A 144,179-nucleotide genomic window follows, 5' to 3' on the forward strand; every position below is an offset into this window, starting at 1 on the left:
ATTTCCCAACCTCCTTTTTATTGCAGTTAGGTGTGATGACATGACTGAGTTCTAGCCAATAGAACGTGAGACGGAAACCCATATAAGCCCCTCCCTCATGGGACTCCACCATGCTCTTTTTCCCTTCAATTAGGCCCAAATGGAATGGACAGCAGGGTGACCTTGGAAGCTCTATGTGGAATGTGGCAGACCCTCCATTAGCCTCACGGTGGAGGATAGACACCCTGCAAACCTCGTGCCCACTTACTGATAACTAAGTGAAAAATTAACTACTATTGCACTAAGGGGAGTTCCTGAGTGGCACAATGATTGAGCACTCAGCTACCAACCAAAAAGTTAGTGGTTCAAATCCCCCCAGAGTGCCTCAGAAGAAAGCCCTGGTAATCTACTTCTGTCAGGTCACAGTCATGGAAAACCCTATGGAACACATTTGTGCTCTGAAACACATTGGGTCGCCGTTTGTCACAATCAACTCCACGGCAACTGGTTTGGTTTACTGCGCTAAGCCGCTGACATTTTGGGGTTTATATGTTATAGCAGCTAACGTCACCCTTTCTAATGCCATCAGTCTGACTCCCAGTCACTTTGCTAAGAGGCTTTAGAACGTGTGGGGCTTCTTCAAAGTTAAACAGGAGCAGAGCTGAAATGGGGACCCTTCCTCTTCCTCCCACAGCCTTACTGTTGATTCTCGCCTCTCTCGCCCATCTTTTCTCAGGACAACATGCTGAGATTTTATTATGACAACAAGGCAATTTGGTTGAAAAACCTACCTCAGACTCAGTTTTATCAATCCCCCCGAGGAAGAGTAGGTGGGCCAGGAAGAGGCAGAGCGAGAGCTGCAGGTGGAGTGAGGTGCTGGTGTTCTGGATGGGACGGCACAGGAGGAAGGTGAGGGCTGCCAGGAGGAGGCACAGCAGAGAGAGGCTCAGCCCCACATAGGTAATCAGAGTCAGCGCCGGATCTGCCTGTGAACCACAAAATGAGGAATACATTCCATTTCTTATCCCAGTATTTATGGCTCTGTTGGCAAGTCAGATGGGGTTCCCAGCTCAAGGGTCTCTCATGCAAGTCACTTAGCCTTGGTTTTCCCATCTTCAAAACGAAGGCAATAATGGCTGCACAATGGTTAAGTGTTCATTTACTAACTATATAGGTTGGTGGTTTGACCTACCTAGTGGCTCTATGAGACAAAGACCTGGCCATCTCCTCCGGTAAAGATTACAGCCTAGAAAACCCTGTGAGGCAGCTCTACTCTGTCACATTAGGTCTCTATGAGTCAAAATTGACTTGCTGCACCTAACAACAGCAACCACATAAGGCTGTTGAAAAACTGAAACCACCAGACCAGAACGCCCAATAGAAACATGTGAGCCACGATGTAAATTAAAATTTCAAATAGCCACGTTAACAAATAATGTAAAAAAAACAACAGGTGAAATTAGTGTCATAATATATTTTATTTAACCTAACGTGTTCAAAATATCACCAGTTCAAGAGCTGTACACCAATGTTCCCTGCAGCACTGTTCACAATAGGCAAAAGGTGGAAACAACTGAAATGTCCATTAACAGGTGAATGGATAAACACAATGTGGTCCATCCATACAATGGAATATCACTGAGGCCCAAAGAGAAATGAAGTCCTGATGCATGCCACAACATGAGTGCACCTCGAAAGCATTATGTGGAGTGAGATAAGTCAGTTGAAAAGAACAAATACTGTATGACCTCACTTATATGAAATGGGCTAATATATAGAAACAAAAGATCATTGGAGGTTACCATGGGTGGAAACAAGGGGGAAAAGGTAGTTTTTGCTTAGGGGGCACTGCGCTTCCATTAATGGTGGTGGAATAATTTGGAAAAGAATACTGATAATGGCTTCACAACATGAAGAAAGTAATCAATGTCACTGAATTTTACATGTAGAAATTGTTGAACTGGTGAAATGTTTTGGTGTGTATGTTTTCACTACAATAAAAATATTATCAATTCAATGTGTAATCAGTGTAAAGCAATTATTAATGATATACTTTATATTCTCTTTTTTCATTTTAAGTCTTTGAATCCTGATACATATTTGAAACTTATAGCATATCTCAATTCAGGTGCTAGATTTTCAATGGAGAGTATGAAATGTGGTCCTACCAAATCAATAAAGTTGTGTTTAACGCGTGTTTTACGCTGCTTCAGTCTTTTAGTTTAAATCCATTGAAATTAAATAAAATTAGGAATTCAATTCTTCAGTGCCACTTGGCACATTTCAAATGCTCAATAGCCACGTGAGGGTGGTGATCCTATTGAACTGAACGGCACTCAAATGTAATCTCCCTGTAGGCTGGTATTTTTATCTGTCTTAGTCTCTGCTGTATTCCCAATGCCTAGAAGAGTGCCTGGCATGTAGTAGGCACTCCATAAATATTTGTTAAATGAACAAAATGAGGCCTCGCATATAAAGCATTCAACACGATGGTTGTCATATAGCAAATACCCAGTAAATAGGAGCTAAAAACAAATAGAGGAAGAATTTAAGTAAATTTCTTGAAACCTGAGTTGCCTTATACCTGATTGGGACTTGGGAAGTTCAGGGGCTATTCTTTGTCATTGGTGACAGCCAGTTACCTTCCTTTTGGTCTGACCAGAGAGGTTTAGCTGTGATTCTCTCTTGCAGAATAGCAGATATTTTCTATTCCAGAACCCCTTGAACCTGACCATTGAAGGGCTTGCCAACTCAACTTCCCACTACAGGAGGTGCATTCTCTGTTACTTTGAGCTCACTCTGCCCATGTCCATGAAAATGGCAGAGAATTAGTGCCCCCTAAAAAAAAAAAAAAAAAAATTTTTTTTTTTTTTTAGGTGCAGTTCTCAACAAATGACTGAAAAGAGACGGTGTATCAATACCCCAGTTCCCTCACTCCTCAGTTAGGATAACTCTGAGGTGTGTGACCTACACTGTCTCCCAGAGCTTCCCAGAGGGAATTAAGCTCCAGTTGCCCACAGAGATGACTGATTTGATAATGTTCTCTGTATTGTTCTCTATCCTTCTCCTGTTTCACTTGCTCAGCCCCCTACTGCTGTTTCCTGGAATCACCTTCCAAGGAAGCTACTTTTCTGAGTCCTTATCTTAGCATCTTTTTCTAAGATGTGGAGAGGATGACTTAGCTCACTGCACACAGTCACATTCAAAGGAGAGGACCATGAATCCTGGTACCTTGGGCATAAGAGCCATGAGGACAGCAAAGCTGGACAGATGGAAGCACTGGCATGGGGTGTGAGAGTCGTTGCTTCCAATATGAGAGTAGCCCTCTGTCGACCAGCTGCCCCCCTCCTTCGATCCTTCCCAGTAGACACAGAAATGTTTTGTTCTCACACGAACAGGCTGGAAAAACAATAACATAGAAGTGATTCTCTCTGGTTTTCTTACTTGCATTTTATAGGTTAATCACATGTGTACTGGGTTGGACCCTGGATTAGGAAAATCCCACTATCTTGAGTACTTGTGGGAAAGAGTTTCACACCACCACCTGTGCTATGGAGTTTAGTCTTCCTTAATTGTGCCCTTCTCTGCTCATCTCAGTGCCCTGGGGATTGAACTATGAACTGCTTCACCCAGGCTCTTTGTTGGCTGAATGGATTCCAGTGGGTTCTAGCAATGAGAGACCCTGGTAGGAGATCTCTGGGCAAGAGAAGAGAGATGGAATTTATTTCTTCCAGGCTATTTCCATGTCCCCACCCCCCATCTCTCTTTTTGGCATACACTGGTGGCTTGTGCGTTGCTATGATGCTAGAAGGTATTCTACCTGCATTTCAAATACCCATGGTAGACAGGTTTCAGCAGAGTTTCCAGACTAAGACAAACTAAGAAGAACGGTCTGGAAATCCACTTTTGAAAATTATTGTTGTTAGTTAGTTGCCATTGAGGTGACCCCACGAATAACAGCAGAAAACATTGCTTGATGGTGTGCCATCTTAACGATTTTTGCACTGTTTGAGCTCTTTTCTGTGGGCATTCTGTCAATCCATCGCATTGAGGATTTCCCTTAGACAATGAAAACTCTGTGGATCAGAAAATATTTTTGTAGACTTTGACTCAATTACTTTGGACACATCATCAGGAAAGACCATTCACCAAAAAAGGACATAGTGTTTGGTAAAGTGGAGGGCCAGCAAAGGTGAGGGAATCCCTCAGTGAGATGGATGAACACAGTGGCCACAACAATGGACTAAAACATACTAATAATCATGAAGGTGGAACAAGACCGGGCAACATTTTGTTCTGTTATGCATAAGGTCACCGAGAGTAGGAGCTGACTCGACAGCAACTAACAACATTTCCATCTGCAGTTGGACAATCCCTCCTCCACTCCTCCAGTTTTCACTGGACTCAATAATTCTAGTCCCTCTGTTACCCTTTTAGGCTTAATGTAATCATGATGCCCCACTGTGGCAATCTCTGAGCGCCTCAACATCCCTTGTCAGTTCTCTTGACTCTGAACCATCAGAGTTAGATTCAGTTACCTACCAGAACCCTGAGAACACACCAACATCCCTTTAAAGGCGCCCTGGATGGAGTTCTTGGGTGGTGCAAACAGTTAAAGTGCTCAAACGCTAACTGAAAGGTTGGAGGTTCAAGTTCACCCATAGGCAACTGGGAAGAAAAGTCTGATGATCTACTTCCCCAAAATCATTCACTGACAGCTCTCTACGGAGCACAGTTCTACACTGACACCCATGGGGTGGCCATGACTCAGAATTGGCTCAATGGCAACTTGTGCTGGTCTTCTTGGGTAGAACCAGTCCCTGGTTTTGCTCACCTGAGTATGTTTAAAGGTCAGGAGGACAGGTTTGGACAGGGCAATTTTTTCCTTCGAGCCAATGGTGCCACTCACGACAAGAGAGTTTAGTTTTACTTCCTGTAGTCCTTTTCTGTCACTAAAAAAGGATTCATTGAGAATATCCCCAAGAGCACGATAGGTGATCAATGCAACAGCACTGTGATCTGTGACCATAGAAGAGAAATTTTTTAGGGTTTCCGGTTTGGGGAGTGTCTTACCTGAGGGTCCTGACAGTGAGCAAAGCCAGCAACTACTCAGCCATCATGGAGCAAAACCTGCTCCTTCTGTTTATTATTGTCAAGACCTTGGGTGATAGACAGCACTGAGTGTGGCTCAATTAGCAGCTGCCCAGCCATTATCAAACTGAACCTGCCCCTTCCTCTCCATTGTCCTCAAGACCCTGAGTGCTGCATGTTGCTCAGTTCCTGCCTTAAGATAGTCAAAACCACTTTATTAGCCTAAAAATTATCCAAAGTAATCTAAGCCTCATTAAGGCCTAACTGAATGTTAAGATCTCCACCCAGGGCATGACTTATCTGCCATTTTATGTACATACTAAGGGGGGAAAAATGCCATTTTCTTAGTGCACTTATGTGCTATGATAACTTATGTAGTCCATGATGTTTGCATGTAGTTCCTTATGAAGGATGGTATAAGAGGATCTGCCTGTCTTTGTTCGGAAAGCTTGATTTGAGATATACACCTCCTTACTCCTTGCCTGCGTGCTTGCAGTAAAAGCTCTTCCTCCCTCCTCACCTTGGTGTGTTTTTATTAATGAGAAGCTGCACCAGGCCAGTCCAAGTTCCAGTAACAATGAGGCAAACCTAACGTAGAGTTCAAATTGCCTTTCAAAATCTCTTAAATGGCCCATGTAATATCCTGCATGTGGTTTTGGGTGCAGTGTTTCCATTATGTGATACATATATCCCCCATGTGTCTGTCAGTTTGTCATACTGTGGGGGCTTGTGTGTTGCTGTGATGCTGGAAGCTATGCCACCGGTATTCAGATACCAGCAGGGTCACCCATGGAGGACAGGTTTCAGCTGAGCTTCCAGACTAACACAGACTAGGAAGAAGGATCTGGCAGTCTACTTCTGAAAAGCATTAGCCAGTGAAAACCTTATGAATAGCAGCAGAACATTGTCTGACATAGTGCTGGAAGATGAGCCCCCCAGGTTGGAAGGCACTCAAAAGATGACTGGGGAAGAGCTGCCTCCTCAAAGTAGAGTCGACCTTCATGATGTGGATGGAGTAAAGCTTTCAGGACCTTCATTTGCTGATGTGGCATGACTCAAAATGAGAAGAAACAGCTGCAAATATCCCTTAATAATCAGAACCTGGAATGTACAAAGTATGAATCTAGGAAAACTGGAAATTGTCAAAAATGAAATGGAACGCATAAACATCAATATCCTAGGCATTAGTGAGCTGAAATGGACTGGTATTGGTCATTTTCAATCAGACAATCGTATACTCTACTGTGCTGGGAATGACAACTCAAAGAGGAATGGTGTTACATTCATCGTCAAAAAACACGTTTCAAGATCTATCCTGAAGTACAACGCTGTCAGCGACAGGATAAAATCCATATGCCTACAAGGAAGACCAGTTAATACGACTATTATTCAAATTTACGCACCTACCTCTAGGGCCAAAGGTGAAGAAATAGAAGATTTTTATCAGCTGCTGCAGTCTGAAATTAATTGAACATGCAATCTAGATGCATTGATAATTACTGGCGATTGGAATATGAAAGTTGGAAACAAAGAAGAAGGACCAGTAGTTGGAAAATATGGCCTTGGTGATAGAAACAATGCCAGAGATGGAATGATAGAATTTTGCAAGACCAACGACTTCCTCATTGCAAATACCTTCTTTCACCAACATAAACGGCAACTATACACTTGGACCTCCCCAGACGGAACACACAGAAATCAAGTTGACTACATCTGTCCTATAGGGTCACTATGAGTTGGAATCGACTCGACAGCACTGGGTTTGGGGTGGAAAGAGATGAGGGAAAAGCTCAATATCATCAGTCAGGACAAGGCCAGGGGTTGACTGTGGAACAGACCATCAATCGCTCATATGCAAGTTCAAACTGAAACTGAAGAAAATCAGAGCAAGTCCACGAGAGCCAAAATATGACCTTGAGTATATCCCACCTGAATTTAGAGACCATCTGAAGAGTAGATTTGATGCACTGAACACTAGTGACTGAAGACCAGATGAGTTGTGGAATGACATCAAAGACATCATCCATGAAGAAAGCAAGAGGTCACTGAAAAGACATGAAAGAAAGAAAAGATCAAGATGGATGTCAGAGGAGACTCTGAAACTTGCTCTTGAGTGTCAAGCAGCTAAAGCAAAAGGAAGAATTGATGAAGTAAAAGAACTGAACAGAAGATTTCAAAGGACTGCTCGAGAAGACAAAGTAAAGTATTATAATGACATGTGCAAAGAGCTGGAGATGGAAAACCAAAAGGGAAGAACACTCTATGCGTTTCTCAAGCTGAAAGAACTGAAGAAAAAATTCAAGCCTCGAGTTGCAATAGTGAAGGATTCCATGGGGAAAATATTAAACAACACAGGAAGCATCAAAAGAAGATCAAAGGAATACACAGAGTCATTATACCAAAAAGAATTAGTCGATGTTCATCCATTTCAAGAGGTGGCATATGATCAGGAACCGATGGTACTGAAGGAAGAAGTCCAAGGTGCTCTGAAGGCACTGGTGAAAAACAAGGGTCCAGAAATTGATGGAATATCAGTTGAGATGTTTCAACAAACACATGCAGCACTGGAGGTGCTCACTTGTCTATGCCAAGAAATACGGAAGACAGCTTCCTGGCCAACTGACTGGAAGAGATCCATATTTATGCCTATTCCCAAAAAAGGTGATCCAACTGAATGTGGAAATTATAGAAGAATATCATTAATATCACATGCAAGCAAAATTTAGCTGAAGATCATTCAAAAACGGCTGCAGCAGTATATCGACAGGGAACTTCCAGAAATTCAGGCCGGTTTCAGAAGAGGACGTGGAACCAGGGATATCATTGTTGATGTCAGATGGATCCTGGCTGAAAGCAGAGAATACCAGAAGGATGTTTACCTGTGTTTTATTGACTATGCAAAGACATTTGACTGTGTGGATCATAACAAATTATGGATAACACTGTGAAGAATGGGAATTCCAGAACACTTAATTGTGCTCATGAGGAACCTTTACAGAGATCAAAAGGCAGTTGTTCAGACAGAACAAGGGGATACTGATTGGTTTAAAGTCACGAAAGGTGTTCGTCAGAGTTGTATTCTTTCACCATACCTATTTAATCTGTATGCTGAACAAATAATTCGAGAAGCTGGACTATATGAAGAAGAATGGGGCATTAGGATTGGAGGAAGACTCATTAACAACCTGCGTTATGCAGATGCCACAACCTTGCTTCCTGAAAATGAAGAGGACTTGAAGCACTTACTAATGAAGTTCAAAGACCACAGCCTTCAGTATGGATTACACCTCAACATAAAGAAAATGAAAATCCTCACAACTGGACCAATGAGCAACATCATGATAAACGGAGAAAAGATTGACGTTGTCAAGGCTTTCGTTTTACTTGGATCCACAATCAACAGCCATGGAAGCAGGAGTCAAGAAATCAAAAGACTCATTGCATTGGGCAAATGTGCTGCAAAGGACCTCTTCAAAGTGTTGAGGAGCAAAGACGTCATCCTGAAGACTAAGATGCGCCTGACCCAAGCCATGGTATTTTCAATTACATCATATGCATGTGGGAGCTGGACAATGAATAAGGAAGACAGAAGAAGAGTTGACGCCTTTGAATTGTGGTGTTGGGGAACAATATTGAGTATATCATGGACTGTGAAAAGAATGAACCAATCTGTCTTGGAAGAAGTGAGGCCACAACCCTCCTTAGAGGCATGGATGGCGAAACTGTGTCTTATATACTTTGGACATGTTGTCAGGAGGGATCAATCCCTGGAGAAGGACATCATGCTTGGCAGAGTACGGGTCAGCGGAAAAGAGGAAGACCCTCAACGAGGTGGATTGACACAGTGGCTGCAACAATGAACTCAAGCATAACGATTGTAAGGATGGCTCAGGACCGGGCAGTGTTTCGTTCTGTTGTGCATAGGGTCGCTATGAGTCGGAACCGACTCGACGGCACCCAGCAACAACCACCACAATACATATATGATGCACTACACATTATAAGACGTTTCTATGCAAAACATGTAAATCAAGGTGCTGTGAGAATATCTGTGAATGCTTAAATATCAGAGTCATGAGGCAAAGAGGGGCACGTGAAGCTCAGATGGGATGAGGAAACCGCACATTCCCATCTTTCATCTTTAGTTCATGCTGGGGATCTAACTGAGTGGAAAGATATGCAGGGTAGCCCATTCCGCTTAATTTGTTTTTTCTCTCTCTCTCAGTTTCTCTCCCTCTCCCTTTCAGCCCTCCCTTTGGCTTGCTAACCCTCTCTCCCTTTTTCTCTCGGACTTCCTATAACTCTATCCCTGTCTCTATAACCCCCACTTCCTTTCTCTCATCTCCAGCCCTTTGGTGCTCTAACCTTCTTTCCTTCTTTCTCTATGGCCCTTACTTCCTGTCTCTTCCTCTCTCAAGACTGTACAGCTTGAAAATCGAAAAATATTTTACTATCTGGCTCTTTACAGAAAAAGTATATAAGCCAGTAGGATAGAAGAAAACCAAAGGACGACAAAACAATTCTCAGAAGACTCAATTGTAAAGAGAAATGAAGTCCTGATGCATGCCGCAACATGGAGGAACCTTGAAAACATCATCCTGAGAGAAGTAAGTCCCTCATAGAAAGACAAGTTCTGGAAAATACCACTTATATGACATAAGCAAATACATAGAAACCAGAGATTATTAGCTGTTACCAGGGCTGAAAGGGAGGGGAACAGGGGGAGTTCTTACTTAGCTGGCACTAAGCTGCTGTTATTGTTGGTGGAATGATTTGGAAAAGGATATAGAGAGAATGGGTGCACAACTTGAAGTATGTAACTAATGTCACTGAATTGTACATGTAGAAATTGTTGAGATGGCATATGTTTGTTATATAGATTTTCGCCAGAATAAAAAATATATATATTTTTTAAAGATACAGAACATATAGAAAAAGTTTTAAAATAAGCACTCAGGATAAAAAAGATAACAATGTTCAGATATCTTCTGAATCTGGAGAAAATTAAAAAAAAAGATATTAATAAGTGATAGCAGCCCTTATTATTACGTAAAAGCCGTAATAGCCTGAAAAGCCTCTAATGCTATAGAGGAGCAGGTAAAAATTATTTGTATTTCTGGAATAAAAACCAGAATTATTATTTCAACAACAAAAAGAACCTTCTCAAGGAAAAAAGCATTCAAAGCAATGATCATCTACCCCCGGTGAGTGTTGAGTGGTTGCCTTTTTAAACAATCGGGGGAAACAGGAAATGTATCAACCTCTCCCTTTTAAAAAAGTGTGTCAAGGGATCCCTGTTTGACCTTGGTATGAGTCCCAAAGTACACACTCCTTATGAGAGTCCAACTTCATCTCTAACATTGCCTCATCAGTGTCCAAGGCAGAGCTTTCATTTCCATCATATAGAACCTCCCTACTTTGGAAACTTTTAGAGTATCTGTTATGGATTGAATGGTGTCCTCCCAATGCATGTGTGGAGCCCTGGTAGCACGGTGGTTAAGCATTCAGCTGCTAACTTAAAGATCGGTGTTTCAAATTCAACAGCTGCTCCTTGGAAATCCTATGGGCCAGTTCTATCCTGTCCTATAGGGTTGCTTGAATCAGAATCCATTCAAGGCAATGGGTTTGGTTTAATATTTGTGTAGTAAATACTAACCCTATACTTGCGGTTTTAATCCCATTTGGGAATAGATTTATTTTGTTATATTAATGAGACAGTAGTGTAGGGTGTGTTTTAGTCAATATCCTTTGAGATATAGAAGAGATTAAACAAGTAAGTGAGGAAGCAGAGATGGGGAAGAGAGATGCCACACCACATGAGATCACATAGGAACCAAGAAACAAAACTCAAAAGAAACAAGGACCTTCCCCCAGAGTCATCAGAGAGAGAGATCCTGAATTCAGACTTCTAGCCTCCTAAACTGTGAGAAAATTAATTTCCCTTTCTTAAAGCCACCCACTCATGGTATTTCTGTTGTAGAATCACTAGATAACTAAGACAATTCCCACCCCTTGTCCCAGTCACCTGGAAATGAGACACAGTGCCTAGAGTTTGAGGTCAAGAGAATCCACCTTAAACACAGTACCTCTTGTGGTTTCTGTGAACGCATGGGCACAGTCAATATCCACTGTGTTATTTCCAGCTTCCAAAATTGTTTTCTTGCTTGTCTCATCACACGTCTTAGTTTCATAGACTGTAAACATAAAGAAAGTGATCCTGCTTTGCTTGCTTCTCACGCCTAAGACTCGTTGAAGAACTCTCTTTTTTGGAAGACCCAGTTTTTGTAATTTCATCTCGTGTGTGCTCCAAAGTTAAGGTAGGCCGAATGGCACTCTCCTCCCCCAACACACATCTTTGGCTGCTGAGTATGAAGTGGTCAAAATGACCTAGCAACACACACTGGTGACACAACCTAAGAAGGGAGGTGACGGTCATGCTTCCCAGAGCTGGCACTAGAGCAGACAAGGTAAATCTATACCACAGGAAACATAAAGGGAAGAAAAAAATTAAGAATGTACTTTGGAGTGCCCAGTAAGGAGAGAACTTAATTTTTCTGAAGCAACCATTTAAAGGTTTTCCAAGGAATAGTCAACTGGGAATAGATCATCAGTATCTCGGAGGGATCTCGTGAGTAAATTCTCAGCCATATAAGCACAAGACCTGACAAAAGATCACCCTCATAAAAGTTTTCGGTACACAGATTTTGTCTCTGGAGAAGTGAGAAAATTTGTCCAGGGGCTATAACAGAGACTATTCATTGGCCCCATATGCATTCACCTCTTCTTTCTTTTGGAATTGTTTGTGCCACCAAGTCGACTGGCTCACAGCGAACCTATGGGGCAATGCACAACTGCCCCATAGGGTTTCAAAGGAGTGGATGGTAGATTGAAACTGCTGACCTTTTGGTTAGCAGCCTGAGCTCTTAACAAGTTCACCACCAGGGCTGCAAATTTAAGCTAACCTCAAGTCATTTCCCAGTCTTCTTTGCACCTAGATGGAGCCATGTAATTATTTGCAGGCTAACAGAGGGGTGATCAGAAGTGGTGTGTGCTAAAGAGAATGGGCAGGCCTTCTGCTCCTCCTCTTTCTCCTTCCCAATGGCTGGTTAGGGGATGTGAAACTAGAGTCACCATCTTGAAATACAGACGCAAGTTGGACATTGAGGATGGCATGTCTTGGAGGAGCCATGGAACTGTCACATCAGTCATTGACTCCTTATGTTCAAATTGGTAAAAAAATAAATTTCTTTCTTTTTAAGCCGTAGTTATTTTGGTCTTTGATACGCCACCAGATCCTGTATCCTAATACAGAAACTAAAATCAGGTGGAACATTCATCAACACAGAACATAAAGCTGAGAACCACTGCTTTAAATGTGTTTATTTCTAAAGAAATTAAACCTTGTCTCTAAAAGCAAATCCAAACAATAAAAATATTGTCTATGCCCATTTGAACGTCCCCTTAGAAACTCATATGGGCCACTTTGGGGAGATGACCCTCATGCCAGCCCAGCACCACCTCCAGTTGAATCAAGTTAGACTCTGATTTTTCTGTAACCAAAGAAAGGAAGATGTTTAATGCTCACTACATAGGAAAGCAGCCGTGGTCTTAGCCGTAGCTCCCCCAAATTCTCACTGATAACAGAGGAGGAACTACAGAGCCTCACATTTCCTATTTCTCAAGGAGTCTCGGGGGTTTCAAAAGAGCCACTATTTGTGGGTGTAAGTTCCATAGTTCAGCACAAGATCTAATAAAACACAGTGGCAAGAACACAAAAAGCTGTGGTCACCAGCAGCAGTTCATCACCCCCTCATGGAATGTTCTGTCACTTAATGTCACATGGAGCCAGGTTAGGACCAGGTAGGTAGAACGTTGCTTACGTTGAGGAGCCGAGCGTGCAACCGTGAAGTCAGTACTTCTTTGGGAAAAAAAATTTAAAGGGTAAACCACATCAAACCTGGAGAGTGAAATAATGAATCTTAACACGTGCAGCTCCCTGGGAAAGCCGATGGGGGAAGGGTAACCAATAAAAGGGAAATATGGCTATTTCAGTTCCAGATTTCTGACTTTTATGACTTGGTCTGTTCAGGGGGACGTTGTTTTCCTTCCCCTTTTCATCGACTCTCTGCCGTTGAGAGATTACCAAGGAACCAGTTTTTTAACCATAACCTTAACACTAACCCCAACCGTAACCCTCACACTAACACTTACCCTGACCCTGACCACCCTGACCCTAACCCTGCCCGTAGCAAACAAACATACTAATATTGGGCTTTCTTATTTCTCAGTCTGTGCTCAGCTGCCAACCTAAAGTTTGGAAGAGTTGGAACACACTCAGTGACATCACAGAAGAAACCCTAACGATCTGTTTCTGTGGAGTTTACAGTCAAGAAAACTTTATGGAACAGCTCTACTCTGTAAGACATGGGGTCATCAGGAGCCGGGCTGAGTCGATGGGAATGGTTTTATATTTATATTTGTTGTTGCCAGTAAAACAGAACACAACATTGCCTGATCCTGAGCCATCTCCATGATCATTGGTTTGTTTGAGTCTATTGTTGCGACCTTCCAACCTGGGGGCCTTGTTTTCTGGCACTATATTGGACATCGTTCTGTTGTGATCCATACTGGACAACATTCTGTTGTGATTCATAGAGTTTTCACTGGCTGATTTTTGGAAGGAGGTCGCCAGGCATTTTTTCCTAGTCTGCCTTAGTCTGGAAGCTCTGCTGAAACCTGTCCATCTAAGGTGACCCTGCTGGTATTGGAAATACCGGTGGCATAGCTTCCAGCGTCACAGCAACATGTCAGCCATCACAGAAACAAACCAACAGATGAGAGTTCTGAGTGTTTATTATGTGCCGGGGACCAGGCCAATCACTCACATGCATCCTATCACTGAATCTGCATAATTAACTCTGTGTGGTGTTGTTGTTGTGTGCCGTCGAGTGGGTTCCAACTCATAGTGACCCTGTGTGACACAGTAGAAGTGCCCCCTTGGATTTTCCAGACTTTGATCTTCACAGGAGCAGATTGTCAGGTCTTTCTCCCCTGGAATCATTGGCGGAGGGGGTGTTCCAATCAGTGACCTTTCAGTTTCCAGCTGAGTGCTTAACCGTCGTGCCACCAGAGCTATGTCTCTACGGGGTAGTTACAGTTATTGTATCAGAGTCCTGCCAGGAAACAGAGGCATACGCCAATGGAGGAATGAGGTGAGTTTCTTGAAGGATTTATTACAAAGGTGAAGGCAAGTTTAGGGCAAAATAACAAGGGATAATGGAGCACCCGAGGGGTAGTAATGTGGAGAGCTGATAACAACCTCCAGGCCTGTGAGAGGTAAAGGGAGACGGAGGTTACCAAAACCAAAGAAAACAAACCCAGTGCCGTCGATTTGATTCTGACTCATAGCCACCCTATAGGACAGAGTAGAACCGCCCCATAGCGTTCCCAAGGAGCGCCTGGCAGATTCAAACTGCCGACCCTTTGGTTCACAGCTATAGCACTTAACCACTATGCCACCAGGGTTTCCGAGGTTACCAAAGACCTGGAGAAAACTGTAGGAGACTTTGGGTGGAGAAAAACAACCAACCCACGGGCTCATGAGGAGGGAGCTGGGGAAAGAAATATCCCCACTTCACTTTCCTTCCTCCTTTCAATCTCTTGCCAGTGCACTCCATTGACCATGCCCATTCAAACCCCTTCTGGGGTTCTGGTGCATCCAGACCAGCTTTCTGGGGCACAGTTCAGGGTGGAGAAGGGGGAAGTGTGGCTCCTGAAGGCAAATGGAGATCGCCCATTGAGTTATTAGCTTTATTTAGTAGATCAGGAAACTGAAGCTCAGAGATGTGAAGCCACTAGCTCAAAGTCACACAGCATAAGTTCTGTAGCTGTGGGACTGGATATTCCAATATGCTGACCCCAAGATCTGTATCTTCTATGGTATCCTATTCTGTTTCTTTGAGGAAGTCTTCTCTGCTTATTCCCTGATATTAGATTCCCAGTCCAGTTGCTACTGCGTCGATTCTGACTCATGGCGACCCCATGTGTGTCAGAGCAGAACTGTCCTCTATAGGCTGAATTTTCAGAAGAAGATTGCCAGGCCTTTCTTCCAAGGCTCCTCTGGGTGGACTGGAGCCTCCAACCTTTTGGTTAGTAACTGAGCCTCTTCACCATTTGCACCATCCAGCGACTTCAGTTTTAACATTTACTATTATTAGAATTTTAAATATTTTTAAAAAACCTTTTGATAACCAAGTCATCATGCATTTGTTAACTGCAGTGCTGAGAAACACACCGAAAAATCAGTAACTTTGGACAAGAAATTGAAAGTGATAAAACAAATAAGGCCAAACCACCACTGTGATACGCCACGTTGTTTGGAGCATTTTTGCTGGAAATACTCAAGAAAAGAAAACTATCTTTAACCTAGGCTTACATTTAGGTTTGAACATGTCATCAGGCAAAAAAAAAGGGAACAGTGCTGGTCGCCTGGCTACAAGCACCCTCCCATCCACGATGTGTCCCTAAGCGTGAGTGATGGTGTATTTTCGTGTTCCGAGAATACAACCGTCCCTTTTAATATTTGTCCATATGGAGAATACTGAGTTAGGCAAACGTTGAGTTATGAAAGGTCTTTGGGGGCATAAAATGCAACACCATACAAGTCAGGGAGAGGAATGGGGAGAGGGGGAGGCAAGAGAGGGTGCTGTGAACTAAATCCAGGTGTTAGCCAAGGGGTCAGAAACTCAACCCCATTTCCCACATTATTAAAAAGCACCCCTTGAGACATCCTGGGTAATTGACCTAACGTCGTTTTTAGTGCTTCTGTTCTACCTCCTGGCTCCTTGCATAGTGCCTGGGGTCTTAAAAGCTTGCAAGCCATCCAAGGCACAACTATTGGTCTCTATTCACCTGAAGCAGCTGAGAAAGAAGAGTCAGGAAGAGATGGAAGAAATGGCATGTGTGACTAATTGCCTCCATCAACAACTACCTCCTTTGCCATGAGACCAGAAGAAAGTGGATGGTGCTCGGCTACTGTAATCGAACATTTTGATCAAAGATTTTATAGAAGAATCCTGATCAAAGTGGTAAAATGCAGAACAATTTCAAATTCTTATGGAATCCAGACATTCTGGAGCCATTGAGGCTGGACAAACCCCTGAAATCGTTTCCCTGAAATAATTCTTTAAACACTAAACCAAAAATATCTCCTGAAGTAGTCTGTAAACCAAACAACAACTAACTTAGCTTATTTAGTAAATAATGTCTGCCTCGAACATTGTGCTCTTTGAAAGAATTATGTCTATGGGATCAAATTGGCCACAGCAACTGGAAGGTCAGGTAGGAAGCTGAGGTGGCAGTGAGTTTATGTTAATTGAGGAGGAACAATTTGGTAGAGGGGGGTGACAACGGTTTTACAGTTGAAGAATGTAACCAATATCACTGAATTGTGCTTGTAGAAATTGTTGAATTGGCATGTTTTGTTTTACTGTTTATATTTTGAACAAGAATAAAAAAATGAGATACCAGAAACAAAACATCAACAAAAACAAAACCATCCCTTGAGCAGGTAATGGCTCATGATCTGCTACAGGATGCTGGTTTTAAGAATTCTCCATGTGTCCCATTCTTTCTAGGGAGCTAGAGACCAATAGAGACCAAAATAAGGGAAGGAGTCAACACATCACAGGGAAGAGATATACACGGTGGCACGTGTCCAGTCCACATGTGACCACAAGGGGCTCCATCGATCAGCAGATCATTCCTTTGTCTTTAGCCAGGAAACAGCAGCAAGGTCAGCTGGCGGCTCTGGTTGGGTGGACACAGTGTCTTTGGTGTCTTTTTTCTGTACAAACTCTGATGGCTTCTCCGGAGTCTCCTAATTGGGGGAGATAATATGGAGAAAAGCTGAAAAGAAAGTACCACACCAAAACAGATGCTGTCAAGTCACCTACAACTCCTGGTGACCCCATGTGTGTCAGAGTAGAACTGTGCCCCACAGAGTTGTCAATGGCTGATTTTTCAGAAGGGTTTTCTTCTGAAGCTTCTCTGGATGACTTCAACCTCTAACTTTTCGGTTAGCGGTTGAGCCCATTAACTGTTTGCACCACCTGGGGGCTCCCAAGAGAAATTAATGCCTCCAAAGTTAACTAAAACTTCTAGTATGCCTAGAGATGACAGCTAGAATTTCGGAATGGTCCAATGCTCATGAAAGATGCCCCAATATTTGACTCTGCAGCCCTTTCCCAAAGAACACCAGGATAATGGTTCTTTTTTAGTTTCTGTTATAATTTTATCTTTTTACAAACGCGACGTATTTCCTGCATGCCAGGAGCATTGTAAGCCTTTATATGACCACATTCAATCCTCAGGAAGAGATAGATAGTGGTAACCCGTACTACCCCCATTTTATAGATGAGGAAGCTGAGGCATGAGAAGTTAAGTCACTTGCTCAAGGTTAGGCAATGTAAAAGTGGTGGATCTGGGATTTGAACCTAGGCTGCACTTAAATACTACAGTGATGGCACCTGTGAGGATCAATCACGATTGTAAGGTTGTTTCCTCAGTACCGAAAACAGTGCCTGGCATATACTAGACACTGAATAAATATTTGTTAAATAAATGATGATGTCTGGACAAATATCCTTTGGATATTTGTGGAAAGACTGTAAAAAGGAAGGAAGGAAGGAAGAAGTAGAAAGAAAGAAAGAAAGAGAAGGGAGGAAGGCAGGCAGGCAGGCAGGCAGGCAGGAAGGAAGGAAGGAAGGAAGGAAGGGAAAAAAGCAAGAAATAGAAAAGCAAGAAAGAGAAAGAAAAGGGGCAGAAGGGAAGGAGGAAGGAAAGCAGGAAGTGGGAAAGGAAAGAAGGAAGGAGGGAAGGAACGAAGGAAGAGTTTTTCTGGCTGTGGTCTCAAAAAACAGAAACTTCAGCTGCACAATGGCAGGAAGCTAATGCAATCTCTCTTTTCTTTCAGATCAAGGAACCAGGAAACTCCTGGTAGCACAAGATGTTGGGTTCAGACAAGTCCATGGCATTGCAGAGAGGAGGATCTTACCATTTTGGTGTGGGTAGTAGACCGAGACATCTCAGTGCTTTCCACTTCAACTCCTTTCCACTTTGCAGTAAACCATTTCTTGTATTCCCTTCGAACCTGGAAGATTGAAGGATATGGAGACTGCATTACATCCAGAGCTTGGTGCAAAAGAAAGGGCCCTAAAACGGGAGGCTAGAGGTACAGATGCCGAGCCCTACCTTCTGCTATTCTTTCAGGGGTTTTGTGTACAGTCTTGGCCACGCTCATCCTAGTTCATTTTATTCAAATTAAACTTTCTCAGCTATGGAAAGGGTGCTTGCTAAGTGCCAGGCATCATAAGGGCTCAATATATGGTGATGATGATGGATTATGATGATAATGATGTAGGTGGTGATGAAGATGGAGATAACGAAGGTGATTATGGTGATGATGATGATAATGAAAGTGATTATGGTGATGATGAAGGTGATGATATGATGTTGATGAAGATGATGATGGTGATGATGATGGAGGTAATGAAGGTGATTATGGTGGTGAAGACAATGATAATGAAAGTGATTATGGTGAAATATGTTGATGAAGATGCTGATGATAGTGGTGGTGGTGATGACGATGATGATGAAGGCCACCACTTATTGAACACTAGCTATCTTCCAAGGAGCCCTGGTGGTGCAATGGTTAAGCACTCAGGTGCTAACCGAAAGGCTGGTGACGCAAACACACCCACTGCTGCAAACCCACCCAGTGGGCCCACAGGAGAAAGACCTGGTGATCTGTTCCTCCCATGTAAAGATTACAGTCTAGGAAATCCTACGGGGCAGTTCTACTCTGCCACATGGGGTCAATATGAGTTGGAATGAACTTGACAGCACCCATCAACAAGCTATGTTCCAGGCTCTTGACATGCACTCTGTCATTTAATCTGATGAGGAAGGTGTTCCCCTTACCCTCAATTAATGATGAAGAAGTTGAGGCTCTTGGAGGTAAACTGACTTCTCTATGGTCACAGACCCAGCTTTCGAAATCTTGTCATTCTTACTTCAGAACCCTAGCACTAACCATGGCACTAAACCACCCTCATGATCCCATGAATTGCCTTCCTTGAACCTCCTTAACATGTCAAATGACTGTTAAATACTTAATGCTAAGACATGCAAGTTGCATTTTACTTCTTCTGTGTGAGGAGTACCAAGCGTTCAGAAGGCACTAAAAGACTGGAAGAGAATTAATGAAGTGTTAAGCTGTTGTGTTTGTAACGAGCATTTTAACTGATTTTAGTTCTACTCAATTGCAAAGGACAAAGCCAAGAAAGCTATTTCTAATCTATGTGAAGAGGATAATTATAGTAATGACTCTCTGTGAGAACTTAATGTCTGCTGAGGACTGTGCTGGGAAATTTATATTGCATTATCTCATTTAATCCTCAACACTATAAAGTAGGTATTGCCACATTTGCAGATAAAAAAAACAAGGCTCAGAGAGGCTAAGCTGTCCATCCAATGTCGCACAACAACATACTCATTGGAAGAACTTGGATTAGAGCAGAAGTCTCTCTGAGCTTGTGGGAGGTTGTGCCAAAAGTCCAATGTCCCTCCCAATAGTGCACCTCACTACAGTAGGATTATTCTTCCCCTCCAAGGTGAATTCAGGTATGGTTTATGACTTGCTTCGGCCAATGGAATGAGGGTGGAATTGATATGTGTCAGTCCTGAGTAGAAGCTTCAAGAGAGTGTAAGTGTGATTTCCCTTGATCACTTTTTCCTTGGCTGTGAGATCACCAATGTTCTACACCGGGGCTGCCCCCTCAGCCTAGATCCCCGAGTGAACGCAATGAGTTTCGACCCACAGGTATGTGGCACAAGCAAGAAATAAACCTTTACTGTTGTAACCCACTGAGATTGGGGGAGGGCTAATTGTTTTCTGTTGTTTTGTTTTTGTTGAAAAGATACACATCAAAATATAAAGGAATTCAAGAATTCCTATGTGTACAATTCCGTGACACTGGTTACATTCTTCAAGTTGTACAACAATTCTTGTTATCCTTTCCACGTTTTCTCACCACCATTATTGTACTCACTGCCCTCTAAGCTCATCTAACCTTTCGAGTTGGTTTTGTCAATTTCATCACTTACGGATAGATAATTCTCTAAAACAGCAGAACGCTCAAGGCAAAACATTCTTCACTAATTAAGCTAAACTATTGTTTGGTTGAAAGATGATTTCAGGGGAATAGTTTCAGTTTAAGGTTTAAAGATTACCTCAGGGCAATAGTTTCAAGGAGTCATTCAGCCTCTGTGACTCCAGTAAGTTTGGATTGTGTGAGAATTCAAAATTCTGTTCCACATTCTACCATTTGATCACTAGAAGAGGGCTATTTGTTACGACAGCATAATCTGTGTTATTCTGACTATTACAGCGCTCTTAAGAAATATGTTAGGATGCTGAGAAGATGAGACCCAGAGCACATGGCAGACCCAAACAGAGGCCAATCTATCTTCCCAGAACTGAGAAACACAAAAATACAAAAATAAAGGGTGAGGGAAGGGCAAGAATGTGAGTAGTGATTCAATGAGATTTTGGGGCTATCTAGCAAGTGAGGAAATAATTAGCCTTACCTGGCGACTAAGGACACAGTACACCGTGAAGAGCAAAACTCCCTGCAGGACATTGATGATGGTGAATATGTAGGCAATGACTAATCCAGCCGTCTTCCCTACTGCTTCAACCATAAAAAAACCAAGGCCCCAAGAACAGCCCAGGATAAATAGCTGAGCAATGGCTTTAAATGTCATGACTCTGGGGAAAAAAAAGAGAAAAGATTAATAATAACCACATTTTTCAGGCACTTAAGGAGTCTTAGGTGGTGCAAATAGTTAAGCGCTTAACCAAAGGCTTGGTGGTTTGAACCTACTCAGAAGTCCCTCAGAAGAAGGGCCTGGCAATCTCCTTCTGAAAGGTCATGGCCATTGAAAACCCTATGAGCATAGTTCTACTCTGATGTACATGGAATCACCATGAGTCTGACTCAACTAGATAGCGACTTTTTTTAAACATGTTATTATATTTCTTATTTATTTAGAATATATATATTATTCTATTTCCTATACTTACAAAATCAATACTATTTTATATTTTAAAGTATGTAATAGAAATACTTATACGTAAATAAAATAACATATTATTATAACAAGATTGAAATATAACATAAATATTTTAAATAGAATATCAGTATATTACATATGTTAGTTGCTGCCAATTCACCTCTGACGCGTGGCCGCTCCACTTGAGCAGAGTAAGAATACCCGTAGGGTTTTGAAGGCTGTGACCTTTCAGAAGCAGGCCTGTCTTCCAAAGTGCCTCTTGGTGGGTTGGAACTGCCAGCCTTTTGGTTCATAGCTGGGCACTTAACTATTTGCACTACTCAAAAAAATCAAAAAACCAAACCCGTTGCCATCAAGTGACTCATAGCAGCCCTATAGCATAGAGTAGAACTGCCCCATAGGGTTTCCAAGGAGCGGCTAGTGGATTGGAACTACAGTCCTCTTGGTTGTTGTTGTCAGGTGCCGTCCAATTAGTTCCAACTCACAATGACCCTATGTACCACAGAACAAAACACTGCATGGCCCTGTGCCATCCTTACAATCATTGTTATGCTCGAGCTCATTGTTGCAGCCACTGTGTCAATCCATCTCGTTGAGGGTCTTCCTCCTTTCTGTTGACCCTGTACTTTCCCAAGCATGACGTCCTTCTCCAGGGACTGATCCCTCCTGACAACATGTCCAAATTATGTAAGTCGCAGTTTTGCCATCCTTACTTCTAAGAAGCATTCAGGTTTTACCTCTTCCAAGACAGATTTGTTGGTTCCTTTGGAAGTTCGTGATATATATATTCAATATTCTTCGCCAGCACCACAATTCAAAACGTCTCTTCTTCTTTGGTCTTCCTTATTCATTGTCCAGCTTTCACATGCATATGATGCGATTGCAAATACCGGGGCTTGGATCAGGCACACCTTAATCTTCAAGGTGACAGCTTTGCTTTTCAACACTTTAAAGAGATCCTTTGCAGCAGATTTGCCCAATGCAATGTGTCTTTTGATTTTTTGACTGCTGCTTCCATGAAATCCTTGACAACTTCAATCTTTTCTCCATTTGTCATGATGTTGCTTATTAGTCCAGTTGCAAGGATTTTCGTTTTCTGTATGTTGAGGTGTAATCCATACCGAAGGCTGTGGTCTTTGATCTTCATTAGTAAGTGCTTCAAGTCCTCTTCACTTTCAGCAAGCAAGGTTGTGTCATCTGCATAATGCTGGTTGTTAATGAGTCTTTCTCCAATCCTGATGCCCTGTTCTTCTTCATGTAGTCCAGCTTCTCTTATTATCTCCTCAGCATACGGATTGAATAGGTACGGTGAAAGGAAACAACCCTGATGCACACCTTTCCTGACTTTAAACCGCTCAGAATCCCCTTGTTGTGTCCTAACGACTGCCTCTTGATCTATGTACAGGTTTCTCATGAGCACAGTTAAGTGTTCTGGAATTCCCATACTTCCCAACAGTATCTATAATTTGTTATGATCCACACAGTCGAATGCCTTTGCATAGTCAACAAAACACAAGTAGACATGCTTCTGGTATTTTCTGCTTTCAGCCAGGATCCATCTGACATCAGCAATGATATCCTTGGTTCCATGTCCTCTTCTGAATCTGGCCTGAATTTCTGGCCGTTCTATGTTGATATACTGCTGTAGCCGCTTTTCCATGATCTTCAGCAAAATTTCACTTGTGTGTGATATTAATGATGTTGTTCGATAATTCCTGCATTCGGTTGGATCACTTTTCTTTGGAATAGGCATAAATATGGATCTCTTCCAGTCAGTTGGCCAGGTAGCTATCTTCCAAATTCCTTGGCATAGAGGAGTGAGCACTTCCAGCACTGCATACTTTTACTGAAACATCTCAATTGATATTCCTTCAATTCCTGGAGTCTTGTTTTTCGCCATTGCCTTCAGTGCAGCTTGGACTTCTTCCTTCAGTACCATCAGTTCGTGAGCACATGCTACCCCTTGAAGTGGTTGAAAGTAGACTAACTCTTTTTGGTATAATGACTCTGTGTGTTCCTTCTATCTGCTTTTGATGCTTCCTGTGTCGTTACGTATTTTCCCCATAGTATCCTTCACCATTGCAACTCAAGGCTTGAATTTTTTCTTCACTTTTTTCAGCTTGAGATACGCGGAGCATGTTCTTCTCTTTTGGTTTTCTGTCTCTAGCTCTTTGCATGTGTTTTTATAATACTTTGTCTTCTCGAGCCATCCTTTGAGATCTTCTATTCAGTTCTGTTGCTTCATCATTTCTTCCTTTTGCTTTAGCTGCTTGATGCTCGACAGCAAGTTTCAGAGTTTCCTCTGACATCCATCTTGGTCTTCTCTTTCTTTCCTGTCTTTCAATGACCTCCAGCTTTCTTCTTTGATGTCATTCCTCAACTCATCTGGTCTTCCATCATTACTGCTCAGTGCATCAAATCTATTCTTGAGATGGTCTCTAAATTCAGGTGGGATATACTCGAGGTCTTATTTTGGTTCCTGTGGACTTGCTCAGATTTTCTTCAGTTTCAACTAGAACTTGCATATGAGCAATTGATGGTCTGTTCCACAGTCGGCCCGCGGTTTTGTTCTGACTGATGATATTGAGCTTTTCCATCATCTGTTTCCACACATGCAGTCAATTTGATTCCTGTGTATTCCGTCTGGTGAGGTCCAGGTGTATAGATGTCGTTTATGTTGGTGAAAAAAGGTATTTCCTATGAAGAAGCCGCTGGTCTCGCAAAATTCTATCATTCAATCTCCAGCACTGTTTTTATCACCAAGGCCATATTTTCCATCTACTGATCCTTTTTCTTTGTTTCCAGTCAGTCCCACCTGTCTGTCAGTTTGTCGTACTGTGGGGGCTTGTGTGTTGCTGTGATGCAGGAAGCTATGCCACTGGTATTCAGATACCAGCAGGGTCACCCTTGGAGGACAGGTTTCAGCTGAGCTTCCAAATTAAGACAGGCTAGGAAGAAGGACATGGCAGTCTACTGCTGAAAAGAATTAGCCAGTGAAAACATTATGAATAGCCGCAGAACAGTCTCTGATAGCATTGCTGGAAGATGAGCCCCCCAGGTTGGAAGGCACTCAAAGGATGACTGGGGAAGAGCTGCCTCCTCAAAGTAGAGTCGACCTTAATGACGTGGATGGAGTCAAGCTTTCGGGACCTTCATTTGCTGATGTGGCATGACTCAAAATGAGAAGAAACAGCTGCAAACATCCATTAATAATCAGAACATGGAATGCACGAAGTATAAATCTAGAAAAATTGGAAATTGTCAAAAATGAAATGGAATGCATAAACATCAATATCCTAGGCACTAGTGAGCTGAAATGGACTGGTATTGCTCATTCTGAATCAGACAATCATATGGTCTACTATGCTGGGAATGAAAACTTGAAGAGGAATGGTGTTGCATTCACGGTTAAAAAGAACATTTCAAGATCTATCCTGAAGTACAACGCTGTCAGTGATAGGATAATATCCATACAGCTACACAGAAGACCAGTTAATACGACTATTATTTAGATTTGCGCACCAACCACGAAGGCCAAAGATGAAAAAAGCGGAAGGTTTTTATCAGCTGCTCCAGTCTGAAATTGATTGAACATGCAATCAGATTGCATTGATAATTACCAGTGATTGGAATTTGAAAGTTGGAAACAAAGAAGGATTGGTACTTGGGAAATATGGCTACGTTTTGGTTAGCAAAGGCTTAATCCCTGGGGAATTTTTATATATAATCCATTGCCATTGAGTCGATTCCTAGTCATTTTATTAAAAAACCATTATTCTCAATGGTTTGGATCATGTCATGGATTGAATTGCGTCCCCAAAATGTCAATTTGGCTAGGTCATGATTCCCAGTATTGCACGATTATCTACCATTTTACCATCTATTGTTATTTCCCTGTGTTGTAAATCCCGTCACTATGACATAGTAAGATGGATTAGTGGCAGTCACATTGATGAGATCTGCAAGATTAGATAGTATATTAAGCCAATGTCTTTTGAGATATAAAAGAGAGAAGAGAGCAGAGACATGGGGAACTCATACCACCAAGAAAGCACCACCGGGACCAGAGGGTGTCCTTTGGACCCAGGGTCTCTGGACATGAGGAACTCCTGGATAAGGGGAAGATTGATAACAAGGACCTTCCTCCAGAGCCGACAGAGAGAGAGAGCCTTCCCCTGGAGCTGATGCCCTGAATTTGGACTTGAATCCTACTAGACTGTGAGAGAATAAATTTCTCTTTGTTAAAGCCATCCACTTGTGGTATTTCTGTTACAGCAGCTCTAGACGAACAAGACAAGTCGGCAGCAATGAGAACGGAGTAGCTACAATCAAGGAGAATGGAGTCCAGAAGTGGGTGGACTCTCAGGTGCAAAGTGGATAATATTGACAATCTTGGCACTAAATTCATATGAAGACTATGTCACACAAAGGAGACACTCGATGGATGTCTGCTGTGTACACAAATGAGGCAGTGCAATAAGCCACTTGAAAATCATAGTTTTTACTTCTTCTCCAAGTTCTCCTCACATACTCCTTCTATAGTACCAGGAAAATCTACATCATATTTTCTACAGGTGTCTTCCTTCCCAGAGAGAATGGTCCTGCAGAAATGTGCCATAAGGACAACTCTGTGGTTACTACTGGGTCTGTTGCTTTCTCACCTGGTATCCTGAATGGTGGAAACCTCCTTATTGAGGGAAGAAAGTTTGCTTTTCAAAATCCACAGAATTAGGAAGTAGAACACCAAGTTTATCTGTGAAAACAGCATGAAAAATCGACTTAGAATTTGTTTTTTTAGTCCATTACTTGCCATGATCACCACCTAACTTGATATGATCACCACCCGTCTGCAGGTGGTCAGACTGTGGTCGCCTGTGAGTTTTTGTGATGCTGGAAGCTATGCCACTGGTATTTCAAATCACCTGTGATGGACAGGTTTTAGTGAAACTTCAAGACTAAAATAGGCCTAGAAGAAAGACCTGGCGATCTACTTCTGGAAATTAGACAATGAAAAGGTTATGGGTCACAACGGAATAATGTCTGATACAATGCTGGAAGATGAGCCCCCTAGGTTGGAAGACACTGAAAATGCACAGTGGCTACAACAATGGACTCGAGCATACCAACAACTGTTAAAATAGCACACAATTTGCCAATGAATTGCATGTGGCATGTGAGAGAAGGAGCGGAGTGACGTGATTCCAAGGTTAATAAACTAAGGACTCAGGAGGAAAAAGGTTCCGTTGACTGAGTTGGGGCAGGAGCAACTTGGAAGACTAGTTCAAATCAAGAGTTTGGTTTTGAACATGCTAAGATGCCTATAAAATACTCAAGTTTAGATGTCAGGCTGTTGTTATTGGCTGCTGACTCCCAACTCATGTCAACCGCAAGCACAACAGATGAAATGCTGCCTGGTCCTGCGCCATCACCATGATTGGCTATGGATCAGATTGTTATGATCCATAGAGATTTCATTGGTTGATATTTGGAAGCTGATCACCAGGCCTTTCTTCCTATTCTGTCTTAGTTTGGAAGCTCTGCTGAAACCTGCTCAGCATCGTAGCAACACGCAAGCCTCCGCTGACAGACAAGTGGTGGCTGTACAAGAGGCGTACTGGGTGGGAATGGAACCTGGATCTCCTGTGTGGAAGGTGAAAATTTTGTCACTGAGCCACCACTGCCCCCTTTAGACGTCAGGTAGCCAGGTTGAATTTGTACGTCTGGAGTTGAGAAAAGAGGTCCGGGGTGAGTATATACACTTGGGAGTTGTCAGGGTATAGGTAATTATTGAAAGCCATGACTGGAGGAGATCACCAGGGAGTGAGTGTAGGTAGAGAAGAGAGAAAGTATATGGACCAGCCCTGAGAGCTCCAGTATTGACAGGAGGAACCCAGAAAGGTGGCTGAGCAGGAGCAGTCAACAATCTAGGGCCCATGGGCCTGATCCAGTACCCAGTCTGTAATTTGTTTTTGTAAATAAGGTTTTATCGGAACACAATCACAGCCATTCAATTACACGTTGTCTATGCCTGCTTTCATATTGACTTACAATATGCTTACATATTGACTTGGCCACCTGACATCTAAAGCCCTGGGTGCTACACATGGTTTATGCTCAGCTGGTAACCGAAAGGTTGGAAGCTTTGAAGCCACCCAGTGACACTGTGGAAGGCCTGGTGATCTGCTTCCTGTAAAGATTACAGCCAAGGAAACTTTCTGTACAACATGGGGTCGCCATGAGTTAGAGTTGGTTTAATGACACAGGACAGCAACCACCTGACATCTAAACCTGAGTACTTCATAGGCATCTTAAAGGTAGCGTATTCAAAACTGAAGTCTTGCTAGGCAAAGCCTAGCAAAGACAGTAATTCAAAGATGAGGGATGGATCACATTAGCCTAAATGTTATTTTCATCTCATTTCGACTTCATCAGATGAGAAACAACATTCTCTATGTCTGAGCAACACAGCTCTGCTGTTGTTGTTGCAGGCCATCAATTCGATTCTGACTCATAGGCACCCCATATGACAGTAGAATTGTCCTATAGGGTTTCCTGGCCTGTGATCTTTATGGGAGCAGATTTCCAAGTCTTTCTCCACTGGAGCCATTGGGTCAGCTCAAACTGCCAACCTTTCAGCTAGCAGCCAGAGTGCTTAACCGTTTGTGCCACCAGGACTCCTTAACCCAGCGCTAGCACACCAGTGAATACCTGCCTCTGGGTACCTACCAAGATAATGATGGCCACTGGTCCCAAGAAGCTCCAGATAAAGCCTTTATCAAGCTTCAGCCAGCAACTGTTGAGAGAGAGAATGAAAAGCTGGAGAATGTAACCAGTTACCAGTTGTAGTCAAGTTGATTCCATATAGCCTCATGTGCCAAATAGTCTGGGTTCAAATCCCAGCTTCCCTCCCATCCACTAATTACGCAAGGCACCCAAACTTTGGTGTTACAGCCAAATAAGTCGAGCTCTGTTGCTGATAATACTAACGTGTCTTGTTGATGTGAGAGTTAAATGAGCCAGCGGCCATTGTTGTTAGGAGCCATCAAGTTTGCTCCGAGTCATAGTGACCACGTGTACAACAGAAAGAAATGTGGCCCAATCCTGCTCCAGACTCACAGTCATTGTCATGTATGAGTCCACTGTTGTAGCCACTGTGTCAATCCATCTTGTTGAGGGTGTTCCTCTCTTTTGCTGACCTTCTACTTTACAAAGCATGAATGATATCCTTCTCCAGGGACTGGTACTTCCTGATAACACGTCCAAAGTGTGTGAGAGGAACTCTTGCCATTCTCGTTTACAAAGAGCATTCTGGCTGTACTTCTTCCAAGACAGATTTTTTCTTTCTTCTGGCAGTCCATGGTATATCCAATATTCCTCCCCAATACCACAATTCAAAAGCAAAGATGTCACTTTGATGACTAAGGTGCACCTGATCCAAGCCATGGTCTTTTCAATTTCCTCCTATGCATGTGAAAGCTAATAAACATAAAGCCCTCAAAATAGTTCTTAACAGATAGTAAGCACTTACAACTATTAGATATCGTTACTCTCTGGACTTGACCAATATCAAAACCAAACCAAACCCATTGCCATCGAGTTGATTCTGACTCATAGTGACCCTATAGACCACCACAGATTTGTATATATGCGTATGTGTATGTATACATATATATACATATATAAAGATATGGTGGTTTCAGGAAACAAGAAGAAGACAGATGAGACCAATGAGTGTTTTTTTTAATGCTTCTTTTTCGCTGGTGGTGCAGTGCTTAAAGTGCTCAGCTGCTAACTGAAAGGTTGACAGTTCAAACCTACCAGCTGTTCCATGGAAGAAAGTTGTGGCAGTTTGCTTCTGTAAAGATTTAGAGCCTTGGAAACCACACGGGGGAGTTCTTTTCTGCCCTATAGGGTCATTATGAGTCTGGATCGACTGGATGGCAGTGGGAGTGCATTTTATTCCCTACCTAAGTCAACACTAAGCAATATTCAGACACCAACTTCCTATTTCTCACCTCTCAGCTGAAGATGGCATATTTATTTATATTACAAGCAGCCCTACCACCACCATCACCATCACCTCTACCCATTGCCATCGAGTTGATCCTGACTCCGGGTGTCCCCATGTGTGTCTGAGGAGAACTGTGCTCTACAGGGTTTTTGATGCTGAGTTTTCAGAAGTAGATCACTAGGCCTTTCATCCGAAGCATCTCTGAATGGACTCAAACCTTTGTGAGAAGGTAGAGGGCTTGGATTCAGGGTCTTCTAGCAGAATGTGAGCAACACCAGGGGTTATTAGTTCAGGATCTGGATTTTCAGATGGAGTCAGATGTGGGTCCTAGTCTGCCACCTACAGACTGTATGGTCTGAGCCTCGGCTTCCTCCAGTGTAAAAGAGGACCAACAGAATTGTTGGACCTATTAAATGATATGGGTACCAAGTGTTCATCTAAAGTGCCTGGCAAGAGATAAAGCTCAATAAATGTAGTTAAAAACAGATACTTGTACACTGATATTCATTGAGGCATGATTCATAACAACTAAAAGGTGAAAACAACCCAAGTACACATCAACAGAAGAATGGATTAACAAAATGTGGTCTCTCCATACAATGTAATATTATTCAAGCATAAAAAGAAATGAAGTTCTGATACGTGTTATGACATGGATGAAAGAAAACATTATGGTGAGTGAAATAAGCCAGTCACAGAAGGACAAATATTGTATGACCCCGCTTACATGAAATATCTAGAATAGGTAAGGGAAGCGTATAGAGACCAAAATTTATTAGTGGTTACCAGGGGTGAGAGAGTAGGAGGGAAAGGGAATCATTGCTTAGAGGACACTGAGGTTCTCTTATGGATGATGGAAATTTTGGGAAATGGAATGTGATGAACATCATTAATGCCACTGAATTGTACGTGTAGAAAAGGTTGAAAGGGCAAATGGTTTATTTTATGTATATATGTATATCTATACATACGTGTGTATATATATATGTATATATAGAACCAAAAACTCACTGCCCTGAAGTCAATTCTGACTCATAGTGACCCTATAGGACAGACTGGAACTGCACCATAGAGTTTCCAAGGAGCACCTGGCGGATTTGAATTGCCGACCTCTTGGTTAGCAGCCGTAGCACTTAACCGCTACACCGCCAGGCTTTCTATGGGTGACGGGTGGGAAGGCGTGTTTCTCTGGTTACCAGTTACTCTGACTCCTGTTGGGAGCTCTGTGATTGTGCCTTCCCATATTCCTTGTCCAGAGTCATTGCTGTCTGTGTTTCAAGATGGCCACGCTGGGCCATGTTAGTTAGCAGAGGACTTCCACTACATATGTCTCCTCACTTTCTCTTTTCCATCAGTTTCTTCTTCCATTCAACAAAGCATCTTGTATGTCTCCCAACAGGAGACAGAGCAACTGGTACCAGAGGAACATGGTTTCCCACCCCTCAACCTTCTGGTGAGTAGAAGCAAAAACCTCCCCATCCCAGCAGCCCCTACTGCCAGGGTCCACAATACAACCCCCTCTTGGACCCACCTCATTCCCTCCCATCGCATGCTTTTTTGCTTTCTTCCTTTTCTTTCTCCCTCCCACCTAGACCCATACAGCACCTCACCTCTCTTCCCACTGGCCCCCGGCTCTGCCCCACCCCTACTCACCTGTCTCCACTATGCCAACATCTTTCCTTTTTCTTCTCCTTCTTTCTTCCTCTCCCCTAGCCCCATATGCAACTTCTTCCCCCTTCCCAATGGCCTCCTGGTCCACCCCACCCCCACCCCACCCACCATCTCCCGCTGTGCCACCCTTTTTTCCTTTCTCTCTCTTTTCTTTTCTCTATCCCTCCCATCTAAGTTCATATGCCACCTGTCACCCTTCCTGATTGCCCCCAACATGCTACTATGGTTATATTGCCCTTGGCACTCAGGCCCACTGCTGCGCTTGGCCTGTACCACTCCTTCACTCCCGCCGCTCAACCAGCAGCTGAATGGTGGGCAGTAAGCCCATACCATGCCCCTTCTGACACCCCTGCCCATTTGGTGAGGGGCTGTTTGAATTTTCCCAAACTGCTGGACCAACATCAGGAGGCAGACAGCACCTGCCCAGTTTACCCTCAGCCTCCTTCCCTAATCACTGCACAATGAAGCAGGCTTACCCTGCCTGCTGCTGCTCTGCCCACCCGGACAGTGTGGTGAGAGCTATCATGCCCATACACAAGCAAGCAGCAAAGCACACCCATCCCACCTGCTCTGAAATATCAAAACACAATAAAAAAGGAGGACAAAACAAATGAACATACAACCAATAAATAAAGAAAATAGTACCTTAATGTCTCAGAAACAGCAGACAATAACAAAACATATGAAAAATCCAAACAAGATGGCTCCAGCAACTGACCAAAATAATTAGATAACTTTTGGTTGAAGGAAAGGCATTGGAACTCCCTAATATGGAATTCAAAAGACTAATATTTAGGGATCTCCAAGAAATAAGAAAAGAGGTCAAGAAAAATGCAGACAAAACCAAGGAAAAAATCATGGAAAACACGGACAAAAACCAATGAAAACATACCCCAAATCAAGGAAAACACAAAGCAACAGAAGAATTAAGGAAAAATAATACTAAAAATGTCAAAATAAATAAACAACTAGAAATAATACAAAAGCAGCAACTAGAAACTGAAAAGAAAAACAACAAAGATTCAGAAACAGATACTCAAAAGATTTTTTTTAAATAATTTTTATTGTACTTTCAGTGAAAGTTTACAAATCAAGTCAGTCTCTCATATATAAACTTATATACACCTTACTCCATACTCCCATTTACTGTCCCCCTAATGAGTCAGCCCGCTCTCTCCTTCCAGTCTCTCCTTTCATGACCGTTTTGCCAGTTTCTGACCCCCTCTACCCTCCCATCTACCCTCTATACAGGAGATGCCAACACAGTCTCAAGTGTCCACCTGATACAAGTAGCTCACTCCTCATCAGCATCTCTCTCCAACACATTGTCCAGTCCATTCCACGTCTGATAAGTTGTCTTCTGGAATGGTTCCTGTCCTGGGCCAAGAGAAGGTTTGGGGACCATGACCCGGGATTCTTCTAGTCTCAGTCAGACTATTAAGTCTGGTCTTTTTATGAGAATTTGGGGTCTGCATCCCACTGTTCTCCTGCTCCCTCAGGGGTTCTCTGTTGTGCTCCCTGTCAGGGCAGTCATCGGTTGTGGCCAGGCACCATCTAGTTCTTTGGTCTCAGGATGATGTAAGTCTCTAGTTCATGTGGCCTTTCTGCCTCTTGGGCTCACAGTTATCTTGTGACCTTGGTGTTCTTCATTCTCCTTTGATCCAGGTGGCTTGAGACCAATTGATGCATCTTAAAAGGCCGCTTGTTAGCATTTAAGACCCCAGACGCCACACTTCAAGGTGGAATGCAGAATGTTTTCTTAATAGAATTTATTTTGCCAATTGACTTAGATGTCCCCTGAAGCCATAGTCCCCAAACCCCCGCCCTTGCTCCGCCGATCTTCAAAGAATTCAGGTTATTCAGGAAACTTCTTTGCTTTTGGTCCAGTCCACTTGAGCTGACCTTCCCTGTATTGAGTGTTGTCCTCCCCTTCACCTAAAGTAGTTCTTATCTACTATCTAATTGGTAAATAACCCTCTCCCTCCCTCCCCCCTCTCGTAACCACAAAAGAATGTGTTTTTCTCCGTTTAAACTATTTCTCAAGAACTTATAATAGTGGTCTTATGCAATATTTGTCCTTTTGCACCTAACTAATTTCACTCAGCATAATGCCTTCCAGGTTCCTCCATGTTATGAAATGTTTCACAGATTCATCACTGCTCTTTATCGATGCGTAGCATTCCATTGTGTGAATATACCATAATTTATTTATCCATTCATCCGTTGATGGACACCTTGGTTGCTTCCAGCTTTTTGCTATTGTAAACAGTGCTGCAATAAACATGCGTGTGCATATATCTGTTCATGTAAAGGCTCTTATTTCTCTAGGATATATTCTGAGGAGTGGCATTTCTGGGTTGTATGGTAGTTCTATTTCTAACTTTTTAAGGAAATGCCAGATAGATTTCCAAAGTGGTTGTACCATTTTACATTTCCACCAGCAGTGTATAAGAGTTCCATTCTCTCCGCAGCCTCTCCAACATTTATTATTTTGTGTTTTTTGGATTAATGCCAGCCTGTTGGAGTGAGGTGGAATCTCATCGTAGTTTTAATTGGCATTTCTCTAATGGCTAATGATCGAGAGCATTTTCTCATGTATCGTTAGCCACCTGAATATCTTCTTTAGTGAAGTGCATGTTCATATCCTTTGCCCAATTTTTAATGGGGTTGTTTGTTTTTTTGTGGTTGAGTTTTAACAGAATCACATGGATTTTAGAGATCAGGCACTGGTCGGAGATGTCATAGCTGAAAATTTTTTCCCAAACTGTAGGCAGTCTTTTACTTTTTTGGTGAAGTCTTTAGATGAGCATAGTGTTTGATTTTTAGGAGCTCCCAGTTATCTGGTTTCTCTTTGTCATTTTTAGTAATGATTTGTATTCTGTTTATGCCTTGTATTAGGACTTCTAACGTTGTCCCTATTTTTTTCTTCCATGATCTTTATTGTTTTAGTCTTTATGTTTAGGTCTTTGATTCATTTGGAATTAGTTTTTGTGCATGGTGTGAAGTATGGGTCCTGTTTCATTTCTTTACAAATAGATATCCAGTTATGCCAGCACCATTTGTTGAAAAGACTATCTTTCCCCCAATTAACTGACAATGGGCCTTTGTCAAATATCAGCTGCTTATATGCGGATGGATTTATATCTGGGTTCTCCATTCTGTTCCATTGGTCTATGTGCCTGTTGTTGTACCAGTACCAGGCCCTTTTGACTACTGTGGCTGGATAATATGTTCTAAAATCAGGTAGAGTGAGGCCTCCCATTTTCTTCTTCTTTTTCAGTAATGCTTTACTTATCCGGGGCTTCGTTCCCTTCCAGACGAAGTTGGTGATTTGTTTCTCCATCACATTAAAAAATGTCATTGGAATTTGGATCAGAAGTGCATTGTTTATACAGATGGCTTTTGGTAGAATAGATATTTTTACTATGTTAAGTCTTCCTATCCATGAGCAAGGTATATTTTTTCCACTTATGTAGGTCCCCTTTAGTTTCTTGCACTAGTACTTTGTAGTTTTCTTTGTATAGGTCTTTTACATCTTTGGTAAGATTTATTCCTAAGTAGTTTATCTTCTTGGGGGCTACTGTGAATGGTATCGATTTGGTGATTTCCTCTTCGATGTTCTTTTTGTTGGTGTAGAGGAATCCAAGTGATTTTTGTATGTTTACCTTGTAACCTGAAACTCTGCTGAACTCTTCTATTAGTTTCAGTAGTTTTCTGGAGGATTCCTTAGGGTTTTCTGGGTATAAGATCATGTCATCTGCAAACAGAGATAATTTTACTTCTTCCTTGTCAACCCGGATACCCTTTATTTCTTTGTCTAATCCTAACTGCTCTGGTTAGGACCTCTAGCACAATGTTGAATAAGAGCAGTGATAAAGGGCATCCTTGTCTGGTTCCCCTTCTCTAGGGAAATGCTTTCAGGCTCTCTCCATTTAGAATGATGCTCGCTGTTGGCTTTGTATAGATGCTCTTTATTATGCTGAGGAATTTTCCTTCAATTCCCATTTTGCTGAGAGTTTTTATCATGAATGGGTGTTGGAGTTTGTCAAATGCCTTTTCTGCATCAATTGATAAGATCATGTGGTTTTTGTCTTTTGTTTTATTTATATGGTGGATTACATTAATGGTTTTTGTAATATTAAACCAGCCTTGCATACCTGGTATAAATCCCACTTGGTCGTGGTGGATTATTTTTTTGATATGTTGTTGAATTCTATTGGCTAGAATTTTGTTGAGCATTTTTGCATCTACGTTCATGAGGGATATAGGTCTGTAATTTTCTTTTTTTTGTGATGTCTTTACCTGGTTTTGGTATCAGGGAGATGGTGGCTTCATAGAATGAGTTAGGTAGCATTCCATCATTTTCTATGCTTTGAAATACCTTTAGTAGTAGTGGTGTTCACTCTTCTCTGAAAGTTTGGTAGAACTCTGCTCAAAAGAAGATTTTAGGAAAAAATTCAAAACGATGGAAGACAGAATCAGTGAGATTGAAGAGAAATTCACGGAAGCCACTTTGTTTGAGGAAACATCAGATAAAAGAATGAAGAAAAATTAAAAAAAAAACCTAAGGCTTACGTGGGACACAAGAGTAAAAATTTGTGTGTGATCGAAGTTTCAGAACAGGGGAAGAAAATGGAAAACACAGAAAAGACTGTTGAAGATTTGCTGGCAGAAAACTTCCCAGACATCTTGAAAGATGAAAAGTTGGCCATCCAAGAAGCTCAACAAAACCCTTGTAGGCTAGATCCCAAAAGAAAGTTACCAAGATATACCATAATCACAGTTGCCAAAGACAAAGACAGAATCCTGAGAGCTGCTTGGGAAAAATGAATAATCATTTACAGGCGGGAAACAATAAGACAACAATCTGATTACTTGGCAGAAACTACGCAGGCAAGAAGGCAATGGAATGACATATATAAAACCTTGAAAGAAAAAACTTCCAACAAAGAAGAATATACCCTGCAAAACTCCCAAATACAATGGCAAAATTACAGCATTTCCAGATAAAGAGAAATTAAGAGAACTCATAAGAACCAAACCAAACTTTCAGGAAATAGTGAAGGGTGTCCTTGAGTTAGAGAACCAACATCAGACCACAACCTGAGTCTAGGACACAGGACAGCATCAGACAGATACCAACCTAGGTAAAGAAGTCTCAATAACAAAACAAAGCTAAAAGACTTAATACAGGGAAACAGAGACATCAATCTGTAAATGATGACAGCATCGAAATAATAAAAGGGGGGAATAAATGGTGTGGGTATAGATCTTTCCAATGAAGAGGAAGTCAAGGCCACAATAAAATAACAATAAAAGGAACGCAGACAGGAAAGTAGGAGAAATACAGAAAACATTTGCACCCCAAAACAGCATAACAATATGACACCAAAAAGCTCATACCTACCTATAATCACACTGATTGTAAATGGCTTAAATGCACCCATAAAGAGGCAGAAAGTGGTGGAATGGATGTGGGGAGGAACAACCCATCAATACACTGTCTACACGAGACAAACCTTACAACGAAGGTATAAATATACTAAAAATTAAAGGATAGAAAAAAACATATCAAGCAAACAGTAACCAAAAAAAAAAAAAAAGAAATGGCTAATACTAATCTCAGATAGAATAGACTTTAAGGCAAAGTCCACCATAAGGACAAGGGAGGGCATTATAAACATCTGTACACAAATGACAGGGCTCCAAAATACATAAAACAAACTCTAACACCACTGAGAAAAGAAATAGTTCCACAAAAATAGTAGGAGATTTCAACACACCCCTTTTGGTAAAGGACAGAACATCTAGAAAGTAACTTAACAAAGACACAGTAGATCTAAAGGCCACAATCAACCAACTTAATCTCATAGACATATATAGAACACTCCACCCAATGGCAGCAAAGCATACATTCCTCTCAAAAGCACATGAAACATTCTCCAGAATAGACCACATCTCAGGCCACAAAGCAGCCCTCAATAAAATCCAAAACTTTGAAATAACACAAAGCATTTTCTCTGATCACAACGCCATAAAAGTAGAAATCAATAACAAGAAAAGCAAGGAAAAAGGTTAAGTACATGGAAACTGAACAACACCTTCCTTAAAAACAACTGGATAGCAGAAGAAATCAAAGAGAGAATTAAAAACTTCCTAGAATCAAATGAGAATGAAAACATATCATATCAAAACCTTTGGGACACAGAAAAGGCAGTGCTTGAATGTCAATTTATGGCAATAAATGCACACATCAAAAAGGAAGAATGGGCCAAAATCAAAACATTTGCCCTATAACTGGAACAAACAGAACAGCAAAGGAGGCCCACAGCCACCAGAAGAAAGGAAATGATAAACATTACAGAAGAAATAAATGAACAGAGAACAGAAAAACCATTTGAAAGAATCGACATGACCAAAAGTTGGTTCTTTGAAAAGATCCACAAATCATTGGCCAAAATGACAAAAGAAAAACAGAGAAGGAAGCACATAACTCAAATAAGAAATGAAATGGGTGACATTACAACAGACCCAACTGAAATAAAAAGAATCATAACAGAATACTATGAAAATTCTATTTCAACAAATTTGAGAACCTAGAGGATATGAACACATTTCTAAAAACACATCACCTACTTAAACTAATAACAAACGGACAGAAAATCTGAACACACACATAACAAGAGAAGAGATTGAAGAGGTAATAAAAAAAAAAACTCCCAAGACAAGAATCACATGATCATGTCAATTGACCAGAAATGGCATTTGATAAAGTCCAATGCACATTTCATATAAAAACTTTCAATAAAGTAGGAATAGAAGGGAAATTCCTCAACACAATAAAAGGCACCTATGCAATATGAACGGCCAACATGACACTCTACAGAGGGAGGCTGAAAGCATTCCCCCTGGCAACAGGAACAAGACAAGGGTGCACTTTATCACCAGTCTTTTTTAACATTGTACTGGAAGCACCAGCTAGGGCAATAAGGCAAGATAAAGAAACAAAGGTTATCCAAATTGGAAAGGAAGAAGTGAAACTACCCCTGTTCACAGATGATGTGATCCTATACATAAAATACCCAGATGTTTCCACAAAAAAACTACTGAAACTAGTAGAAAGATTCATCTCAGTAGCAGGATACAAGAGCAACATACAAAAATCAGTTGGACTCATACACCAAAAAAAAAAAAAAGAACATTTAAAAGGAAAGCAGGAAAACAATATAATTTATAATACTGCCTAAAAAAAATGATAAAGATTATGGGAGAAACAGCAGGAACAATACTAGGGGCCCTAACACACATCATAAGGAGAATACAAGCCATAACTAACAATGCACAAACCCTAGAAGATAAGCTTGATAACTGGGAGCTCCTAAAAATTAAGCACTTATGCTCATCAAAAGACAATATAGGGAAGGTCAGCACAACCCGACCAAGACAAAGTAATAGAACCTTTGTAGACACGTCCAAACACCTTGAGGGAACGACTTAATGAGGCTGAGGGCTAGGGACCTAGGTCTCGGAGGACAACTAGGTCAACTGGCATAACATAGTTCGTAAAGAATGTTCTACATCCTATTTTGGTGAGTTGCGTCTGGCATCTTGAAAGCTTGGGAGGAGCCATCTAAGACACAAGGAAAACATTAGTCCAAAGGAATAATGATAACATCCTCTAGCAGCCTGAGCCCTGAGCCCAGAAGAACAAGATGGTACCTGGGCACCACCACCGACTACTCTGACAGGGATCACGGTAGAGCGTCCTGGACAGAGCTGAAGAAAAATGTAGAACAAAGTTCAAATTCATACACACACACACACACACACACACACACACACACACACAGACTTACTGGTATGACAGACACTGGAGTAATCTCCGAAGCTACAGCCCCCGGACACCCTGCTAATTCAGAACTAAAGCCACTCCCAGAGTTCACCTTTCAGCAAAGATTAGACAGGTCTATGACACAGTATTGGCCATTTTGAGTCAGAAAACCATATGGTCTACTATGCCAGGAATGACAAATTGAAGAGGAATGGTGTTGCATTCATCATTAAAAAGAACATTTCAAGATTCATCCTGAAGTACGACACTGTCGGTGATAGGACAATACCCATAAGCCTACAAGGAAGACCAGTTAATACGACTATTATTCAAACTTATGCACCAACCACTAAGGCTCAAGACGAGAATATTGAAGATTTTTACCAACTTCTGCAGTCCAAAATTGATCGAATATGCAATCAAGATGCACTGATAATTACTGGTGATTGGAATGTTGGAAACAAGAAGAAGGATCGGTAGTTGGAAAACATGGCATTGATGATAGAAATAATGCACGATAGAATTTTGCAAGACTGACGGCTTCTTCATGCAAATAGCTTTTTCCAACAACATGAACGGTGACTATTCACGTGAACCTTGCTGGATAGAATACACAAGAATCAAATAAACTACATCTGTTGAAAGAGACAATGGAAAAGCTCAATATCATCTGTCAGAATGAGGCCAGGGGCCGACTGAGGAACAGACCCACAATTGCTCACATGCAAGTGCAAGTTTAGGTGAAAGAAAATTAAAACAATTAACAAAAGCCACAGTACAACCTTGAGGACACCCCACCTGAATTTAGAGACCATCCCAAGGATAGATTTGACACATCGGACACTAGTGACTGAAGACCAGATGGGCTGTGGGTCGTCTTAGTCATCTAATGCTTCTGTAACAGAAATACCACAAGTGGATGGCTCTGACAAAGAGAGGTCTATTCTCTCACAGTCCAGAAGGCTAGAAGTCCGAATTCAGGGCACCGGCTTCAGGGCAAGGCTTTCTCTCTCTGTCAGATCGGGAGGAAGGTCTTCGTCACCACTCTTCCCTTGGTCTGAGAGCATCTCAGCGCAGGAACCTCAGGTCCAAAGGATGTACTCTGCTCCCGGCATTGCTTTCTTGGTGGTATGAGGTCGCCCCATCTCTCTGCTCACTTCTCTCTTTTATATCTCAAAAGAGATTGGCTTAAGACACTACCTAATCTTGTCTTGTAGACCTCATCAACATCACTGCTGCCTCTAATCCATCCTATTACATCATAGTGATAGGATTTACAAGCTATAGGGAAATCACATCCAAAGATAAAATGGTAGACAATCATACAATCATACAAGGGAATCATGACCTAGTCAAGTTGACAGATATTTTGGGGGACACAATTCAATTCATGACAGATGATATCCAGGACATCATACATGAAGAAAGCAAGAGGTCATTACAAACACAAGAAAGAAAGACCAAAGTGGATGTCAGAAGAGACTCTGAAACTTGCCCTTGAACTTAGAGTGGCTAAAGTGAGTGGAAGAATGATGAAGTAAAAGATCTGAACAGAAGATTTCAAAGGGCAGCTTGAGAAGACAAAGTAAAGTATTATAATGACATGTGCAAAGACCTGGAGTTAGAAAACTGAAAGGGAAGAACAAGCAGGGCATTTCAATCACCGCATAATATGCGAAAGCTGTACAATGAATAAGGAAGACCAAAGAAGAACTGACGCCTTTGAATTGTGGTGTTGGTGAAGAATATTGAATACACCATGGACTATCAAAAGAACGAACAAATCTGTCTTGAAAGAAGCACAACCAGAAGATGTAAGATTTCGTCTCAAGTTCTTTGAACACATTAACAGGAGGGACCAGTCCTGGAAGAAGGACATCATGCTTGGTAAAGTACCAAACCCAAAAAACCAAACCCAGTGCCGTAGAGTCGATTCCGACTAATAGTGACCCTGTAGGACAGAGTAGAACTGGCCCCTAGAGCTTCCAAGGAGTGCCTGGCGGATTTGAACTGCCGACCTTTTGGTTAGCAGCCGTAGCACTTTACCACTACGCCACCAGGGTTTCCATATGTATATACATATGTATAAAGATATAGTGGTTTCAGGACACAAGAAGACGACAGATGAGACCGCTGAGTGTTTTTTTTTCAGGGTCACTGAAAAAGGAGGAGACTCTCAACCAGATGGATTGACACAGTGGCTGCAACAATGGCTCAAACAGCAAAGACTGTGAGGATGGCACAGGAATGGGCAGCGTTTCGTCCTGTTGTACACAGGGTCGCTAGTGTTGGAACTGACTCAATGGCACCTAACAACAACAACAATATATTCGTCACCTTTAAAAAATGTCGTTATTATAAGGATGATTGTTACAATGAGAAAAACAGCAATAATAATAATTTAAGAAAGTCATATAAACAACCATCACTAATTAAGCATATACTATATGCCAAGTGGTGTGTTGCCCAAATAGTTTGTATTCTGGTGTGGCTGCGTTGGCAAAGGTAGTTTAACTTATTATGGAAAGGGACCTGACAATATGAATCTGGTAGAAGTAACAGTTAAGAAATCCTTAACCCTCAGTGGGCAGAAAAGCTCTCACATTTATTTTCTATTGCAGAGTTTGCGAACTACAGGCTGTGGGCCAAATCCAGCCCATGGCTAGCTTTTGTAAATAAAGTTTTATTGGCACACAACCACACCCGTAATTTACTTGTCAACTGTGACTGCTTTCACCCTGCACTGGCAGAGCTGAGTACTTGCAACAGAAACTACAGCACCCACAAAGCCAAAAAGGCCTACCCTCTGGCCCTTTTCAGAAAAAGTTTGCCAATTCTTGATCTATCCTACTAGTATACCTGCAGAATTGTTTTGGTGCTCGGGGCTAAAGGTCAAGACAGGGCAACTCTTTGGGCTTCAAGGACAGCACCACATGTGTTGTTTTAGCACATGTACGCCTACTCCCTAACACAAACCCCACTGCCAAAATATTAACTTCTTCAACTAACTGTTGTACACAAGTGTTTTCAAACTTCTTTGTCGTTGTTAGGTACCAGCGAGTCAGTTCTGACTCATAGTGACGCTGTGTACAACAGATTGAAACACGGCCTGGTCCTGCACCATGCTCACAATCATTGTTATGCTTAAGCTCGTCGGTACAGCCACTGTGTCACTCCATCTCATTGAGGGTCTTCCTCTTTTTCACTGACCTTCCACTTTACCAAGCATGATGTCCTTCTCCAGGGACTAATCCCTCCTAAAAAATGTCCAAAGTACGTGAGTTGTAGCCTTGCCATACTTGCTTCTAAGGAATATTCTGATTGTACTACTTCCAAGACAGATTTATTCATTCTTTTGGCAGTCACTTGTGTATTCAATATTCTTCTCCAACACCACAATTCAAAGGTGTCAGTTCTTCTCCGGTCTTCCTTATTCATTACCCAGCTTTCACATGCATAAGAGGCGACTGAAAATACCATAGCTTGAGTCAGGCCCACCTTAGTCTTCAAGGTGACATCTTTGCTTTACGACACTTTAAAGATGTCTGTTGTAGCAGATTTGCCCAATGCTATGTCTTTTGATTTTTTGACAGCTGCTTCCATGGACGTTGATTGTGGATCCAAGTAAAATGAAATCCTTGACAACTTCAATCTTTTCTCCACTTATCATGATGTTGCTTATTGGTCCAGTTCTGAGGATTTTTGTTTTCCCTATGATGAAAAAAAAAAAAAAATTTTTTTTTTTTTTTTTATGTTGAGGCGTAATCCATACTGAAGGCTGTGGTCTTTGATCGTCATTAGTAAGTGCTCCAAGACCTCTTCACTTTCAGCAAGCAAGGTTGAGTCATCTGCATAATGCAGGTTGCTCATGAGTCTTCCTCCAATCGTGATGCCCTGTTCCTCTTCATATAGTCCATCTTCTTGGATTATTTGCTCTCAGGCAGATTGAATGTTGTTGTTTGTTGTTAGGTGCCATCGAGTCGTTTCCAACTCATAGCGACCCTATGCACAACAGAACGAAACACTGCCCGGTCCTGCGTTTTCCTTACAATCGTTGTTACGCTTGAGCTCATTGTTGTAGCCACTGTGTCAATCCACCTCGTTGAGGGTCTTCCTCTTTCCCGCTGACCCTGTACTCTGCTAAGCATGATTTCCTTCTCCAGGGGCTGATCCCTCCTGACAACATGCCCAAAGTATGTAAGATACAGTCTCACCATCCTTGCATCTAAGGAGCATTCTGGCCGCACTTCTTCCAAGACAGATTTGTTTGTTGTTTTGGCAGTCCATGGTACATTCAATGTTCTTCGCCAACACCACAATTCAAAGGTGTCAACTATTCTCCTGTCTTCCTTATTCATTGTCCAGCTTTCACATGCATATGATGCAATTGAAAATACCATGGCATGGGTCAGGTGCACCTTAGTCTTCAAGGTGACATCTTTGCTCTTCAACACCTTGAAGAGGTCCTTTGCAGCTGATTTGCCCAGTGCAATGTGTCTTTTGATTTCTTGACTGCTGCTTCCATGGCTGTTGATTGTGGATCCAAGTAAAATGAAATCCTTGACAACTTCCATCTTTTCTCCGTTTATCATGATGCTGCTCATAGGTCCAGTTGTGAGGATTTTTGTTTTCTTTATGTTGAGATGTAATCCATACTGTGGTCTTTGATCTTCATTACTAAGTGCTTCAAGTCCTTTTCACTTTCAGGAAGCAAGGTTGTGTCAACTGCATAATGCAGGTTGTTAATGAGTCTTCCTCCAATCCTGATGCCCCATTCTTCTTCATGTAGTCCAGGTTCTCGTATTATTTGTTCAGCATAGAGATTGAATAGGTATTGTATAGGTATGGTGAAAGGATACAACCCTGATGCACAGCTTTTCTGACCTTAAACCGTGTAGTATTCCCTCATCTTCTTCCAAAGACTGCCTTTTGATCTATGTAAAATATCCTCATGAGCACAATTAAGTGTCCTGGAATCCCCACTCTTCACAAGGTTATCCGTAATTTGTTATGATCCACACAGTCGAATGCCTTTGCATAGTCAATAAAACACGGGTAAACATCCTTCTGGTATTCTCTGCTTTCAGCCACGATCCATCGGACATCAGTGATGATATCCCTGGTTCCATGTCCTCTTCTGAATCTGGCTTGAATTTCTGGCAGTTCCCTGTTGATATACTCCTGCAGCCGCTTTTGAATATCTTCAGCAAAATTTTACTTGTATGTGATATTAATGATACTGTTTGATAATTTCCACATTCGGTGGAATCACCTTTCTTTGGAACAGGCATAAATATAGATCTCTTTCAGTCAGTTGGCCAGGTGGTTGTCTTCCAAATTTCTTGGCACAGATGAGTGAGTACTTCCAGTGTTGCATCTGTTTATTGAAACATCTCAACTGGCATTCCATCAATTCCTGGAGCCTTGTTTTTTGCCAACGCCTTCAGTGCAGCTTGGACTTCTTCCATTAGTACCATCAGTTCCTGCTCACATGGTACCTCCTGAAATGCTTGAATGTCGACTAATTCTTTTTGGTACAGTGACTCTGTGTATTTTTTCCATCATCTTTTGATGCTTCCTGAGTTATTTAATATTTTCCCCTAGAATCCTTCAATATTGCAACTCAAGGCTTGATTTTTTTCTTCAGGTGTTTCAGGTTAGAAATGCAGAGCATGTTCTTCCCTTTTGGTTTTCCATCTCCACATCTTTGAATACGTCATTATAATACTCTGCTTTGTCTTCTGGAGCCACCCTTTGAAATCTTCTGTTTGTTCAACTCTTTTACTTCATCATTTCTTCCTTTTGCTTTAGCTACGTGGCATTGAAGAGCAAGTGTTAGAATCTCTTCTGATACACATTTTGGTCTTTTCGTTTCTTCCTGTCTTTTTAATGACCTCTTGCTTTCTTTATGTATGATGTTCTTGATGTCATTCCACAACTTGTCTAGTCTTTGGACATTAGTGTTCAACGTGTCAAAGCTATTCTTGAGGTGCTCTCTAAATTAAGGTTGTACTGTGCTTTCTTCAATCTGTTCTAATTTTCTTCAGTTTGAACTTGAACTTGCATATGAGTAATTGAACATCTGTTTTGTAGCCAGCCTCTGGCCTTATTCTGACTGATAATATTGAGCTTTTCCATCGTCACTTCCACAGATGTAGTCAATTCGATTCTTGTGTATTCCATCTGGCAAGGTCCAGGTGTATAGTCACCATTTACGTTGGTGAAAAAAAGTATTTGCATGAAGTTATTGGTCTTGCAAAAGTCTATCATGCTATCTCTGGCATCATTACTACCGCCAAGGCTATATTTTCCAACTACCGATCCTTCTTCGTTTCCAACTTGCACATTCCGATTACCAGTAATTATCAATGCATCCTGATTGCACGTTTGACCAATTTCAGACTGCAGAAGTAGGTAAAAATCTTTAATTTCTCCATCTTTGGCCTTAGTGGTTGGTGTGTAAATTTGAATAATAGTTGTATTAACTGGTCTTCCTTGTAGGCCTATCTATCTTATCCTATCATTGACAGCGTTGTACTTCAGGATAGTTCTTGAGATGCTCTTTTTAAGGGTGAATGTAACACCATTCCTCTTCAAGTTGTCAGTCCCGGCATAGTAGACCATATGATTATGCCATTCACAATGGCCAAAACCAGTCCATTTCAGCTCACTAATGTCTAGGATATGGATGTTAATGTGTTCCATTTCATTTTTGACATTTTCCAATTTTCCTAGGTTCATACTTCATACATTCCATGTTATTAATAGATGTTTGCAGGTATTTCTTCCCATTTTGAGTCATGCCACATCAGCAAATGAAGGTCCCCGAAGCTTGACTCCATCCATGTCATTAAGGTTGATTCTACTTTGAGGAGGCAGCTCTTCCCCAGTCGTCTTTTGAATGTCTTCCAATCTGAGGGGCTCATCTTCAGGTGCTATATCGAACAACATTCAGCTGCTGTTTATAAGTTTTTCTCTGCTAAATCTTCTCAGAAGTAGATCACCAGGCCTTCCTTCCTCATCTGTCTTAGTCTGGAAGGTCTGCTAAACCCATCCACCATCGGTGATCCTGCTGGTATTTGAAATACTGGTGGCATAGTTTCCAGCATCACAGCAACATGCAAGCCACCACGGTACCACAACCTGGCAGTTGGGTGGTAGCGGAACTTCTTTAGAGAGGCAGTAAAACACGGCTGTTAAGAGCACCACCTTGGGAATGCTTACTTCCACTCTTTTCAGCTGTGATCTTCGGGAAGTTTATTAAACAGACTTAGCCCTGTGCCAACTTCCTAGGACCATGAGATCATGACATGAGATATTGCATACGTGCGGCACTGTCCCTGGTACACTGGAGTTTTTCCGGAGTTGTTACTATTACTATTATTGTTTTCATTTTGGAGGACAACTTCAATTTATTCAACCCACTGTTTCAGAATCATACACACAATATAGTTCACAGGTTCTTAATGGGGGGACATAGATTTGCTTTATCTATCCCCGAATTTCCAGGAGTTATATTAAAAATTCTGTCTATATGTATATTTAGCTACTAATCTAAAGATTGGCTGTTTGGACCTGCCTATTTTTTTTTTTTTTTAGAGTGCTATAGCTGCTAGACAAAGGGTCAGCACTTCAAATGCACCAGGCGCTCCTTGGAAACTATATGGGGCAGTTCTACTCTGTCCTATACGGTCGCTATACTCGGAATCGACTCGACGGCACTGAGTTTTTAAAGCTGTGCCTTGGAAGAAAGGCCTGGTGATTGGCTTCCATAAAGACAGCTGTTGTTGTTAGGTGCCAGGGAATAGAGTCTGACTCATAGCATGTGAAGAAGTAGGACTGCTCCACAGTATTTTCTAGGCTGTAATCTTTATGGGAGTAGATTTCCAGATCTTCCTCCAACAGAGAAACTAGGTGGATTCCAACTGCCAGCCTTTCATTTCATAGCCAAGTGCTTAACCATTGCACCACCGGGACTTCTTTCTGTAAAGACTACAGCTGAGAAGATGTGATGGAGCCGTTCTACTCTGTGGTACATGGGGTTGCTATGAGCTAGAACAACTTGACGGCAATGGATTTGGTTTTGATTTCTTGCCAAAGACACCACTCCCACCATGAATGCATGCATCAGGCTTACTGAGTATTTGTTCCATAATTTTTGTGTCCAACACCTGCAGACACAGCCACGATCACAGCTGGGATCCCATAGCCAAAAGGGTACGTAAACTTCTTCTTGAATCTGTCTGCGCTGGAGTAGTTGGCCACCTTGAGGTTACTGACGGTGAGGAAGAGGTACAGGCCTTCCAGGAACATCCAGGTGAAGGCGGCAAGGTAGAGGTAGTGCAGGACCCCAGCGATAATGGAGCACAGCACCTGGAGTGGGGGAGAGTTAAGGGTGTGGGTCAGATACTAAGCGCTCAGTTGTTAATGAAAGGTCGGCGATTCAACCCGGGAGAAAGATGTGGCACTCTGCTTCCATAAAGATCACAGCATTGGAAACCCTATGGGGAAGTTCTACTCTGTCCTATAGCATTGCTATGAGTTGGAAATGACTCAATGGCAGTGGGTAGTCTCAGCATTCATCCCTTCCTGGCCCCTGGCCTGGAATTGGTAGTCCCTTGCTGGTGAGCACGCTCAGCTGCTAACCAAAGTTGGAGGTTTGAGTCCACCTAGAGGCACCTCGGAAGAATGCTCTGAAGATCTACTTCCAAAAATGTAGCCATTGAAAACCCTATGGAGCTCAGTTCTATTCTGACACATGTGGGGTCAACATGAGTCAAATCAATTCAACCTGACTTGATGGCATCTGGTTTTACTAGTGGGCTTGGAATTTCAATTGCCAACACCTGTGACGTTTTTCCAGGGGACAACAATTCTGGGGGACTCTGATGGCCTCTGAAGTGTTCTCACCTCGTGCATAGGGTAGACCAGAAGTACCAAGGAATGAATATCCTGGGAGCAGACCTCAAATCCATGATGGAAAGGAGTTGGTAGGTAAATATTTACCAACCATGAGTCCATGGTTAAGCACTCAAATACTAACTGAAAGGCTGGTGTTTCAAACCCACCCTGAGGCATTCTGGAAGAAAAGCCTAGCAATCTGCTTCTAAAAGGTCACAGCCATGAAAACCCTATGGTGCAGTTCTACTCTGTACCCATGGGGTTGCCATGAGACGGCAACTGGCTTGGGCTTTTTGGGTTTGGTCTGGGTGGGAGAACTCTGAGACACACGTTCTTACGCTGTCTCCCAGAGCTCCTCAGTGGAATGGAGCTCCAGTTGTCCACTGTGGAAAGTCTCTTGAAGATGCACCCCTTACTGACTGTCTTCCCGTCTCTGTCTCGTTCCCCCCTCCCATGTCAGTGTGTCCCAGGACAAGTCCCAAATAAACTAACTACACTCAGATCCTTGTCTCTGGGTCTATCTCTAGAAATAAATATTAATGAGTATCCTCTGGACACCCCTATAGTTCAGCAATGAAGTTGCTCCTGAGGTTCACTCTTCAGCCAAAGAGTAGATAGGCCCATCAAACAAAACAAGACTACATGGACACACCAGCCTAGGGGCAAGGATGAGAAGTCAGGAGGAGACAGGACAGCTGGTAGTGCAGATCCCAAGGTCAAAAAGGGGACAGTGTTGACATGTTGTGGACTTGGCAACCAATGTCATAAAATAATATGTGTATTAATTGTTTAATGAGAAACTGTTGGCTATGTAAACCTTCATCTAAAGTACAATAAAAAATATTCATGTGTACATGGACAGCAATGTCCACCATTCACTGGAGCTGCCTCAGTACGAACAAAATATTTAACGGAGTCCTTGGGTGATGCAGACTGTTAAGTGCTCAGCTGCTAACTGAAAGGTTGGCTGTTCCGTTCCACCTAGGGGCACCTTGGAAGAAAATCCTGGTGATCTACTCCAAAAAAGCAGCCATTGAAAACCCTGTGGAGCACAGTTCTACCCTGAAACACGTGGGGTCACCATGAGTTGGGGTCAACTCTATGGCAACTGGTAGTCAAGGCCAAAAAGCATTTTAATAGCCAAAAAAAAGGAGAAACATCCCAAAATGTCCATCATCAGGTGAGCGGAGAAACAAAATGTGGTCCATCCACACAATGGAATACTACTCAGCCATAAAGCCAAAATGCAGTCCTGACACATGCTATGTATGACATGGCTGAACCTTGAAAACCTGCTGAATGAAAAGCATCCATCACAAAAGAACAAATATTGTATGATCTCACTTACGTGAAATATCTAGACTAGGCAAAGGTAGAGAGACCATAGCTCGTTAGGGGTTTCCAGGGGCAGGTGGGAGGGCGGGAGAGGAAAGGAGGACTCAACGCTTAAGAGACACGGGGCTTCCAATAAGGGTGAGGGTGTAACCTGGGGACGGGCAGTGGGGGTGGTCGGACAACATGAGCAACATAATCGATGTCGATGGACTGAATGCACGAAGATTGCTGAAATGTCAAATGTTTTCTTATGTATATTTACACAATTGAAAGAATGATTGGGGAGAAGAGTATTTTAAAGACAACTTTGTATCACTTTCTATGGATGAAAACAGTGGGATCACATACCATAAAGACAATAGCCATACAAATAAATACTTAGAAATTACATTTTAAAATGTATGTCTGCTTTTCACTTAGAAACACCTCAAGTATCAAAATTTTGGAAACCCTTTTCGAATCCATCTACATCATATTAAAATATATATTTATATAAACCCTGGTGGCGTAGTGCCTAAGAGCTATGGCTGCTAACCAAGAGGTCAGCAGTTCAAATGCGGCAGGCGCTCCTTGGGAACTCTATGGGGGCGGTTCTACTCTGTCCTATGGGGCCGCTAAGAGTTGGAATCGACTCCATGGCTGTGGGTTTTTTTCGGGGGGGGTTATATATATATAGTTGTTGTTGCTATTAGATGCCATCCCAGTCTGTTCCAACTCATACAGAACCTAAATAGAATAGAAGGAAACACTGCACCATCCTCACAATCATTGCTATATTTGAGCCCATTGTTGTAGCTGCTGTGCCAATCCATCTCACTGAGGGTCTTTCTCTTTTTTGAAGACCCTCTACTTTATCAAGCATGATGTCTTTCTCCAGGGTCTGGTCTCCTCTCATAACATGTCCAAAATACAATAGACGAAAGCTCACCATCCCTATTTCTAAGGAGCATTCTGACTGTATTTCTTCCAACACAGAGCTGTTTGGTTTTCTCGCAGTCCAGGGCATTTTCAGTATTCTTCCCCAACACCGTACTTCAAAGGCATCAATTCTTCTTCAGTCTTCCTTACTCATTGTCCGGCTTTCACATGCGTATCAGGGGATTGGAAACACCATAGTTTGGATCAGCTACACCTTAGTTGTGAAAGTGACATATTTAACACTTTAAAGAGGTCCTTTTGCAGCAGATTTGTCCAATGCAATACATCGTTTGATTTCTTGACTGCTGCTTCCATAGGTGTTGATTGTAGATTCAAGTAAAATGAATTCCTTGACAACTTCAATCTTTTCCCTTATCTCACTTTCTCTAGCCCCAGTCTTCCTCGGTTCCTTGGTGAACTTCAGGTGGCATCTATCCTCCCCCGGTTGTGCTTACTTTTTCCTGAGTCTATGCTGCTCTCTGTATCACTCAGAAATGGAAAACCCTATGAAGCACAGTTCTACTCTGCACACATGGGGTCGCCATAAGTCAGAAAACTTGACGGCAACTAACAACAACTACACCGACGTGACCTCATTAATATAACAAAGAAAACCTACCCCCAATGGGATTGCATCCACAGGAATAGGGGTTATGATTTCAAGACATATTTTAGTGGGACATGATTCAATCCATAACACACCCTGATCTCTCCTGAGCTCCAAACTCTTATTTCCAATGGTCTGTTGGCTGTCTCTACTCAAGTGTCTGATAAGCACCTCCAGTTTAGCAGATTTAAACCCAGGTTCACCATCTCTTCTGTCCCAAATCTGTTCCTCCTTCTCTAGCTTGGTTAATGACATCACCATCCCTCTACCCAGTCTCCCAGACTAGAAACCTCAGAGTCACGTTTATGTCTGCTTTCTCCCACGCCCACCACTTCCATCTCCACTTGGGCCCCAAGTCCAGCCAATTCCACTTCACAAATGTTTCTTAAATCAGACCCGCTTCCTCTTCCTTGGTTCATATTTTCACTAACTCTTACCATCACTCTTCTCCCTGCTGCTAGCTTCATCTCACTCCAGCTTACCTCCACTTTACCTTTGAAGGCCATATGGTGTTTGTCAAACAATTCTTTTAGGATACACATGGGTTTTCCATGAGTGGGAGCTGACTCAGCAGCAACTGGATTTTTATGCTGCCTCTCAGGGAGGAAAATAGTGTTTTCATAACCTTCTGGCTGTGGGATCATAGTCCTTTAGGACTAAAAGGAGATTTGGAGAGCCCCTGGTTTTAATTTTCCTGGAAATACTGGAGATCGTGATCGCGATGAAGATAAAAGCAAACATTTTTTGCTGAGTGTCTCAGTTGTCTAGTGCAGCTATAAACCAAAATGCCATGAGTGGAGGGCTTTAACAAACAGGAATAATCCATTCCAAGCCACGGGCAAAGAGGTTAGGAATTACTTCCAAAAATCAGCCAATGAAAACCCTATGGATAACAACGGTCACATCTTCAACCAATCATGGGGATGGCTCAGGGCTGGGTGGTGTTTGTTCTGTCGTGCATGAGGTTGTCATGAGTCGGGGGCCGACTGGACAGAAGCTAATGGCCACAAAAACAACAATCCCACATTTCAGAGTGCAGGGTTGTCATTAGCAAGTAGCTGTCCAGCTAGGGACTTCATTTCCCAGTCTCCATTGCAGTTAGGTGTGACGACATGTCTGAGTTCTAGCCAGTGGAACGTGAGATGGAAACCCATATAAACCCCTCCCTCATGGGACTCCACCATGCTCTTTTTCCCTTCAATTAGGCCCAAATGGAAAGGACAGCAGGGTGACCTTGGAAGCTTTATATGGAATATGGCAGAGCCTCCATTAGCCTCATGGTGGAGGATAGACACCCTGCAAACCTCTTGCCCACCCACTGATACCTAAGTGAAAAATTAACTACTATTGCGTTAAGGGGAGTTCCTGAGTGGCACAATGATTGAGCACTCAGCTACTAACCAAAAAGTTAGTGGTTCAAATCCCCCCAGAGTGCCTCAGAAGAAAGCCCTGGTAATCTACTTCTGTCAGGTCACAGTCATGGAAAACCCTATGGAACACATTTGTGCTCTGAAACACATTGAGTCGCCGTTTGTCGCAATCAACTCCACGGCAACTGGTTTGGTTTATTGCGCTAAGCCACTGACATTTTGGGGTTTATATGTTATAGCAGCTAACGTCACCCTTTCTAATGCCATCAGTCTGACTCCCAGTCACTTTGCTAAGAGGCTTTAGAACGTGTGGGGCTTGTTCAAAGTTGAACAGGAGCAGAGCTGAAATGGGGACCCTTCCTCTTCCTCCCACAGCCTTACTGCTGATTCTCGCCTCTCTCCCCCATCTTTTCTCAGGACAACATGCTGAGATTTTATTATGACAATGAGGCAATTTGGTTCAAAATCCTACCTCAGACTCAGTTTTATCAATCCCCACGAGGAAGAGTAGGTGGGCCAAGAAGAGGCAGAGCGAGAGCTGCAGGTGGAGTGAGGTGCTGGTGTTCTGGATGGGACGGCACAGGAGGAAGGTGAGGGCTGCCAGGAAGAGGCACAGCAGAGAGAGGCTCAGCCCCACATAGGTAATCAGAGTCAGCGCCGGATCTGCCTGTGAACCACAAAAGGAGGAATACATTACATTTCCTATCCCAGTAGTTATGGCTCTGATGGCAAGTCAGATGGGGTTCCCAGCTCAAGGGTCTCTCATGCAAGTCACTTAGCCTTGGTCTTCCCATCTTCAAAATGAAGGCAATAATGGCGGCACAATGGTTAAGCATTCGGTACTAACCATATAGGATGGTGGTTTGACCCACCTAGTGGCTCAGTGGGACAAAGACCTGGCCATCTCCTCCTGTAAAGATTACAGCCTAGAAAACCCTATGAGGCAGGTCTACTCTGTCACATTCAGTCTCATGAGTCAAAATTGTCTTGACGGCACCTAACGACAGCAACCACATAAGGCTGTTGAAAAACTGAAACCACTAGAGCAGAATGCGCAATAGAAATATCATGTGGGCCACGGATGTAAATTAAAATTTCAAATAGCCACGTTAACAAATAATGTAAAAAAACAACAGGTGAAATTAATGTCATAATATATTTTGTTTAACCTAATGCGTTCAAAATATCACCAGTTCCATTGGAGAAATGCAAATTAAAACTACCTTGAGATTCCATCTCACTCCAGCAAGGCTGGCATTAAGCCAAAAAACACAAAATAATAAATGTTGGAGAGGCTGTGGAGAGAATGGAACTCTTATCCACTGCTGGTGGGAATGTAAAATGGTACAACCACTTTGGAAATCTATCTGGCCTTTCCTTAAAAACTTAGAAATAGAACTACCATACAAACCAGAAATCTCACTCCTTGGAATATATCCTACAGAAATAAGAGCCTTTAAATGAACAGATATATGCACACTCATGTTTATTGCAGCACTGTTTACAATAGCAAAAAGCTGGAAGCAACCAAGGTGTCCATCAATGGATGAATGGATAAATAAACTATGGTGTATTCACACAGTGGAATACTAAGCATCAATAAGGAACAATGATGAGTCTGTGAAACATTTCATAACATGGAGGAACCTAGATGGCATTATGCTGAGTGAAATGAGATGCAAAAGGACAAATGTTGTATAAGACCACTATTATAAGATCTTGAGAAATAATTTAAACTGAGAACACATTCTTTTGTGGTTAGGAGAGGGGGAGGGAGGGAGGGTGGGAGAGGGTTATTTACTAATTAGATAGTAGATAAGAACTACTTTAGGTGAAGGGAAGGACAATACTCAATACAGGGAAGGTCAGCTCAACTGGACTGGACCAAAAGCAAAGAAGTTTCCTGGATAAACTGAATGCTTCGAAGGTCAAGTGAGCAAGGGCGGGGGGTTGGGGACTATGGCTTCAGGGGACATCTAAGTCAATTGGAAAATAAATTCTATTAAGAAACCATTCTGCATCCCACTTTGAAGTGTGGCGTCTGAGGTCTTAAAAGCTAACAAGCGGCCATCTAAGATGCATCAATTGGTCTCAACCCACCTGGATCAAAAGAGAATGAAGAACACCAAGGACACAAAATAATTATGAGCCCAGGAGACAGAAAGAGCCACGTGACTAGAGACTTACATCATCCTGAGATCAAAAGAACGAGATGGTGCCCGGCCACAACCGATGACTGCCCTGACAGGGAGCACAACAGAGAACCCCTGAGGGAGCAGGAGAACAGTGGGATGCAGACCCCAAATTCTCATAAAAAGACCAGACTTAATGGTCTGACTGAGACTAGAAGAATCCCGGGTCATGGTCCCCAAACCTTCTGTTGGCCCAGAATAGGAACCATTCCCAAAGGCAACTCATCAGACGTGGAATGGACTGGACAATGGGTTGGAGAGAGATGCTGATGAGGACTGAGCTACTTGTATCAGGTGGACACTTGAGACTGTGTTGGCATCTCCTGTCTGGAGGGGAGATGGAAGGGTAGAGGGGATTAGAAACTGGCAAAACGGTCACGAAAGGAGAGACTGGAAGGAGGGAGCGGGCTGACTCATTAGGGGGAGAGTAAATGGGAGTATGTAGTAAGGTGTATATAAACTTATATGTGACAGACTGACTCGATTTGTAAACTTTCACTTAAAGCACAATAAAAATTATTTGAAAAAAAAATCACCAGTTCAAGAGCTGTACACCAATGTTCACTGCAGCACTGTTTACAATAGGCAAAAGGTGGAAACAACTGAAATGTCCATTAACAGGTGAATGGATAAACACAATGTGGTCCAACCATACAATGGAACATCACTGAGGCCCAAAGAGAAATGAAGTCCTGATGCATGCCACAACATGAGTGCACCTCGAAAGCATTATGTGGAGTGAGATAAGTCAGTTGAAAAGAACAAATACTGTATGACCTCACTTATATGAAATGGGCTAATATATAGAAACAAAAGATCATTGGAGGTTACCATGGGTGGAAACAAGGGGGGAAAAGGTAGTTTTTGCTTAGGGGGCACTGCGCTTCCATTAATGGTGGTGGAATAATTTGGAAAAGAATACTGATAATGGCTTCACAACATGAAGAAAGTAATCAATGTCACTGAATTTTACATGTAGAAATTGTTGACCTGGCGAATGTTTTGGTGTGTATGTTTTCACTACAATAAAAATATTATCAATTCAATGTGTAATCAGTGTAAAGCAATTATTAATGAGATAATTTATATTCTCTTTTTTCATTTTGAGTCTTTGAATCCTGATACATATTTGAAACTTATAGCATATCTCAATTCAGGTGCTATATTTTCAATGGAGAATATGAAATGTGGTCCTACCAAATCAATAAAGTTGTGTTTAACACGTAAGTATTTTACGCTGCTTCAGTCTTTTAATTTAAATCCATTGAAATTAAATAAAATTAGGAATTCAATTCTTCAGTGCCACTTGGCACATTTCAAATGCTCAATAGCCACGTGAGGGTGGTGGTCCTATTGAAATGAACAGAACTCAAACGTCATCTCCATGTAGGCTGGTATTTTTATCTTAGTCCCTGCCGTATTCCCAATGCCTAGAACAGCACCTGGCATATAGTAGGCACTCCATAAATATTTGTTAAATGAATAAAATGAGGCCACGCATATAAAGCATTCAACACGATGGTTGTCATATAGCAAATACCCAGTAAATAGGAGCTAAAAAGAAATAGTGGAAGAAGTTAAGTAAATTTCTTGAAACCTGAGTTGCCTTAGACCTGATTGGGACTTGGGAAGTTCAGGGGATATTCTTTGTCATTGGTGACAGCCAGTTACCTTCCTTTTGGTCTGATCAGGGAGGTTTACCTGTGATTCCCTCTTGCAGAATAGCAGATATTTTCTATTCCAGAACCCCTTGAACCTGACCATTGAAGGGCTTGCCAACTCAACTTCCCACTACAGGAGGTGCATTCTCTGTTACTTTGAGCTCACTCTGCCCATGTCCATGAAAATGGCAGAGAATTAGTGCCCCCTAGATGCAGTTCTCAACAAATGACTGGAAAGAGATGGTGTATCAGTGCCCCAGTTCCCTCACTCCTCAGTTAGGATAACTCTGAGGTGTGTGGCCTACACTGTCTCCCAGAGCTTCCCAGAGGCAATTAAGCTCCAGTTGCCCACAGAGATGACTGATTTGATAATGTTCTCTGTATTGTTCTCTATCCTTCTCCTGTTTCACCTGCTCAGCCCCCTACTGCTGTTTCCTGGAATCATCTTCCAAGGAAGCTACTTGTATCTGAGTCCTTATCTTAGAATCTTTTTCTAAGATGTGGAGAGGATGACTTAGCTCACTGCACACAGTCACATTCAAAGGAGAGGACCATGAATCCTGGTACCTTGGGCATAAGAGCCATGAGGACAGCAAAGCTGGACAGATGGAAGCACTGGCATATGGTGTGAGAGTCGTTGCTTCCGATACGAGAGCAGCCTTCCCTTGACCAGCTGCCCCCCTCCTTCGATCCTTCCCAGTAGACACAGAATTGTTTTGTTCTTTCACCAACAGGCTGGAAAAACAATAGCATAGAAGTGATTCTCTCTCTGGTTTTCTTACTTGCATTTTATAGGTTAATCACATGTGTACTGGGTTGGACCCTGGATTAGGAAAATCCCACTATCTTGAGTACTTGTGGGGAAGAGTTTCACACCACCACCTGTGCTATGGAGTTTAGTTTTCCTTAATTATGCCCTTCTCTGCTCATGTCAGTGCCCTGGGGATTGACCTATGAACTGCTTTACCCAGGCTCTTTGTTGGCTGGATGGATTCCCGTGGGTTCTAGCAAAGAGAGACCTGATAGGAGATCACTGGGCAAGAGAAGAGAGAGGCAGGTGTTTCTTCCAGGCTATTTCCATCTCCCCACCCCCCCATCTGTCTGTTTGTCATACAGTGGTGGCTTGTGCATTGCTATGATACTGGAAGCTATTCTACCTGCATTTCAAATACCCATGGTAGACAGGTTTCAGCAGAGCTTCCAGACTAAGACAAACTAAGAAGAAAGGTCTGGAACTCTACTTCTGAAAATTATTGTTGTTAGTTAGTTGCCACTGAAGTGACCCCACGAATAACAGCAGAAAATATTGCTTGGTGGTGTGCCATCTTAATGATTTTTGCAACGTTTCAGCTCATTTCTGTGGGCATTGTGTCAATCCATCGCATTGAGGATTTCCCTTAGACAATGAAAACTCTGTGGATCAGAAAATATTTTTGGAGACTTTGACTCAATTACTTTGGACACATCATCAGAAAAGACCATTCACTAAAAAAGGACATCGTGTTTGGTAAAGTGGAGGGCCAGCAAAGGTGAGATGGATGAACACAGTGGCCACAACAATGGACTCAAACATACTAATGATCATGATGGTGGAGCAAGACTGGGCAACATTTTGTTCTGTTATACATAAGGTCACCAAGAGTAGGAGCTGACTCGACAGCAACTAACAACATTTCTATCTGCAGTTGGACAATCCCTCCTCCACTCCTCCAGTTTTCACTGGACTCAGTAATTCTAGTCCCTCTGTTACCCGTTTAGGTTTAATGTAATCATGATGCCCCACTGTGGCAATCTTTGAGAGCCTCAACATCTTTTGTCAGTTCTCTTGACTCTGAACCATCAGAGCTAGATTCAGTTACCTACCAGAACCCTGAGAACACACCAACATCCCTTTAAAGGCGCCCTGGATGGAGTCCTTGGGTGATGCAAACAGTTAAAGTGCTCAAACGCTAACTGAAAGGTTGGAGGTTCAAGTTCACCCATAGGCAACTGGGAAGAAAAGTCTGATGATCTACTTCCCCAAAATCATTCACTGACAGCTCCCTACGGAGCACAGCTCTACACTGACACCCATGGGGTGGCCATGACTCAGAATTGGCTCAATGGCAACTTGTGCTGGTCTTCTTGGGTAGAACCAGTCCTTGGTTTTGCTCACCTGAGTATGTTTAAAGGTCAGGAGGACAGGTTTGGACAGGGCAATTTTTTCCTTTGAGCCAATGGTGCCACTCACGACAAGAGAGTTCAGTTTCACTTCTTGCAGTCCTTTTCTGTCACTAAAATAGGTTTCATTGAGAATATCCCCAAGAGCACGATAGGTGATCAATGCAACAGCACTCTGATCTGTGACCACAGAAGAGAAATTTTTTAGGGTTTCCGGTTTGGGGTGTGTCTTACCTGGGGATCCGGACAGTGAGCAAAGCCAGCAACTACTCAGCCATCATGGAGCAAACCTGCTCCTCCTGTTCATTATCATCAAGACCTTGGGTGATAGACAGCACTGAGTGTGGCTCAATTAGCAGCTGCCCAGCCATTATCACACTGAACCTGCCCCTTCCTCTCCATTGTCCTCAAGACCCTGAGTGCTGCATGTTGCTAGTTCCTGCCTTAAGATTGTCATACCCACTTTACTAGCCTCAAAAGTGTCCCAAAGTAATCCAAGCCTCATTAAGGCCTAACTGAATGTTAAGATCTCCACCCAGGGCGGGACTTATCTGCCATCTTCTGTACATACTAAGGGGGAAAAAATGCAATTTTCTTAGCACACTTATGTGCCTTTATAACTTATGTAGTCCATGATGTTTGTATGTAGTTCCTTGTGAAGGACAGCATAAGAGGATCTGCCTCTCTTTGTTCAGAAAGCTTGATTTGAGGTATACACCTCCTTGCTCCTTGCCTGCGTGCTTGCAGTAAAAGCTCTTCCTCCCTCCTCACCTCGGTGTGTTTTAATTGATGAGAAGCCGCACCAGGCCAGTCCAGCTTTGGGTAACAATGAGGCAAACCTAATGTAGAGTTCAAAATGCCTTTGGAAACTCCTTAAATTGCCCATGTAATATGCTGCATGTTGTTTTGGGTACAGTGTTTGCATAATGTAGTACAAATATGATGCACTACACAGGATAAAAGGTTTCTATGGAAAACATGTAAATCAATGTGCTGTGAAAATATCTATGAATCCTTAAACATCAGAGTCATGAGGCAAGAAGCTTGCCCTCAGAGGGGCAGGTGAAACTCAGATGGGATGAGGAAACTGCACATTCCCATCTTCCATATTTAGTTCATGCTGGGGATCTAACTGAGTGGAAAGGTATGCAGGGTAGCCCATACCGCTTAATTTGTTTTTTCTCTCTCTCTCAGTTTCTCTCCCTCTCCCTTTCAGCCCTCCCTTTGACTTGCTGACCCTCTCTCCCTTTTTCTCGCTGACTTCCTGTAACTCTATCCCTGTGTCTGTAACCCCCACTTCCTGTCTCTCATCTCCAGCCCTTTGGTGCTCTAACCCTCTATCTTTCTGTCTCTATGGTCCTTACTTCCTGTCTCTTTCTCTCTTAAGACTATACAGCTTGAAAATCCAAAAATATTTTATTATCTGACTCTTTAAAGAAAAAGTGTATAGCCAGTAGGATAGAAGAAAACCAATGACGACAAAACAATTCTCAAAAGACTCAGTTGTAAAGAGAAATGAAGTCCTGATGCATGCCGCAACATGGATGAACCTTGAAAACATCATCCTGAGTGAAGTATGTCCCTCACAGAAAGATAAGTACTGTAAAATACCACTTATATGACATAAGCAAATATATAGAAACCAGAGATTATTAGCTGTTACCAGGGCTGAAAGGGAGGTGGATGGGGGAGTTTTTACTTAGGGGGCACTGAGCTGCTGTTAATGTTGGTGCAATGATTTGGAAAAGGATATAAAGAAAATGGGTGCACAACTTGAAGTATATAACTAATGTCACTGAATTGTACATGTAGAAATTGTGGAGATGGCATATGTTTCTTATGTAGATTTTCACCAGAACAAAAAAAAAAATTTTTTTTTAAAGATACAGAACACATAGAAAAAGTTTTTAAAAGAAGCACTCAGGGTAAAAAGATAACAATGTTCAAATAAGAGCTCCTTCTAAATATCCTAAGTAAAATCTTCTGAATCTGGAGGAAAGTTTTTTTAAATTAAGATGATAATAAGTGATAGCAACCCTTATTATTAGGTAAAAACTGTAACAGCCTGAACAGCCTCTAATGCTATAGAGGAGCAGGTAAAAATTATTTGTATTTCTGGAATAAAAACCAGAATTATTATTTCAACAACAACAACAAAAAGAACCTTCTCAAGGGAAAAAGTATTCAAAGCAATGATCATCTACCCCCGGTGAGTGTTGAGTGGTTGCCTTTTTAAACAATCTTGAGGAAACAGGAAATGTATCAACCTCACCCTTTTAAAAAGTGTGTTAAGGGATCTCTGTTTGACCTTGGTATCAGTCCCAAAGTACACACTCCTTATGAGAATCCAACTTCACCTCTAATATTGCCTGGTCAGTGGCCAAGGCAGAGCTTTCAATTCTACCATATAGAATCTCCCTACTTTGGAAACTTTTAGAGTATCTGTTATAGATTGATTGGTGTCCTCCCAATGTATGTGTGGAGCCCCGGTAGCACTGTGGTTAAGCATTCAGCTGCTAGCTAAAACATCAATAGTTCGAATTCAACAGCTGCTCCTTGGAAATCCTATGGGGCAGTTCTACCCTGTCCTATAGGGTTGCCATGAGTCAGAATCCATTCAAGGCAATGGGTTTGGTTTAATTCATGGGTAGTAAATGCTACCCTCTATACTTGTGGTTTTAATCCCATTTGGGAATAGATTTACTTTGTTATATTAATGAGACAGTAGTAGTGTAGGGTGTGTTTATAAGTCAATCTCTTTTGAGATATAGAAGAGATTAAACAAGTAAGTGAGGAAGCAGAGATGGGGAAGAGAGATGCCACACCACATGAGATCACAAAGGAACCAAGAATCAAAATTTGAAAGAGACAAGGACCTTCCCCCAGAGTCATCAGAGAAAGTCTTCCCTTAGAGTTGGCTCCCTGAATTCAGACTTCTAGCCTCCTAAACTGTTAGAAAATAAATTTCTCTTTCTTAAAGCCACCCACTCATGGTATTTCTGGTATTTCTGTTATAGAATCACTAGATAACTAAGACAATTCCCACCCCTTGTCCCAGTCACCTGGAAATGAGACACAGTGCCTAGAATTTGAGGTCAAGAGAATCCACCTTAAACACAGTACCTCTTGTGGTTTCTGTGAACGCATGGGCACAGTCAATAACCATTGTGTTATTTCCAGCTTCCAAAATTGTTTTCTTGCTTGTCTCATCACACGTCTTAGTTTCATAGACTGTAAACATAAAGAAAGTGATCCTGCTTTGCTTGCTTCTCACGCCTAAGACTCGTTGAAGAACTCTCTTTTTTGGAAAACCCACTATTTGTAATTTCATCTCGTGTGTGCTCCAAAGTTAAGGTAGGCCAAATGGCACTCTCCTCCCCCAACACACATCTTTCGCTGCTGAGTATGAAGCTGCCAAAATGACCTAAGCAACACACACTGGTGACACAACCCAATAAGAGAGAGATGGTCATTCTTCCCAGAGCCAGCACTAGAGCGGGCAAGGTAAATCTATACCACAGGAAACTTAAAGGGAAGAAAAAAATTAAGAATGTACTTTGGAGTGCCTGCTAAGGAAAGAACTTAATTTTTTTGAAGCAACCATTTAAAGGTTTTCCAAGGAATAGTCAACTGGGAATAGATCATCTGTATTTCGGAGGGATCTCTTGAGTAAACTCTCTCAGCCATATAAGGACAAGATCTGAAAAAAGATCACCCTCATAAAAGTTTTTGGTACACAGAGTTTGTCTCTGGAGAAGTGTGAAAATTTATCCAGGGGCAATAACAGAGACTATTCATTGGCCCCATATGCGTTCACCTCTTCTTTCTTTTGGAATTGTTTGTGCCGTCAAGTCGACTTTGACTCATAGCGAACTTATAGGACAGTGTACAACCGCCCCATAGGGTTTCAAAGGAGTGGGTGGCAGATTGAAACTGCCGATCTTTTGGTTAGCAGTCTGAGCTCTTAACCAGTTCACCACCAGGGCTCCAAATTTAAGCTAACCTCAAGTCATTTCCCAGTCTTCTTTGCACCTAGATGGAGCCATGTAATTATTTGCAGGCTAACAGAAGGGTGATTGGAAGTGGTGTGTGCTAAAGAGAATGGGCAGGCCTTCTGCTTCTCCTCTTTCTCCTTCCCAATGGCTGGTTAGGGGATGTGAAACTAGAGTCACCATCTTGAAATACAGACGCAAGTTGGACATTGAGGATGGCATGTCTTGGAGGAGCCATGGAACTGTCACATCAGTCATTGACTCCTTTTGTTCAAATTCTTAAAAAAAAAAAAATACATTTCTCTCTATTTAAGCTGTAGTTATTTTGTTCTTTGATATACCACCAGATCCTGTATCCTAATACAGAAACTAAGTTTGCATGAAACATTCATCAACACAGAACATAAAGCAAACCTGAATAAATTCAAAAGCATTGAAATTTCAGAATATGCTTTTAGACTACAACAGAATTAAATAAAAAATCATTAACAACAACAAAAAAGGTAACTAGAAAAGCTCCAAATATTTGGAAATTAAAAAAACACTTCTAAATAACCCATAAAGATTCCTGAAGGTACAGAGGTTAAGTGCTCAGCTGCAAAGTGAAGACTGGCAGTTGAAACCAACCTAGTAGCTCTGAGGGAGAAAGACCTGGGGATTTGTTCCTATAAAGATTACAGCCAAGAAAACCCTATGGGCCAGTTCTTCTCTGTCACATGGGGTCACTATAAGTCAGAACTGACTCTTTGTCATCCAGCAACAACAACAAATAACCCATGAGACAAAGGATAAACCACAAATAAAAATTTTAAATATTTCAACTGAATGATAATGAAAGCCCAACATAAGAAAATTTGCAGAATGCAGCCAAAGCAGTGCTTAGAGGGAAAAGTATAGTTGTAATTTATAGCTAAATTTATATCTCAAATGCACATGCTATAAAAGAAGAAATGTTTTGAAATCAAGGATCTACTCTACTAAGAAGCTAGAAAACAAAAAGTAAATGAAACCTGAAGAAAGTAGAAGAAAGGAAATAATAAAGATGAGAGCAGAAGTCAATGTAAAAAGAAAGCTAATGATAGAAAAAAAAAAAATCAACAAAACCAGAAGATGGTTCTCTGAAATGTTAGATAGACACCAGGGTTAAGGAAATTCCTAAAATGGAAGGGATAGTTAGTTATCCCCCCATTCTGTTTTGAGGTTTAAGATTGTTAGAACCACTTGGGTGGATAAGGATGGTCCTCACTCAGGTTTTCTGGAATGAAGGGACCCCAGGGACCCCAGTGGAGGAAAGGTGAAGGACCAGTTACGTGCACCAGGTTTAGATTGTCTAGTAGCATATATAACTGAGCCTACAGGATCTTTCTGCTCCAGCCACAGGAGCATGGCGGGTATGTTCCTAAGTACTTTCCACCATACCAAGGGGATGTGGAAAGAGGAAGATAACTGGTTTGTTCCCTTGGGTTTGTATTTTGAAAGTAGAGCCCTACTTGTGTAGAACGTCCGTGTGGAAACTCTTTAATGCTTGGATCTAAAAGATTTCTTCATTCCTAGAAGTCAACTATACCAGGAACCATATCCCTTTATGGGGACCATTTAAGGAGTTTCTTACCTATATCAAGCACAGGATTCTCATACTTTCCTGGAGAAACAAAATTCTGATTCCATATACTTAATTCTGCCTCCTGAAGTAGTTGGGTAGCCACTTTTGCAATGTCCTTTTTGGTTCCATTGTTCCATGTATTTTTCTTTAAAAAAAATAAAGCTAATTAGATAGAACCTTACTGAAACTTAAGAAAGTGAGAACATGGGTAAGTGTGGTTGGGTGATCCCATCAGGTATTGCTTTGGATCACAAAGATTCCATCTTGTTGTGCATGGGTTCACCATGAGATGGTGGTTGACTAGATGGCAGCTAGCAACAACAACAACAAATTCTGTTTTCTCATTTATCCTTCACAGCCCTGTGAGGGGTATATAATTGCTACATCTTATTTACGAGACCCTGAAGGTTTAGAGATTGAGACCTCTGGAGCCTACAAGAGTGCATTATGGAGAAAGACAAGGGATGGGAGGTGGTGGCGGATGAGGTTTTAGGTATTTGATGCAGTTCTTTGAAAATAACTGAAGCATTTTAACTCTATTCCAGGGTTTTTCAGTCTCGACACTATTAATATTTGGAACTGGATAATTCTTAGTTGTAGGGGATGCTGCTGTGTACATTGTAAGATGTTGAGCAGCATCCCTGGTCTCTACCTGCTAGATACCAAGAGTGCACACATACACAAACACACACCAGTGATGACAACCAAAAACGTCTAACAAATTCAGCCTCAGTTGAGAAGTGCTGTATCCTGAAAGTAATAGGGACGCGTGGTAGTGTTTGAGCAGGAGAATGACATGGTAAGACTGACCAACTCTGTCCAAGTCTGGGCTGTATCCTCACTCATACAAACATCCACCGGTGGCTGGGTCGTCATACCTTTGTGCTCTGGAAAAGAAAAATAGCCATCAGAATGGAATATGGGAGAGAACATGTCACTGGTCACATCCCTTCTTCCAATCACCCTCAAGTTAGGTCTTTCCTTGCTGCTCCACCAGAACCACTAGCAGTTGCCATCGAGTTGGCCCTGACTCGTGGTGACCCCGTGGGCTCTATAGGGTTTTTAATGGCCACGTTTTTGGGAGTAGATCACCAGGACTGTCTTCTGAGATGCCTCTTGGTGATTTGAATCTCCACCCTTCTGGTGAGCAGCCAAATGCGTTAACTGTTTGTACCACCCAAGGGCTCCAATGATTCCACAGCCCATTCTAATTCCCTTCTAAAAATAAAAAAGAAAGAAAACAATTGCTGTCAAGTCAATTCCAACTTTTGGTGGCCCCATGTGACAGAGCAGGACAGTTCCATAGGGTTTTCTTGGCTCTAATCGTAACAGAAGAAGATCACCAGGCCTTTCTCCCATGGCACTGCTGGGAGGGTTCGAACCTCCAGCCTTTAGGTTAGTAGTTAAGTGAAAACCACTCTCGCCATCCAAGGACCTTAATTTTCTTCTAAGGAGTCCAAAGTGTCTCCTAAAGCAGAATTCACAAAGGGATTTATGGTGAGGCCTTCCGTCCAAGAACTCAGTCAACAATACTTATTGAGTGCCTACTAACAGCCAGCCATGATGCTAGGCCTTGTGAACATTGGTTAGTAAGAGGGACAAACCTTGTGGAGGTGGGAGTCTACAATTAAATTAATTTGTCATTACATGCTGCTGCAAACCAATTAGCATAATGCACTTATGAAATACCTCAACGTGGAGGGGGGAAGGCACAGTTGACAAAAAAATAGTAGAACTTGAGCATTATTTGCATAAAAACACAGCAGTTAAATGATTGCAGTGGTACAACGTGTGTCGTATCTAGTGCTGCCAAACAGCAATACCACAAGCACTTGGCTTTAACAAACAAAAACTTATTCTCTCATAGCCTTGGAGGTTAGAAGTACGAATTCAGGGCACAAGCTCCAAGGCAAGGCTTTCTCTCTCTGTTGGGTCTTGGGGAAGGTCCTTGTCAATCTTACCCCGGGTCTAGGGATTACTCAGCACAGGGACCGAAGGTCCAAAGGATAAACTCTTCTTTCTTGGTGGTATGAGGTCCCTCTCTCTCTGCTAGCTTCTCTTTCCTTTTATTTCTTAAGATAAAAGGTGACACAGGCCATACCACAGGGAAACTTCCAGTATATTGGATCAAGGCTGTGACCTGAGTAAGGGTGTTGCATCCTACCCTAATCCTTTTTCAACATAACCTAATCTTGCCTCATTAACCACAGGCAGATATTGGGACTTACAACACATAGGAAAATCACATCAGATCATAAAATAAAGGACAATCACACAATATGAAATATGGGCATCATATTTTGGGGGGACACAATTCAATCCATGACAACATGCTTTCAAAAAATAGGGTGGAGTGATTTGGGAGTAACTAGCAGAGGACCAATCCTCTTCAAGTTGTCTTTCCCAGTATAGTAAACTATATAATTGTCTGATTCAAAATGGCCAATACCAGTCCATTTCAGCTCACTAATGCCTAGGATATCAATGTCTATGGCATGTTCCATTTCACTTTTGATGATTTTCAATTTTCCTAGATTCATATTTCATACAACTTGAAGAGGAATGGTGTTGCTTTCATCATCAAAAAGAACACTTGAAGATCTATCCTGAAGCACAACGCTGTCAGTGATAGGATAATATCTATATGCCTACAAGGAAGACCAGTGAATACGACTATTATTCAGATTTCTGCACCAACCACTAAGGCCAAAGATGAAGAAATAGAAGATTTTTATCAGGTGCTGCAGTCTGAAATTGATCGAACATGCAAGCAGGATGCATTGCTAATTACTGGTTATTGGAATGGGAAAGTTGGAAACCAAGAAGGATTCGTAGGTGGAAAATATGGCCTTGATGATAGAAACAATGGCGGAGATCAAATGATAGAATTTTGCAAGACTAAGACTTCTTCATTGCAAATACCTTCTTTCACCAACGTAAATGGCAACTATACACATGGACCTCACCAGACGGAACACACAGGAATCAAACTGCCTACATCTGGGAAATAGACAATGGAAAAGCTCGATATCATCAGTCAGAACAGGGCCAGAGGCTGACTGTGGAAGAGATCATCAATTGCTCATATGCAAGTTCAAGCTGAAACTGAAGAAAATCAGAGCAAGTCCACGACAGCCGAAATATGACCATGAGTATAAAAAAAAAAAAAACCACCTGAATTTAGACACCATCTCAAATATAGATTTGATGCATTGAACACTAGTGACCAAAGACCAGATGAGTTGTGGAATGATATCCAGGATGTCTTACATGAAGAAAACGAGACGTCATTGAAAAGACAGGAAAGAAAAAAAGACCAGGATGGATATCAGAGGAGACTCTGAAACTTGCTCACGAATGTTGAGCAGCTAAAGCAAAAGGAAAAAATGATGAAGTAAAAGAAGTGAACAGAAGATTTCAAAGGGTGGCTTGAAACAAAGTGAAGTGTTGTAATGACATGTGCAAAGAGGTGTAGATAGAGAACCAAAAGGGAATAACGTGCTCGGCATTTCTCCAGCTGAAAGAACTGAGGAAAAATTCACGCCTTGAGTTGCAATAGTGAAGGATTCTATAGGGAAAATATTAAATGACTCAGGAAGCATCAAAAGAAGATGGTAGGCATACACAGAGTCATTATACCAAAAAGAATTAGTCGATGTTCAACCATTTCAAGAGGTGGCATATGATCGGGAACCATTGGTACTGAAGGAAGAAGTACAAGCTGCACTGAAAGCACTGGCAAAAAACAAGGCTCCGGAAGTTGACAGAATATCAATTCAGATGTTTCAACAAACAAATGCAGCCCTGGAGGTGCTCACTAGTCTATGCCAAGAAATTTAGACAACAGTTTGCTGGTCAACTGACTGGAAAAGATCCTTTTTTATGCCTATTCCCAAGAAAGGTGATCCAACTGAATGGGAAAATTACAGAACAATATCATTAATATCACATGCAAGCAAAATTTTGCTGAAGATCATTCAAAAGCAGCTACAGCAGTGTATCAACAGGGAACTGCCAGAAATCCAGGCTAGTTTCAGAAGAAGACTTGGAACCAGGGATATCATTGCTGATGTCAGATAGATCCTGGCTGAAAGCAGGAAATACCAGAAGGATGTTCACCTGTGTTTCATTGACTATGCAAAGACATTCAACTGTGTGGCTCATAACAAATTATGGATAAGACTGAGAACAATAGGAATTCCAGAATACTTAATTGTGCTCTTGAGGAACCTTTACATAGATCAAGAGGTAGCTGTTCAGACAGAACAAGGGGATACTAATTGGTTTAAAGTCAGGAAAGCTGTGCATCAAGATTGCATCCTTTCACCATACCTATTTAATCTGTATGCTGAGCCAATAATCCAAGAAGATGGACTATATGAAGAAGAATGAGACATCAGGATTGGAGGAAGACTCATTAACAATCTGCAATATGAAGATGACACAACCTTGCTTACTGAAAGTGAAGAGGATTTGAAGCACTTGCTAATGAAGATCAGAGACCACAGACTTCAGAATGGATTGCACCTCAACATAAAGAAAAGGACAAGAATTCTCCCTCACAACTGGACCAAAGCAACATCACGATAAATGGAGAAAAGACTGAAGTTGTCAAGGAATTCATTTTACTTGGATCTACAATCAACAGCCATGGTAGCAGCAGTCAAGAAATTAAACGATGCATTGCACTGGGTAAATCTGCTGCAAAGGATCTCTTTAAGTGTTGAAAAGCAGGGATGTCACCTTCAAGACTAAGGTGTGCCTGACCCAAGCCATGGTATTTGCAATCACATCATGTACATATGAAAGCTGGACAATGAATAAGGAAGACCAAAGAAGAACTGACGCCTTTGAATTGTGGGGCTGGCAAAGAATACTGAATGTACCATGGACTGCCAAAAGAACACACAAATCTGTCTTGGAGGAAGTGCAACCAGAATGCTCCTTAGAAGCAAGGACGGTGAGACTGCATCTTTCATACTTTGGACATGTTGTCAGGAGGCATCAGTCTGTGGACAAGGACATTATGCTTGGCAAATTACAGGGTCAGCGGAAAAGAGGAAAACCCTCAACTAGGTGGATTGACACAGTGGCTGCAACAACAACTCTATGGTGCCTAACAGCAACAACAGCAGAGGACACCAACACATGAGGGGTTCAGGGAAGCCTTCTCTAGTAATGGGTGTTAACTGAGATAGTAATATAGAAGCAATACTAATGCCTACAGTTGTCTACACATCAGAGCATATAAATTACCTCCATATGCACTGCCTTATTTACGCGAACCCAGAGGGTTCTAGAACATATTTGTGTTACATAATGGAGAATATTTATTGAGCCCTCCTTGGTGCCTAGCACTGCGCTAAGCATTTTAGCTGTATCCGTAATCATCGAAAGAGTCCTGATGGTATACTGGTTAAACTCTCTGCTGATAACCGAAAAGTCAGCAGGTGATTTCAACCCACCTGCGGCTCCACAGGGGATAAGACTTGGTGTTAGGCTCCTATAAAGATTGATGTTGTTGTTGTTATGTGCCATCCTGTAGGTTCTGACTCATAGCGACCCTATGCGCAACAGAACGAAACACTGCCCGGTCTTGCACCATCCGCACAGTCATTGCTATGCTTGGGCTTATAGTTTCAGGTACTGTGTCAATTCATCTTTTTGATGGTCCAAGCTGCACTGAAGACATTGGTGAAAAAGAAGCCTCCAGGAATTGACAGAATGCTAATTGCGATGTTTCAACAAAGAGATGCATTGCTGGAAGTGCTTACTAGTCTATGCCAAAAAATTTGGAAGACAGCTACCTGGCCAGCCAACTGGAAGAGATCCATATTTGTGCCTATTCCAAAGACAGGTGATCCAAAAGAATTTGGAAATAATCAAACAATACCATTAATATTTCACAGAAATAAAATTTTGCTGAAGATCATTCAAAAGGGATTGCAGTAGTACATCTACAGAGAAGTGCCAGAAATTCAAGCTGGATTCAGAAGAGGATGTACAATGAGGGCTATCATTGCTGAACTCAAAGGATCTTGGCTGAAGGCAGAGAACACCAGAAAGATATTTACCTGTGTTTTATTCACTGTGCAAAGGCATTTGACTATGTGGATCATAACAAATTGTGGATAACATTTTGAAGAATGGGCATTCCAGAACACTTAGTTGTGCTCCTGAGAAACCTGTATACAGATCAGGAGATACTCGTTCGAACAGAATCAAGGGGATACTGTATGGTTTAAAGTCAGGAAAGGTGTGGGTCAGGGTTGTATCTTTCACCGTACATATTTAATCTGCATGCTGAGCGACAATCCCAGAAGCTGGAGTATATAACCTGGCATCAGGATTGGTAGAAGCCTCACTAACAACCTGTGATATGCAGATGACACAACCTTGCTTCCTGAAATAGAAGAAGACTTGAAGCACTTAGTGATGAAGATCAAAGACTCACAACTGGACCAATAAGCAACATCATGGTAAATGGAGAAAAGACTGAATTTGTTAAGGATTTCATTTTACTCGGATCCTCAATCAAGCCATGAAAGCAGCAGTCAAGATATCAAAAGGCATATTGTATTGGGTACATCTCCTGCAAAAGACCTGTTTAAACTGTGGAAAAGCAACGATGGGACTTTGAGGACTAAGGTGCACCTGACCCAAGCCATGATATTTTCAATCCCATCATATGCACGTGAAAGCTGGACAATGAGGAAGACCAAAGAAAAATTGATGCCTTTGAATTGTGGTGTTGTGAAGAATATTGAATAAACCCTGGACTGCCAGAAGATCGAACAAATATGTCTTGGAAGAAGTACAGCCAGAGTGCTCCTTGGAAGTGAGGATTTCGTCTCACACATTTTGGATATATTATCAGGGACCAGTCCCTGGAGAAGGACATCACGCTTGGTAGGGGGTCAACAAAATGATGAACACCCTCAAAGAGATGGATCGACACAACGGCTGCAACAATGGGCTCAAGCATAGCAACAATTGTGAGGATGGCGCAGGACCAGGCAGTGTTTTGTTCTACCATACAGAGGGTCGCTGTGAGTCAGAGCCTACTCGATGGCACCTAAGAACAACAATAACAAGGTTTTAATCCTAGAAATCCCTCTTCTCTTCATTTCAAAATGAAACAATAGCAATATGTGATCACCGAAGATACTGATGTACTTTGTGGAATGCCTAGTGTATAATAAATGCTGAAGATATTTTGAACCGGTTTCTTCTGAAAATGTTACTCTAAATTCCTGAATTCTGTTTATCATCGAGAAATTCAGGTCCCGGAATTATCTGGATCTCCTCTTCTTCCTCCTTTTTGTGTAACCTTTAGGAAGTACACAATTACAAACTGATGTTCTGGCTTCTACGCAAGACACGTCAGCAAAGGCTCATCCTAAAATGGATTTCAAATTGGAATAATAACAGCTAATTTGTTCACCTGCCCACTGGGCATCAGGAACTTTCCTCAGCAAGTTATCGTGATGGTTCTCTGAGATTCTATGATGCTATTCGTTTTACGGATGTGAAAGCCAGGTTCAGGGAGGTTGGATGACTTGCTCAGGCATCTCTCTCAGCAGCTTGGGTTCTTAACCACCTCACTCTGCTCCGCACACATGCCAGGACCTGGGAAAACCAGGAACTCAGAGGGAACCTGGGAGCACACCCCTCCACCTAGGGACGAATATGCCCTGTTTCGCTGGGAGGGAACTCACGTTTCTCTGCACTTTCAGGAGAAGCTGAGTTTAGTAAACCCGGACCCTCTGCCTGGTCGTCTGGTATTTTGACCATTTTATCACCCTGTTTTCTGGAGGCAATTTGGCTGAAAGCACCGACATAAGCATGGAACAGAAGTTCTCTTAAGAGTTCTTAGGGTTTATTCTCGATGGAATTGAGTGAAAATATCTCAACATGATAACCACATCGTTGTTTCTATAAAAAATGGGCCAAGATTTTAAAGGTCAAAAGTATCACCTTCCATACTTTTACTTTTCCATTGTCAGCAAGTGAATGGATTTCTAGTAGTGAGACCTAGTGAACACACAGCTCTAAATCAAGTATGTGGACCAGGTTTCTTAGACATGCACTGTGTTTTTAATTCACAGAATATTATTGCTTAGATTAATTCACATTTCTTAATTTGAATTCAGATTTCCCCCTTTTTTTTCTTTAAAAAGCAAAATGAGGCTTCCTTTCAGAGTTGAAAACATTACATTGACTCTAGTGACTACTGGAAGAGACTTATTTAAATTAAGAGTGGAGAACTCGGTAGAATATCGCTTATCTTATCCTTTACAAAAAAATACATACACATATATGTATATATATATATATATTTTTTTTTTTCTGTCAGAACTTATGAGTCAGAATCGATCAACGGGAACGAGTTTGGTTTTTGCTTTATTTTTACTTAGTCAACTTCTGTCTGTTTTCTTCTCAAACTTGTTATCTGTTGATTTACCATATGCATGTGAATCAAGGACTGGTTATAACATAATAAAATAGTTGTGCTTTAAAGAACTCAAAACCTACCAAGGTACTGAAACAGAACCAATGAAAATAGATCATAACACTGAGGGGAAAAAGAAAAGAAAAGAAGAGAAAAGAAAATTGGAATGAGCCAACCTTAACGTTAGAAGCTCTGGCACAACGACAACTGAGCTTATAAGAATTTGGGAGACTTTATGACCATCTTCTTTTTCCATATTTGTCAGCTGAAATAAAAATTCTGTTTGCTGTTGCACTAAGAGCAATTTCCTAGAGAAAACAAGTCCTCAACCTAAATAGAAATCACATTTGGAATTTTTACATTATCTTTTCATTTTGCACAACTCAGAGTAACTCACATGGAGCAAATGTCCCACCTGAACGGCACTCTCTCTGCTTATCTCTGAATCACAGAGAGACTGAATCACTGTTAACTCATAACAGTACTGGTCACCTCTTGCATGGAAAAAAGAAGACAAAAGAGTGACACTTATATGTGCCTGACCCAATGGCTCGATTTAATTAGACTATGATGTAGACATTCTGAGTTATACAATATTTTCCATAATAATTATATGCTATGGAGACACCAGAAGTCCTCGTGGTGCAGTGGTTAAAGCACTTGGCTGCTAACCAGAAGTTCAGCAGTTCGAACCCACCAGTTGATCCGTGGGAGACAGATGTGACAGTCTGCTTCCGTAAAGATTTACAGCCTTGGAAACCTTACAGGGCAGTTCTACCCTGTCTTATAGGGTCACTATCAGTTGGAATTAACTGGATGGCAATGGTTTTTTTTTTTTTTTTTTTTTTTTTTTTGTGGAGACATCTATTAAAAGCCTAATGTGATCATTTAAGTGCAAAATCCCTGACAGAACACTACTGTATTTTCCAAATTAAATTAACATTACAGGCTTCTAATGGATGCTATGATTAGGCATGGATGTAATCAGCAGCGTTTGCCAAAATAAAACCTGTCACTGTGAAATACTCAGTAAGTTCAATTTCCATCAGTCCATATTATGTGTTTTCTGAGCCTTATGATTTCAGTGAGAGGGTAAAAGCTAAGTGAGAAACTGGAAATTCCTGGACAAAGCTCCTTCTTATGTGCCATACAAAAATGCGTGGTCATTAGGTGTCTTTTATATCTCATAATCGCCAAACAACTGGCTTCTCTTTTGTCTTTTATGCTCAGAGGCACTGCATTAGAAGGTTGCCTTATGCTCCCTAGGATGAAAAACCAAAGGTCTACACTAATTTAAATGCATAATCTTCATGAGGCAACTCCAAGGACATGTGCACCATTAGAAGAATCCCATGGTCAGTGGGGGCAAAATGGGGAAAATCAGAGGGTCAGGGAGTCACTGGAGATGCTGAGACAGAAAAGGGACACACAGAAGCCTGCACAGCACAGGAGGGAAATAGTCACAGGCCAAGGCACAGTAGTGCTGGGAAATTCAGCTGAGATGCTTACTGATAATTTTGCCATTGGCTTCTGGGGAGGCTGGCAGCAATATGGTTTGTCATGTAGTGTTCCTTCTAGGTAGCTCACAATGCTCCATGTCTATTATTCACAATCTCTCTTAGTTACTCTTAGCTTGACATGGGCACTTCCATAACATATGTAGATTCTGTGGTTGGGTTCTGGAAGAATTTTCTGATCTCCATGGAGGAATGCTTGTGTATCACAGGGTAAGCAGAGCTCAGTCCTCTTTTTGAATTCATCCTTACTCTCACCTTCTCACCACTCTCTTTGGTTCTTCTGTTGGGTCTGTTGTGCAGACTCTGAGCATTGTCAGCACTCTAGTTCCAGCTTTGCTTTTGAATAGAGTTCTATGTATGGGACCAAATGCAGGAGATGACCATCATTCCCATTTATCAGACCATTTTATTTTCAAAGCTTTGTTTCTCAAAGCCACTAGGATTTCAGTTTAACAAAAGTGGCAAATAATTGTAATATCATCACAAGACATTTATATATTAAAATTTTCCAAACCAAAAAAAAAAAAATCCAAGGAGAAGGAGGAAAGGAGGAGAAAGAGGAGAAGGGGAAAAGAACACAGAGAAGGAGAAGAGAGAGGAAAAGAAGGAGGAGGAAGAGAGGACTAAGCAACAGCAGGGAAATGATCATGGTTAAGGGTAGTTGATCCCTGAGTATAGAGTCCATATTTATGTGTTAATGAAGTTGACGAAAACCCTAGATCAGGGACCTTCTTGCAAGAAAAGCAGATTTGATATAGCAAGATAACCAAACTTCTCATAAAGAGTTAATTCCAGGTATTTTCTACGCCAGATAGAAAGGTAATATACAGTCACAAATTTATGGAGATAATTATACTAAATGTAATAAAGATTTTTGAAATTATGGAAGTAATTAAAAGAGCTGCCTCTTTACTGCTCTGACAGGGATCACAATAGAGGGTCCCAGACAGAGCTGGAGAAAAATGTAGAGCAAAATTTTAACTCACAGAAAAAGAGCAGACGTCCTGGCCTGACAGACATTGGAGAAACCCAGAGAGTATGGTCCCTGGATGTCCTTTTAGCTCAGTAATGAAGTCACTCCTAAGGTTCATGCTTCACCTAAAGATTAGACAGGCCCATAAAACAAAACAAGACTAAAGGGGCACACTGGCCCAGGGGCAAGGACTAGAAGGCAGGAGGGGACAGGAAAGCTGGCAATAGGTAACCCAAGGTCGAGAACAGGAGAGTGTTGACATGTTGTGGTGTTGTTAATCAATGTCATAAAACAATATATGTGGAACAGGCAGAGGCGGAACCAAGATGGCGGAATAGACAGACACTTCCGGTGAGCCCTCTTTACAACAAAGACCTGGAAAAAAAAGCAAAATGAGTATATTTGTGACAAGTTGGGAGCCCTGAGCTTCAAAGGCAAGCTTAGAAAACGAACTGAGGGGCAGGGGGAGGAAGAGACTGTTCAAAAGCAGAGAGGAGTTACTGGACCTGAATAGCAGGGAGCCCTCAGGCAGCATTCCCAGAGCGGTGGTGGCGGTGGGCTGGTACTAGCAATCAGCCACAGTTTCCTCAGGGAGAAGCAGGCAGCCACACAGCCCCCTCACACCTCCAGAACCTGAGGGGAATGGTGCTCTCAGCAAAAGCTAAGTATTTGCATATATTTTAACACGCCTCCCCCCACCCGCAAACCAGCTTCAAAGGCTGAATTCCCTGGGCCTGATATAGGCACTGTTCAGCACCTAGAGCCATCCTCCCAGCCTTGGGGAAGGAAAATTTTGCATTTGGAGGAAAAGATAATTTGCTAGATGCACTAACAGGGGGAGCTCAGGACAGAAGTAGCTCCTGTCCAGGCATAAATTGTCCGTGGACTTTGAGCACCTTTCTCTTCTGTATGCATCTGTGTGGGCCTATTTCGGGAGAATAGGCCTTTGTCGGCATCTCTAACCATTTCAGCTATGTGGTGGAAAGGTGGCTGTTTGATGTTTGACATTGCTTTGCCTATTAAACAAGGTCCTCAGCTACCCACATCAGGGACCTAAGGACTGGTAGCTCCACTCAGGTCACCCAACCACCCGCAACAAGGGTCCAAAGATAAGTGGTACCTCCCAGTCCTTACAACCAAAAACTTTGGGTGCCCATGGTCTGTCTGCAGAACCTACCCACCTGCATGTTCTAGGGAACAGGGACGCACCTTCCTCAGAGTCACTCGGGGGTCAGTTCTCAACCCCCTGCCTTGTTCAGAACGTGACCTCCTGCTGCAATCAGATACTGGTATATACGTCAATCACCCCTGCCCCTCAAAGACCGTAGGACAGAGCCTGTACCATATACTTGATGATCAGCTACCTGGAAACCTGAGCTGAATTCATACAAGAAAATTGAATGGATTCCTAGACTGATATACCTGATAACAGCTCTAGCCAGCTGGGGACAGGACATCAGCACTCCAAAGGCAAAAATAATCAAGCTAGCTCACTCAAGGAGCCCATACGGGTATGCCAAATCAAAACAAAGCAAGTACCTATGACACAGTAAGCAAGCATAAACTAATACAAGAACTTATTGATGGCTCGGAGACAACAGTCAATATCAAGTCACATAACGAAACAGACCATGATCACCTCAAAAGGCTCTCAAAACAAAGAATCCACGGATCTTCTAGATGAAAGTGCATTCTTGGAATTACCAGATGCAGAATACAAAAGTTTAATATACAGAACCCTTCAAGACATCAGGAAGGAAATGAGGCAATATGCAGAACAAGCCAAGGAACACACAGAGAAAGCAATTGAAGAAATTAGAAAGATTATTCAGGAACATAATGGAAAGTTTATTAAGCTGGAAAAATCCATAGACAGGCAGCAATCAGAAATTCAGAAGATTAACAATAAAATTACATAAGTAGACAACTCAATAGAAAGTCAGAGAAGCAGAATCGAGCAAGTAGGAGCTAGAATTTCTGAACTCAAAGATAAATCAATTGGCACTAATATATTTGAAGAAAAATCAGATAAAAGAATTAAAAAAACGAAGAAACCTTAAGAATCATGTAGGACTCTATCAAGAGAAATAACCTATGAGTGATTGGAATACCAGAACAGGGAGGGATAACAGAAAACACAGAGAGAATTGTTGAATATTTGTTGGCAGAAAACTTCCCTGATATTGTGAAAGATGAGAAGATATCTATCCAAGGTGCTCATCGAACTCCACATAAGGTAGACGTTAAACGAAAGTCACCAAGACATATTATAATCAAACTTGCCAAAACCAAAGATAAAGAGAGAAGTATAAGAGCAGCGAGGGATAAACGAAAAGTCACCTACAAAGGAGAGCCAATAAGAATAAGCTCAGACTTCTCGGCAGAAACCATGCAGGCAAGAAGGCAATGGGATGACATATTTAAAAAATTGAAGGAAAAAAATTGCCTGCCAAGAATCATATATCCAGCAAAACTGTCCCTTAAATATGAAGGTGAAATTAAGACATTTTCAGATAAACACAAGTTGAGGGAATTCGTAAAAACTAAACCAAAACTACAAGAAATACTAAAGGGATTTCTTTGGTTAGAAAATCAATAGTATCAGGTATTGGCCCAAGACTAGAACACTGGGCAGAGCAACCAGAAGTCAACCCAGACAGGGAAATCCAAAAAAAAAAAGCAAGATTATAAAAAAAAAAGCTCAAAACAGGGTAACAGCGATGTTATATAAAAGAAGACAAGATTAGAATAACAAAGAGGACTGAGAAATGTAATCATATATCTTCCATATGGAGAGGAAGATACAAAGAAATAAAAGTTAGGTTTAAATTTAGAAAAATAGGGGTAAATAATAAGGCAACCACAAAGGAGACAAACTATCCTACTCATCAAAATAAAATACAAGGGAAAAATACAGACTCAGCAGAAACAAAATCAACAACAACAAATATGAGGAAAGGACAATATATAAAGATAATCTACTCAGCACATAAAATTAAGTGGAAAACAGAAACTGTCAACAACACACAAAAAAGACATCAAAATGATAGCACTAAATTCATACCTATACATAATTACCCTGAATGTAAATGGACTAAATGCACCAATAAAGACACAGAGAGTGGCAGAATGGATTAAAAAACAAGATCCATTTATATGCTGCCTACAAGAGACACACTTTAGACTTAGAGACACAAACAAACTAAAACTCAAAGGATGGAAAAAAATATATCAAGCAAACATCAAAAAAGAGCAGGAGTGGCGATATTAATTTCTGACAAAATAGAATTTCAAGTTAAATCCATCAGAAAGGATAAGGAAGGACACTATATAATGATTAAAAGGACAATACACCAAGAAGATATAACCATATTAAATATTTATGCACCCAGTGACAGGGCTGCAAGATACATAAAACAAACTCTAACAGCATTGAAAAGTGAGATAGACAGCTCCACGATTAGAGTAGGAGACTTCAACACACCACTTTCAGTGAAGGACAGGACATCCAGAAAGAAGCTCAATAAAGACACAGAAGATCTAAATGCCACAATCAACCAACTTGACCTGATAGACATATATAGAACACTCCACCCAACAGCAACCAACTATACTTTCTTTTCTAGTGCACATGGAACATTCTCTAGAATAGAACACATATTAGATCATAAAGCAAGCCTTAGCAGAATCCAAAACATTGAAATAGTACAAAGCATCTCCTCTGACCATAAGGCCATGATAGTGGAAATCAATAACAAGAAAAGTAGGGAAAAGATATCAAACACTTGGAAACTGAACAATACCCTGCTCATAAAAGACTGGATTATAGAAGACATTAAAGATGGAATAAAGAAATTCATAGAATCCAATAAGAATGAAAACACTTCCTATCAGAACCTTTAGGACACAGCAAAAGCAGTGCTCAGAGGCCAATTTATATCAATAAATGCACACATCCAAAAAGAAAGGGCCAAAATCAAAGAATTATCCCTACAACTTGAACAAATAGAAAGAGAGCAACAAAAGAAACCCACAGGCACCAGAGGAAAAAAAATAATAAAAATTAGAGCTGAACTAAACGAAACAGAAAATAGAAAAACAATTGAAAGAATTGACAAGATCGAAAGCTGGTTTTTTTTTTTTTTAAATCAACAAAATTGATAAACAACTGGCCAAACTGACAAAGGGAAAACAAGAGAGGAAGCAAATAACCTGAATAAGAAATGAGATGGGCGATATTACAACAGACTCAACTGAAATTAAAAGAATCATATCAGATTACCATGAAAAACTATACTCAAACGAATTTGAAAACCTAGAAGAAATGGATGAATTCCTAGAAACACACTACCTACCTAAACTAACACAAACAGAGGTAGAACAACTAAATAGACTGATAACAAAAGAAGAGGTTGAAAAGGTAATAAAAAACTCCCAACAAAAAAAAATCCCTGGGGGCAGTGGCTCCTTTTCGCCCGTGCTGCGAAGATGCTGAAACAGCCCAGGGTTCCAGCCCATCTGAGTTCGTTTTGAATCTCAGTTTTGCCCTTCCACGTATTTGATATCCCTGCCAGCTTTGGGTCATCATCAGACGTGGCGGAGCCAAGATGGCGGACTAGGCAGACGCTACCTCGGATCCCTCTTACAACAAAGACACGGAAAAACAAGTGAATCGATCACATACATAACAATCTACAAACCCTGAACAACAAACACAGATTTAGAGACGGAGAACGAACTAATACGGGGAAGCAGCGATTGTTTCCAGAGCCTGGAGCCAGCATACCAGTCAGGTACGGCACAAGCACAGAGAGCTGCTCCACCCCCCTGAACTAACCCCGGGAGGGGGACCAGCCGGTTCCACGGGCGGCGTCAGATGCAGCCGGTAGGAGAAGTCCCCGGGAGGCAGTGACTGATCTTGGAGCAGAAAGAGCAGAGTCTGAGCCGGGGAACCGTCCCGCAGGGATTTGTACTGGACGCAGGTACGGCATAAACACGGAGAGTTGCTCCACCCCCTGAACTAACCCCGGGAAGAGGACCAGCCGGGTCACGCGGGCGGCGTGGGACGCAGCTGGTAGGAGAAGTCCCCGGGAGGCAGCGACTGGTATTGGAGCGGGGAGAACAGCGTCCCAGCCGGGACACTCGGTCATGGCACAAGCACGGGGAGCTGCTCCACCCATCTGAACTAACCCCGGGAGGAGGCCCAACTGGTTCTCGGAGGCGGCACGGCCACGCGGCTGGAGGGACGAGAAGTCCCCAGGAGGCAGCGACTGATTTTGGAGTCGAGAGTGCACCGTCCCAGTAGGGGAGCCTTGACGCTGGGCGTGGGGCTGGAAGCGGAGGATCTGACCGTGACTCCAGCGGGCCAGACCCCCCGGGGGCAATCTCCACACAGCCAGCACACATAGGCGACGCGCCCCGCGGGAGTCTCAGATATAATAGTCATTCCAAGCAAGACAAGCAACTCTGGCTATATTCTGAGGTGCTACTCTCCTATCTCTCTGTTCCCTCCCCCACCCTCCCCAGGCGGCTTCATTAACATCTGAATAGCCTGAGCCAGAGGGAGAACTCTGATAGGGATCTGACTGCATTTTTTTTTTTAGCGGATTTTCTGGAAAAACTAGTTTCCCAGTGATGGCTCAGAGACAACAATGCATATCAAACCACTTAAAGAAGCAGACCATGACAGCTTCTCCAACCCCCCAAACAAAAGAATCAAAATCTTTCCCAAATGAAGATACAATCCTGGAATTATCAGATACAGAATATAAAAAACTAATTTACAGAATGCTTAATGATATCACAAATGAAATTAAGATAACTGCAGAAAAAGCCAAGGAACACACTGATAAAACTGTTGAAGAACTCAAAAAGATTATTCAAGAACATACTGGAAAAATTAATAAGTTGCAAGAATCCATAGAGAGACAACATGTAGAAATCCAAAAGATTAACAATAAAATAACAGAATTAGACAACGCACTAGGAAGTCAGAGGAGCAGACTCGAGCAATTAGAATGCAGACTGGGACATCTGGAGGACCAGGGAATCAACACCAACATAGCTGAAAAAAAATCAGAGAAAAGAATTAAAAAAAATGAAGAAACCCTAAGAATCATGTGGGACTCTATCAAGAAGGATAACCTGCGGGTGATTGGAGTCCCAGAACAGGGAGGGGGGACAGAAAACACAGAGAAAATAGTTGAAGATCTCCTGACAGAAAACTTCCCTGACATCATGAAAGACGAAAGGATATCTATCCAAGATGCTCATCGAACCCCATTTAAGATTGATCCAAAAAGAAAAACACCAAGACATATTATCATCAAACTCACTAAAACCAAAGATAAACAGAAAATTTTAAAAGCAGCCAGGGAGAAAAGAAAGGTTTCCTTCAAGGGAGAATCAATAAGAATATGTTCTGACTACTCAGCAGAAACCATGCAGGCAAGAAGGGAATGGGACGACATATACAGAACACTGAAGGAGAAAAACTGCCAGCCAAGGATCATATATCCAGCAAAACTCTCTCTGAAACATGAAGGCGAAATTAAGATATTTACAGATAAACACAAGTTTAGAGAATTTGCACAAACCAAACCAAAGCTACAAGAAATACTAAAGGATATTGTTTGGTCAGAGAACCAATAATATCAGATATCAGCACAACACAAGGTCACAAAACAGAACGTCCTGATATCAACTCAAATAGGGAAATCACAAAAACAAACAAATTAAGATTAATTAAAAAAAAAAATACACATAACAGGGAATCATGGAAGTCAATAGGTAAAAGATCACAATAATCAAAAAGAGGGACTAAATACAGGAGGCATTGAACTGCCATATGGAGAGTGATACAAGGTGATATAGAACAATACAAGTTAGGTTTTTACTTAGAAAAATAGGGGTAAATAATAAGGTAACCACAAAAAGGTATAACAACTCCATAACTCAAGAAAAAACCAAGAAAAACGTAACGACTCAACTAACATAAAGTCAAGCACTATGAAAATGAGGACCTCACAATTTACTAAGAAAAACGCCTCAGCACAAAACAGTATGTGGAAAAATGAAATTGTCAACAACACACATGAAAAGGCATCAAAATGACAGCACTAAAAACTTATTTATCTGTAATTACCCTGAATGTAAATGGACTAAATGCACCAATAAAGAGACAGAGAGTCACAGACTGGATAAAGAAACACGATCCATCTATATGCTGCCTACAAGAGACACACCTTAGACTTAGAGACACAAACAAACTAAAACTCAAAGGATGGAAAAAAATATATCAAGCAAACAATAAGCAAAAAAGAAGAGGAGTAGCAATATTAATTTCTGACAAAATAGACTTTAGACTTAAATCCACCACAAAGGATAAAGAAGGACACTATATAATGATAAAAGGGACAATTGATCAGGAAGACATAACCATATTAAATATTTATGCACCCAATGACAGGGCTACAAGATACATAAATCAAATTTTAACAGAATTGAAAAGTGAGATAAACACCTCCACAATTATAGCAGGAGACTTCAACACACCACTTTCGGAGAAGGACAGGACATCCAGTAAGAAGCTCAATAGAGACACGGAAGACCTACTTACAACAATCAACCAACTTGACCTCATTGACTTATACAGAACTCTCCACCCAACTGCTGCAAAGTATACTTTTTTTTCTAGCGCACATGGAACATTCTCTAGAATAGACCACATATTAGGTCATAAAACAAACCTTTGCAGAATCCAAAACATCGAAATATTACAAAGCATCTTCTCAGACCACAAGGCAATAAAACTAGAAATCAATAACAGAAAAACTAGGGAAAAGAAATCAAATATTTGGAAACTGAACAATACCCTCCTGAAAAAAGACTGGGTTATAGAAGACATCAAGGAGGGAATAAGGAAATTCATAGAATGCAATGAGAATGAAAATACTTCCTATCAAAACCTCTGGGACACAGCAAAAGCAATGCTCAGAGGCCAATTTATATCGATAAATGCACACATACAAAAAGAAGAAAGAGCCAAAAACAGAGAACTGTCCCGACAACTTGAAGAAATAGAAAGTGAGCAACAAAAGAATCCATCAGGCACCAGAAGAAAACAAATAATAAAAATTAGAGCTGAACTAAATGAATTAGAGAACAGAAAAACAATTGAAAGAATTAACAAAGCCGAAAGCTGCTTCCTTGAAAAAATTAACAAAATTGATAAACCATTGGCTAGACTGACTAAAGAAATACAGGAAAGGAAACAAATAACCCGAATAAGAAACGAGAAGGACCACATCACAACAGAACCAAATGAAATTAAAAGAATCATTTCAGATTACTATGAAAAATTGCACTCTAACAAATTTGAAAACCTAGAAGAAATGGATAAATTCTTGGAAAAACACTACCTACCTAAACTAACACATTCAGAAGTAAAAAAAAAAAAAAACACATTCAGAAGTAGAACAACTAAATAGACCCATAACAAAAAAAGAGATTGAAACGGTAATCAAAAAACTCCCAACAAAAAAAAGCCCTGGACCGGACGGCTTTACTGCAGAGTTCTACCAAACTTTCAGAGAAGACTTAACACCACTACTACTGGAGGTATTTCAAAGCATAGAAAATGACGGAATACTACCCAACTCATTCTATGAAGCTACCATCTCCCTGATACCAAAACCAGGTAAAGACATTACAAAAAAAGAAAATTATAGACCTATATCCCTCATGAACGTTGATGCAAAAATCCTCAACAAAATTCTAGCCAATAGAATCCAACAACACATCAAAAAAATAATTCACCATGATCAAGTGGGATTTATACCAGGTATGCAAGACTGGTTTAATATCAGAAAAACCATTAATGTAATCCATCACATAAATAAAACAAAAGACAAAAACCACATGATCTTATCAATTGATGCAGAAAAGGCATTTCACAAAGTCCAACACCCATTCATGATAAAAACTCTTACCAAAATAGGAATTGAAGGAAAATTCCTCAACATAATAAAGGGCATCTATGCAAAGCCAACAGCCAATATCACTCTAAATGGAGAGAACCTGAAAGCATTTCCCTTGAGAACGGGAACCAGACAAGGATGCCCTTTATCACCGCTCTCATTCAACATCCTGCTTGAAGTCCTAGCCAGGGCAATTAGGCTAGACAAAGAAATAAAAGGTATCCGGATTGGCAAGGAGGAAGTAAAGTTATCACTATTTGCAGATGACATGATCTTATACCCAGAAAACCCTAAGGAATCCTCCAGAAAACTACTGAAACTAATAGAAGAGTTTGGCAGAGTCTCAGGTTATAAAATAAACATACAAAAATCACTTGGATTCCTCTACATCAACAAAAAGAACACCGAAGAGGAAATAACCAAATCAATACCATTCACAGTAGCCCCCAAGAAGATAAACTACTTAGGAATAAATCTTACCAAGGATGTAAAAGACCTATACAAAGAAAACTACAAAGCTCTACTACAAGAAATTCAAAAGGACATACTTAAGCGGAAAAACATACCTTGCTCATGGATAGGAAGACTTAACATAGGAAAAATGTCTATTCTACCAAAAGCCATCTATACATATAACACACTTCCGATCCAAATTCCAATGTCATATTTTAAGGGGATAGAGAAACAAATCACCAATTTCATATGGAAGGGAAAGAAGCCCCGGATAAGTAAAGCATTACTGAAAAAGAAGAAGAAAGTGGGAGGCCTCACTCTACCTGATTTCAGAAGCTATTATACAGCCACAGTAGTCAAAAGAGCCTGGTACTGGTACAACAACAGGCACATAGACCAATGGAACAGAATTGAGAACCCAGATATAAATCCATCCACGTATGAGCAGCTGATATTTGACAAAGGCCCAGTGTCAGTTAATTGGGGAAAAGACAGTCTTTTTAACAAATGGTGCTGGCATAACTGGATATCCATTTGCAAAAAAATGAAACAGGACCCATACCTCACACCATGCACAAAAACTAACTCCAAGTGGATCAAAGACCTAAACATAAAGACTAAAACGATAAAGATCATGGGAGAAAAAATAGGGACAACCCTAGGAGCCCTAATACAAGGCATAAACAGAATACAAAACATTACCAAAAATGATGAAGAGAAACCCGATAACTGGGAGCTCCTAAAAATCAAACACCTATGCTCATCTAAAGACTTCACCAAAAGAGTGAAAAGACCACCTACAGAGTGGGAAAGAATTTTCAGCTATGACATCTCCGACCAGCGCCTGATCTCTAAAATCTACATGATTCTGTCAAAACTCAACCACAAAAAGACAAACAACCCAATCAAGAAGTGGGCAAAGGATATGAACACACATTTCACTAAAGAAGATATTCGGGCAGCCAACAGATACATGAGAAAATGCTCTCGATGATTAGCCATTAGAGAAATGCAAATTAAAACTACGATGAGATTCCATCTCACACCAACAAGGCTGGCATTAATCCAAAACACACAAAATAATAAATGTTGGAGAGGCTGCGGAGAGATTGGAACTCTCATACACTGCTGGTGGGAATGTAAAATGGTACAACCACTTTGGAAATCCATCTGGCGTTATCTTAAACAGTTAGAAATAGAACTACCATACAACCCAGAAATCCCACTCCTCGGAATATACCCTAGAGATACAAGAGCCTTCATACAAACAGATATATGCACACCCATGTTTATTGCAGCTACGTTTACAATAGCAAAAAGTTGGAAGCAACCAAGGTGTCCATCAACGGATGAATGGGTAAATAAATTGTGGTATATTCACACAATGGAATACTACGCATCGATAAAGAACAGTGACGAATCTCTGAAACATTTCATAACATGGAGGAACCTGGAAGGCATTATGCTGAGCGAAATTACTCAGAGGCAAAAGGACAAATATTGTATAAGACCACTATTAGAAGATCTTGAGAAATAGTAAACCTGAGAAGAACACATACTTTTGTGGTTACGAGGGGGGGAGGGAGGGAGGGTGGGAGAGGGTTTTTTATTGATTAATCAGCAGATAAGAACTGCTTTAGGTGAAGGGAAAGACAACACTCAATACATGGAAGGTCAGCTCAATTGGACTGGACCAAAAGCAAAGAAGTTTCTGGGATAAAATGAATGCTTCAAAGGTCAGCGGAGCAAGTGCGGGGGTCTGGGGAGCATGGTTTAAGGGGACTTCTAAGTCAATTGGCAAAATAATTCTATTATGAAATCATTCTGCATCCCACTTTGAAATATGGCGTCTGGGGTCTTAAATGCTAACAAGCGGCCATCTAAGATGCAGCAATTGGTCTCAACCCACCTGGAGCAAAGGAAAATGAAGAACATCAAGGCCACACGACAACTAAGAGCCCAAGAGACAGAAAGGGCCACATGAACCAGAGACCTACATCATCCTGAGACCAGAAGAACTAGGTGGTGCCCGGCCACAATCGATGACTGCCCTGACAGGGAGCACAGCAGAGGACCCCTGAGGGAGCAGGAGATCAGTGGGATACAGACCCCAAATTCTCATAAAAAGACCAAACTTAATGGTCTGACTGAGACTGGAGGAATCCCGGCAGCCATGCTTCCCAGACCTTCAGTTGACACAGGACAGGAACCATCCCCGAAGACAATTCATCAGAAATGAAAGGGACTGGTCAGCGGGTGGGAGAGAGACGCTGATGAAGAGTGAGCTAATTATATCAGGTGGACACTTGAGATTGTGTTGGCAACTCTTGTCTGGAGGGGGGATGGGAGGATAGAGAGAGAGGGAAGCCGGCAAAATTGTGAAGAAAGGAGAGACTGAAAGGGCTGACTCAAGAGGGGGAGAGCAAGTGGGAGTAGGGAGTGAGATGTATGTAAACTTATATGTGACAGACTGATTGGATTTGTAAACGTTCACTTGAAGCTTAATAAAAGTTATTAAAAAAAAAAAAAGAGCCCTGGTCTGGGCAGCATCACTTCAGAGTTCTACCAAACTTTCAGAGAAGAGTTAACACCACTACTACTAAAGGTATTTCAGAGCATGGAAAAGGATGGAGTACTACCAAATTCATTCTGTGAGGCCACCATATCCCTGACACCAAAACCAGGTAAAGACAGCACAAGAAAAGAAAATTATAGACCTATATCCCTCATGAACGTAGGTACAAAAATCCTGAACAAAATTCTAGCCAATAGAATTCAACAACATATCAAAAAAATAATTCACCATGACCAAGTGGGGTTCGTACCAGGTATGCACGGATGGTTCAACATTAGAAAAACAATGAATGTAATCCACCACATAAATAAAACAAAAGAATTACATGATTTTATCTATTGATGCAGAAAAAGCATTTTACAAAGTTCAACACCCATTCATGACAAAAACTCTCAGCAAAATAGGAACTGAAGGAAAATTCTTCAACATGAAAAAAGCATTCATACAAAGCCAACAGCCAACATCACCCTAAATGGAGAGAGCCTGAAAGCATTCCCATCGAGATCGGGAACCAGGCAAAGATGCCCTTTATCACCGCTCTTATTCAACATTGTGTTGGAGGTCCTAGCCAGAGCGAGATAAAGAAATAAAGGGCATCCAGATTGGCAAGGAAGAAGTAAAAGTATCTCTGTTTGCAGATGATATGATCTTATACACAGAAAACCCTGAGGAATCTTCCAGAAAACTACTGAAACTAATAGAAGAGTTCAGTAGAGTATCGGGATACAAGATAAACATTCAAAAATCAGTTGGATTACTCTACACCAACGAAAAGAACATCGAAGAGGAAATCACCAAATCAATGCAATTTACAGTAGCCCTCAAGAAAATAAAATACTTAGGAATAAATCCTACCAGAGATGTAAAAGACTTATAGAAAGAAAACTACAGTACACTTCTGCAAGAAACCAAAAGAGACTTACATAAGTGGACAAACCTACCTTGCTCATGGATAGGAAGACTTAACATTTTAAAAGTGTCTATTCTACCAAAAACGATCTATATATTTAATGCAATTCCGATCCAAATCCCAACGACATTCTTTAGTGAGATGGAGAAACAAATCACCAACTTCATATGGAAGGCAAAGAGGCCCTGGATAAATAAGGCATTACTGAAAAAGAAGAACAAAGTAGGAGGCCTTACTTTACCTGATTTTAGAACCTATTATACTGCCACAATAGCCAAAACAGCCTGGGACTGGTACAAAAGATACATAGACCAATGGAACAGAACTGAGAATCCAGACATAAATCCATCCACATATGAGCAGTTGATATTTGACAAAGGCCCCAAAACAGTTAAATGGGGAAAAGACAGTCTTTTTAACAAATGGTGCTGGCATAACTGGATATGCATTTGCAAAAAAATGAAACAAGACCCATACCTCACTCCATGCACAAAAATGAGCTCAAAATGGACCAAAGACATAAACATAAAATCTAAAACTATAAAGATCATGGAAGAAAAAATAGGGACAACGTTAGGAGCCCTAATACATGGCATAAACAGTATACAAAACATTATTAAGAATGCAGAAGAAAGACTAGATAACTGGGAGCTCCTAAAAATCAAACACCTATGCTCATCCAAAGACTTCACCAAAAGAGTAAAAAGACTACCTACAGACTGGGAAAAAGTTTTTAGCTATGAAATTTCCAATCAGCCCCTGATCTCTAAAATCTACATGATACTGCAAAAACTCAACTACAAAAAAACAAATAACCCTATTAAAAAATGGGCAAAAGATATGAATAGACACTTCACTAAAGAAGACATTCAGGTAGCTAACAGATATATGAGGAAACGTTCACGATCATTAGCCATTAGAGAAATGCAGATCAAAACTACAATGAGATTTCATCTCATCCCAACAAGGCTGACATTAATCCAAAAAACACAAAATAATAAATGCTGGAGAGGCTGTGGAGAGACTGGAATACTTATACACTGCTGGTGAGAATGTCAAATGGTACAACCACTTTGGAAATCGATTTGGCACTTCCTTAAAAAGCTAGAACTAGAACTACCATACGATCCAGCAATCCCACTCCTTGGAATATATCCTAGAGAAATAAGAGCCTTTACACCAACAGATATATATGCACACCCATGTTTATTGCAGCACTGTTTACAATAGCAAAAAGATGGAAGCACCAAGGTGCCCATCAACAGATGAATGGATAAATAAATTATGGTATATTCACACAATGGAATGCTACGCATCGATAAAGAACAGTGAGGAATCTGTGAAACATTTCATAACATGAAGGAACCTGGAAGGCATTATGCTGAGTGAAATTAGTTGCAAAAGGACATATATTGTATAAGACCACTATTACAAGAACTTGAGAAAGTTTAAACTGAGAAGAAAATATTCTTTTGTCGTTACAAGAGGAGGGAGGGAAAGAGGGTGGGAGAGGGGTATTCACTAATTAGATAGTAGATTAGAACTACTTTAGGTGAGGGAAATACAACACACAATAGGGGGAGGTCAGCACAACTGGACTAAATCAAAAGCAAAGAAGTTTCCTGAATAAAATACTGAATGCTTTGAAGGCCAGCGTAGCAGGGATAGGGGTTTGTGGACCACGATTTCAGGGGACATCTAAGTTACCAGGTATAATAAAATGTATTAAGAAAACATTCTGCATCCCACTTTGAAGGGTCTTAAACGCTAGCAAGCAGCCATCTAAGATGCATCAATTGGTCTCAACCCACCTGGATCAAAGGAGAATGAAGAACACCAAGGACACAAGGTAATTACGAGCCCAAGAAACAGAAAGAGCCACATGAACCAGAGACTACATCATCCTGAGACCAGAAGAACTAGATGGTGCCCAGCTACAACCGATGACTGCCCTGACAGGGAACACAACAGAGAACCCCTGAGTGAGCAGGAGAGCAGTGGGACCCCAAATTCTCATAAAAAGACCAAACTTAATGATCTGACTGAGACTGGGAGGACCCTGGTGGTCATGGCCCCCAGACCTTCTGTTGGCCCAGGACAGGAATCATGCCTGAAGCCAACTCTTCAGACATGGATTGGACTGGACAATGGATTGGAGAGGGATGCTGGTGAGGAGTAAGCTTCTTGGATCAGGTGGACATTTGAGACTATGTTGGCATCTCCTGCTTGGAGGGTAGAGGGGCTCAGAAGCTGGCGAAATGGCCATGAAAAGAGAGTGGAGGGAGAGAGTGGGCTGTCTCATTAGGGAGAGAGTAATTGGGAGTATGTAGCAAGGTGTATATATGAGTTTTTGTGTGAGAGACTGACTTGATTTGTAAACTTTCAGTTAAAGCTCAATAAAAACTACAAATAAAAAAGAATATGTGTATTAATTGTTTAATGAGAACCTAGTTTATTCTGTAAACCCTCATCTGAAGTATAAAAAAAAGCTTGTATTTATTAAAGAAAAAAAGATGTGTCTTTTTAACTAGTCAGAATAGTCTGTTTTCTCTTAATTGTGCTTAAATTCAAATTGATGTTTATTTAGAAAACAGTCAAAGGAAGATACTAGATTGCTTCACTGAATCTGTTATGGTATTCAAAAAGATAAAATAGCTCTTCGACTTTGCTGCTGTTGTTAGGTGCCTTGGAGTTGGTTCTGACTCTAGCGACCCTATGTACAACAGGACAAAACTTTACCCGGTTCTGTGCCGTCCTCACGATTGTTGAGCCCATTGTTGCAGCCACTGTGTCAATCCATCTTTTTGCAGGTCTTCCTCTTTTTTTTACTGACCTCTACTTTACCAAGCATGATGTCCTTCTGCAGAGACCAGTTCCTCCTGATAACATGTCCAAAATCTGTGAGATGAAGTCTTGCCATCGTCGCTTCTACGAGGATTCTGGCTATACTTCTTCCAAGACAGATTTTTGGTTCTTCTGGCTGTCCGTGGTATATTCAATATTCTTCATTAACACGATAATTTATCAATCCTTCTCTGGCCTTCCTTGTTCTGTGACCCCCTTTCGAAAGCATATAACCAAAAAAAAAAAAAAAAAAAAACCCCAAACCCATGGCGGCTGAGTTGATTCCAACTCACAGTACAGTCCTCAAAGTGACATCTTTGCTTTTTAAGATTTTAAAGAGGCCTTTTGCAGCACATTTGCTCAATGCGATAAGCCATTTGATTTTTTGACTTGCTGACTCCATGGGCATTGACTGCAGATCCAAATAAAATGAAATCCTTGAAATTTCAATATTTTCTCAATACATTGAAGAGTTGGTCATTAAAAAACCAACCCAACAACTAATCTATTTCAGGTGTTTTGCAAGTTCTTTTGCCTTAACATTTGTGAATGTTAATGAATAGAGAGACTCTTATGGGAATTAATGTCTTAAATGTTTTTATCATATGAACTACACACTATCCCATTATATTTGGAAAGAAATGTGGCCTTAAGGACTTCAATGATCCCCAGTAAATGGAGCAGAACGTCACCGGCCCGCTCCTCTCCAATCTCTAGAATGCTGTGTGAAGTGATCTGTTAGAGACTTGCATCTGATCAGGATACACCTTGGTTTAGACTACTTCAATGAACATCCATCATCTTTGGATTAAAGGTAAATAGGTACATAATAAAGAAATAGCAGGCCTTCCAGGATATAGGCACTTTCTTTCACAGGGCCATTTCCTTTGTTTTCCCATGAAGGCTGTGCTCCAGACACTTTAAACCATTCCTAAGCTTCTCTTGGACACATCATCTCTCTGGCACCTGCTTGTGTGATTTGTACGTGCTGTTCATGTCCTTTGGAAGGCCCTGGAATGGGTAACTGGTCAGCCACTCAGGCCACAGCTGAAACGTCACTTCCTCTGTGAAACCTTCTCTTATTTCTCCAGGCAGAATGAGGTCCTTTGATCTCTTTGCTCTGATTTCAATTTCTCCAGAATTCTGGGATTGAACTTCTCGTGTTCCTTCAGGTATTCTTGTTTTTTTTTTTTTATGTTTTTCTTCTTCACTGTGTAGTAATTCTCTCAAAGATACAGCCTGCATTCTGTTTCCTTTTATACCAAGTGGTGATCCCAGTGACTCACAATTACAATTGCATGTCACTGTACATCCATAATTAGAATCTTGGTCCTCTGGACACAGCACTGCCTTCTGGCTTCTCTGGCTTGAAAATAATTTTTACTGCACTTGAATTTCTTCATTAAGTGCATGAGTGGAAGGTAGCATTCACGATCTGGAAGATGACCAGCCATGGACTTTGTAGTAGACATCTGTGGCTTGGACGGGCCAGCATCCCACCCTTCTTCCTTCTTTTAGAGAGACATTCAGGTTTTTCCTTTGCAGAACAAGCTCCTGACTGTTCATGCAGGCTGGATAGGCACATCAACTCGGAATTTTATGGTGTTTGGCCCACCTTCTCTTAAGTTGTATGACCACCTGACTCCAGAAATGCCAGTCAGATTCCCTCTTGTGGGAAATTGAATCTTGATACAAAGAAGAAAAACACATGAAGTCAATCTTTTGCAAGAGCAGCACTTTAGAGGGTCATTCCAATAGTCCCTGATCTCCAGATTCTGGAAATAATGTTGGTTCCTGTCCCCTTCCAAAACCTAATTATTTGAAATTTTCAACTCTTTAGGCTGCCCAGGGTCCTTCCAGTTATTTCTATGCTACTTAAGTTTACCAGTCAAATGAAGAATTTATCACATGGACAGAATGAAATGTTTTATTTTAAGAATTTGCCAGCCATGGTGATTTTTTCCCGAGCAATTTCAGTACAAGGGTGTAGCAAGGCAGCCCCATGCTGTCTTTCCATTATTGCAGAATCAGAAGCAAACCCTATGAGTTATTTCATTCACTTTATTTCCTTCTCACAGTTATAAATGCTGCAGGCACTGTGAATTATCTCTTCTTTCTTACCATCACCCAGGATCTCATCCATGTGCTCGTCACACCTTTGCCTGGGTCATTATCTGAATTGACCACACCCTTCCCACTAACCACATTTCAAATTAATATCTTTCTGTCAGCACAGGTCTTACCATTGGTGTCCCTGTAAGCCAGGCATTTGATGCGAAATCAATAGGGTGCATTTATCAATTCAGGAGTTGGTGTGCACTTTATGAAAGAGAAAAATGAATTTGCTGTGTTAAGAGGAAATTATTACTCCTCTTTCACCCAGGAAGGACCAAATGCTTGCATTTAACCCCTTTCATCTCCTTTCAAATAAAAAAGAAAAGAAGGGTCTTCCCTCTCCACCTCTCAGGTCACTCATTCAGCTGTTGCTATATTTCCTAAGAAGCTGTGAACATTGGCTTCCAGGAGGAAGAGTTAACTTATGCACAGCATGCAAAATAGAACAGGAGGTGTTTAAACTAAATCAAGCCAACTAGAAAACTTATCATAGAAAGAAGTACCCACATTCACTAGATTTCCTTATGGGCCCCCAAAAAAACCCACTGCCGTCGAGTCAATATAGTGACCCTATATAGGACAGAGTAGAACTGCCCCATGTGGTTTCCAAGGAGCACCTGGTGGATTCAAACCGCTGACCTTTTGGTTAGCAGCTGTAGTTCTTAACCACTATGCTACCAGGTTTTCCACTTATGGGCCAGTGAATGTTTTTTCACGGACCAACTAACATTTCTGAAGCGCTGCTTCGGGAGGTAGTCTGCTGACTGCAAAGACCTTCTAGCCTGGTGCCTTGAATCAAGCTTGGAGTTAGCACCTCATCTACATACATAAAAGCTTTCCTACTTTCCAAGAGCAACGGTTATTAAAAAACGGGAATGGAGGGTCTCCTCTTTTTCTATTCAAGGAAAAGAGAAAATTATTACCAAACAGAAAACTTTGCATCTCAGTTCACCCTCACGCAATGACCAAAGGAAGAAAGAAGACTCCACTCACCTCTTTTAATCTCCAATGATATGATGTGTTTCTGATCCTTAAGCCGACCCCCGCGCTGAATACGACAACAGTACAGGCCACTGTCTGCCTTGACTGCATTCTCTATAGTCAAAGACACATCCCTTGCCGAAAGGGATCCGTTTAGCGTATAACGGTAGTCCTTCTGAAAGGTGACATGGGATCCATTAGTCCAGACCATTGCCTCTAGGCACCCAAGAAGAGGACAAGTCCCTCGGCCCCAACACATGGTCGTGAGCGTTCCTGAATACGTGCAGGGTAGGGTGACAGGCTGACCCACGACTCCGCACACTTCTAAATAAGTAATTGGAGCGTCTGCAAATAAACGGAAGAGAAACAGAGAATGAGGGCTCAATATTGCTCAAACAATGTTTTTTTTTTTCTTTTTTCCACTTTCTTATTTATTTCTTTCCATGTTTCCTTTGTATATTTTATTTGGTTTGTAATCATGTGACTTTATAGCTTGAATTTTAAAAATGAATAATTATAAGCATTTTTCTACTTTAAAAAAGAAGTATCCACTGGAATGTAAAAATATCCACAACGAACTCTCTAGTAGCTAATATCATGACCTGAAATAAAAAGTAAAGCTGCAATGCCAATTTACAAATTCTAAGAAAAAGAGAAACTCAGCTTACCAAGTGAGAAGACTTTCATTGGCATAGATTTTTTTTTCTTTAATTTGAAAATGAGTGGTTTAATTTGCCCCAAATATGATAAAACCAATGAAGAAACATGTTAAATCCTGCAAAAGCCAGATGTTGCATTTCTGTGAATTACAAATACCATCCTGGTTAAGCACTCATTGATGAAGACCAAAGCCGACAGCCTTCAGTATGGATTACACTTCAATATAAACAAAACAAAAATCCTCACAACTGGACTAATAAATAACATCATGATACATGAAGAAAATATTGAAGCTTTCGAGGATTTCATTTTACTTGGATCCACCATCAACACCCATGGAAGCAGTAGTCAAGAAATCAAACGATGCCTTGCATTGGGCAAATCTGCTAGAAAAGACCTCTGTAAAGCAAAGAGGTCACTTTGAGGACAAAGGTGAGCCCAACCCAAGCCATGGTTTTTTCAGTCACCTCACATGCATGTGAAAGCTGGACAATGAAGAACAAGGAAGACCAAAGAAGAAATGACATCTTCGAATTATGGGGTTGGTGAAGAATTTTGAATATACCATAGACCGCCAGATGAAAGAACAAATCTATCTTGGAAAATGCGCAGCCAGAATGCTCCTTAGAAGCAAAGATAGCAAGACTTTGTCTCAAGTACTTTGGACATGTTATCAGGAGGGACCAGTCCCTGAAGAAGGAAGTAGAGGGTCAGCGAAAAAAAGGAAAATCATCCAGGAGATGGATTGACACAGTGGCTACAACAATGGTCTCAAATACAAGGAAGATTGTGAGGATGGCGCAGACTGGGCAGTGTTTGGTTCTGTTGCACGTAGTGTTGAGTCAGAACCCACTCAACAGCACCTAACAAAAATGGTGGCTCTATGTTTAAATTTTTGAGGAATTGCCAACTATTTTCCACATTGGTGTACCATTTTGCATTCCCTCTAGCAGTGGACGAGGGTCCCTATTTTTCTACATCCTTACCAACATCCAACATTTCTTATGCTGTTTGGGGCCCAGGATCCATGTCCCTGTATCTTTTGCCCTCTTTGTTAGCACTGTCAATAAGTCAATTAGAGAAAATTAACGTGGCAGCTGTTTTCCTAATGCAGACACCTGCTTATTGCAGTGAACCTGGCTACCACAAGCACAGAGAGCAAGCCACAGGATCACTTTCAGATGGTAAATATTACTGGACACCTTTGGCTTCGCTGGACATGTACTGTTTAATTAAGTGTAATGGGTGGAGAGCAGAGATTTACCTATGGAAAACACACCAATGACTAGTACTGACATTGTGCCCCTGTCCAAAGCTCTGACACTTGTTTTTACACTACTTTACCATAGTAAACCCTCCCTCCAAAAAAAAAAAACCCGTTGCCGTCAAGTCACTTCTGACTCATAGGGATGCTATAGTGACATAAGTCAAGCTGGTTAATCTTTTACGTCACATGTTATGGCACTGTTACCTGAATAAGGTTCTTGCCTGTCACTGGTCAAGAATGAATAGTTAAGGCACACGGAATTTTCCGCATGAGCAAAGCTTTATTGAAGAGGCTCGCAAGCGGAGATGAAAAGGGCCTAAGCAACGCATACCCCACGTCTCACAGAACAAAAGACCAGCCTGGGTTTTTAAAAGTTCTCGGGTGGGAAAAGATTCATGTTTATTTATAAGCATTAGGCGGAGATATGTTAACTATGTGCAGCAGCTTTCCAAGATGGCTCCTGTCCCGGAGGCCTCTGGGGTTCTTAGCAGGACTTATTATGCGGTGTTGAACATGTACAGTCTCCCAGCTGCTGCTGCAGCCCTCCTCACTGCTCCTGGTGGAAAGTCACACGGCAGTCACAGGTGGATGTTGTGTGCATGTCCCTGGGGCTGGTTTTCTCCCACTGCTTCTGAAAGACAACTTTAAAGAAGTTTGCGTGCTGTTTTCTGATGTTCTGCCCCTTTGTTCTGTGCAATGGCTTTGTTTCTGCACCCTGGTCCATTTCTTGTTACTTCGTTTGCAGATTTGGGGTCCCCTCTGTTCCATGTCTTAGCACTACATGAAAATTACAACGGCACCTTCCTTGCCTTCGCTGATCCAAATTGGTCTATGATGTGCTCGAAGTCATTTTTCCCCCTAGTTTCTTCTCTTTCTATCCTCAGAAGAGCAAGATCACACAGTCTTCTTGATCCCTGTTGTTGTTAGGTGCCGTCGAGTTGATTCTGACTCATAGCGACCCTAAGCACAACACAACAAAATACTGCCCGGTCCTATGCCATCCTTACAGTCATTATGCTTGAGCTCATTGTTGCAGCCACTGTGTCAATCCACCTCATTGAGGGTCTTCCTCTTTTCCGCTTACCCTGTACTCTGCCAACCATGATGTCCTTCTCCAGGGACTGATCCCTCCTGACAACATATCCAAAGTACGTAAGACGCAGTTTCGCCATCCTTGCCTCTAAGGAGCATTCTGGCTGCACTTCTTCCAAGACAGATTTGTTCGTTCTTTTGGCAGTCCATGGTATATTCAATATTCTTCCCCAACACCACAATTCAAAAGCGTCAACTCTTCTTCGGTCTTCCTTATTCATTGTCCAGCTTTCACTTGCATATGATGTGATTGAAAATACCATGGATTGGGTCATGCACACCTTAGTCTTCAGGGTGACATCTTTGGTCTTCAACACTTTGAAGAGGTCCTTCGCAGCAGATTTGCCCAATGCAATGCGTCTTTTGATTTCTTGACTCCTGCTTCCATGGCTGTTGATTGCGGATCCAAGTAAAATGAAATCCTTGGCAACTTCAATCTTTCTCCATTTATCATGATGTTGCTCATTGGTCCAGTTGTGAGGATTTTTGTTTTCTTTATGTTGAGGTGTAGTCCATACTGAAGGCTGTGGTCTTCGATCTTCATTAGTAAGTGCTTCAAGTCTTCTTCACTTTCAGCAAGCAAGGTTGTGTCATCTGCATAACCCAGACTGTTAATGAGTCTTCCTCCAATCCTGATGCCCCAATCTTCATACAGTCCAGCTTCTCGTATTATTTGTTCAGCATACAGATTAAATAGGTATGGTGAAAGAATACAACTCTGACGCACACCTTTCCTAACTTTAAACCAATCAGTATCCCCTTGTTCTGTCTGAACAACTGCCTCTTGATCTATGGAAAGGTTCCTCGTGAGCACAATTAAGTGTTCTGGAATTCCCATTCTTCGCAGTGTTATCCATAGTTTGTTATGATCCACACAGTCGAATACCTTTGCATAGTCAATAAAACACAGGTAAACATCCTTCTGGTATTCTCTGCTTTCAGCCAGGATCCATCTGACATCAACAATGATATCCCTGGTTCCATGTCCTCTTCTGAAACCGGCCTGAACTTCTGGCAATTCCCTGTCGATGTACTGCTGCAGCCGCTTTTGAATGATCTTCAGAAAAATTTTGCTTGCGTGTGATATTAATGATATTGCCCTATAACTTCCACATTCGGTTGGATCACCTTTCTTGGGAATAGGCATAAATATGGATCTCTTCTAGTCAGTTGACCAGCAAACAGTCGTCCTTACTTCTTGGCATAGACGAGGGAGCACCTTCAGTGCTGCATCTGTTTGTTGAAACATCTCAATTGATATTCTATCAATTCCTGGAGCCTTGTTTTTCCCCAATGCCTTCAGAGCAGCTTGGACTTCTTCCTTCGGTACCATTGGTTCCTGATCATATGCCACCTCTTGAAATGGTTGAATATTGACTAATTATTTTTGGTATAATGATGCTTCTTTTGATGCTTCCTGCGTCGTTTAATATTTTCCCCATGGAATCCTTCACTATTGTAACTCGAGGTTTGACTTTTTTCTTCAGTTCTTTCAGCATGTTCTTCCCTTTTGGTTTTCCATCTCCAGCTCTTTGCACATGTCATTATAATACTTTACTTTGTCTTCTCGAGACGCCCTTTGAAATCTTCTGTTCAGTTCTTTTACTTCATCAATTCTTTCTTTTGCTTTAGCTGCTTGACGCTCAAGAGTAAGGTTCGGAGTCTCCTCTGACATCCATCTTGGTCTTTTCTTTCTTTCCTGTCTTTTCAGTCACCTCTTGCTTTCTTCATGGATGACGTCCTTGATGTCATTCCACAACTCGTCTGGTCTGTGGTCACCAATGTTCAATGAGTCAAATCTATTCTTCAGACGGTCTCTAAATTCAGGTGGGATATACTCGAGGTCATATTTTGGATCTCGTGGACTTGCTCTGATTTTCTTCAGTTTCGGCTTGAACTTGCATATGAGCAATTGATGGTCTGTTCCACAGTCGGTCCCTGGCCTTGTTCCGACTCATGATATTGAACTTTTCCATAGTCTCTTTCCACAGATGTAGTCAATTTGATTTCTGTGTGTTCCATGTGGTGAGGTCCGTGTGTACAGTTGCTGTTTATGTTGGTGAAAGAAGGTATTTGCAATGAAGAAGTCTTTGGTTTTGCAAAATTCTATCATTTGATCTCCGACATTGTTTCTATTACCAAGATCATATTTTCCAGCTACTTACTGATCCTTCTTCTTTGTTTCCAACTTTCAAATTCCAATCACCAGTAATTATCAATGCATCTTGATTGAGTGTTCGATCAATTTTAGACTGCAGCAGCTGATAAAAATCTTCTATTTCTTCACCTTTGGCCCTAGTGGTTGGTGCGTAAATTTGAATAATAGTCATATTAACTGGTCTTCTTTGTAGGTGTATGGGTATTATCCTATCACTGACAGCGTTGTACTCCAGGATAGATCTTGAAACGTTCTTTTTGACGATGAATGCAACAGCATTCCTCTTCCAGTTGTCATTCCCAGCATAGTAGACTATATGATTGTCCGATTCAAAATGGCCAATACTAGTCCATTTCAGCTCACTAATGCCTAGGATATTGATGTTTATGCGTTCCATTTCATTTTTGACAATTTCCAATTTTCCTAGATTCATACTTCGTACATTCCAGGTTCCGATTATTAATGTATTTTTGCAGCTGTTTCTTCTCATTTTGAGTCGTGCTACATCAGCAAATGAAGGTCCCGAAAGCTTTACTCCAACCACTTCATTAAGTTCAACTCTACTTTGATGAGGCAGCTCTTCCCCAGTCATCTTTTGAGTGCCTTCCAACCTGGGGGGCTCATCTTCCAGCACTATATCAGACAATGTTGTGCTGCTATTCATAAGGTTTTCACTGGGTAATGCTTTTCAGAAGTAACCTACCGGGTCCTTCTTCCTAGTCTGTCTTAGTCTGGAAGCTCAGCTGAAACCTGTCCTCCATGGGTGACCCTGCTGGTAGGTGAATATCCGTGGCACAGCTTCCAGCATCACAGCAACACACAAACCCTCACAGTACAACAAACTGATAGACACGTGGGGGTCTTGACCCATGGAGGCTCTCAAATATGAAAGCATTAGCTTTAACTCACTGAATGATCTCTCACAGCTGGAGACAGAAACTGCGATGGTTAATAGAAACTGCTCAGTCCAACTCCCCTTCTCTCTCTTCAAGTGGCACACAGGGCATGTGCCACAACAAAGCAGGGAGCATAGGCCCTGAGATCGGAGGGTACCTGTTTGAGAAATAGCAAGGAGACTTGTGTGGCTAGAGTAGAAGCAAGTAAAAGAAAAATAGACTATTCTATCAGGGAGGTAATAGGGGGTTGGATGTGAACCTAGAGACTTAGTAAGACAGGGAACAAAGGGGCCCCCAAATCTGCAAACAAAGTAACAAGAAATGGGCCAGGGCACAGAAACAAAGCCATTGCCCAGAACAATGGTCAGGGTATCTAAAAGCAGCCCTCAAATTTCTTTGAAGTTGCCTTTCAGAAGCAGCTGGAGAAAACCAGGCCCAGGGACATGCTCAGAAAGTCCACCTGTGACTGCTGTGTGACCTTCCACCAGGGGCAGTGAGGGGCTACAGACCCCGCTGGGGAATAGAACCCAGGGAGTGAGAGACTGTGCAGGAGCGACACCCCATAATAAGTCCTGCTACGAACTCAGAGGCCTCCAGGACAGGCGCCATCTTGGAAAGCTGCTGCCCGCATACCTTAGTTAACATATCTCTGCCTGTGTCTATGAATAAACATGAATCTTTTCCCACCCAAGAACTTTTAAAAACTCAGGCCTGTCTTTTGTTCTGTGAGATGCAGGTATGTGTTGCTCTAGGCCCTCCTCGTCTCTGCTTGCAAGCCTCTTTAATAAAGCTTTGCTTGCGCGGGAAACTACGTGCCTTACCTGCTCATTCTTGACCAGTGAGAGGCAAGAACCTCATTCCAGTAACAATTTCTTAGCTACACATCTCCAATTGCTGGTGACAGCACAGTTGATATGTGGACTGTTGGTACTAGAAGACCTGGTGCTTATTGGCCCTGTGATCTTGGGCTGGTCACCTAGATTCAGTTCCGTTATTTGTAGAAAAGGGGCAATAAATAGTATCCATCTCTTAAGGTTGTGACATGAGATTATGTAGGTAAAGTGCTTAGCCCAATGCCTGGTGCACAGTATGCCTTCCGTAAGTGGTACCAGCAACTGTATTGCTAAGCATCAGTACTAATAAGACGACAGTGGTAAGTGCCCGGTTGAACTGCTTGCTCTGGGAAGAAAAAGGAGATCAACTGCAAGAGCACTGACCCCAGATTGGAAACCATCCTGTCACCAGAGCTGTGTGCCCTGGGGACTGTGCCACAGAGGGCTTGTCTCAGACAATCTCTCAGGTTCCTAAATTAGCCTGAGGCCAGCTACTTCGCTCTCAGGCCTGGGAGCTTCTGCCCTGCCCAGATGTCCACCTTCTGTGGGGTAACTGCTACTCGTTTCAGTGGCACTTTCTCTGCAAGCCTTCCTTCCCCTTGTTACCGATTTAGGGTCCTTGCCCTGGAGCAGTCAGGCAGCCAATGAAACAGCCAGTGAGAAAGTTTATTAAGGAGATGTATACATCCCTGGGGACCCAGTGACCCAGCAGCAACACAGGCTGTCTCTATGGAGTAGTCCCAAAGTGCAACTTTACATTAGAGCTTATATAGGATTTTACAAGGATTAGAAGTGTCTTAGTAGTCTGCAGATGGCCTGGCTGGAGGAGTTATTCATTACAAGATAGTGATAAAAGACTGTTTTTCAGACTAAAGAAATACATGCCAGACATCTCTTTATCAGACTAAAGGTATACATATCAGACACCTGGGCTTTGTTTTTCCTGTGGCAGGTTGTAAGTCACAGGTGGTGGACAGAACAAAACAAAGTTATTTGCATCAGATTCCCCTTGAGAACAGAAACCCAGACAAGGATGCTGTTTATCACCACTCTTACCCAACATTGTGCTGGAGGTCCTAGCCAGAGCTATTTGGCTAGATAAAGAAATAAAGCACATCCAGATTGGCAAGGAAGAAGTAAAAGTATCTCTATTTGCAGATGACATGATGTTATACACAGAAAACCCGAAAGAATCCTCAAGAAAACTGCTGAAACAAATGGAAGAGTTCAGCAGAGTATCAGGATACAGGATAAACATATAAAAATCACTTGGATTCCTCTACACCAACAAAGAGAACATCGAAGAGGAAATCACCAAATCAATACCATTTATAGTAGCCCCCAAGAAGATAAAATACTTAGGAATAAATCTAACCAGAGACTTAAAAAAACCTATGCAAAGAAAACTACAAGACACTAATGTAAGAAACCAAAAGAGACTTACATAATTGGAAAAACATACTTTGCTCACGGATAGGAAGACTCGGTGTTGTAAAAATGTCTATTTTGCTGAAAGCGATCTATAGATACAATGCAATTCCAATTCAAATTCCAATGACATTTTTTAATGAGCTGGAGAAACAAATCACCAACCTAATATGGAAGGGAAAGAGGCCCCAGATAAGTAAAGCATTACTGAAAAAGAAGAACAAAGTGAGAGGCCTCACACTACCTGATTTTAGAACTTATTATACTGCCACAGTAGTCAAAACAATCTGGTACTGGTACATCGACAGATACATAGACCAATGGAACAGAATTAAGAAACCAGACATTAATCCACCCACATATGAGCAGTTCATATTTGACAAAGGCCCACAGTCAGTTAAATGGGGGAAAAGACATTCTTTTTAACAAACTGTGCTGGCATAATTGGATATCCATCTGCAAAAAAATGAAACAAGACCCATACCTCATACCATGCACAAAAACTAACTCAAGATGGATCAAAAACCTAAATATAAAATCTAAAACGATAAAGATCATGCAAGAAAATATAGGGACAACACTAGGAGCCCTAATACATGGCATAAACAGTATACAAAATATTACTAACAATGCACAAACACCAGAAGGGAAACTAGATAACTGGGGGCTCCTAAAAATCAAACACCTATGCTCATCCAAAGGCTTCACCAAAAGAGTAAAAAGATTAACTACAGACTGGGAAAAAGTTCTTAGGTATGACATTTCTGATCAGCGTCTAATCTCTAAAATCTACATGATCTTGCAAAAACTCAACAGCAAAAAGACAAATAACCAAATTAAAAAGTGGCCAAAGGATATGAAGATATTCAGGCAGCTAACAGATACATGAAGAAGTACTCATGATCATTAGCCATTAGGAAATGCAAATCAAAAGTACAGTGGTATACCATCTCACTCCAACATTGGTGGCATTAATCCAAAAAACACAGAATAATAAATGCTGGAGAGGTTGTGGAGAGACCGAGACTCTTAGACTCTGCTGGTGGGAATGTAAAATGTTACAACCACTTTGGAAATTGATTTCGCACTTCCTTAAAAAGCAAGAAATAGAACCACCACACAATTCAGCAATCCCACTTCTTGGAATATATCCTAGAGAAATAAGATCCTTTACGTGAACAGATATATGCACCCCATGTTCACTGCAGCACTGTTTACAATAGCAAAAAGATGGGAGCAACCAAGATGCCCACCAACGGATGAATGGATAAATAAATCATGGTATATTCACACAATGGAATACCACGCACCAATAAGGAACAATGATGAATCCGTAATACAGCTCGTAACATGGAGGAATCTGTAAGGCATTAAAAAACCAAAAACCAAACCCATTGCCATCAAGTCAATTTCGACTTAGAGCGACCCTACAGGACAGAGTAGAACTGTCCCATAGAGTTTCCAAGGAATGCCAGGTGGATTCAAACTGCCAAACTTTTCGTTAGCAGTTTTGTTAGCACTTAATTAACATGCCACTAGGGTTTCCCTGGAAGGCATTATGGAGAGTGAAATTAGTTGTAAAAGGACAAATATTGTATGAGACCACTAAACACAAGAAATAGTTTAAACACGGAAGAAAATATTCTTTGGTGGTCAGGAGGGTCGGGAGGGAGGGAGAGAGAGGGGTATTCACTAATTAGATAGTAGACAAGAACTATTTTAGATGAAGGGAAAGACAACACGCAATACAGGGGAGGTCAGCACAACTGGATGAAACCAAAAGAAAAGAAGTTTCCTGAATAAACCGAATGCTTTGAAGGCCAGAGTAGCAGGGGTGGGGGCCTGAGAGCCATGGTTTCAGGGGACATCTAAGTCAATTGGCATGATAAAATCTATTAAGAAAACACTGCACATCCCACTTTGGTGAGTGGCATCTGGGTCTTAAACGCTAGCAAACGGCCATCTAAGATGCATCAATTGGTGTCAATCCATCTGGAGCAAAGGCGAATAAAGAACACCAAAGACACAACATAATTATGAGCCCAACGAACAGAAAACCCCAAAACCCATTGCCCTAGAGTCAATTCCAACTCATAGCGATCATATAGGACAGAGTAGAACTGCCCCATAGAGTTTCCAAGGAGTGCCTGGTGGATTCAAACTGCTGACCTTTTGGTTAGCACCCGTAGAACTTAACCACTATGCCACCAGGGTTTCCAAGAGACAGAAAGGGCCACATAAATCAGAGACTACATCAGTCTGAGACCAGAAGAGCTAGACAGTGCCCGGCCACAACCGATGACCACCCTGACAGGAAACACAACATAGAATCCCTGATGGAGCAGGACAGCAGTGGGATGCAGACCTCAAATTCTCATTTTTTTTTTTTTTAATGGTCTAAATGAGACTAGAAGTGCCCTGGAGGTCTTGGTCCCCAGAACTGTTAGCCCGAGACTGTAGCCATTCCCAAAGCCAACTCCTCAGACCGGGATTGGACTGGACTATAAGACAGAAAATGATACTGGTGAGGAGTGAGCTTCTTGGCTCAAGTAGACACATGAGACTGTGTGGGCAGCTCCTGTCTAGAGGGGAGATAAGAAGGCAGAGGGGACAGAAGCTGGCTCAATGGACACGGGGAATACAGGGTGGAGAGAAGGTGTGTGCTGTCTTATTAGGGGGAGAGCAACTAGGAGTACGTAGCAAGGTGTATATAAATTTTTGTATGAGAGACTGACTTGATTTGTAAACTTTCACTTAAAGCACAATAAAAAAAAAAGCATGGAGATGGCAACAACTACTACTAGTACTTCCTTTACTCCTCGTAGTTACAACTGTTGAATGCCTAATTAGGAGCTTTGTTAACAACCTCATATCCAGTATTTTATTTAATCCTTGTTTAATCCAGTATCTGGTATACAGTAGGTACTCAAAAAGTATTTGTTGAATGAATCAATGATAATTTCCTTTTCATAGGTAAGTGGTAGAATGCCTAACTCTGAAGTTCAGCTTCTTTTCTTTTGTATTTGTTGTGTGGTGCTGTTAAGTTGGTTCTGGCTCGTAGTGACCGTAATGTACAACAGAAGAAAACACTGCCTGGTCCTGTGTCATCCTCACAATTGTTGTTATGCTTGACCCCATTGTTGCAGCCACTGTGTCAATCCTTCTCCTTAAAGATCTTCTTTTTTGCTGACCCTCCACTTTACCAAGCATGATGTCCTTCTCCAGGGACTGGTCCTTCCTGATAATATGTCCAAAGTACATGAGATGTAGTCTCACCGTCCTTGCTTCCAAGGAGCATTCTGGTTGAAGTTCTTTCAAGACAGACTTTTCTGTTCTTTTGGCGATCCATGGTATATTCAGTATTCTTCAATAACACCACAATTCAAAGGTGTCAGCTCTTCTTGGGTCTTCCTTATTCATCATCCAGCTTTCGCATACATTTGAGGTGATTGAAAACACCATGGCTTGAGTCAGGCACACCTTAGTCCCAAAAGTAACATCCTGGCTCTTCAACACTTTAAAAAGGCCTGTTGCAGCAGATTTGCCCAATGCAATGCTTCGTTTGATTTCTTGACTGCTGCTTGCATGGGTGTTGATTGTGGATCCAAGTAAGATGAAATCCTTGACAACTTCATGAAATTAATTAGATAAAACTATGCAGTTCAGGAAAGATGGAAAAGATATGGGAAGTGGACAAACTTAAGAGACTATTGTAATTGTCCAGACAAAGACCACATGGGCCTAAATGGAGCTGGTATAGAAAGAATGAAGAACAGAAGATGGGTGTGAGCAACATAACTTGTAGGTATATTTGAATAGAGAAGGAAAAATCAGCAACGAATCCTAGATATTTACCCTAGCAGAGATATGAAATTATTGCTAAGACCAAGAAGTTAAGAAGGGGGAGAAGAAATGTCTGCTTCTGCCCTGTTTGGTATAGGGAGGAAAGAGCATCGTAGATGCTGGGGCTGTGGTCTTGGTGAAACAATTGTATATAATTAATCTATGGAGACCTGGTGATGCAGTGGTTAAGAGCTTGGCTGCTAACCAAAAGATAGGCAGTTCAAATACACCAGCCACTCCTTCGAAACCCTGTAGAGCAGTTCTACTCTGTCCTATCTATAGGGTTGCTATGAGGTGGAATCAGCTCCACAGCAAATGGATTAGTTTTTTGTTTTTTTGGTTTCTGGTGGACTCTTCCTTTGAGCCTTGAAAAAGTGGGGCATCTGCTCCACATATTCTTCCAAATAATCCCTTGCCCATTTTTTTTCCTCCTACTGAATTGACTAGTTGTTTAGAGATTATTTAGATTGAAAATAATCTATTAAGAGCTTTTGGATCCACCTTGGTGTGTATACCAAATTTTTCTGGCATTCTCCTTTGATTCTAAAATAAATTTTCATCAATGATCCCAAGAACGTAACGGGGTAGACAGGCAGATATGATCATTTCCATTTTAGAAATGGAGAGACTGAGGCCGAGTCGTAATCATCTCAGGCAGAGAAGACACGACATTGGTAGGAGCTGAGTGTCTTGTATGTCTGAGGTGTGTTCCTCCATGGTGCTAGAAGGCCTGGGTTTTCTCTGGTCTGTTCTGCAGAGCAATCTTCATGTTAGAGCAGAACAAACATTCTTTGCCTGCTTCATCCAATGTGGTGTGCTTTGGCAGGGAGCCTGCTGAGTTGGAGAAGTGACTGACTAAGTGCTTAGATTATTAAGCACTGCAACAGCTTACAATTGGGGCACTTAATGAAATGATTTCTCAGCAAAGCTTTACATCAGGAAATTAACCAGAGGCAATATAACCTAACACTCAGTTTTATGTCTTTTTGTTCACATTTCTTAAAAAGAAAATTGAATTAAATAGAGGACGATGTGGAAATATTGTATGACCATCTAAAGACTCAATAAGAAATACAACTCGTGTTAATTCAATTAATTTGAGCAAACACATTATTACTTTAACTTAAAAAAAAAAAGTCTGACTCCCTAGTATGGGGTTTTTCAATCACCTCATATGCATGTGAAAGCTGGACAGTGAATAAGGAAAACCTAAGAGGAGTTGATGGCTTTGAATTATGTGTTGGTGAAGAATACTGATTTTATCATGAACTGCCTGAAGAACGAACAAACTTGTCTTGGAAGAAGTGCAGCTAAAACTCTCATTATAAGTAAAAATGGCAAGACTTCATCTCACATACTTTGGACATGTTATCAAGAGGGACCAGTCCCTGGAGAAGGAATCCTGCTTGGTAAAATAGAGAGTCGGCAAAAAAGAGGAAGACCCTCAGCCAGATGGATTGACACAGTGGCTGCAACAATAGGGTGAAGCATAGCAACGATTGTGAGGATGGTGCAGGACCGGGCAGTTTTTCGTTCTGTTTGTACATAGGATCACTATGAGTCAGAACTGACTTGACGGCACCTAACAACGACAACACTAGCATCAAGGCCAATAATTAACTAAAGTAAAATAAAATGTGCTTTGGTCAGGAATGGAAGGGGAAAGCCTTAATTTCCCTTTTACAAATGTTTGTCATCACTTCTTCTGCCCCCATTTCCTTTCTCCTCTTTCTTTAATTCCTGGTCTCGTTTTCTTTCTTACTCTCCTGATTCATTTCTTTAGGTTTCTGGAAGAGAGGAAAGGAGCAAGGAAATACCCTAGAAAAACAGAAGAGGAAGAAATGAGACAGCATGATAAGGATATGACTGCAGAGGGGCTAAAGCGTCATAAGGAAAGAGGTCAGATGTTTGTATAAATGACTAGAGTCTTGGTTTATTAAGAACTTGCTATGCACCAGACATCAACAACAAAACCCAAGAATATTTATAAAAATCTCCAGGACTCAACAAGGTAAAATTCGTAATGTATAAAAAAAAAAAAAAAATGTATAGGATACATAAAAAAAAATCATCAGACACACAAAAAAGCAGGAAAATGCATCACGTAGGGAGAAGAAAAATCAATAAATAGAAACAGACCCAGAAATGATACAGATGAAAGAATTTGTAGACATGAATATTGAAACAGTTGTTATTGTTAGGTGCCTTTGAGTTGGTTCTGACTCATAGCAATCTGTAAGACAGAACAAAACACTGCCCTATCCTGCGCCATGCTCACAATCATTGCTATGTTTGAGCCCATTGTTGCAGCCACCAGGGCTACCAGGGCTCTTGAAATGTTTTTTTTTTTTTTTATGACTGCGACACCACTCTTCTTCAATTTGTCCTTCCTGGCATATTAGACCATATGATTGTCTAATTCCAAATGGCCAGTACCAGTCCATTTCAGCTCACTAATGCTTAAATGCATTTCATTTCATTTTTGATGACTTCCAGTTTTCCTAGATTCATACTTTGTACATTCGACATTCTAATTATTGTTGGGTGTTTGCATTAATCATCAAATGAAGGTCCCGAAAACTTTACTCCATCCACGTCATTAAGGTCTTCTCTACTCTGAGGAGGCAGCTCTTCCCAGTCGTATTTTGAGTGCCTTCCAACCTTAAATTTTTTTTTTTTTTCCAACCTTAAGGGCTCATCTTCTGGCACTATATCAGACAGTGTTCGTCTGCTATTCGTAAGATTTTCACTGGCCAATCTTTTCAGAAGTAAACCATCAGGTCCTTCTTCCTAGTCTTTCTTGGTCTGGAAGCCCAGCTGAAACCCATTCATCATGGGTGACCCTGCTGGTATTTTAAATACAGGTGGCATAGCTTTCAGTATCACAGTAACATGCAAGCCACCACAGTATGACAAACTGACAGAAGCTTAGTAAAGGAAAATGTCCAGGTATCTGTTTTTCTTCAAGTGACCCTTCAAGTCATCCCTGAATCCAGTTCACAGGATAACAGTCCTCATACTTCCATCATTAACCTCTGAATCTCCTGCCTTGAAGCCATGACTTTTCTTTGACCAGGAATTTCAGAGCTGTGCCCTGCTTACTAGATTGTTTTATTCTGCTGTTGAATTGAAGGAATTTCATTGTCCCAGAACCCCCTGTTTTTTCCTATAGGAAGCTGAATTTTCCTGCAGTAGTGGGTTCTAACTGCATGTCCTGACCAGGCTTGGATTTGATCCCGGCCTCTCCCTTCCACACTAAAAAGGTAGGTCTTTGTTGTTTATGATGATATTTATCTGAGTGGCTTAATGTAACATTTGGCTTTTTTCCTTTAAAAAAACAAAACAAAACTGTGACTCTTCCTATTGATTCCAGTTCTTTGCTGTCTTCCCTCGTTTCTACAGTTGGAATGACACCTACCACTAACATAATGGAGAGAATAAATGAAGAGATCGGTGTTTGTGAAATGCTTGGAAGAAATGCACTGAGTCGTTGCCTATAAACACTGAATATAAAGGGAAATTAAGGATGAGATCTGGGTTGTTCTGACCCAAACAAAACATTTTCTTGAAAAATACAGATGACGGAGGAAAAGTTTTTGATTGCTTGAATGACTGAACTTAATGTTGGTAGGATGAGAGACCCACATAATCCCTTATTTTATCCGTTTGATTTTACAAATACCAATGCAGGTTATAAAGCAGAAGGCATTGTAAGGGTTACAAAAGGAAGAAGAGAGGAGATTTGGAGACTTTTTAATGGAGTATTCATGTTTTCCACTCCAAGGAAAAGATCTTTTCTCCTCTTGTTCAATAATAGTATTCACCTTTTAATGGATCCTTCTAAATAGCTCTAGAAAACTCATGAGGTGTGAGAAGATGCATCTGCTTTGGACCTCAGGAAGTAGAAAGTGGGAGAAGAGTTACAAATACAATGGTATGTATTATTAATGAATCACCCTGAGGCGGTCCTTAAAGACTGCTTGAAAATGCCTATGGGCTTAGGAGACGCTAATCTAAAAAAGGGTCCGTCTTGGAAGAAGTACAGCCAGAATGCTCCTTAGAAGCGAGGATGCAAGACTTCATCTCAGCTAATTTGGTCATGTTATCAGGAGGGACCGGTCCCTGGAGAAGGACATCACACTTGGTAAAAAAGAGGGTCAGCGAAAAAAAGGAAGACCCTCAACGAGATGGATTGACACAGTGGCTGCAACAATTATGAGGATGGTGCAGGACTGGGCGGTGCTTCTTATGTTGTATATAGGTCGCTCCGAGTTGGAATCAACTCTACAGCACCTAACAACAGCAAATCTTTATCAGAGCAGATCGTCGGGTCTTTCTTCTGCTGAGCTACTGGGTGGGTTGAAGTGCCAACCTTTCACTTAGCTGTTGAGCACTTAACCGTTGCACCACCAGGGCTCCTTCCATAAAGATGTCAGCCAAGAAACCCTATGGAGCACAGCTCTTCTCTGTAACACATGGGATCACCACGATTTGGAACTGACTCAGTCACAACAGGTTTTGTCATTTGCTTAGCACCAGGCATGGCGCAAGGTAAGAGCTAAATAAATGGGTTGGTGATGGAGAGGAGGAAATCAGTCCTTGGGGACTCAAAGGAGTAAGCAGGACATGACAGGGACTCAGTTGCAAAGGGCTCCTTCCCTCTCCTGGAGGAAGGCTCCAGATCCCGATTTTTTTCGCCCTTGGCCTTTGGCCATGAGTAGACTTACCTCCTCCTGACAGAGCCAGCAGGATGCTGAGACCTGGAACAGAGAGGGGAGGGGACAGTTCAGACGGGGAATGCCCAGGGCTCTGCTGGGCGCCTTTTCTCTTGCTGCTCAGCTATCCACACTAGCTTCACTGCACACTCCCTGCATGACAAACACCAGGTCGTCATATATTACTGAGGCATGAGTGTAACACGTGGCTGGAGCTTGTGTCTTCGTTTCTGACATTCCAGCAGCTATTTCAGCTTTTTCTCCAAGTCTGGCATCAAAAGTTGTCTCCTTTCTATATTCAACAGTAGAGCTTTATCAAGAAGCCCTAGTGGTACACCTGCTAAGGGTTCAGCAGCTCGCGAAAAGGTTGGCGGTTCAAACCCACCAGTGGTTCTGCAGGAGAAAAGTTCTGGCAATCTGTTCCCATAAAGCTACAGCCAAGAACACCCTAGAGGGCAGTGCTACTATGTCACATGGGGTAGCTATGAGTTGGAACCCACTTGGCTGCACCCAACAATCACAATATCTTTACTAGTCTGTGCTTCTAACTTAGCAGCGTCCATCAGAATTATAACGTGATTTTCTGATACCAGCTACAACATGGATAATCTTGAAAACATTATGCTGAGTGAAATCAGCCACAAAAGCACAAATGTTGTATGATCCCATCTACATGAAGTATCTGTTGTCAGCTGCCGTCAAGTTAGCCCCTGAATCATGGCAACCCCATGTACAATGGGATCAGACCTTTGTGATCATAGGGTTTTTCACTGGCTAGTTTTCGGAAGCTGATAGCCAGGTCTTTCTTCCTAGATCATCTTTGTCTGGAAGCTCTGCTGAAAACTGTTCAGCACCCTGGCAACATTCAAGCTTCCACTGACAGTTGAGGTGCACTGGCTGGGAATCAAACCCAGGTCTCCCACATGGAAGGCGAGAGTTCTACCACTGAGCCACCACTGCCTCATCCCACAGCCCTAACCCTTCATCAACACACCCTTGACTCTCTTCTCCCTTTCCTGCCTCTCTTGGGCTTTCTGGGGTCACCATCCAAATAAACTGCTTGCACCCAAGTCCTTGTCTCAACGCCTTCTTTGGGGAGCCCAACCCAAAGACTCGGTGTGGAAGATACTAATAGGACCAGCTGATATCTCTGGAGAAAGTGACAAATTTGAGGGAGCAACCAAAGTTAGCATGCCCGGGGAGGATGTTCTTTGTTACACTCACCTGAGAAGAGGAGCAGGTAATTGCTGCCCATAGCGCTGAGACCCAGGCGGCCACAACCTGAGATAATAAGGAGGATGTTAGTTGCTATTGTTGTAGTTGTTGAGTGCCATCTAATTGATTCTGGCTCATAGCGACCCCACAGGACACAGTAGAACTCCCCGCATAGGGTTTCCTAGCCTGCAATCTTGACAGAAGCAGAATGCCAGGTCTTTTCTCCTGCAGATCGGCTGGTGGGTTTAAACTGCTAGCTAACCTTTCATGTAGGAGCTGAGCATTTTACCATTGTGCCCCCAGGGCTTCTTTAGCATAATATACACAGTGAAAAATATATGTATATAATATATATGATATTTAAATATACAATCTTATCTAAATACAATCTGTAAATATACAAATACATATATAAGCATAATATATCAATACAATTACATATAATAAAAACATAATGTGGAGTCCCTGGGTGGCACAAACTGTCAAACATTCAACCACTAACTGAAATGCTGGCGGTTCCAACCCACCCAGAGGTGTCTTGGAAGACAGGCCTGGCGATCTGCTTCCAAAAGGTCACAGCCTTGAAAACCCTGTGAAGCACAGCTCCACTCTGACACACATGGGGCCACCATGAGTCAGAATCGGCTTGACAGAAACTAACAACAACAACATATATAAATACAGGGGTCCCTATGTGTAGTGCAAAAGGTGTTTTGAACCCACCCAAAGGTGCTTTGGAAGACAGGCCTGGTGATCTGCTTCCAAAAGGTCACAGCCTTGAAAACCCTCAGAGCACAGTTCTACTATGCACACATGAGGTCACCATGAGTTGCAGCGACTCAACAACTGTTTTTTAAAACATATATACAGATATATAAACACAATTTATAAATATACAATTTATAAATTATAAATAATAAATAAATAATATATAATTACGTAATATATAATTGATATACAATATATTTATATAATAAACTACCCCTAAATGTTAATATTCCATACACAACTTTATCGGTAGAGGTGTGTGTGTGTGAGTGTATCCATTCACAAAGTCACACATAGGTACATGTACGAGCACATGTAAAGTTACCCAGTGCATGCAGATATGTGTATATGATCTTGTACCTGCATGAGATCCCTGGAAGACGCCTAAGAAACTGCTAACACCATTTGCCTTTGAAAAGAGGATCTGAATGCCTGGGAGGCAGGACAGGAAGGAGACATTTCACAGTTTGTCTTTTTGTACCTTCTGAATATTGAACCAAGTGATTGTATTTTATATTAAAAAATAGTTTCTAAAACAGAAAATAGTTTAAGTGTTAGACATCACTGAAGTCCCTAGGTGGTGCAAACAGTTAATGCACTCAGCTGCTAACTCAAAGGTTGGAGGTTTCAGTTCACCTAGATGCACCTTAGAGTCCTGGTGGCGAAGTGATTAAGCGTTCAGCTGCTAACCAAAAGGTCGGCAGTTCAAATCTACCAGGCACTTCTTGGAAACCCTATGGAGCAGTTCTCCTTTGTTGTATAGGGTCTCTATGAATCAGAATCTACTGTTTTTTGTTTTTTCTGATTTAGTGGCACCTCGGTAGAAAAACCAAAACGCAAACCTGTTGCCATCGAGTTGATTCCCACTCATAGTGACCGTGAAGGTTAATATTGTGTGTCATACTGGCTGGGCCATGATTCTCAGTGTTTATACATGATCACTCCCATGATGCAATCTGCTGTGAGCAGCCAATCAGTTGAAAGGGATTTTCCTTGGGGATGTGGACTGCACCCGAAAATAAGCAGAAGTGCTGGCTTTTTGCTTACTCTGGTTCCTGTGGCTGACTCCTGTTCATTTGATCTCTGGCTCAGTTTATCTGCAGATCATGGGATTCATTGATCTTCACAGCCTGAGACTGGAAGCCCTGCAGCCAGGTGAATCAAGGGACCCCTCTACCCTGATCCACAGACTTGGGACGTTTCAGCCTCTACAGTCGCATGAGCCGTCTCCTTGATATAAACCTCTCTCTCTATTTATATTTATACGTTTTACTGGTTTTGCTTCTCTAGAGAACCTGGCCTAAGACAGTGACCCTATATAAGAATCGTCCTAATGTTATGTCAGTGGGTAATTGGGCTTAGGTTAAAACTTTTGGGGCACATTAGCAAAGAGAATATCCTCTACAAGCCTGTTAAGCCTCTCAAGTGGCACCATTGGTGATAAAGACATTGATGGAGAAGATGCACCTAAATAGTTTGAAGACAATCACTTCACAAAATATAAGCAGGAGGAAAGGCAACATTTAAGTATGTGTGATGAAAATAATTCAATGACATAAAAAAGTGGTTATGGGAGGCTATTAAAATACCGTAGAAACTGGCTATTAAAATGCACCTGAAAAATGTTGAATTGATGACTGTGTTTTCTGTATGTTTACAACAATAAAAAAATAACATAGGAAGCAATTGTGATATAGCATTGGAATAAAATGCCAGTCGTAGAGCAAAATACATAATGTCACATTTAAAGGAATTACAAATGCTAACGGGAATGGCATCATGAGTGATTCTTAAATTTCTTCTTATTCAGCTGTAACTCTAAATTTTATACATTATTTTGGTGGTAAGAAAATAATAATGGTAATAAATAGTGATGGTGGTGGTGGTGGAGGTGATGATGGTGAACATGACAGTAACGGTAGTGGTGGTAATGTTGATGGTAGTGGCCATGGTGTTGATGGCATTTGTGGTGATGGTGAACATGATAATAATGGTGGTGGTGGTAGTGAAGGTGGTGATGGTGATAGTGATGGTGGAGTGTTGGTCGTAATGATGGTGATAGTGGTAGAGGTGATAGTGATGGTGGTGGTTGTAGTGGTGATGGTGATGGTAGAGTATCGGTGGTGATGACACTGATGGTGGAGTGTTGGTGGTGACGGTGGTGGTAATGGTGGCGATGGTGATGATGGTGTTGGTGGTGATGATGATTGACATGACAGAAATGGTGATGGCGGTAATAGATGGTGGATGGAAGATGGTGGAGATGGCATAGCTGGTGATGACGGTGATGATACTGGTGGTTACAACAGTGGTCATGGAGATCACTCATGCTTCCTCCATGACTCCAATTATAACCATGACTTTCCATGTCGAGAACTGACCTCTTACTCAGTAGTGATGAAAACTGAAAAGGATCCTGTGAAGCCCCCACAGTAACAAAGCAGTGCTCTGAAAGGGACCGTCCCAGAGGAATCTCTGATTCCTGACAGCCCTGAACCGGTTACCTGCACATTACACATTGGAACCTTGGATGTAAATGAAATTTTGCTATAGAGGCTTCTTTTATCCCCTCCTTTATCACTTGCTAAAAACAGTTGTGAAACTTCTTCTATGGGCCAAGAACCTTATTAAGTGCTTTGCAAATATCATCTTTGTAAATAATCCTAGAAGCTGGACTATATGAAGAAGAATGGGGCATCAGGATTAGAGGAAGACTCATTAAAAACCTGCATTACACAGATGACACAGCCTTTCTTGCCGAAAGTGAAGAAGACTTGAAGCACTTACTGATGAAGACCAAAGACCACAGCCTTCAGTATGGATTACACCTCAACATAAAGAAAACAAAAATCCTCACAAATGGACCAATAAGCAACATCATGATAAACAGGGAAAAGATTGAAGCTGTCAAGGATTTCATTTTACTTAGCTCCACAATCAACAGCCATGGAAGCAGCAGTCAAGAGATCAAAAAGCACATTGCATTGGGCAACTCTGCAGCAAAGGACCTCTTTAAAGTGTTGAAAAGCAAAGATGTCACCTTGAAGACTAAGGTACACCTGAGCCAAGACATGGTATTTTCAATCTCATCATATGCATGTGAAAGCTGGACAATGAACAGCTTTGGAAGGAAGACAGAAGAAGAATTGATGTCTTTGAATTCTGGTGTTGGTGAAGAATATTGAATATACCATGGAATGCCAAAAGAACAAACAAATCTGTCCTAGAAGAAGAACAACCAGAATGCTCCTTAGAAGCAAGGATGGCGAGACTGCATCTTACATACTTTGGACATGTTGTCAGGAAGGGTCAGTCCCTGGAGAAGGACATCATACTTGGTAAAGTAGAGCATCAGCAAAAAAGAGGAAGACCTTCAGCGAGGTGGACTGACACAGTGGCTGCAAAATGGGCTCAAGCATAACAATGATTGTGAGGATGGCACAGGACCAGGCAGTGTTTTGTTCTGTGGTACGTAGGGTTGCTATGAGTCAGGACTGGATTGCACCTAACAACAAATATCATCTCATTGAAAGCTCACAACCACCCAATGTTATAGAAGTTATATTTAACTCTCCACTTTTCAGAAGAAGAAATGGAGGTTCAAAGAGATTATATGACTAGCTCAAGGTACTGTTGCTAACAAAATGCAAAGCTAAGACTTGAACAAAATCTGCCTGAGTCCAAAGTCCATGTCCACCACCACGAAAAGGTCATAAATTCCAGTGCCTTCTGGGAGCTAGACATGAAACATAGATGAGGCCACTGGTGAGAAGCAAGGAGCCCTGGTGGTGCAAGGGCTAAGCACTCGGCTGCTAACTGAAAGGTTGGTAGTTTGAACATACCAGGCACTCTGCGAGAGAAAGACCTGGCAATCTGCTCTCATAAGAATTACATCACAGCCTAGGAAACCCTATAGGGCAGCTGTAAATCGACTTGATACCTAGTCTAAAATATACTGTAGAAATTCCCACTATTAAGAAACCCTGTCCAGGTAAGAACAATTGCTTTCTGAGGCCTCGTTGGAAACCAGTTTTACTGAAGAGGGTGTTTTATGTAAAAGAGGTAATACTACTTTCCAAAACAGCAGAAGCTTCTAGCAAAGCTTATTTGGAGACATTTTGGTCATGACCCCAAAAGGAAATATTACAGTGATGATATACAGCATGGATGTATGGATACTTACATATATGTATAGAAATATACATTTATACGTATATTGTACATATATACACGTGCTTATATGTAACAAAATATACACATATAATACACACTTTTTTTTTTTAGGAGCGCTGGTGGTGCAATGGTCAAGTGTTCAGCTGCTAACTGAAAAGTCAGCAGTTTGAAACCATCAGCGGCTCCACAGGAGAAAGATGTGGTCGTCTACTTCCGGAAAGATTTACAGCCTTGGAAACTCTATGCAGCAGTTCTACTCTGTTCTATAGGGTAGCTACGAGTCAGAAGTGACTCAATGGCAGTGGGTTTATAGAAATATATATGCATATACACATACATATTGTGTGTATACATCTGTCTTATTCTTCTAGGGCTGCTCGAACAGAAATACCACAGGTGGATGACTTTAACAAAGAGAAATATATTTCCTCACAGTAAAGTAGGCTAAAAGTCCAAATTCAAGGCATCAGCTCCAGGGGAAGGCTTTCTCTCTCCGTCGGCTCTGGAAGAAGGTCCTTGTCCTCAACATTCCCATGGTTGAGGAGTTTCTCAGGTGCAGGGATCCCAGGTCCTAAGGATGTGGTCTGTTCCTGGTGCTGCTTTCTTGGTGGTATGAGGTCCCCCACTCCCTGTTAGCTACCCTTTCCTTTTATCTCTTGAGAGAGAAAAGGTTGTGCAGGCCACACCCCAGGAAAACACCCTTTACCTTGGATCAGGGAGGTGACCTGAGTAAGGGTGGTGTTCCAATCCCTCCCTAATCCTCTCAACATAAAATTACAATCACAAATGGAGAACAACCACAGAATACTGGAATCATGGCCTAACCAAGTTGATACACACATTTTTGGGGGGACATAATTCAGTCCATGACGACATACACGTGTACGTATGTATACATAAGCATAATATGTGTATGTAGTTGTGTGCCACTGAGTGCATTCCAACGATGGCAACCCTACATAACAGAGTTAACTGCCCCATAGGGCGTCCTAGGCTGTAATCTTTACAGGGAGCCCTGGTGGTGAAGAAGTAGGTCATCAGATCTTTTCTCCTGCGGAGCTCCTGGTGGGTTCAGACCTTTTGGTTAGCAGCTGAGTGCTTAAACATGCACCACCAAGGCTCCTTAACGTGTGTGTATATGTGTTAGAGTAGAACTTTACTCTGTAAGGTTTTCAATGGTTGTGATCTTACAGAAGTAGATTGCTAGGTCTTTCTTCTGCAGCACTGGTGGGTGGATTTGAACTGTCAACCTTTCAGTTATAGATAGATAGATAGATAGATAGATAGATAGATAGATAGATAGATAGATAGATAGATAGATAGATAGATAGATAGATAGATAGATATAGCTATATACCCCTGGATGGCACAAGCAGTTTGCAGTTGGTACTAACCACATATATATAGAAAGAGAACTAAACCAGGCTTCACAAAACAGGACTCACTACATAGAATATCTGATATTTTATAATTAAGGTCCTTTTTGTTTCTTTCAGGAGTCCTGGTGGTGTAGTGGTTAAGAGCCACGTCTGCTAACCCAAAGGTCAGCAATTTGAATCCAACAGGTGCTCCTTGGAAGCCCCACAGGGCAGTTCTGCTCTGTCCTATAGGACCACTATGAGTCAGAATTGATGCGATGGGTTTGTTTTTTGTTTGCTTTTGTTTCTTTTAATGCTGCTTGTTACCCACTAAGTTGGTTTCCTGACCTCCTAGGGAGTCACAACCAGCTGGTTACAAAACACTGACCTGTACATCTCTTTACTTTGGCCATGAAGACAACATACAACCCTTCATTGTAAACCTGGCATTTAATGTGCTCATGTGTTTATTTTGGGGGGGTGAGGTATGCAGCACTTCAAAAGGTATGTTAATTCACTAAGGAGCAACTCCCTGACGGTTTCATACCTTGCTTTCCACATTTAAAATAACGTATTGGTCACACTCTGAGTTTGTCCAGCCTTTCTCAGAACTTTGTCAATTTAGTTCACCTTAAGCCCACTAATTCACAACTTACTATCTTTTTTTTTTTTTAAAGCATCTCAGTATATTCCACTCTATCACAAAACAACACACACATTCCTCGCCCAAGGAGAAGTGGAAAATTTAAAGAGAGATAGACGCCCAGACAGTAGCTTTCAAGAAATAAAATATCTGGATATGGAAAATTCTAGAAGCAGAACATTTTCTAGACCCATGATCACAGTGAAACATTTTCTACTTTCTACTGGAAGACAATAAAGAAGATCCTACTTACCCATCAAGATGAAGAGATCTGGCTTCTCATCCAGACTTGTGGCAACAAAAAGGAAGTACGTCTCTTTTTATTTTGCATCTCCAGTTCCGCAAGGAGGTTTGTGGGTGGCTAAGATGGCTTGGGCGTGTTGGTTGGGGAGTCTGCACAATGCTGGGTCCATTAGTTCTCTTTTAAGTGTCATTTACATAGTACATTGGAGGGGGCATCCCTAAGTGCTTTGGGAAATGAATTTGGAAACAAGGATGGTGTCCAACGGAAAATAAACTAATGGAGGCTGGTGCCAACTCCCAGCCAGGCTAAGAAAATGGATCCAACTTTGAAAGGGGTCCTTTAGTTGGTGAACTTCTTAGTAAAAGAGTTAGTATGGGAAAGAGTCAGCAGCGCTATGTATTTATTACCCAGTTCCCTATTACCAAACCACTTCTCAGTTTGCCCCTTTGGGAAGTGACTTACCCATAGTCTTCGTCTTTAAGATAGGGCAACCCATCTGATCTTCATGCCTGGTAAGGAGCCCTGGTGGCACAACGGTTAAAAATGCTCAGCTGCTGACCTAAAGGTTGGTCATTCGAATCCCCCCTCCCCTGCGGCCACAAGGAAGAAAGACCAAGTGGTCTACTCCCCGAAAGATTACAGACAAGAAAACCCCACGGGTAGGCTCCACCTTGCCGTATGGGGTCACTGTGAGTCAAATATCAACTCCACGGCCCTAATAACACATGACTGTTAGAAGTCTCGACTGGTCTCTTTAGCATGCTGTCCTGAAATTTTCATCTTAATTGTATTAGAAGAATCTTAGTAAGATTCGGCACAAATATAAGAAATGTACAGTAGTTTGGCAAATCCAAATACACACCTAGTGATCTCCCCCTTGTTTCGATTTTAGTACCTTTATGAAGCATGCCTTTATTATTCCTAACATTAGCATCTTCGTTTTCCATTTATTTTTGGCAATTAGAGTCAATAATTGAATAAAAATTTCAAATAATCATCCAGATATGGCTGTATAGGTTGTCTGGCACCCTTCCATGTAGCACTCCAAATGTTTGCTGCATTAGTGAAAGAGGGTCTAAGCCTGTCACTGTCTGCTGTCCCAAAGTGTAAGTGTCTGAATGTTAGACTGAAATACCTAAACCCCAGAGAAGTCCCTGAAATTCTGAGCATTCCACATGGTCACAGTTCGTTTCTGCTTGTGGTAGATCATTTGTGTAAACACATGTGACAAGTCCCCACCTTTGAATGGAGTCCTATCACAGGGACTCTGAGTTTGCCTTTGGACAAGAGCTAATAAGAGGGGAGCAGAGATTTGAAAAGTGCTTGCTCATTGTGGTTCGCTCTCTTGCTGCACTTGAAGCCCTGAGATCACCCTTGAATGGGCCCAAGCTAGCCTGCTGGAGGAGGAGCCACATAGAAGAGAACCAAGGTTCACTAGCCAACAATCCATCACTCTGGCTGGAAACTACCAACCACCAGATATGCAACGGAAGCCATGCTACATTATCCAACCCCAGGGGATCCACCAACTTATCGTTGTTGTTGTTGTTAGGTGCCACTGAGTCAGTTCCAACTCACAGCTACCCTATGTATCAAAGAATGAAACATAGCCTAGTCCTGCCCCATGCTCACAATTGTTGTTATGCTTCAGCCCATTGTTGCGGCCACCGTGTCAATCAATCTCATTGAGGGTCTTTCTCCTTTCCACTGATCCTGTACTTTACCAAGCATGGTGTCCTTCTCCAGGGACTGACCCTTCCTGACAACATGTCCAAAGTATGTAAGACAAAGTCTCACCATTCTGATTTCTAAGAAGCATTCTGGCTGTACTTCTTCCAAGACGGATTTGTTCGTTCTTTTGGCAGTCCATGGTATATTCAATATTCTTTGCCAACACCACAATTCAAAGGCGTCAGTTCTTCTTCAGTCTTCCATATTCATTGTCCAGCTTTCGCATGCATAGGAGGCAGCTGAAAATACCATGACTTCAGTCAGGCACATCTTAGTCTTCAAGGTGACATCTTTGCTTTTCAATACTTTAAAGAGGCCCTTTGTGGCAGATTTGCCCAATGCAATGTGCCTTTTGATTTCTTGACTGCTGCTTCTATGGGCCTTGATTGTAGATCCAAGTAAAATGAAATTGTTGACATCTTCAATCTTTTCTCCATTTATCATGATGTTGTGAGGATTTTTGTTTTCTTTATGTTGAGGTATAATCTATACTGAAGGATGTGGTCTTTTATCTTCATCACTGTTTCAAGTCCTCTTCACTTTCAACAAGAAAAGTTGTGTCATCGACATGACGCAGGTTGTTAATGAGTCTTCCTACAATCCTGATGCCCTGTTCTTCTTCATATAGTCCAGCTTCTTGCATTATTTGCTCACATACAGATTGAATAGGTATGGTGAAAGGATACAACTCTGACACACAACTTTCCTGACTTTAAACCACACAGTATCCCCTCATTCTGTCCTAACAACTGCCTCTTGATCTATGTACAGGTTCCTAATGAGCACAATTAAGTGTTCTGGAATTCCCATTCTTCCCAATGTTATCCATAATTTGTTATGATCCACACAGTCGAATGCCTTTGCATAGTCAATAAAACACAGGTAAACATCCTTTTGGTATTCTCTGCTTTCAGCCAGGATCCACAGGACATCAGCAATGATATCCCCGGTTCCATGTCCTCTTCTGAATCCAGCCTGAATTTCTGGCAGTTCCCTGTCGATATACTGCTGCAGCTGCTTTTGAATGATTTTCAGCAAAATTTTGCTTGCATGTGATATTAATGATATTGTTTGATAATAACCACATTCAGTTGGACCATATTTCTTAGGAATAGGCATAAATATGGATCTCTTCCTGTCGATTGGCCAGGTAGCTGTCTTCCAAATTTCTTGGCATAGATGAGTGAGCACTTCCAGTGCTGCATCCATTTGTTGAAACATCTCAATTAATATTCCATCAATTCCTGAAGCCTTGTTTTTTGCCAATGCCTTCAGTGCAGCTTGGACTTCTTCCTTCAGTACCATCGGTTCCTGATCATATGCAACCTTTTGAAATGGTTGAACGTCGACTAATTCTTTTTGATATAATGATTCTGTGTATGCCTTCCATCTTCTTTTGATGCTTCCTGTGTCTTTAAGTATTTTCCCCATAGAATCCTTCACTATCGCAACTCGAGGCTTGAATTTTTTCTTCAGTTCTTTCAGTTTGAGAAACGCTGAGTGTGTTCTTCCTTTTTGGTTTTTCAATTTCCAGCTCTTTGCACATGTCATTGTAATACTTTACTTTGTCTTCTCTAGCTGTCCTTTGAAATCTTCTGCTCAGTTCTTTTACTTCATCATTTCCTCCTTTTGCTTTAGCTGCTCGATGTTCAAGAGCAAGTTTCAGAGTCTCTTCTGACATCCAGTTCGGTCTTTTCTTTCTTTCTTTTTTTTTTAATGACCTCTTGCTTTCTTCATGTATGATGTCCTTGATGTCATTCCACAACTCGTCTGGTCTTCGGTTATTAGTGTTCAATGCATCAAATCTATTCTTGAGATGGTCTCTAAATTCAGGTGGGATATACTGAAGGTCATACTTTGGCTCTTGTGGACTTCTTCTATTTTCTTTAGTTTCAAATTGCACAGTCAGCCCCTGGCATTGCTCTGACTGATGATATTTAATTTTTCCATCTTCTCTTTCCACAGATGTAGTCGATTTGATTTCTGTGTATGCCATCTGTCAAGGTCTATGTGTATAGTGACAGTTTATGTTGGTGAAAAAAGGTACTTGCAATGAAGAAATCACTGGTCTTGCAAACTTCTGTCATGCTATCTCCAGCATCATTTCTATCACCATGGCCATATTTTCCAACTACTGATCGTTCTTCTTTGTTTCCAACTTTTGCATTCCAATCACCAGTAATTATCAATGCATTTTGATTGCATGTTTCATCAATTTCAGACTGCAGAAGTTGGTAGAAATCATCCATTTCTTCATCCTTGACCTTAGGAGTGCAGATGTTTCCTTAAAAAAAAAAAAAATATATATATATAGATGTGAAAGCTGAAAAATGAATAAGGAAGACTGAAGGAGAATCAATGCCTTCAAGTTATGATGTTGGCAAAGAATACTGAATACACATGGACTGCCAGATAAATGAACAAAGCCATCTTGGAGGAAGTACAGCCAGAATGTTCCTTAGAAGCAAGGATGGTGAGACTTCGTCTCACTTACTTTGGACATGTCATCAGGAAGAACCAATCCTTGAAGAAGGACATCATGCTTGGTAAAGTAGAGGGTCGGTGAAAAAGAGGAAGACCCTCAATGAGATGTACTGGCACAGTGGCTGCAACAATGGGTTCGGACATAGCAAGGATTGTGAGGATGGTGCAGGAACAGGCAGTGTTTTGTTCTGTTGTACATAGGGTCACACTATGAGTCAGAGAAGACTCAACAGCAGGTAACAACAGCAACAAGCCACTAAGTCAGGTGACGAATCATTTACTGAGTGATCATCTCTGTCAAGAACTGGAACAAGAGCTGGACTCACACTCTTAGAACCATGAACTAATGAACTTAGAAGACAAAATGGTAGCCCGATGTTCTTGCTCGTGCTTTTGACCTGCTATCTGCTATTTCCACAAATCTCAGGAAATTCAAAGAGTTGCAGAATATGGAAGCCAAAATAGTAACCTGGAACGGAAACTCTTGTGCAAGAAACCATGTAAGGAATCAGGGGAAGGCATCTCCACCCACCCACGGTCTGAATTTTGCAGAAAGTTCTGGGGCTGGCGAGATCCTTCACATCCACACAAAGCTGCAAAGAGAAGATTTCAGGGCAGCCTCCTGTGGGCTCCTGCTTTCCTCAAATGTTGCTCCACAGCATGTTTGAAAACAAGAAGGGACTTTAAGCCTGTGAGAGAGAAGACAGAATTCCATCAGAATCATGGTGGGATTAAAATAAATGTAACTCCAGAGGTGGTATCTACAGGGGCATGGGTCTTTAAAGATATTTGTTGCAAGTTGTTGACGAGTCAGTTCTGACTCGGGCAACTCCATGTACAACGGAACAAATGTTGCCCAGTCCTGAGCCATCCTCAGGATCATTGATATGCTCCAGTCCATTGTTGTGGCCACTGTGTATTTTGAGTTTTTTCCAGGCTAGGGGCTCATCTGCCAGCACTACAAAGAACAATATTCTGTTGTGATCCATAGGGTTTTCATTGGCTAATTTTTGGAAGTAGATTGCCAGGCCTTTTTCCTGGTCCATCTTAGTCTGGAAACTCTGCTGAAACCTGTCCACCATGGGTGATCCTGCTAGCATTTGAAATACCAGTGACACAGCTTCCAGCATCACAGTAACACCCCTCCAGGTGCCTGGGCTATCTGATTCGATCAATGGGAGCTATTGCTATTTTACAACTCTGTAAATTGTAGGTAACTGATAACAATGAAAATAATTCTATGAAAAACTAGCTTTGCCTCCATTTGCACATTAATTTCAATATTCCTCAGAGAAATTTACGTAGACACAGATTTGGAAGAGGATGTGGAACCAGGGATATCATTGCTGATGTCAGATGGATCCTGGCCAAAAGCAGATAATTCCAGAGAGATGTTTACCTGTATTTTATTGACTATGCTAAGGCATTTGACTGTGTGGATCACAACAAATTATGGATAACTTTGCAGAGAATGAGAATTCCAGAACACTTGTTTGTGCTTATGAGGAATCTGTACATGTCTCAAGAGGCAGTCTTTCGACCAGAACAAAGGGATACTGCATGGTTCAAAATCAGGAAAGCGTGCATCAGGGTTGTATCCTTTCACCACACCTATTCAACCTGTATACCAAACAAATAATCTGAGAAGCTGGACTATATGAAGAAGAACGGGGCATCAGGATTGGAGGAAGACTCGTTAACAACCTGCGTTATGCAGATGACACAACCGTGTTTGGCGAAAGTGAAGAGGACTTGAAGCACGTACTAATGAAGATCATAGACCACAGCCTTCAGTATGGATTACACCTCGACATAAAGAAAACAAAAATCCTTACAACTGAACCAATGAGGAACATCATGATAAATGGGGAAAAGACTGAAGTCGTCAAGGGTTTCATCTTACTTGGATCCACAAACAACATCCATGGAAACAGCAGTTAAGAAATCAAAAGATGTATTGCATTGGGCAAATTGGCTGCAAAAGTCCTCTTTGAAGTGCTGAAAAGCAAAGATGTCACCTTGAGGACTAAGGTGTGTCTGGCCCAAGCTATGGTGTTTTCAATAGACTCATACACATGCGAAGGCTGTACAATGAATATGGAAGACCGAAAAAGAATTGATGCCTTTGAATTGTGGTGTTGACGAAGAATATTGAATACACCATGGACTGCTAAAAGAATGGACAAATCTGTCTTGGAAGAAGTATGTCTAGAATGCTCCTTACAAGAAAGGATGGCGAGACTACGTCTCACATACTTTGGACATATTATCAGGAGGCATCAACCCCTGGAGAAGGACATCATGCTTGGTAAAGTAGAGGGTCATCAAAAAAGAGGAAGACCCTCAATGAGATGGATTGACACAGTGGCTGCAACAATGGGCTCAAACATAGCAACATTTGTGAGAATGGCCAGGACTGGGCAGTGTTTTGTTCTGTTGTGCACTGGGTCACCATGAGTTGGAACAGACTCCACGGCACCTAATAACAACAACATAGATATACAGATAGAAATGGCAATAGAGATGTAGGGATATGGATGGATATAGATAGGAACCCTGGTGATGAAACACCTATGTGTTTGGCTGCTAAACTAAAGGTTGTTAGTTCAAACCACTCAGCAGTGCTGTAGAAGAAAGGCCTGGCAATCTGTTTTCATAAATATTACAGCCAAGAAACCCTATGGAGTAGATCTACTCTGTAACACATGGGCTTTCCATGAGTTGGAATCAACTCAATGGAACCCAATAACAACATACAGATACAAACATAGACATAGATACAGATAAGGAGCCCTGGTGGCCCCGTGGTTAACAGCTCGGCTGCTAACTGCAAGGTTGAGGGTGTGAACCTTCCAGCAGTGCTGCAGAAGAGAGGTCTGGTGATCTGCTTCCATAAAGATTACAACTAAGAAAACCCCTTGAGGCAGTTTGGCTCTGATACATGGAGTTGCTATGAGTTGAAAGTCGACAGCACCCAACAAAAACAACATAGATATAGATTCTTGAGATTTTCTTTTGAACCAATTATAACATCTGCCTTGTTCCCTGTTACAGAAATGAGCCACAGATGGCCTCTGTGTATGGGCCCTATCTTGTTTACTTCTTCACCTTATGTCCTAGTCATCTAGTCTGCTGTAACAGAAATACCACAAGTGGACCGCTTTAACAAAAAAAAAATTATTTCTTCACAGTAAACTAGGCTAAAAGTCCAAATTCTGTGCGTCAGCTACAGGGGAAGGCTCTTTTTCTCTGTTGGCCTTCTCATCAATCTTCCCCCGGACTAGGAGCTTCTCCACACAGGGACCCTGGGTCCAAAGGACTCACTCTGCTCTCAGCACTGCTTTCTTGATGGTATGAGGTCCCCAACTCTCTGCTTGCTTCCCTTTCCTTTTATCTCTTATAAGATAAAAGGTGGTGCAGGCCACCCCCCCAGGAAACTCCTTTTAAATTGGATCAGGGATGTGACCTTAATAAGGGTGTTACAATGCCACCCTACTCCTCTTTAACATAAAATTACAATCACAAAATGGTGGACAACCACACAATACTGGGAATCATGGCCTGGCCAAATTGATACACACACTTTTTGGGGGACACAATTCAAACCATGATACATCAGGCTAGGACCCATCAGCTCAAACATCCACCAGCACCAAACTCACAACTTTACGCATTAAATTGCTTTTAAAAATAGCCCAAATAAGCTTATTTTTTTAGCAATTTGGAGCCTGCCTGCTTCGCATATGAGGCAAAACTGCACCCAACACCTGCTAGCCCTAGATAAGATAAACCTCAGGGCTACAAAAGACTCCAAGTTGCTCCTGCCTTTTGGAGCTCTCAGACCCAAAGACTTCCCACTTTGCCACTGAGGAGCATCGCTTGGAGACGTGACCCCCATATTCTGTTCCTCTTTCTCCCAGGAGCTCCCTCCCTTTTAGAAGATCTCATGCTGGGAGGGATTTCCCCGCATGCAAATCTGTCAACCAAACCCAAAACCCAAACTGTTGCCCTCGAGTCTGTTCTGACTTATGGCAACCCCAAGTGTTGCAAAGCAGAACTGTGCTCCATAGGTTTTCTTGGCTGTACTCTTTACAAAAGCGGATCACCAGGACTCTGTTCTGCGATGTCCCTAACTGGTAAAAACCCATTACTGTCGAGTGATTCCGACTCATAGCAACCCTATAGGACAGAGCAGAATTGCCTCATTGAGTTTCCAAGGAGCACCTGGTGGATTCGAACTGCTGACCTTTTGTTTAGCAGTCGCGGCACTTAACCACTACACCCCCAAGGTTTCCATGGGTGGGTTCAAATTGCCAACCTCTCAGTTAATAGTTGAGCACAAACCATTTGCACCAACTGGGGGCCTAAACCTGTCAAAGCGTCATCCAACTCAAGCTTATTGTGTGCTACCGCCACCTTTTCCCCTCTCAGCCCTATAAGACCCTCCAACTCTCTACATACCCTCACCAATCAATGTGTAGAATAATCTTTAACATATGGCCTTTCTACATCTGCATGATTCATGATTTTGTCTTTTTATTTAAAAATTATCCTTTAATGATTAAATAATTTACACAACTTTGCGCAGCTGTAAGTGGCGGAGCTGGGGTTTAAACCCAGGCATTCTGGCCCAGAATTCCCAATTTTAAACCCCATGCTTTATAAAATGAAACAGAGGACTAATGCAGACAAGCTTAGCTCTCATAAGTACTCAACCCATGGTGGCATTTGGTACTGCTAAGCAGTATTTAAGGAGCTCTGGTGGCACCGTTGTTAAAGCACTTGGCCACTAATAAAAAGATTGGCAGTTCAAACCCACCAGTAGCTCCTGAGGAAAAAGACGTAGCAGTCAGCTTCTGTAAAGATTTACAGCCTTGGAAACCCTACTGGGCAGTTCTACTCTGTCCTATAGGGTCACTATGAGTCGGAATCAACTGGATGGCAGTGGGTGGTGGTGCCATGGTTAAGGGCTCAGCTGCTAACTGAAAGGTTGGTGGTTTGAACCCACCAGCTGCTCCTCAGTAGAAAAGATCTGGCGGTCTGCTTCCATGAAGATCAAAACCTTTTAAAAAAAAACCAAATCCGTTGCCCTCAAATCAATTCTGCTCTGCACGCATGAGGTCTCCATGAGTCGGAATGGATTGGATGGCAGCCAGCAACAACAATAATGGGACACCGATGGTTCAGTGGTAGAATTCTCGCCTTCCACGCAGGAGACCCGGGTTCGATCCCTGCCCAGTGCACCTCACGCACAGCCACCCCGTCTGTTAGTAGAAGCTCTTGGGTTGCTATGTTGCTAAACAGGTTTCAGTGGAGCTTCCAGACTAAGATGGACTAGGAAGAAAGACCTAGGGATCTACTTCTGAAAACCAGCCCATGAAAACCCTACCGATCACAACGGCTGTCAATCTGCACAGGATCAGGTGTTGTGCACGGGGTCGCCGTGAGTCGGGGCTGACCTGACAGCAGCTAATGGAAATAACAGCATGAGTGATGAGAGTAATAATAATATATATTTAACCTGCCCATCCCCAGATCTTCAAGGACATTTGGCTCTCCTAAAAGTTTTACTAATTTGGACAAAAACAAGAACAGACCCCCAAGCAGTAGTATTTAACAAAGGTGACTTGGCTACAAGGGGACACTTGGCAATGTTTGGGGACACTTTTGGTTGTCACACCTGGAGGGTGCTACTGGCATCTCATGAGTGGAGACTATAGATGCTGCTCGACACCCTGCAGTGCCTAGGACACCCCCACCGCAGAGAATGATCCAGCCCAAATGTCAATATTTAAACATTTTCAAGACTGGGACCTTTAGGAAGCAGGTTACTAGGTGTTTCTTCTGAGAGCACCTCTGGGTGGGTTCAAATTGCCAACCTTTCGGCTAGTAGCAGAGTGTTTAACCATTTGCAGCACTCTGGGACTCCTGACCCCAAGAGTCATTTGTTGTTAAGTTGTTGGTGTTGGGGCCATTGAGTCAATTCTGATTCATAGCGACCCCATGTGACGGAGTAGAACTGCCCCATAGGGTTTCCTAGGCTGTAATCTTCATGCAAGCCGATCACCAGGTCTTTCTCTTGCAAAGCGGTGGGTAGGTTTGAACCACCAACCTTCCAGCTAGCAGCTGAGTGCTAATGGAAATAAAATAAAACGAAATAATAACTGGTGTGGTTCTTGTTTCCCCTGCACTCTGACTGATAAGACATATATCTAGGAAATCCCTCCTCACGGATATTTAGAGGTTGACCACATTGTTTTCAGTACCTCCATAGTATTCCACGGAAGTGGTTCAGTGGTAGAATTCTCGTCTTCCATGTGGGAGACCCGGGTTTGATTCCTGGGCAATGCATCTCATGCGCAGCCACCACCCACGTGCCAGTGGAGGCTTCTGAGTTGCCATGATGTTCAACAAGTTTCAGTGGTGCTTCCAGACTAAGATAGAGTAGGAAGAAAGGACTGGCAATCTATTTCCAAAAATCAGATAATGAAAACCCTATGGATCACAATGGTCTGATCTGCAACCAGTCATGGGGATGGCACAGGACCGGGCAGCATTTTGTTCCATTGTGCATGGGGTTGCTGTGAGTCGGGGGCCAGCTCAATGGCAGCCAACAACAAGAGCACAGCGTCCCATTGTGTGGCTGCATATTCATTTGTTTATGTTTCCCTTAAGAGTGAATACTTGTGTTTGCCAGCACTGCTGTGCACGTACGCTCTCGGCACATTTCTGCCAGTGTTTCTGGCTGAGCACCAAGCCAGTTCCTGGAATGGTTTTACTTATAATCCCCTTTCATACGGGAAACCAGATGCCCCTAGGGGAACTGCTCCTCTTGACCTCCTTCAGACACTAATAAAGCAGCCAGAAGGGGATGTAAAAGTGCAAAAGCCTGGAGAGAAAAGTAATAAATCATCATATTACAATCCTTCGAGGCAGACCCCCTGAGCCCAGGCAGGCAAGGGCCTGAATTTGAGGGAAGTCGACCTCAAAGAATCAAGAGAAGTGAGGAGATGGGCCTCCAGCTAGAGACTCAGAGCGAGAAGAAGGTTCTGGTGTGAGGGGAACCTCAGAATGCTATAACTCAAGTAAGGGGCAATATTATTCTGTTTTTCTACCCCCCATCTATCAGTCTGTTGTACTCCAGTGGCTTGTGTATTGCTGTGATGCTGGAAGCTATTCCACCAGTATTTCAAATACTAGCAAGATCACTCATGGTGGACAAGTTTCAGCAGAGCTTCCAGACTAAGAAAGACTAGGAAGAAAGCCCTGGCAATCTACTTCCAAAAATTAGCCAATGAAAACCCTATGGGTCACAATAGCACATTGTCTGATATAGTGCTGGAAGATGAGCCCCCTAGGTTGGAAGGCACTCAGAATACACAGTGGTTCCGATAGTGGACTCCAGCAAGAATCGTGAAGGTAGTGTAGGACCAGGCAAGGTTTCATGCTGTTATACACGGGTCGCCATGAGTGGAAGCTGAGTCGACACCAGCTAACAACAACAACATTATTTTGTTTTAGGGGTTAGAGCATTGGCTTTTCTGACAAACTAGACTCATTTCCAAGCTCCACCAGCCACTCTTATGTGACCCTGACACATGACTGAACCTCTCTGACCAAAAATATATCTATTTAGGTGACGCAATTCTCACGAGGATTAAATTAGGCAATCCATGGAAAGTGCTTTGCTGAGTAATTGAAGCAGAATAAATATACACCAGCTCTTCTTTTTATTGGGGCCCTGGGTGTTGCAAACAGTTTGAACTCGGCTGCTAACCTAAATGTTGGAGGTTCAAGTCCACCAGTGGCACTGCAGAAGAAAGGACTAGTGATTTGCTTTTGTAAGATCATGGCCATTGCAAACCCTACAGAGCACAGTTCTACTCTGAAACGTGGGGCCACCACGATTCGGGAGCAACTCAACGGCAATGGGTTTGGTTTTATTATCATTACATTATTATTATCACAGGAGTCCCTGAATGGTGCCAACAGTTAATGTGGTCAACTACAAACGAAAATGTTAGTGGTTCCAACCCACCCAGTGGCATCAGGAAAGAAAGACTCGGTGATCTAATTCCCTGAGATCACACCCACTGAAAATACTATGAAGCACAGTTCTCCTCTGAATCACATGGGTTTGACACGAGTTGAAATTGACTCAACAGCAATGAGTTTTTTATTATTGTTATTATTACCTATTATTATTATAATATGAGTCCATGGGTGGTGCAAACGGATGATGTCTTGACTACTAACCAAACTGTTGGCTGTTAGAGTCCACTCAGTGTTGCCTCAGAAGAAAGGCCTCATGATCTACTTCTGTAAGACAACAGTCATGAAAACCAGAGGGCTCAGTTCTACACTGATGAATGTGGCTCGCCATGAGTCAGAATCAACTCAACGGCAATGGGTTTGGTTTTCTTCTTCTTCTTATATATTATTACTATAACAGGGCATAACAAGGGGGATCTCCCTCAGTTATGGTTGCAGCCCCCCAAAATGTCAAGAACAGAACAATAGAAGGCAACAAGAGAGCTTTAGCATGTCCCCCAAGCAGGGCTTGCAAAGGAGATGCAATAAACCAGCCTTGCAGCTTCTCTACTCAAGGGTTGGCAAACTTTTTGTGTAAAGGGCCAAACCACAAAATAACCAAACCCACTGCCCTCAAGTCAACTTTGTAAAGGGCTAGATAGTGAATATTTTCAGCTTTGCACTCCATACAGTCTCTGTGACAATTCTATGGGTATAGTGTAAAAACAGCCATCGATGATACAAATGGGCATGGCTGTGTGCCAATAAAACTTTATTTATGAACACCGATATCTAAATTTCATATTATTTCCATGTGTCAGGAAATATTATTTTCCTTTTGATTTTCTTTAACCGTTAAAAAAACATAAAAACCACTCATCTCTTATGAAAACGTGGCGAGCCAGATTTGGCCCTCAGGTGGTAGTTTGCTGACTGTCTTAGTCATCTAGTGCTGCTATAACAGGATTACCACAGTGGATGGCTTCAACAAACAAAAGTTTAATCTCTCACAGTCTAGCAGGCTAGAAGTCCGAGTTCAGGGCATCAGCTCCAGAAGTCTTTATCTGTCAATCCTTGAGGGAGGTCCTTGTCATCAATCTTCCCCTGGACTAGGAGCTGCTCAGCACAGGAACCCTGGGTGCAAAGGACACACTCTGCCCCAGCACTACATTCTTGGTGATATGAGGTCCCCATGTCTCTTTGCTTGCTTGTCTCTTTTATATCCCAAAAGAGATTGACTTAAGATATAACCTCATCTTGTAGATTGAGTTCTGCCTCATTAATATACCTGCTTCTCGTCCTGCCTCACTGAACTTTGGCTGAGCTCAACACCCATGCTCAAGGCATAAAGAGTGGAGGTTGGAAATTGGAGGGTGTCTTTGGTGAAGGTTGTCAGCTGGGGAGTCTGCTGAGGGAGGGGTGGGGATTTGGGGGGCAAACTCCCCCGTAACCTCAAGCCTAGTCTGGAAAGTCTTGGAGACCACTGATATGTGATGTGCTAGCTCGAGACATATCCCTAGGGTTTGGTGGACATGTGTATTCGCTCCCACTCTCACCTGGAAAAGTCTATAGGCAGACTATAGGAGTGTGTAGTGGTTAAGAGAATGGACTATGGAACCAGCCTTCCTGCATTCAAATCCTAGCCCTGCTACTTACCAGCTGTGTGACTTTGGGCAAGTCACTTAACCACCCTGTGCCTCAGTTTCTTCATCAAAACCATATAACACAAAGAGTGAACCCTAATGTAACCTATAAAAACTGGTTGCCATTGACTCCCAGCAACCCCATGCGTGTCAGAGTACAACTGTGCTCCAGAGGGTTTTCAGTGGCTGGTTTTTTGGAAGTAGGTGGCCAGGCCTTTCTCCCAAGGCACCTCTAGGTAAACTTGAACCTCCAATGTTTTGGTTAGGAGCAGAGAGCGTTAACTGTTCGCACCACCAGGGACTGCTGTCAACAGTGTAAACACATACTAATCTTTCAAAGTCCCGGATCAACACCTCCTTCCAGAAAACCTCTCGTCCCTCAGTGCTCCTTCAGCTCTGTGTCTTCCTCTTCCTGGTCCTGGCCTCATGAGGCTGGGAAAACCTGTGTCCAGCAGGACATGGGGTGAGACCTCTGTGGGTCGCTCTGGGCACAGAGAGGATGTCGGGAAGTGTTTGCTGGGTGAATGCATGGGGGTAAAATTGAGCAGTGTGATGATGCTGATCAACTGGGAAGCCAAAAGCATCAGGAGCCCTTTTTGGTGCCTAAACAGGGATCACATGGACAAGCTTGTGAACAAGCACGTGTACATGTGTGCACACATGCACATGCGTGCACACATGCGCACGTGCACACTCTCCCTCTTTCCTTCCCCAAGCAGGGACCCAGGTTATCAGAAGCTGGGTCAGTGCTGCTCTTGTCCACCAGGGGCAAGCTTGGCTTTATTGTGGAGCAGTCCAGGTGGTAGGAAGCTCTGTCTGCCTGGGTGTAGGTCTTTATTAGTGTTTGTTTTTACAAATGCCTCTGTTTGATCCAGTGGGTGTCTGTCTGTTTTTGAAGGGGTCTGCAGGTCTGTACCTACCAATTCCACATGTGGATGTCTTTACCAATGTTGTATGTACTCCTTGCAAAAAAAAAAAAAAAAAGACAGTGACTGCCAAGTCAATTCCGACTCATGATGACCCCATGTGTGTCAGAGTAGAACTATACTCCGCAGGGTTGTCAATGACTGATTTTTCAAAAGTAGATCACCAGGCCTTTCTTTCGAGGCACCGTGCGTGGACTTGAACTGCCAGTCTTTTGGTTTGCAGCCAAGTGTGCTAATCGTTTGCACCACCCAGGGACACCTGTATGTACTCAGGGGAGGGCGTGTGAGTGGATCTGTGTGAGGGTGTGTGTGTCTGTCTGCCTGTCTACATTGCGGTCCGCAGCTGTGCACGCAGGTGACACTGAGTGTACTGTGTGGATAAGATTCTGTGGTACATGCTGTCTAGCTGAGTGGGTGCGTCTCCGTGTCTCTATCTGTGATTTTACATGGGCATGTGTGCACGTGCATGTGTGCATACACATGCTGAGAGGGGTGTGACTATTTTTGCATCCATGTGTTTGCTTTTATTCAGTCTGTTTTTGTGGTTTTAAAGGTGGGTATTTGGGTCTGTAATGAGGCAGTGCTGGTTCCATGGTAGAATTCTCACCTTCTGTGCAGGAGACCCGGGTTTGATTCCCACCCAATGTACCTCACGTGCAGCCACCACCAGTCTGTCAGTGGAGGCCTGTGTGTAGCTATGGTGCTGAACAGGTTTCAGCAGAGCTTCCAGACTAAAGCAGAGTAGGAAGAAAGACCTGGCAATCGACCTCCAAAAATCAGCCAATGAAAACCTTATGGATCACAGTGATCCAATCTCCAACTGATCATGGGGACAATGCAGGACCGAGCAGTGTTTAATTTCTTCGTGCATGAGTCAGGGCCGACATGATGGCATCTCACCACAATGACATTTGAGTCCGTGATCTGCCAGCCTGTTGTGATGGGGGACTATTTTTGTGTCTCTGTGTCTCCACAGCTGTCTGTTGTATTTGTCTGTTGTAATAAAGTATTTGTCTGTGTCCATAGTCATCTGTGTGTCTGCTTGCCAGCCGTGTATGGTGAGGGAATCATTCTGTCTGTGGGTCTCTCCTTGCTGTACTTGCCTGTTTGTGCATCTTTGGGGGCTGTGCTCCTTCATGACCATCTGTGTGCCCCTTGTGTGTATCTTTATGAGGGTCTGTGCATACATGAAGTCCCTGGGTGGCATAAATGGTTTGTTCTTGGCTACTAACCAAAAGGTTGGTGGTTTGAACCCACTCAGTGCTTGCCATGGAAGAAAGTCCTGGTGATCTGCTTCTATTAAAAAAAAAAAGAGCAAAAATCAAACCCTATGAAGCTCAGTTCTACTCTGTCACACACGCAGTCACTATGAGTCAGAACTGACTCAACAGCAACGGGTTGGGTTTGGTTTTGGTTGTATACATTGTGTGTGTATGTGTGTCTGCCCCAGCAGCGAGGTCTGCCACACACAGATGGCAAGAAATGACTGACCATCAGCATCTGAAGGTTTCCGAGTCAGTGCACGACAGGGCTGCCGCACGTTCCTTTGACTCTCTCTATGCTGGTATATGGGGGCACCAGCTGTCCCCTCAAACCCAGTGCCTCAACTCTTAGTGAGTCACTCATGGGCACACTTGAGGTCCTCAGTGCTGACCCATCACCCCCTCCATCATGCCAGCACAAAGTGGCCACCTGGGGAGGAATCTTCCAGAAATCAATCATGCACTCTTTCTGCCTGGTCCTATTGGGGAGGCATGTAAGAAGAGAATCCCATGGAGATCCAAGCCCACCTCCCACCTTCTCTCCCAACAGGAACCCCATGGAGATCCAGGTCCACCTCCCACCTCCTCTCCCAATGGTAACCCCATGGAGAGCCAAGCCCACCTTCCACCTTCTCTCCCAGTGGGAACCCCACAGAGATCCAAGCCCACCTCCTACCCTCTCTCCAAGTGGGAACAGCATGGAGATCAAAGCTTACCTTTCATTTTCTCTCCCAGTGGGAACCCCACAGAGATCCATGCCCACCTCCCACCTTCTCTCCCAGGGGGAACTCCACGGAGATTCAGGCCCACCTCCCCCTTTCTCTCCCAGTGGTAACCCCATGGAGATCCAAGCCTACTTTTCATTTTCTCTCCCAGTGGAACTCCATGGAAAGTCAAGCCCACATCTCACCTTCTCTCCCAATGAAAACCCCATGGAGAGCCAAGCCCACCTCCCACCACTCTCCCAGTGGTACCTTGCCCATATCGACCACACATTGGGACCCTCCCCAGACATTCCTTGTGTGCAGGTGCATGGCATCGATGACAGTGGTAGCCGTGATAGAAGGTGCCTCTCGGGTAAGGGAAGGATGAAGGGGAGTCAGTAGTCTTAACACGGCCAAGCAAGCTGCCAACCACACCCAGTATGACAAGCCTCCTTAGGCTCGCTTCAGAGCAGGAGAGAGATGGAGAATCTGAGGACCAAAGTAGGGTCTCACACGTCCCAGTTCAGGGGGCTGTCTCCTAGGGGAGCCCTTGCAGAGGGGAAGGGCCGATCAAGCCCAACCTCCCACCTCAGGCCCCAGCCTCCCACCTCAGCAATATCTGGAAGGCCAAGCAGGAAGTGGTCTCCTTGTAGGAGAACATCTGGAAGTCATGCCTGTTGGCGGTGGCATTCTCAGGGTAGATACTGGAGCTGGAGGGGGAAGATAAACGGAGAGAAGACCAGGACTTCATTACTGGTTGTTGCTGTTGTGTGCTACTGAGTCAATTTCGACTCACAGCGACCTCAGGTGCCAGAGTAGAACTGCCCCATAGGGTTTTCTAGGATGTAATCTTTATTGGAGCAGATTGCCAGGTCATTCCTTGGAGGAGCTGCTGGGTGGTTTTGAACCATCAACCTTTCAGTGTGCAGCTGAGTGCTCAACCTTTGCACCACCAGGGATCCTTGAAGATGTGTGTGGGCCCCTGAAACCCTGGAGTCTCCTGGTGTCTCTGCATGTGTACTGGGATGTGACAGTAACCCCACTACTTCCAGAAGATTCTGAACCATCACCTGTCTATCCCTCCTTCCCACTCACCCGCATGGCATCCAGGGCCAGACGCAGGTTCTCCTTCTTCATGGCATCCTGCGTGTGTTTCACCAGCTCCTGCGAGATCCAGAGAGTCAGACAACGCCCAGGAAACCCCCTCCTGGCCCACTAGCTCGTACTCCCTCTGCCCCCTGCCCCCTTCCTGGAGGCAGGGATGACCCAAACAACCTGTCCCAGAGGGTCATAGGACACCAGCCCAAACCCGTGCACCACACCTGGAGAAGGAGGTGGTACTTGAGCACCCGCTGCATAGGCACCATCAGCAGGTCACGCAAGGTGAACTTCCCATTGTTTGCTTGCTGAGAACACTCCTAGGGGAAGGGTAGAGAACAGGGTGGGGCTGGAGGCAGGTGCTCTGGCTGAGCCAGTTGTGGGGAGGGACACAGATAGACCCCAAAGCTGTGCAGGTTCTTCCTATTTGATGCTTGCTTTGCTCTTTAAAATGACCTACACTTGATAGCTCTTTTGTATGTCGTTTTTGTTGTTGTTAGGTGCTGTCGAGTTGGTTCCAACTCATAGATACCCTATGCATACCAGAATGAAACACTGCCCGCCTGCGCCATCCTTACAATCGTTGTTATACTTGAGCCCATTCTTGCAGCCACTGTGTCAATCCATCTCGTTTAGGGTCTTCCTCTTTTCCACTGACCCTGTACTTTTCCAGGGACAGATTCCTCCTGACAACCTGTCCAAAGTATGTAAGACACAGTCTCGCCATCCTTGCTTCCAAGGAACATTGTGGTTGTACTTCTTCCAAGACAGATTTGTTCATTCTTTTGGCAATCCATGGTATATTCAACATTCTTGTCCAACACCATAATTCAAAGGAGTCAACTCTTCCTTGGTCTTCCTTATCTTGTCCAGCTTTCACATGCATATGGTTTTTTGTATACTCAGCCACAAACTCTTGGATTTCAAGTAGAACAATTCAAAATTTTGAGGAATTAACTACTGGTTTAAAAAAAAGCCTCATTTCATAAATTATCTTTTTTGTTTTGTTTTTTCTTTTTTTTAATTATACTTAGATGAAGGTTTAGAGAACTAGTTTCTCATTAACCAGTTCGTACACATATTGTTTTATGACATTCGTTAACAACCCCATGACATGTCAATACTCTCCCTTCTCAACCTTCAGTTCCCTGTTACCAGCTTTCCTGTCTCCTTCTGCTTTCTAGTCCTTGCCCCTGGGCTGTTGTGCCCCTTTAGTCTGGTTTTGTTTTATGGGCCTGTCTAATCTTTGGAAGAAGGGTGAACTTCAGGAGTGACTTCATTACTCAGCTATTAGGGTATCTGGGGGCCATACCCTTGGGGTTTCTCTGGTCACTGACAGGCCAGTAAGTCTGGTTTTTTTTGTTTGTTTGTTTATTAGAATTTTGTTCTACATTTTTCTCCAGCTCTGTCTGGGACCCTATATTGTGATCGCTGTCAGAGCAGTCAGTGGTGGTAGCCAGGCACCATCTAGTTGTACTGGACTCAGTCTGGTGGTAGATGTGGTCCATTAATCCTCTGGACTAATCCTTCCCTTGAATCTTTAGTTTTCTTCATTCTCCCTTGCTCCTGCAGGGGTGAGACCAGTGGAGTATCTTAGATGGCTGCTTACCAGCTTTTAAGACCCCCGACGCTGCTCTCCAAAGTAGAATGTAGAACATTTTCTTTATTAACTATGTTATGCCAATTGAGCTAGATGTCCATCTAGATCATGGTCCCCATAGCCCTCAGCCCAGCAATTGGGTCCCTCAGGGAGTTTGGATGTGCCTATGGAGCTTCCATGGCCTTGCCTTGTACAAATTGTGCTGGCTTCCCCAGTATTGTGTACTGTCTTACCTTTCACCAAAGTTACCACTTGTATAATGTCTATTTAGTGTCTTCCATCCCTCCCTCATAATCATCGAAGATTGTTTCTTTTTGTGTGTAAACCTTTCCATGAGTTTTTATATCCCTCCCTCATAATCATCGAAGATTGTTTCTTTTTGTGTGTAAACCTTTCCATGAGTTTTTATAGTAGTGGTCTCATACCATATTTGTCCTTTTGTGATTGACTTATTTCACTCAGCATAATACCCTCCAGATTCATCTATGTTTTGAGATGCTTCACAGAGTCATCATTGTTCTTTATTGTTGTGTAATACTCCATTGTGTGTATGTACCATAGTTAGTTTATCCATTCATCTGTTGATGGACATCTAGGTTGTTTCCATCTTTTGCTGTTGTGAACAATGTTACAATGAACATGGGTGTGCATATGCATAAATTATCTCTTATTCCCTGAAGCCAACACTGTTAAATTCCATTAAAATATTTATTAAGTATTCCTGTTAAAAGTTCCAGCTGGCTCCCTTCTTTTTGCTATAAAAATTTATCTTGAAAAATTTTCCCAATTTACTATGATTTGTATATAATTTTTTTAAATATAAATTACTTCTAATTATTTCTAATATTAAAATAACTGGGGAGGCTGGTTTCATTGTAAGTTATTTACCTTGACTCTCCAAAGTGAACATTATTTTACAGTATGGTTTAAGTGGACTGTTTAGTAAGATGAACTATATAAGAATCCTTTTTAAATTCTTGTACTTAAAATTTTCAGAAATGTTGAAATGATTTTAACTATCATTAAATAGGACCCATTCATATGTGTCCTACACCAGCCAAAAATGGTAATAATTTTTATCAAATTAATCTCCTTCAGAAGAGGATGTGGAACCAGGGATAACATTGCTGATGTCAGATGGATCCTGGCTGAAAGCAGAGAACACCAGAAGGATGTTTACCTGTGTTTTATGGACTATGCAAAGGCATTCAACTGTGTGGATCATAACAAATTGTGGCTAACACTGCGAAGAATGGGAATTCCAGAATGCTTAATTGTGCTCAAGAGGAGCCTTTACATAGGTTAAGAAGCAGTTGTTCTGACAGAGCAAGAGGATATTGCATGGTTTAAAATCAGGACAGGTGTGCGCCAGGATTGTATTCTTTCACCACACCTATTCAATCTGTATACTGAGCAAATAATCCGAGAAGCTGGACTATATGAAGAAGAACGGGGTATCAGGATTGGAGGAAGGCTCATTAACAACCTGCGTTATGCAGATGACGCAACCCTGCTTGCTGAAAGTGAAGAGGACTTGAAGCACTTACTCAAGACAATCAAAGACCACAGCCTTCAGTATGGATTGCACCTCAGCATAAAGAAAACAAAAATCCTCACAACTGGACCAATGAGCAATATCATGATAAACGGAGAAAAGATTGACGTTGTCAAGGATTTCATTTTACTTGGATACACAGTCAACAGCCATGGAAGCAGCAGTCAAGAAATCAAAAGACACGTTGCCTTGGGTAAATCTGCTGCAAAGGACCTCTTCAAAGTGTTGAAGAGCAAAGATGTCACCTTGAAGACTAAGGTGTGCCTGACCCAAGCCATGGTATTTTCAATTGCATCATATGCATGTGAAAGCTGGACAATGAATAAGGAAGACAGAAGAAGAATTGATGCCTTTGAATTGTGGTGTTGGCAAAGAATATTGAATATACCATTGTCGGGGGACAGCCCCAGCAAGGGAAGACCCTCGCTGTGCATCCTGGCAGATAATCCGAAGAACTGACACATAGCCCTTTCCAGATTCATACTTTTATTCAGGGAAACTTACTTACACGGGCAAGCAGCTGTTCTCTCCAGTGGTGGCCGGCTGGAGTGTTTTCTGCAACCACCTAGCAAGGGACCCAAGCTTATATACCATTTCAGTTGGGACCAAGGCTCATCGTTTTCTCCCACATCCTTGGGCAGTCAGTGTCCCCAGGGACTTCACATCCAGGCTATTTTCTTTCTTATTGCTAAGGCATACTTATGCCTTGGCCACTGGCCCAGTCATGCCACTCCTGGTCTTGTACCTTAGCCCAAGTCCATCCCAAATTCATCCCCAGCATGCTTCAGTGAAGAGGAAAGCTGATTCCATTGGGGGGGGGGGCATGCAAATAGCTGAACAGCATTACCCTACAACCATGGACTGCCAGAAGAAAGAACAAATCTGTCTTGGAAGAAGTACAACCAGAATGCTCCTTAGAAGCAAGGATGGCGAGACTGCGTCTTATATGCTTTGGACATGTTGTCAGGAGGGATCAGTCTCTGGAGAAGAATATCATACTTGGCAAGGTAGAGGTCGGTGGAAAAGAGGAAGACTCTCAACGAGGTGGATTGACACAGTGGCTACAACAATGGGCTCAAGTATAACAACGATTGTAAGGATGGCGCAGGACCGGGCAGTGTTTCGTTCTATTGTGCATAGGGTCGCTATGAGTCAGAACTGACTCGACGGCACCTAAAAACAACGACAACAATTTCCTTCAGAGGGGACATTTTCAGCAGTATTACTTAATTGAATTATCCAGAATTAGGCCAGCATCCTTATAAGGTATTGACCTTAGAAATTCATTTGGATATTGCTGGTGACAGGCAGAAAAATGTTTGTATTAATTGCTGACTCAAAAATGATAGGAAAGAAAATCTTTGTCTTTTTTCTGCATGTTCTCAGGAGGGACCAGTCCCTGGAAAATGACATCATGCTTGATGAGGTAGAGGGTCAGTTAAAAAGAGGAAGACTCAATGAGATTGACTGACACAGTGGCTGCAACAATGGGGTCAAACATAGCAAAGGTAGTAAGCATGGTGCAGGACCAGGCAGTGTTTTGTTCTGTTGTACATAGGGTTGCTGCGAGTCGGAGCTGTTCGATGGCACCTAACAAGTCTTTTTTTCTGAGTATTGACAGAAAAAGAAGTCTTTGGTTGCTTTTTGGAATTTAAGTGATACTGTTCTTGTTAGTCTCTTCATAGAGCCTGCTGGGCCTCCTCCTCCCTCCTTTCTAGTATCACACCTATTTTTAAAGTTTCAAGTACTTAGTGATCACTAAAGGAGCTATCTGTGCTCACTGCTCTATTTCTCTAAGTACCGGTGTTCTCAGATTGTAGGATGGAGATGTCTTATGCTACTGTTGCCTATATAAAAGTTGACTTAATTGACCAGTTTTAAATAAGGAAGGAAAGATGTTGTTATGGATTGAACTGTGCCCCCCCAAAATATGTGTTGTAAATTCCCTGGTGATGCAGTGGTTAAGTGCTCAGCTTGCTGACTGAAAGGTCATCAGTTCAAACCCACCAGCCGCTCAGCAAGACAAAGATGTGGCAGTCTCCTTCCGCAAAGATTTACAGCCTTGGGAATCCTATGTCTACTCTGTCACTAGGGTCGCTATGAGTAAATAGTCTGAACCGACAATGGGTTATTTTTATACCTGTGGAAGCAATCCCATCTGGGAAAAGGGTTTTTCTTTGTTATGTTCAGGAAACCCTGGTGGCATAATGGCTAAGAGGTTGGCTGCTAACCAAAAGGTCGGCAGTTTGAATCCACCAGGTGCTCCTTGGAAGCCCTATGGGGCAGTTCTACTCTGTCATATAGGGCTGCTATGAGTCGGAATCAACTCAACGGCATCGTTTACGGGTGATATGTTCATGAGGCCATATCAGTGTGGGGTGTGTCTTAAACCAAACCCTTTTGAGAGATAAAAGGAGCAAGTCTGGCACAGAAGCAATGAAGCACAGATGGGGGAAAGACTGATGCCATGTGGAGATCTCCAATGAACATCAAGAAGATGCTGAGATGATTTCTCCCCAGAGCAGACAGAGAGAGCCTTCCCCTAGAACCAGTGCCCTGAACGCAGACTTCTGGCCTCCTGAGCTGTGAGAAAATAAATTCTCTTCATTAAAGCCCCCACCCAGCTGTGGTGTTTCTGTTACCGCAGCACTAGGAAATAAAGACAGAGGCTGTGGGGTGGGGGTGGTTTAAAACCCAGCTGGAAGGTCTGTGGGCACTGCCCAGGGTAGAGGACTCGCAGCTGAGTGGGGCTGGAGATGGGGAGAGGGAGAGGTCTGGAGGCCCCCCACTGCACAGACCAGAGAAGGTGGATGTTGGGGCACACACAGGGAGCATCTCTTTGTCGCTGCCCTGTCTGTGACTTCCAGACATGCTTTCACTGGACACAGCGGCCACAGCTCAGTCCAGATTGGGCTCAGCCTGAGGGCAGGGTGGCTGGGGTAAGGCTCAGACTGAAGTTGCAGATCAGCCCATACTTGGAGCTCAGCCAGGGTTGGTTTAGCACAGAGTATGAGCTCAGTCCAGGGCTGGGGCTCAGCCCAGAGTTGGGGCTCAGTGAGGACGGGGGCTCAGCCAATGTTGGGGCTCATCTTGAGGTTGGGGCTCAGCCAGAATTGATGGTAAGCCCAGGGTTGGGGCTCAGCTGGGGTTGAATCTTAACCCAGAGTTGGACTCAGCTGGGATTGGGGCTCAGTCCACAGTTCGGGTTCACCTTTGGGCTGGCATCCAGTTGGGGTCAGGACTCATTTTGGAGTCAGGATCTCTGCCTGACATCTGGGCTCAGCCCAGGATCAGCTCTGAGCCTGGAGTTGGTGAGTCAGCTCTGAGTGGGGGCTGAGCAGGGTTGGGTGTCTGTGCTCTGGCCCATTTCCACCACTTGGCTGCTGGGTACCTTCCTCCCCATACCTTCAGGGGACTCTGGCCGGGCTACAGCAGAAAGCAGGGCATTCCCGGCTCTAGCTCTTTGCTGCTGCCTTAGGACCTAGGAAGGAGTGGGCACGCCCTCTGCTGTGGCGTGGACCCTATCTGCAGCTTCATCTGCTTGTCCTTGCAGTCCAGGTGCTTGCTGGTGGTCTCCACCTGGCTGCAATACAGGCCATAAATGAGGAACCTGCAGGAAGAGAACAGACCGCCCTGTGACGGTAGGCAGTGCCAAGGGCAGGCCAACCTGGGTGTCAGTCCTGGACTCTCTCTTCCCAGCTGGGTCACTACAAGCTTCAATTTCCTCATCTGTGAAATGGGTGTAAGGAGCCCTGGTGGCACAATGGTTAAGCACTCAGCTGCTAACCAAAAGGTTGGTGGTTGGAACCTACCAGCAGCTCCAAGGGAGATAAGATCTGGTAATATGCTCCCATAAAGATTACAGTTCAGAGAACCCAATGGAGCAGTTCTACTCTGTCACATGGTGTTGCTATGAGTCAGGATGGATTTGACAGCACCTAACACCACCACCACCAAAATGAGTATAATAACAGCGCCTCCCACACGGGGTTACTGTAGCACTAAATGAGATGATGCCACGCACCTGGAGGATCATTTCTGCTCAATGTTCATTTCTATCACAGTCATTGAGCACCTACTGTGTGCCAGACCCTGTGCTAAACACTTTAAGCATCAACTTATTTAATGCTTGCCACAACCCTAGGGGGGACATTCCTGTACCATATTGATTTTTAATTTAATTTTTGGTGAAAATATACACATCAAAGCATGCTGCCATTCAAGAATTTCTACACACATTGTTCAGTGACAGTGGTTCCACTCTTCACATTATGTCAGCATTCTCGTTATTTCTCCCCATTGATTATTTTTTTATTGTGCTTTAGGTGAAAGTTTACAGCTCAATTTCTCATTCAAAAATTTATACAGATACTGTTTTTCAATATTGGTTGTAATCCCCACAATGTGACAGCACAATCCCCCTTTCCACCCCGGGTTTCCTGTGTCCATTCGACCAGTTCCTGTCCCTTCCTCCCTTCTCATTCTGCTTTTGGATAGAAGCTGCCCATATGGTCTTGTTATCTCTTATTGAACTAAGAAGCACATTCCTCACATGTATTACTGTTTGTTTTATAGTACTGTCTAATCTTTGTCTGAAG

General features: G+C 42.2%; 1 protein-coding gene across 6 annotated transcripts; it reads right to left on the minus strand.

Annotated features, from left to right (window-relative positions):
- Window positions 1-12,486: 12,486 nt before the first annotated feature.
- Window positions 12,487-118,629, minus strand: LOC100664982 (adhesion G protein-coupled receptor E4-like). 6 transcript variants are annotated; one of them, XM_064280416.1, is made up of 17 exons: window positions 118,557-118,628; window positions 111,371-111,427; window positions 110,159-110,191; window positions 99,341-99,484; window positions 93,267-93,599; window positions 64,267-64,343; window positions 63,466-63,601; window positions 60,985-61,092; window positions 57,857-58,041; window positions 56,269-56,436; window positions 52,321-52,515; window positions 46,855-47,090; window positions 27,931-27,997; window positions 25,866-25,957; window positions 20,719-20,899; window positions 18,125-18,220; window positions 12,512-16,948 (listed from the first exon to the last, which is right to left on the minus strand). In XM_064280416.1, exons 1-17 carry the CDS (start codon window positions 118,558-118,560, stop codon window positions 16,829-16,831), a joined length of 2,232 nt encoding a protein of 743 aa, XP_064136486.1. In that variant the 5' UTR covers window positions 118,561-118,628; the 3' UTR covers window positions 12,512-16,828. The 6 variants fall into 6 exon arrangements, with proteins under 6 accessions (XP_064136487.1, XP_064136491.1, XP_064136486.1 ...); XM_064280417.1 differs by lacking the exon at window positions 60,985-61,092 and having other exon boundaries at window positions 12,487-16,948; window positions 118,557-118,629; XM_064280418.1 differs by lacking the exon at window positions 99,341-99,484 and having other exon boundaries at window positions 12,521-16,948.
- Window positions 118,630-144,179: the final 25,550 nt, after the last annotated feature.

Source organism: Loxodonta africana, chromosome 3 (assembly GCF_030014295.1).
Source record: "Loxodonta africana isolate mLoxAfr1 chromosome 3, mLoxAfr1.hap2, whole genome shotgun sequence".
Classification (NCBI taxonomy): Eukaryota; Metazoa; Chordata; class Mammalia; order Proboscidea; family Elephantidae; genus Loxodonta; species Loxodonta africana.

What these genes read in the sequence shown, in the direction of transcription:
- LOC100664982 (XM_064280416.1), bottom strand. An exon ending in CAGCTGTGAGAGATCATTCA is followed by an intron (nt 93,600 to 99,340) that starts GTGAGTTAAAGC and finishes GTTTATTTGCAG; the next exon opens with ACGCTCCAATTACTTATTTA. An exon ending in ACTGTGTCCTTAGTCGCCAG is followed by an intron (nt 18,221 to 20,718) that starts GTAAGGCTAATT and finishes TCAATCTTCCAG; the next exon opens with GTTCGAAGGGAATACAAGAA.